The 123,332-nt window shown below is 37.6% G+C and overlaps 1 protein-coding gene across 1 annotated transcript; it reads right to left on the bottom strand.

The window, feature by feature from the left end:
* Positions 1-15,594: 15,594 nt before the first annotated feature.
* On the bottom strand, positions 15,595-90,696 carry LOC140775575 (alpha-N-acetylglucosaminidase). Its single transcript, XM_073118955.1, has 19 exons — positions 90,367-90,696; positions 90,219-90,292; positions 89,175-89,386; positions 85,861-85,982; positions 74,811-74,896; positions 72,635-72,729; positions 61,993-62,074; positions 59,884-59,990; positions 54,931-54,961; positions 43,267-43,384; positions 36,520-36,570; positions 34,752-34,861; positions 34,461-34,563; positions 31,926-32,024; positions 25,317-25,427; positions 16,799-17,040; positions 16,283-16,520; positions 16,126-16,204; positions 15,595-16,020 (listed from the first exon to the last, which is right to left on the bottom strand). The coding sequence occupies exons 1-19, from the start codon at positions 90,577-90,579 to the stop codon at positions 15,785-15,787; spliced, it is 2,409 nt and encodes an 802-aa protein (XP_072975056.1). The 5' UTR covers positions 90,580-90,696; the 3' UTR covers positions 15,595-15,784.
* Between the last annotated feature and the right edge of the window lie 32,636 nt (positions 90,697-123,332).

Raw genomic sequence — 123,332 nt, 5'->3', positions numbered from 1 at the left:
CTGTTGTAACGAGAAATACGTGCTAGGTTATTGCTGCACATGACTTATGGGCACAGTTCTCCTTCTTGACGGTCTAGAAGATGAAGAGGACTTTGTTGCTGTGGAAGGTCCAGAGGAGGAGCCCCAAGAGCTTATGGTGGTCGAGATGGGGGAGAATGATGGAGACATGCCGCTAAAATTTCATTACACGCATACTTGGGCACGGTGGCATCCCAAGACATTACGGATGGAAGGTATGATTAAGCGAACAACGATTGACATTTTAATTGACATAGGAGGGAGCACTCATAACTTCCTAGATGAGAGGATCGTGAAGAAGATTAGATTGAAAGTGGAGCCGATGGTGGGCTTTGACATAATGATAGGCGATGGCATGACATACGAGCTAATGGGGTGTGCTGTCGGGTATTGCTTTGGATGCAAGGCTCTGATTTCTTGCTTGATTTGTACCCATTGGTGCTAAGGGGAGAAGATTTAGTGCTGGGCATTGATACGATCTGGACTTCACCGATGTCGTCTCGAGCATAGATACACCTTTTGAGTGTATTTTCTCATTATTTTAGTGTTTTATTCAAAGAAAAAAAAAAGATTTCTATAGGTTGCGTTCGAACGCAAGTGAGTGCATTTGAACGTGTTTACAAATGCTTAGAAGCATTCACAAATACAAAGAAAGCATTTGGTACGTTTGAACGCGTTCGATCTCGTTCGAACGCGGTTGGTGGAAATCCACTGTTTCTAGGGTTAGTAATTATCAATTTTGAATTATTTGGTTAGCTTCTTAAGATGTGGATGGCAATTAAAAAGAGGATATGGAATGAATTGAATTTTTGCCCTACTCTTCTTCTTCTCTCTCTCGTTACCTCATCCTCCGGTTCCGTCGCTTCTAGCCTCCCTCGACCGACCACTCACCTTAATCCCTTAGGGGCAGCCCACTCCTCATCCTTCTTCAAATCTCTCTATCTTCGCCCTAACCTTTTCCATCATCCATAATCCTTCCACCATCACCTTACTCACCGATGCCACCCCATTACTGTCGGCCTACCACCTCCATAATCCACCTAGGATCCCATGCCTCCATCCATGGATCTAAAGAACAGACTCACCAACGTTCACTCACTTATCTGAATATATCTTCGGATCCCGTTGTCTGATTTTGTTGAAATTAGATTATTTGGAAATCTCTTTTCCAGAGCTACGACCTATCAAAATTTTACGTTGATACGATGACTATATCTTAAGAAATCATCTTCTAAACTTTTATGCAAGATCCTCTCCAGATCTGAAAATGGGATAGATCAAACCTTAATCCAAGGGGAGATCGTATCAGGCATCCAGTGGCTACGAAGCTCAAAGGTTGTCACCTTTAACTTTGCAGACCTAAGCCTCACATTTCAACGAGGAGACAAGGTGGTGTGGCTGGAAGGCAGCCTGGCTATGCCGTGGTCCAACGCTGCGTATGCTGATTAGAGAACCATGTTGAGGCGTATATGGGGTGTTTATGTAGCTAACACTCTCTATTCCAGAGCCTACCCCAAGGGAAGGTATAGCCACTGACTTGGATTGGATATTGTAGGATTTTAAAGACATGTTTGAGGAGCCACGAGGGTTGCCGCTCAATTGTGGGCATGATCAATTGAATCCATATTGTACCGGGAGTCAAACTAGTCAACATTCGACCCTACTAGTACCCTCACATACAAAAGGAAGAGATTAACAAAATGGTCAAGGAGATGCTCGAGCAAGGCATCATTCAATCGAGCCGAAGTGCCTTCTCGCCAATGTTGCTATTGCGAAGAAAGACAAAAGTTGGAGATTTTGCTCACAGGATCGACATATTTTAGCAAACTTGATTTGAGGTCGAGTGATCACCAAATCAGGGATGATCTAGCGGATGTACACAAGATGACATTCCGAACTTATGATGGGCATTAAGAGTTTCGGGTCATGCAATTTGGTCTCACCAACACATCAATGACTTTTCAAGGGCTCATGAACGACATTTTTTTACCCCCTTTTTGTTGGTATGTACTTGTCTTTTTTAATGACATACTTGCGTACAGAAGGATGAGGAGTGAGCATTTGCGGCATGTCGAGGAAGTAACATTTTGAGGTGAAACTAATTGAAGGTGAAGATAAACAAGTGCCTTTGTGGGCAATCGAGTCGAATACTTAGGCCATATCATTTCAGCAAATGGAGTAGAAGTCGACTCGATGAATATCGAATGCATGGTGAGCTGGCCGCAACCTACAACTCCACATGAGTTGAGGGGATTTTTGGGACCTACGTCAGTTCATTGCCAACTACGGCAAGATTGCTGGTCCTCTTATCTCCTTGCCTAGAAAAGGAGGATTTTGTTGGACCGAGAAGGCAACCAAGGCGTTTAAGGAGTTAAAAGCTGCCATGGTGTCGGCGCCAGTTTTGGCACTACCCGATTTTGGCAAACATTTTGTGGTTGAATGTGATGCTTCCAGTGTAGGGATTGGAGTCGTCTTGGTTTAAAATAAGAGACCCGTGGCTTACCTTAGCGAGGCATTATCTGAAAGGACTAGGCAATTGTTGACATATCGGTGAGAGATGCTTGCCATTTTACATGTCCTCGCTAAATGGCAACCTTACTTGGCGGTGATTCACCATTTGAACCGACCAGCAGAGCTTGCCATTTTTCTTGAAGCAGCGAGTACACACTCCGGCCAAAAAAAAAAAAAGGGTTACAAAGCTACTGGGATCTGACTATGGCTTGGTGTATAAAAGAGGAACTAAAAATCAAGTCGTCGATGCCTTATCACATCTACCAAGCACAGGAGAGCTTGCAGCATTTTGTGTTCCAACTTTTCCTTTCTTTTCGGATTTTAGGAAGGCCGGAGAGGATGATCCAGAGGTGGTTCAGTTGCTAGAGGAGTTGACTAAAGACCCATCAAGCCACCATGAATTCGAGACATGTGAGGGAATTATCCTTGAGAATGGACTGATTTGAGTACCTACAAGTCTGGAGCTTCAATGGACCTTGATCTCCCACTTCCCTAACTCTGGTTCCCAAGCACGAAGGCACACTCCACACCTACAAGTGGATGGCTCAAAACTGTACTTGGGCATCCATGAGGGCTGATGTGAAGCGATATGTACGAAAGTGTGAAATCTACCAAAGGTTGAAGACGTAGACAATGAAGTTGGCGAGGCTGATGCAATCGTTGCCAATTCCTTAGCAAATCTGGGAGGGTATCTCCATGGACTTCGTCGAGGGGCTACTAGAGGTCAAAAGGTGCAGTCCGTGGTGTTGGTGGTTGTGGACTGCTTATGCACAATCTATGGTGCGGGCGCACCCATTTTCAGCAAAATAGGTTGTTGAAATTTTTGTGTAGGAAGTGGCCCATTTGCATGGTATGCCTAAGTCCATCATTTTGGATCGGGATAGGATCTTCATAAGAGAGCTTTGGACGGAATTCTTCAAGTTACAGGGGTTGAACCTTGCTCTAAGTTCAGTATACACCCGTAAATCGATGGGCCAATTGAAGTGGTAAATCACGGCTTGGAGCAGTATCTACGCTGTTTTGTGGCAGATTGATCGAAGGATTGGGTCAAGTTCTTGTTTTGGGCTGAGTGGGTGTACAACATGACGTTCCATTCGAGTACCAAGATGAACTTGTTTGAGGTGGTTTATAGGCATACCCCATCGGTATTGCGCACGTACGACCGACCCGTGACTTTGGACCTGGCCAATGTCGACCTCAAATTAATTGATTGAGATGAGGTACTTAGGTGATTGAAGACTCATCTAGTGTCAGTCCATAACCGGATGAAGCAAGTTATGATAAGGGTCGGCGTGAGAAGAAGTTTGAAATCGGTCAAATGGTTTACGTGCGAGTTCAGCCCTATCGCTAAAACACACACCGATCGATTCAAAACCAGAAGCTTAACTTCAGATTTTTTAGGCCATATCGAGTCTTGGAGAGGATCGAGTCAATAGTCCATAGATTGGAGTTGCCTGAGGGAGTTTGAGTTTACCTAATTTTTCATGTTTTAGTCCTTAAGGGCTAGGTTAGACCCAAGCAACCAATCATTTCAACTTTGCCTAAACCTACATCAAGGGAAGGACCAGAGGAACCAAAGTGGGTCCTAGCGTTTCGAAGGAGGTGACATGGTGCTAGGTTGGAGCCAGAGTTGTTAATTGAGTGGCTCGGCAGATCGAAGGACAAGTGGACTTGGGAGCTAGAGTCGGACATTGTGGATTGCTTTCTGGACTTCATACCTTGAGGTCAATGTGACAAAATGTGGTGGTTTAATAGGGTTGGACCAAATTGTCTCGGAAGAAATAAATTTTGTTTGAAGAATAAAGCTTTCTATGGGGGTGTGTTTGAACGTCTGCATGCGTTCGCAAATACTAAAAACAAGTTTTGCTCGTTCTAATGGCCTCGAGCTCGTTTGAATGTGCCACAGCAAGAATGCATTGTTTTTAGGATTTTCTTTTATTTGTTTTGGTTGTTAGGTTAGTTTCTAAATATGTGGAAGATAATCTTATTGAGCTATCATAGATTATTGACATTTTTCTTCCTATCTCTCTTCTCTCTCTCTCTCTCTCTCTCTCTCTCTCTCTCTCTCCTCCTACCTCTATCGACTTCCTCTCACGACATCCATTGTTGGACGTTGTCTTCTTCCTCCTTCAACCTGACTGTGCCCCTTTGCCTATCAATGATCGGTCTACCGTCTTCCCCTTCGTCTAGCTTAATGTTTTATCCCACCATTGCTACCTTTGTCACCTTTCAAAATCCTAGCCATTGTTCCACCAACCACATTCATCCCGCCACCTCTTGATCATCCATTAGTATTTTCCTTATAACTTTTAATGTACCCATTCGATTGTGATTCTAGTTGCGTTCTCCTGACTTCCAAAGAAACATTCTATCGGAGTTTTACATTGTTTGGATGACTAGATCGCTTGTAGTTGATCTTGAAAGTTCTGTCTTTAGACTGGAACCAAGTTGATTCTTAGTTATGATTTCAACTTCCTCAAGGGTTTTTGTATAAATACTAATATAAACTATTCTAATGGTTAGTTCAAAACTAGTATAAAAAGTAATAATTACATTTAATATGACATAAAATTGTATTGAGAATTGATAATATTTTAAATAAAATAATAAAAATATCTCAAGTATATGTTAAACTAGTAGTAGTAAATAATATTTTTCTAATTTAGGAGTAAAATAGTAATTATATGTTATTATTAAATTATTTTTTAAAACTTGTAACAAAATAAGATGAGAAAAAATAAGAAATTATTATACTAGAATAAGATAAGTTATTATTTAGTTACTATACTAAAATAAGGAGGCTTATTCTAGTGAATAGGGCTTAGTTGTGATTGGGTGCATTATCGCCTAATTGTTTGTTGGGATATGATTGCGGCCACTATCACTGCATACAAATCCCCAAAAGTTGCAAGTAAAAATATTTAACTTATGCCAAGTTTCAGCCCTTTCTATTCCAATCTAGTTGGAGGCACCCTTGCTTCAAGAAATCAAACCATTTGGTCCTTGGATTTTTGTCGGGAAGAAAGGTTGGTGTTACGATCTTCCCTTAAAAGGGTTGATTCGACTCACAACTAAATTTGTGCAGAAATTTGCATGGAGCCTTCGAGATATTTTCAGATGGATCTCGCCTATCTAATGAAATTTTTTTGATATGTTGTAGTCCCGAGAAAGAGATTTCCAATGAATCTAGTTTCACTCAAATTAGATAGCTAGATTGAGAGATATCATCGAAATAGTCTATGAATGTCAAAAGTTCTTAACTAAGAAATTCAAATCTGAGTGGGAATTGAGATCCATGGGTATAGGCATAGACTCCTAGGTGGAATATAGTGGTGGTAGACCGACGATGATGAGGTGGCATCGGTAGGGTTGATAGCGGTGAAAGGTTAGGGAAGATGGATGTGATTAAGACAATGGTAGGGAGAGTAGAAGAAGAGGCAGAAAAGGGCTTCCCCTAAGAGTCTAGGGTGATAGGCTAGTTGATGGGATTAGAGGCGGCATAACCATGATAAGAGGGAACAAGAGAGAAGGAGAAGAGAATACTTGTAAAAGAAACTCAATTCATTTGATAATCATAATAAGATTGCTTTCCACATATTTAGAGGTTAATTCAATTTATTTGATAATCACAATAAGATTGCTTTCCACATATTTAGAAGCTAATTCAATTAATTTGATAATCACAATAAGATTGCTTTTTACATATTTAAAGACTAACTTAACAAACAAAATAAACAAAACAAACAAAAGATAATCTTAAAAATAATGCATTCTCATCGAGTGTATTCAAACGAGATCAAACATGTACAAACATATATAGATATTTAAACAGAGCTATGGAATAACTTTTTCACGTTCGAACGAGACTGGAACTCCAATCCTAGTCTTATAAGTCGGTAAGCAATTGAGTCTGTAACTCCAATCCTAGTCTTGTAAGTCTGGTAAGACAATTGCCTCGATGGCGCGAGAAACAGTGAATGATGTATCTTCTCTAGCTTTGACTAGCTAAGGCTATGGCGCCAATAAGGTGCCAACCCTATTGTCAAAGTTATTACCTTGGCTAAGCACCCTATAGGTAGGGGTGTAAACGAGCTGAGCCTGAGCGAGCCGGCTCTGGCTCAGGCTCGGCTCGAAATTACTTTCGAGCCTCATAATGTTGCTCAGGCTCGGCTCAGCTCAACTCGAGCCGAGCTCGAGCTGAGCCTAACCGAGCCCGAGCAAAGCTCGAGCTCGGTTAGAGGATGAGGCGGTGGTGGCGTGGGCGGTGGCGACATGGACAGCGGCTTGCCGAAGGAGTCAGAGACGGATGGAGGAGGAGGCGACGACGAGGAGATGGTGAATGAAGGAGGAGGAGGAAGCCGACGGAGTGGACGAGGAGGAGGCCAACGGCGGAGGAGGAGGAGGCCGACGGAGAGGAAGGCGTGGCATCGTGGTGGTGGCTTGCTGTCGTTGCTGATGGAGGCCGACGGGGAGGGAGGAGGTGGCGGCGCGTGGGGGTGAGGTTAGGAGTGGTGATCGGGTGGATGAGGGTGAGAGTGAGGGTGAAGGTGAGGGTGGGGTGGGTAGGGGAATTTAAGATGGGGAAGGTGATGTGATGGGCAAGGTGAAGTGATTAATGAGGGTGGGGTAGGTGAGGGTGATGAATATTGAATGTGTTACGGATGAGGGTGGGTTAGTGAGGGACACGTGGCAATATTTCTTTATGCCACGTGTCTTTAGTTATAGGGAGTCAGGCTATCGAGCCTATCGAGCCGAGCCTGATATTAATTTTGAGCCTATTATAATGGCTCGGGCTCGGCTCAGCTCTGATCGAGCCGAGCCGGACTCGAGCTTCAGCCGAGCCGAGCCCCCTACCTATAGGTAAGAGGTAAGGTTATCCTGGTAGTCGCAAAGCTGCTATCACCGCTTAGCCTTGTGTGACACACACTCATTCTCTCTTGAATACACACGCTCACTTTAAACCAGTAGGTAAGGGTCTTTGTCCTTTCGTCTGACACCATCAAAGTTGCTATCAAATCCTTTGACGCTTCGTACATCGCACCGCTACTTTGAATGCCTCCCATATTATTTCGCCCACCGTAGACTCCTTATCTCATGTATAGATAAATCTAGCCGTTGATATTTCTAATATGCAAATATTGCAAGCTAACTCTATGGATCCGAGGATGAATGTCCTACCATGCAATGTTTCCTGTTACAACTACAAATTTTAATCTTGTTCCTCTTGGAAATCTTTCCTGTTACAACTACAAATTTTAATCTTGTTCCTCTTGGAAATCTAAATCACCCCTTTGTCCTTTGTGACTAATTGCTCACTCCGACCATATAGTTTCTGATGGGGCTCCTAGCCTCGATCCCTTTGCTATCCATCCGTAGCACACACCTAGTCTCTTTGGCTCTCTCAACCACTTGTTTCATAGCCCCACCCCTAAATCTCTTACTCGTAGTCACGCTCCTCTTCTTCTCTCCTTTATCCTACGGTTTTTTGTTCCCTTTTAACACATTCGCTAGGCTCGGGCCAGGATTTTGCTTCCCCCCTCGCCTTTATCTTCTTTCCCCTTTGATTCCCTGACCTTGATAGGGGTCAGGACAATGAAGAGATGGTGGCTTTAATATCTATTGATATTACTCAGGCCATGGACATGACTACTATGAAAGTTGTTGACATTCCAGATGAGCCTACTTTTAAGTCCTCCGTCAAAGAAAGTTTCGGATGAGCCTACTCCTTGTTAAACCCCCGTTGAGGAAAATTGAAGAGACCGCAATGGACAAACAAGAAGAACAATTCCTGAGAAAAGAAACCTGACCTCTTAGTGAGCCTGTCGCCCCATCTCCAATGGTTGATTAATGTGTGTGCTTGGAATATCAAAGGCGTTTGACAAAAGGGAAGGCCTTACGTTTGTAAACTTCTTACATCTTATTCTCATGATATTTTTGCTCTTTTTCTAATTTGGATAGTTCTCATTCGGATCGTTTTGTCTCATACAATTGGGCCTGAGTGGAATGGATTTTTTGTTCCAACTATGAGTTTGGTAGGTGGCATTATGCTTTGTTGACACCAACTCGGTGAAGGTGTCTACTATCTCTTCCTTTACTCAAATCATTCATTCAGTTTTACTTTATCGGGTACTAAATCTTGCATCTTTTTCATTGTTTACGCTAGTACTTCAGCCATGATTAGGAATTGGTTATGGTATGAACTAAGCTATATGTCTTTGGATCTCCCTTGGATTTTACTTGGTAATTTCAATTATACTTTGAATCCGTTTGATAAATTAGGAGGACGTCCATTTTCTGTTTCCTTTCCAGTCTCCGCTTTCCATTTGCTTGCAATGGTCTAGTTGATGCTGACTTCTTTGGCCTTCTCTATACTTACACTACTTGGTGTAACAAATGGCATGGGGCTGCTAGGGTCTTAGTAAGACTATGTTTGTCTTATTCCGAACTTGCTTAATTATTTTTCTCGATATTTGGTTGAGCACCTTTCGCATATTGATTCTGATCATGCCAGTATTTTGCGTACTCTTAGAAATTTGAAGAGGATTGGCAAACACCTTTTCATTTTTGATATGTTTTAGTTTGAATATCCTGAAGTTTAATAGTTAATTGATGTTTGTTGAATTATCCTTGGGTTTTAGTTCTCTCCCTTTCATTTTTTCATGGATTAACTATACAATGTACAAACAACAATCTCCAGCCGGAACAAAACTTGTTTGACCCATTTGGAGGTTCGCTAGACAATGTGAAGGTTGACATTGCAACCTTAGAAGAGCAAGAGTGTAGACATCCTCTTTATGGTGATGATAGTCTAAGCTTACTTTTCTTAGTTGCAAGTGTTACACCCCTAAACTAAAAAAAAAAAAAAAAAAAAAAAATCCCTGACGCATCCGCAGAGCGCGTGCGTCATAGGTGCCTGCAACCCCGTCCACTCTTCTCCTTCTTCTTCCTCTTCCCTTGCCGTGCACGCCACTCTCCCCACCTCTATTAATCCTCATCTTCCTCTCCCCTATTGCACCGTTTCTCCAACTCGCCAACTCTCTCCCTCTTCTCTCTCTCTCAGGTTGCCGATGTCGGAGTCGCTGAAGCCTCGAAGCCGTCGAAGCCCCGGAGTCGACGAAGTCGAGCGCGCGGATCGCGGAAGCATCAACCTCGTTAAAAATTTAGTAGTTAGTTTCCCTCCATCTCGCCATCATCTTTGGCGGCCGACGACCCCGCATTCGGCCGTCGGTTCGAGAGCTTTGGGAAAGGGGCTCTCTGGACGGGCTTCGGGCCTTTGGGTTGGGAGGAGGGATCTCCATGGCCGTCGGCCATGGAGCTCGCCTCGCTGCCTCGTCGGCTACCTCAGTCGCGGGGCAAGCTTCTCCCACTCCCCTGTAGGCGAGGAGGACAGGCGGTGGCTCCTCCGCGACGTGGGTTACACCCGTCGAGCCGAGCTGAGCCGCAGCCGCCGACCTGGGGGCAAGCTGCTAGCGGCGCGGGCCACCTACAGCGCCGAGCCTCCGCTTCTCGTCCCCTCTGTCTTGAGAATTTTTTGATCTATGATTTTTGTATTTACGCTATTTAGATTTGAATTGCAACTGGGACGAAAATACGATTGAGTGAGGATAAAGGTGGTGGTGATGGGTGGAGTGAATTTTTGGATTATAGATGATAATAGAGATGAGGGTGGATGGTTAGTATAGGGTTTAGAGTTTAGAATAGATCTTGTTAACTGTAAAGGTGGCTGGTTGGTGAAGAGGGAGGAGGGAGATTAGGGTAGAGAGAGTATAGAGGATAGAGGAAGATAAAAATTAATATTCATTAAGCATTATACTTTTGGCTGTCATTCACACTTTTATAGAGACTAGCCAACAAGCCTAAGTAACAAGTATTACTTCTAATTCTAGTAGACTCCTGTCGATCATGTTCAAATGTACCTGAATGTGTTCAGACGCACAAAAGATGTTCTGCATTTGCGTTCTTTGTTTTTGTGAACTAATGCAGGTGTTCGTTAAGGTATTTGAATGCGCTTCTTTCGCGTTCGAATGTGACTAATAGAAAATTTATTTTAATAAAAGTAATTATTGTAATAAGAAAAGAGTCTAATATGGTGTATCAGGATGTTGATACTTTTAGCGGACGATAGTGTATGGTTATGTTCGAGATACTCTTTGCGAATGGCAGAATATACTATGATCTTTTGAGCATGATATTGAAATCGGGTAGCAAATATTGACTGTGCACGGTGGTCTAGTATGATGTGGTAACTTTCAATCAAACTTGCATTTCATATGCATTTACGACTAATTCATTCATGTGGGGGTTGTTAGAAATTTCATGTATTTGACATGAATATTTATAAACTTTGAGCTAAATTATGGGGACCACACATTATCAATGATAGATTAATGGTGGAATTAATTTAGTTCAAAGAGTATTTTATTGTCATATATTCACTTATTCAAATCTATGAAGAGAAGTGAATAAAATTAGCTTTAAAGTGGGTATCATTGCAATAGAAATTAAAAAGAAATTAGTTTAGTATCATATTGAATATTTCAGAAATGTTAGTACGATATATAAGTGCCAAATTTTGTGGGTAAACGATACTACGCAACGTAACTCACATGCATGTAATGCTTGGCCTGGCTCAGCTCAGTTCACTAGCAGGTCAAGTCCAAATTATCACAACAAAACTATTAATCGGTTCAGAACCAAAATGGTGAATCCATTCATGTGATTAGATCCAATGGTTCACATCCCTTTGGCAAATTTTAATCTATTCAAGTTTGGTTAGAGTCTTTTGTTTGCATTTGAGAGAGTACAACACGATTTAAGTTCAATAAGGCATTCAGATAGCTGCTTACTCCATCAGTCGCCACCCTACCTTACGACCGCTACTATGACCCTTGGCCATTCGCCACCCTTCAACGATTGCCGCAATGTCAAATATTTACTATTTTATCTCATTATGACCTTGCTCTACTATGTTAATTATATCTTTTCATCTATACATCTAATTAATGTGCAATTAAAGCCAAAAATTTTATCTCGCGAGGCTACCACAATTTAAATTTTTATAATTTTTGTACGTCCAAATCGGTCCAGATCTAGTTTGTAATATTGGTATCATAGCCGAAGTTTCTCGAACGATGGTTAACATGCGATCCAAGACGAAGGAGTGATCAACCATGGAGGATCAGGAACTGATCTCCATTTATGTCGGGGTTTCTTCGGTGCCACCACCCCTATCAGCAACTACTGGCATTGAGCCACTCATGTGGGCAAAGGCATTGATAGAGTCCATCGACTCATTGTGAGAATTGTTGAAGGAAAACTTGAACGAGATCCAAACCGCCATCAAAGATCCGATCTAGGCCTTAATGGCGGTTCTCATAGCCCAGCATCACTAGCCATGGTGAAAATCAACCCCTACGGCAAGAATAATCCATACTGTGAGGGAGGGGATGGGCTAGCCCAAACCATGGCCTTGACTCAAGCCACTATGGAGGTACCCTGACCACTCGGCCAACGGACTTGCCATGGTCGTCGCTACACCAGCTCTAGCTCGAGATTGAGTTTAGCCTTCCCTTATTGCTTGCCGCCGCTCTGCTACAACGTGGACTTGCTGGATGGCGACTATCGCTGGTCATCTACCTTGCCCAGCCACCATTAAGGATATAGTGGCTTGTGGTGGCGCCCCTAGGCAGAAATCCAATTTTAGGCTTAGGGTTAGGGCTAGGGCAAGCTAATTTGGAACCTATGAACATGACCTTGAGTATGGTGGAATGACTAGGTGAGCTCGTGCCATCGGATTGAGATGAACCAACATACAGCTTGGGCGCGACATGAGCCGGATCATGGGCCCTTGTCCTACGTGACTGGCCTCGACCATGAGGTTACTTGACTCGTGATGATAGGCCACACTTTGTGATCTAAGTTCTGATCGTTAAGCTTGATTTTTTAAAGTTCTTTGAAGGAGACTCACTAGGCTGGATTTTTCTAGCAGAGTAGTTTTTTACGTATTATGGCACGCCTGACCACCAAAAGGTCCAGCTAGCTTTATTCCACTTGGAGGGCCTCATGATTAGGTGGTATCAGTTAGCTGAGCAGACCCGACCATTCGAGTCTTGGTAGGATTTTGCAAATGCAATTTGTGCTTGGTTCGATCTGACCTAGTACGAGGACTTTTAGGCCATGTTGACTAAGCGGACTCAGTCAACAACAGTTTGAGCTTATCAAGAGGAGTTTGAGCAGATGTGCAATTGGGTTACTAACTGGTCTGACTTGGCCATGAAGAGTACTTTCATTAGTGAGTTCAGGCTTGACATTCATGCTGAGGTCAAGGCTTGGAGGCCCACTACTTTTGACGAGGCCTTCTCCTTAGCTGTTCTGATAGAATCCAAGATGGATTAGTTGAACTAGATCCGAAAGGAGAGAAGAAAGACGGCCCAAGTCCACTACCCACTAGAGACTACATCTGCCCTGACTTAGCCTACGCAGTCGGCTCAGCCTAACCGCTAAATGATCTTGTGTCGTTTTGTATCCAATGACCTAGAGGAGCATAGAAGGAAAGGCTTGTGTTTTTATTATGATGATTGATTTAACCTCAGCCATAAATGTAAGCGCCAACTAGCCCACGTTATGCTTTTAGGCAGATTCAAAGATGATATAGCTAAGTCGGCTGATTAGCATGCCAAGCTATACGAGTATAAGAAAGTGAGAGATAGTCACCTTGAAGACAAGGTGTTGGAAGTATGGTGGATTGTTACGATCCGACCACGTGGGTTAGGTCAGTCGAGTCAGTTGAGTTAAGTCAACTTGAGTTAGTTTTATTATATTATTTTGAATTTTAAATAAATCAGATAATTCACATGTGGATTTAATCCTCTAGGATTTTACCCTATAAATAGGAGACGATATGCGTTGATAATTATCATTGAATGAATCTGAGTTTAGCCACATTATTATTTTTATTTTTATATTTTATCTTAGCCGTTAGATTGTCTTTATTTTTTAATGAGTAGATCATAGTCATAGAAACATTTCAATCTTTCAAATCCTAGCCATCTTCCTCTACTAGTAGTCATCCTACCTTACATCCATCCACCACCACCCTTGGTCGTCCGCTACCTTTCGACGACCGCTTAACTTCGGATATTTATTGTTTTACCTTGTTCTGACCTTGCTCCACTTTTAATTATATTTTTTCATCTAGATGTCCAATTGACGTGAAACTAAAGCCATTAGAACCCTATCTCATGAGGCTATCACCATCCAAATTTTCATAATTTTCTTACGTCAGGATTAATTTAGATCTAGTTCATAACATTTATAGTAGCTATGTAGTAGCTATGTAGTGGTAATGTAGTGTGGCAATGTATGACAATGTGTGGCAATATAGTAGCAATATAGTGCGTTGCAGTATGTGGCAATCCAGTGGCTACTGCATCGCTATATAGTGGCAGTATAGTGGTTTATGCGTGGTAATTGTATGGCAATAAAGTGGTTATGTAGTGCGTGATAGTGTGTGACAATGTAGTAACTATGTAGTGGCATATAATGACTATGTAGTGGCGGTGCGTTGCAATGCGTCACTAGAAAGTGATTATGTAATAGTTATGGAGTGGCAATGCGTTGTAGTATATGACATGACAAATATTTATTTGACACGATTATTTTTAAAAATAAAGAAAAGAGGAGAGAGAATGAATCTCAATTGTAGTTACCATGATGTGTAATTAAGTGATATTTAATTTAGGAATAATATATTAATTATATGTTATTATTAAATTATTTTTTAGAAAAATTATATGGAATAATGTGAGAGAATGATAAATTACTATATCAGAATACGCTAAGATATTGTTTAGTTACTACATTAGAATAAGAATACTTATTCTTGAATAAGATTTTTTCATTCACAAGTGAATGGGGGCGTAGAGAAATTAAGTTCAAATAGGTTTCCTCATCGGGTGTTCGAGCTAGGTCGGGATCTAAAGAAATCAAGTTCGAATATTTAGGAACTATGAGCTTGTTTTGGCTTTTGCTTTAGTCATGTCCTTTTTAAACATATTCTAAACTTTATGTTTAGTATTCATCACAGAGAAGATGTTTGGATTTGGAAGCTTCATCCGACAGGGATAGCTACCTCGAAAATTGCTTACTGCTTTATGCGTAATCCCCTCAGGCATGGGGATAACTAGGATTGTTGGAAAACATTTGGTATCTTCGGATCCCTTCCAAAATCAAACTGATTCTGTGGAAATTTGCTTGGGCTAAGTTGCCCACCTAATACTAGAGCTAAATGCAATTGGGCTGGGACTAATGTTAATTGTACTTTTGTTCCCTTGAAGCTGAAACCAAATCACATTTATGTTTCCACGGTCAGGTGGCTACCACCATGTTGGATCTTGCGAGGTACCATTTTTCGGTTAACCTTAATTTTTATAATAATTGGGATTCTGGTCTATGGTTTGACGAGGGAGCCAGGATGTTAGCTAAGTCCAGAGCTTGGTTGAACGAACTTGCTGTTATCCTATGGCAAATTTTAGAATTGGCAACAACGTTATTTTTAATAATTGTTCGTTTGGGCTCACTCTCTCATGCTTACGAACGAAGGCTTTGAGAGCCAGTATGTCTGCCTACTGACACCTAACCCTCTAAATCCCCCTATCTGCTGGGAATCTCCACCTCACAACTGGATGAAAGTTAATTCAGATGGCTCTTTTGTAAGCTGGGAGCTTGGAGGGCGGGTTTTGTGGTCGGACAGATTAATCTCATAACCATATCCACATATGGGTATAGTTGTACATCAAGTGAACATGATTATGTTCTAGAACTATGAACACGACTCCATGGATAATTCATTAAACATAAAACTGAGGTCCAAATACCGCATTTGCAAACAATTCCATGTAGTGAACAAGTTCTCCTTTTCATATCCAGGTAATGTCATCTACTGATCCATAGGTTTTATTTATCTACTGATCCATAGGTTTTATTTATTATTATACGCACAACTCAATACAAGAGAATACTAATGACACACGAACAACCACATTGCAAGAGATCTAAGAGAATGGCTTCAGACATAAAACCCTTGGGGGAATGAATTTATTTAGTCAGTCAACATTATATAGAATTGGTACATACCTCCAATCTGAGGTTAATAGTATATAGATCCTTTGAAGCACCAGCGCAAGAGAGGATTGCAAATTTTAACTGAAAGATATGTTTAGTTCAGTAACTTATGCTTCTCTGCATCTTGAAACAATCAGCATAAGTATTTTATGAACAATGATTTAGATATGGCTAAAGCATCTCCTACAGCTTCAACAGGATAAAGATCTTTGTCAATCTGCCAATTGTTAGAATAGGATATCCAATTTTTCCTCCATTCTTCTAGTTGGAAATCTTTTTTCTCTTGAAGACTGTGTGTCAGATAACTGAAATAGAGCGAAGCCCTTGGAAGGTAATAATCCTTTAGCAGCCCACTCCAGAACTTGTTAGCTGATTGTGAGATGCAACGAGAAAGAAGCAAAATAAAATAAAAATGGTAAGCCATCTCAATGCAATTAATTAGAATTGGCAATTATTAAAAAGGTGTATTATTACCATAATCATGAAGTTTACTCTGATTTGTCCTTGTGTTATCATACCACATAGTCACTTGTGTTCTTGCGTTCCACTCATACTGAAAAAACTGAATCCAGTTATGAACCTTCTACACATGTAGCAATGTCAAATGCGTGTAGAAGAAAAGGAAACTCACTTGTCTTCTCTCATTCTGATTTACTGCAAGTCTTTTTGCACTCTCTAACCATGTTCCCAAGAGAAAGTTGTCATCAGAAGCTAAAAGTGTGTCAATATCCTCAATAAGGTTGATAAATTTTTGGCAATGAATATGCAAACTAGATGCATCATTTCCTTGGTAGGCACTCATTGCATCTAAATAAACTTGGTTTGCTAATTTTGACAGAGCTTGTCTCGTCAAGTCAACTAGATCATATCTGGCAGCAATCACAAATAGAATTCAGTAAATATTATCTCACATCCAGTTACCGGTAAACATTAAGCAACATGACTAATTGCAACACTTGAAATAGTTGATTATAGACATATCATCATTTTTTTTGGATTACTAATCCTATCATGCAACATTCCAGAGTAGCAAAATCTGAAACTTCAGATGCTATGACATGGCTATGCAACTATATAGGTAACTATCAAGATTTAAATATGCATACATGATAATATTCTTGAAATCAGGGAGTTGGTGAAATTTTACCTATATGTTGAAGTTTCTGGAAGATCATTTCCTGCACTAAGAAATAACTGAAGAGCATTGATTACTTCCTCTGTTGAATACCATATATGTGGGTGTGGCAGATCAGATGAAGTCTCTCTTAAAGAGATTCTAAATTTGTTTTCCACAATTGGTAGATCTCGGATCTGTCTTTTAGATGGTTTAAAACTATTTACGAAAGGACTGGTGTCTGGAAATTCGACTATGTAGTCTTTATTATGGTCCTGCATCAAACATATATGAGGTAAGAATTAAACAAATTATTTAAAGCTTTTATTAAAACAAAGTACATCCCGAGTCAAAGAGGACACATTTTCATGGAGGATAACAAATCTTAAATAAATGTTATAAACTAGGTTCTATATGATCATAGATCATATTAACCCTGATGTATAATTAGAATCATTGATATCATATGGTTTTGTAGATGTGTTAGACTAGAAATTGCAGACCTGTTTAGACATTGATCAGAGTTTGATTGATGCAATACTAAGTAAAAGACTTTGTGAAGTATGGCCACTATAAATCTATAATACACACCTATTTTGGCCTTAGGTGACATTATTACTTGATTTATTGTTCTACAAGAGACTGTCTATTTAGAGAGGCTTAAATATCACACTTTTGAACTCAATAATGTGATTGGTTCATATTCCAGCAGTTTGTAGTTCATATATTACTTTTTCTATTGCTTTGAATTTCCTTTAGTAATTATACAACGCTTAAGGTATTAAATTATATTAGTTTAATTTATCAATACTTAGCCAAAATAGAGGAAAACATTGTCTCATGAGGTTCAATGTTTTTTCAGTTTGCTTAATGTATCGGCAAGCAATACCAGTACATATGTATTTTTCATTTTAAATTGCCAAATATACTGTATAAATATGAAAGATGAATTAACGCATCATGTGACTTATAGGTCAGCTTGTGGACAAAAATGCATAGTGACACAGACTGTTACAAGGACACATGTGGAAAGGAAGTTTTGAGCATTCTATGTTAAGATGAGAGGACAGAAATGGCTTTTTGTGGTTCCTTTGATAAAAATCTTCCACACTAATCTGCAAATTAGGTGAATTACTATGTAGCCATTGTATCTTATTTCTTAAGTTATTTTTTTAAACTCGATATTTCTTCTCAAGCGCATTGGCCTTTTCATCGGTCCTTCTCATTTAGCCTAAAAATAGCAGTGATTTTCTTTATAAGAGAGTTTTATAAATTATACCTTATATTTTATCTATTTTGTAATTCACACCCCGTCTTTAAGGTTTTTGTAATCTAACTTTCTTCTTTTTCTTTATAATTTTTATTTAAAATCCTCTAATAATTTAAATGGTATCAGCAAAAGAATATTATGAAATAATTTTATAAATACATAAATTATCCATGCCTTTTTTAAAGGAGGGGTAGAGAGGAGAAGAAATAGTAGTGAGAGTATTTTAGTAATTTGATTGATATTAATTAGTCAAAATAACGTCATAGTGTTAAATGAAAATTATAGAGAAAAATGAGAGGTTGAGTTACAAATAGAATATGAATCACAAAATAGGTAAAATATGATGTGTAATTTGTAAAATACCCTATTTATATAACCATACAACCCTTTTTTCTACATCAAATTTGATACCAAATCATAGGTTTCCCACCATGTCTTACAAAATGGTTATAAGATTAGGATAAAGGATACTTCATAGGTGCTCAAAGGATGTCTACTTGAGAGTTAGCTTGTAATATCTTGGAGGCAATATTTGTTTGAACCCTTGCATGTTTAAGGTATATAACTGTATTTGGTTTCCAACACTCTACAAATGTTGCAAATTATAATATATGAATTGTTCAATATATTTGTATTTCCTGAACAGCACATCTTATGCATAAAATTTGTAATAAAGAAACTAACACTATGTGAGTCGGTAGATAAGTGCAATCATCAGTTTTAAGTTATTAAATGGCTTTGGACCTGAGATCTAGGAGGTGGCATTGCAGGTGGAACATGAGTAATGTAAGAACAGAAAAAAAGAGAGTCGCACTTGTTAGAAAGTTGCAGATTCAACTTCAAGAGTTGTTCGATTTGAGTTTTATTCGTCCGAGTATCACCTTGGGTGCACCAATTTTGTTTGTAAAGAAGAAAGATGGATTGATATGTCTTTGCATTGATTACTGGGAGTTAAATAAAGTCACAGTGAATAATTGGTATCCACTACCCCAAATCGATGATCGTTTTGATCATCTATAAGGCTCTCAGGTTTTCTCTAAGATTGATATGAGATCTGATTATCACTAATTGAAGATCAAAAGTGATGATATTGCAAATGCAACATTTAGGACTCACTATGGCCATTATGAGTCCTTAGTGATGTCTTTCGGTCTCCCTAATGCACCTGCAACTTTTATGGACTTCATAAACCAGGTCTTCAGACCCTTCTTAGATCAATTTGTTGTGGTCTTCATCGATGATATACTGATCTACTCCAAGAGCAAAGAAAAGCATGCGGAACGTTTGAGGATAATACTTCAAACTCTTTGGGAGAAAAAGCTTTATGCAAAGCTTAAGAAGTGTGTATTTTGGCTAGATGAGGTTGTTTTCTTAGGACATTATTGGCAAAAATGGAGTCAAGATGAATCAGCAAAAGATCGAGGTTGTCAGCAAATGGCTGAGACCTATTTTAGCATCTGAGGTACGCAATTTCCTTGGATTAGTAGGCTATTACAAAAAGTTTGTGGAGGGATTTTCACGAATTGCCTTGCCACTTACTCACTTCACCAAGAAAGGTGTGAGATTTAAGTGGATGGGTGATTGTGAAAATAGCTTTCAAGAGCTTAAGTAGAGATTGATCTCAGCTCCTATCCTTTCACTTCTAACAGAGGGTGATAACTTTGTGATTTACAGTGATGCATCCCACTAAGGTCTAGGTTGTGTTTTGATGGAGCAAAGAGGATGATAGCTTATGCATCCAGACAGCTTAAGGTTTATGAGAAGAACTATCTTACTCATGACCTTGAGTTGGCTGCGGTAGTTTTTGCACTGAAGATTTGGTGTCACTACTTTTATAGAGAATCATGAGATTTTCACTAATCACAAGATTCTCAAGTATATTTTTATTCAAAAGGAGCTTAACTAGAGGAAGCATAGGTAGCTAGGATTGATTAAGGATTATGATGTCAGCATCAATTACCATTTAGGGAAGGCAAATGTGGTAACTGATGCCTTGAGTAGAAAATCATCAGAGGAACACTTGGCATCACCCATGCTTGGAGATAAAGGTGACATCGTATCAAGAGGGAGCAGTCATATGTAGCTAGCTGGTGGTTAGACCTACATTTTTGGATCGCATCCAAACTGCTCAATTAAAGGATGCCAACCTCAAGAAAATCTTAGAAGAATTAGAGAAAAGAGAAGCTTCCGGCTATTCAAGATCAGATGGAGGATTAGTCAAGTACCAGAACATTTTTGTGTCCTAGCTAGTGAGTTAAAGAAAGAAATTATATCAGAGGCTTACAGTTCAGGGTTTAGTATTCACCTAGGCAACACAAACACATATAGGGATTTGCGAGAGAATTTTTGGTGGAATGGTATAAAGAAGGATATAGTTAACTTTGAGGTTAGATGTTTTACCTGTCATTAAATCTTGAACATCAAAAACCTACAGGAATGTTATAGCCTTTTCTCTTGTCAGAATGAAAGTGGGAAGATGTGACTGTGGACTTTGTCTTGGGATTTTCTCGCACCAGATCAAATCATAATACAATTTGGGTAATTGTGAACAGATTGACTAAGTTGTATGACTTACTCCCTAGATCACCTTGCACAACTTTATATTAGGGAGATTGTCCGGCTCCAAGGAGTACCATTGCCTATTGTGTCTGATCCGGCTCCAAGGAGTACCATTTCCTATTGTGTCTGATCGAGATCCTCCATTTGTTTCTAAATTCTAGTGGAGTCTACATTTAATTATAGGACACGATTGAAATTCGGCTCAGCTTATCACCCGCTGACCAACTAATGGACAATCTGAGAGGATTATAAAAATCGTTGAGGATATGTTGCGAGCTTGTTCGTTGGAGTGGAAAGGAAATTGGAATGATCATCTTCCACTCATAGAATTCTCTTAAGAATAATAGCTACCATTTAAGTTTGGGACTAGCACCTTACGAGGCATTATATGACAGAAAATACAGATCTCCATTTTGTTGATTCAAGATTGATGAAAGACAGTAATTGGGGCTAGATATAGTACAAGATGCCACTTAAAAAGTTGTCAAAATTAAGGAAAAACTTCTAACAACTCAGAGTTGCTAGAAGAGTTATGCTGATAATCGAAGAAGAAATCTGGAGTTTTGAGTGGGTGACATCGTTTTTCTAAAGGTGTCACCTAGGAAAGGATTGATTAGATTTGGTAAGAAAGGTATATTGAGTCCTCACTTTATTAGATCTTTTTTGAGGTGCTAGAGTGCATTAGAGAGGGTGGCATATCATGTAGCATTGCCACCTAGGTTAGCTAAAGTCCATAATAACTTTCATGTGTCTATGTTGAGGAAGTATGTCCCTTGTACTGATCATTATGATTGATTACGAGCCTATGGAGATTAGAAAATCTATCTTATGAGGAGCAAACTATAGAAATCCTAGAAATTCAGCAAAGAACTCTTCGCAACAGAGTAAACTCATTTGTGAAGATCTTATGAAAAACCCAGAAGCCAGAAGAAGTAACTTGGTTGCATGAAGATGAAACGTGAGAGAAGCATCCAGAGAGTAATTATTATGATAGTACACTATTCTCTTAATACGTTAATTTTAATTTTGAGGATAAAATTTCTTTTTATTGAGAATAGTTGTAAAAACAAATAAAAAAAAGGGTCACACGTGCATTGCATATGCACCCCCCTCCCTTTCCTTCTCCTTCGCAGTTATGTGACGGGAGGAGTGGTCGCGATATTTCAGCCACTCCGAATCCGAGTCCGATCCTAAATAAAAATTCGAAAACCCATCCTATAAATCAAAACCCTAACTTTATTATTTTCCCATACATCATTCTCTCTCTCTCTCTCTCTCTCTCTCTCCCCTTCCCGTCGGTGAACCCATCATTGAATCGGAGGGCCGGAGCACTGCTGGAGTGATTGAAGGCCACACAACAACTTGCCAGTCAATTCTCTCCCATCCCTCATAATTAATTTGAAGTTTAAAAAGTTAGAATAGAAATACCTATTTTTTTGGGTGAAGTGGTGTTGTCGGTGAATCGAATTGGTCGGCGGCTTTGGATCGCTGCCGCTCGTATTGAAGCTTCCTGTTGTTGGCCTTGTGCAGTAGGCACACTTCCCTAGAGTTGTCGTGGCTCGATTTGTGGTAGAAGACGATTCCATGGCCGCTGGACATGGAATTGAATTGCTAGTGGTCAACGACGGCTTCTCTATCTCGTGTGGTCGTGAGAGTGTCAGGGAGCTTGGGGTGTGGTCGGTGGACCATCCTTGCGTCGATCACCATGAGGGAGAGGTTAACCCTTTTATTCATTTTGCGAGGTTCGGGTTTGGATTTTGGATCCAAAGACCCAACTCAAACTAGTTTAATGGAGGGTGGGCTGCTGGTTAGCCCATGGCTAAGTCCATTTTGATTTGGTTGGACTTTGGCACAGCCCGATTAATAGATTGGTGAGGGCTGTGGGCCAGTCGCAGCCCAGCCTAGTTCAATAGGTTTAAATTAATCCATTTTAGCTATTTATTTAGCTTTAAATTTTCAAAACAATGATATTATTTAGTTTAAAAATTTATTGTTATTTATTATTAAATGTGGTGATTTTTAGTATGTGGACTAAAGATTAGAGATTTTAGTTATTTTACCTAAACTCAGGTGAGTTGATTCACTTACATATTTATTCATATTATATTTTGTGCCTATAATCAGACCCCGTATTTCTCTGTGCAAATTTATTTATTATATTTTCTGTGTGCAATTTGAATATTATAATTCTGTGTAAAATATATAATTTAGTGCATCCTTATACTTCGTGCAAATTGCAAATTTTAGTGAGGAAAAAAAATAAATGGTATTTGGTATGACTTAGAGAACAATCCGGTATAGATCGCTTGTGACTTTCTATAGTGATTCAAGTCTAATTGAAAGTCTAAAAGAAAGTTCTATTTTAGATCACTGGTGACTATGACTCTGGCGAGATTAGGGAGTAGTCCTAGGTTAGATCGAAAATTTTTCTGAGGTGACTCTAATATCTCTCAAAATTTAGTAAAAGAGATAGTGCGTTTATCACATAGTGACATCTCCTAATGACTCTAACTGGATTAACTATGAGAAAAAAATCCGAGCGCTATCTCAAGGTGACTTCTAGTTGATGTGAACCCAAAGAGTAAGACCCAATTGAGACAAATTTTTAGTATGTTGGAACTGAGCATGTTATGAGATATGATTTTTTATCTTTCTATTCTTTTGGTTTTTATATTTTAGACTATTTGTTAATTCAATTTGTTTAGAGACATTGGTGATGACATTGGTTATTTTCATTATTATTGGGTTGAATTATATAAATCAAATTCTTGTTTTCGTTCATTCTTGTCATTGTGTATTTAGAAAGTATTAGTAAGGCTTTATGTTTCAAGCGTATTAAGGTACATGGCTGGTGATGATTTGGATTTTGGGTCATGACAAGGAATAGAAAAATGGTCCCTCATTCTTCATCAATCATGTTAGAATTAATGCTTACAACTTATTCTAGATATTAAACAACAGAACCTAAGAAATTTTCGGTAATTCAAAAGATTGACAATGAAAGGACAAAAATCACTCATCCATAATAAGAAGAGAAGAGGGTGTAGGAAGTTGAATAAGAATGTTTTCTACTGCAAAAATGGCTAATAAACAAAAGGATGGATCATATTTCATTTGGGAAATTTGCTCTTGGCAAAGCAACTTTGAATCACTGTTGCATAATACTAGAAAATTTCTACACTCTAGTGTGATATTAACTTTGGCTTCTAAACATATAGCAAAAACGAAATTGATTAGTTAAGTAATTTTGAAATCTTCCAAGTACACATTAAGAGCAATGATGGCCATGCTGATGGTGGTATGGCACCTAACACGGGACAGAGTGTGCCAATGGCATAGCCACGTGTCGACCGGTACAAGTGCGAACTGACTCATGCCAATTGGCACGGCTCACATGAGGTTCGAAATGAATATTATTAATCGAAGCAAATCCATTAGAGTAATAAATCTAAAATATTCTATAAGGTCTTTTTTTTGTCATGTGACAAACATAATATGGCATACGGGGTCAATTTTTTCTAAACTTTTTTCTATTTCAATCATATTATAGAGCATTAAATTATATTATGGAGTGGTCAATCATTAATAATAGTTTTATTGAATATATTCAATCATTTTATATGTTGAATAATGTTTCTATTTAACCATTGCTATATCTTTAATAAAATAGATCTAGAAATAAAAGCCTCTAATGTAGGCTATGATACATATATTTAAATAAAAAACTAAAGATTGACATGCAGGAGACCAAAAAACATCTTAAAATACCCTCAATTTTTATTAAAAATATGCCAAAGATGTGCTAGTGGCATGAAGAGGCGTGCTGACTAGGGATTGGCACGACATGTGCCTTCTGCATTGCCATCGTTGATCAAGTTAAATTCATTGTGAATCCTACCCTTTTCAAAGTACCAACATGGTATTTAAATACATTTTAGATGGCAAATGGGGAGAAGTTACAAAAACATAATCCAAGCAAAATGGTGATGAACAAAAATATCAGAATTCGTGGTCAGAGGTAAACTAGTTCAAAGGTCATTTATTGCAGATTTGCAGTACATGTTTGTATTCTACTCTTAATAGTTAAAGCTAGTAATATTTATCTCTATCTTCAATCAAAGATATTTTGACATGTTAACTAGAAATACAGAGTATAGAAATAATAAATTTGAAGTAGCAGTTATCTAAAATTGTGAAGGTAGGAAGTTCCGAATTCAGATCTGACATACCAATCTGCCCCATTTAACACTTCAAGATATTATTTGAAATCTTGAAAATTCCCACTAGTCGTATTGAAAGTCTTGAGCTTATGCAGAAGGGTAAATGTAAGAAATAGTAATCTACCATCGATTAATAGCTCATGGTGTTGATGTAATGGATAGTAAATGATTATTATTCATGACAATCCATATGGATGATCAGCACGATAGACCATGGCTTTCCTTTTCCGTAAGGCATAAATAAGGACAGGCATGAAACTTAACGCGCTAACAATGCCATGCAAGCACATTGCAATGTAAATCACAATCATTATTGATGATGAATATGTGCAGATTGACTGGAATGAAGTTAACGAAATGGTAAAATACCAGATGATATGAAGATGAAAGAAAAATAGCAGTGACATGAAATTAGTCATCTATGTAACCATTTTATTCGTATTAGGGAAAAGGAAAATTTGCATACTGCTGTAAAGGAAATTGTCATGAGTAATACTCGTACCGCAATGCCATCTGTGCAATTGTATATTGTATGGTACAGAATTTTCCAAACTTTCTGGATGTCAAGATTGGCTTGACCATATCGCCTATTTGAGTAGCTTTTCAGCCATTCCTACAAGATCAGGAATAAACTTTTGTCTGTTACCTGTACTGTCAGAGCATGCTGTCCCTCGCAAATTTAGTGAACAAAGATTAGGGTAAGATCACAATGTTGAGGGTTGAAGGACAAATTTATTGTCTTTATATATTGATGTATATCTACTCAAAAGTTTATCATTAATTTGTGATTTAAATGCACTTATAAGTATTATAGAATTGCACAATAAACAAGTCTCACCTTGTCCATGAGAAACTTCTTTTATTGATCCATTATTGATATAAGACTGGACTATGGCAATTTCAGTGAATACTAAAAATATATAAAAAGAACCAAGCAACATCCTGTTTCAGTGAATTTCTTGGAATACTAGATTAGATCTATTATATTATTCAGCTCTATAATGACCTTTTACAGAAAATACTAAGCTGCTCTATAACTGAACTAACCTAAGTTGCTCTGTACAAAACTAGTTAAACTGAAGCATTGCGTGCGAGTGGCACATCCCGTGCTGATACTTTGTTGACACATCACATGCCAGTTCAGCATATTGACATGTCTTCATTTGCTAGCATAAAAATAATACGAAAATGCTACATCAAATATTGTCAATAATCTTCAAAGTTCAAAATTATAAAATTTGGATTCAAAACCAACTCATAGAGTTAATTTAACGTAACACTACAACAATTTTGACCTTTCTTTTTTCGGTAAGATATCTATCTGACAATTTGCTAGGGGCTTTTACAAGGTTCCGAGTTTTGGCTGATCCTAAATAGGATTGGCCAAAACGGCTTGGGATTGGCCAAGCTGATCTTGATCATGGCCAGGGTATACCTGATCTATCTCGGTGGCCGATCTCGGCCGAAAAGGGTGAGAACGGGTCGGATCCAACCTTGAGCACATCAATAATTGATGTCCCCCTGCCTCTCTTTCTCCCTTTTCTCTCTTTTCTTTCTTTTTCTCTTTGTCTCTTTCTCACCGACGACCCCAACTTTGGCGACGTTCTCCAACGAAGATCTGATGACCTCGGGTGAGTTTTTTCTTTTAGTTTCTAATTACTCTCATTCCCTCTCTCTTTCTCCTCATGCGGTGAAGCAGCAGCAGGTGTCGTTGCAGTAAAGCAGTAGCAAGTGCTGTTGCTGCTGGGGTGAAGCAGCAGTAGTTGGTGCTGATATGGTGAAGTAGCAGCACTTGCTGCTATTGAGAACCTAAGAGAGAGTGGAAACTACAAGTAAAGAAAAAAATTAGAAAAAAAATTGAGAGGGTTTTATTTTCAAAAATTTTAAATTATTTTATATTATATTTTGATTTTTATTTATATAGAGTGAGGAGGATGATGAGGAGAGACAGTTAAGGACAATAAAAGATAGCAAAAATATATAGAGAAGAGAGGAAGAGATGAAAAGAAGTAGCGGTAGTAACTTTCATAGATCTAGATCAATTTATATACAAGGAGAGAATATGGGCAACAGTTCTACCCGTAAGACTCCTGGTTTTACAACAGAGTCTGAAAATATTGGACCAATAGATACATTTCTTCACAAAAAATGGGTCATACACAGACTTTTATCAAGACAGCTTTCAAAGGAATTAAAAATACAAAGAAATATATTAGTATGGCTATTTCTAAATTTTTCTTCTACAACCATATTTCTTTTAATGTAGCAGATAGTACTTATTATCATACGATGGTAGATGTTATATAATCAATAGGGCATGTGTTCCGTTTCCTAGTTTAAATGATATTATTACTAAATATCTTGACTTAAAGGTAGATAAGTTTCGTTCTTACATTGAGATATTCAAACAAATATTGAAATGAATTTGGTTGTACACTGATATGTAATGAGTGGAGTACACAAAATAGAAAAAATATAATTAATTTCTTAGTGTCCTCAGGCATGGGGATAATATTTCTCAAGTTTGTGAATGCTACTACTCATTTAAAAAATAGGAATTATATTTGTCAGTTAATAGATGAGATGGTACAAGAAATTAGTGAAAAAAGAATAGTCCCAATAGTTACTAATAATGGGGCCAATTATAAAGCTACTGAAAATTTAATTATGATAAAAATACCTCATTTATATTGGACATAATGTGCTGCACATTATATTGATATAATGTTAGAGGATATTGCAAAAGAATCTAAAATTGACATGGACATACATAAAAGTCAGAGGCTGATAAATTTTATATATAATCATGGTTGGGTTCTTTACTTAGGCAGATGACTGGTGACAGGGAGATTATTAGACCCAACATCACTAGATTTGTTACTCATTTTTTAGCTTTTGAGAGCATCATGCGCAACAAGAATAATATTATGTGAATGCTTACATCACAGGAGTCGTCTATAAAAATTAAGAATATGATCTAAAAATAAATCTTTAGGTAAAACTTTGAAGAATATGGCTCTTAGAAATATATTTTGAAAATAAATTACAATTGCCACTGTAATATTTGAGCTTCTTGTCAAAGTATTACAATTTGTAGATTGTGATAACAAGTTTAAGATAGATTTCTTACATGAGGCAACGGACATAGCAAAAAAATCAATTAAAAAAATATAGGCCAAAGTTATAGGGAGTGGTGGAAGATGACTAATTTTAGATGGACATACAACTACATGAAGATATACACACTGCTGGTAGTCATGCTTTTAATTTTAATTTACTAATTTACTTTTATTTATGAATATTTAAAAATTTGAATGCTTACAAATTTTAAATTTCTACAAATCTAAGATTTTAATTCTCTACTAATGTCAATAATGATAGTGAAGTTTTGTTGGAAGTTAAGAAGATAATCAGCAGGCTTGAGCCTGATATTTATAAACAAATCATTTGCAATAAAGAAGTGAGTTATGATTCAATTAAATTTTTAATTATTATTTGTTTCAAGTTTTAACTTTCAATATAATTAGTATGTAGTAATATATTTCTGATTTCAAATGGATAGATAGATTGAGAACTGAGCAATTCGGTATTGCTAAAGTTGCTACAATTATATCTTATAAAACTCCAGATGAATGGTGGTCTATAGATGGGAGAAGGCATAAAATTTGATACTAATAATAAAGAAGATTTTAAGTCAAGTTGTCTTCATCACAGTGTGAAAGAAATTTGACTATTTTCTCCTTAATCCACACTAAAGCATGCAACCGATTGATAATGGAAAGATTGGAAAAGTTAGTTTTTTATCATTATAATATAAGATTAAGATAAAAATTTAAAAAGAAAGGTAGAAAATGAACAACTAATTGATTTAAATCATATTTTTGATAAAGAAGATTCCTTAACTTTATGGATCAAAGAAATAGTGTCAGAATTGAAAAAAAAAATTTGGTTTTAGGTTGGGCCTTGACCTAGCCCAATTAGTAAGAGAAGAGAAGGTGGGTTACATGCCAGCTATAGCCCAACCTAATCCAATGGGTTTTATTCAACCCATTTGAGCCATTTAATTTAGTTTTAAAATTCAAAATTTTTATTAGGGATAAATTAAAATTTATGTTATTTCTTTATTATTAAAGATGGTGATTTTAGCACGTGGACTAGAGATTAGAGATTTTATTTATCTTATCTAGACTCAGGTGAGTGGGTTCACTCACATATTTATTCATATTATATTTCGTACCTTTTATCAGACCATATAATTCTTTGTGTGCAAATTTATTTATTATATTTTTTGTGTGCAATTTAATTATTATAATTCAGTGTTTTACTATACTTTATGCAAATTACAAATTTTTATGGACAAAAATATAACTAATATTACTATGACTAAAAGAACAGTCCTAGTATAGATCGCTTGTGACTTTCCCTGGTGACTTAAGTTTAATTGGAAGTCTAGGGAAAAGTCCTATTTCAAATCACTACGGTGATTTTCTTAGGTGATTCTAGCGGGTTAGAGAACAGTCCAAGGATAGATCGAAAGAATTCCTGAGGGGACTCTAATCTCTGTTAACAGTTAGTGAAAAAGATAGAGTGTGTTTATCACAAAACGATATCTCCCGATGATCCTAACTGGATCAGTTATAAGGAAGAAATCTAAGCATCATCTCGAGGTGACTTCTAGCTGATATAGATTCAAAAGGTATAGACCCATTTAAGACTATTATTTTTGAGAAAAAAATTAATATGTTGAAACTGAGCAATGTCATGCATAGAGACCTCACCTCCATTTAGGACCTACCCATTTACCTCCGTTCCTTTGGTCTTATGATTTAGACTATTTGTTAATTCAATTCGTTTAGAGATACATTAATCATGATGTTGGTTATTTTCATTACAATTAATTTAAATCAAATAAAGCAAATTCTCTTCTTTTATTTATTCTTGCCATCGTATACCTAGGAAGTATTAGTAAGGCTTTGTATCACAAGCGTATTGAGGTACATGGTCGGTCATGATTCCGATTTTGAATCTTGACATAGAGGATAAGTTATTAGATAATAGAAATAACCCATAGTTAAATGAGATATTAGAGAAGACCATAACAAGGGCAAAGACTGGTATAAGTCGTTCAACAACTAGAGATAGTATACCTACCAATATTAGTCATAATCCTAATGAAATACCTGATGGTGAGATCATCTCATTTACATTTGCTGAGGAAAGTTAAGGAAACTTAAGTATTGAAGATAGAGAAATTGAGGATGTATATACATATCAGCGGCGTCGTCATGAAAATATTGCTTCTTATGATTATAATACATAGTATTTATTGTTTAGAGCTATCACAAGATCCATATGCTAGTTATTATAAAATATTAAAAGCTATTATTCTATAATAGCTTATGCTTTTGGAGCAATTGGTGAGTTAAACACTATTTTGGCTAGGAGAGGTCTTGCTCTTAGTCTTGATTATTAGGTCCTTCTCTCCCTCCTTGTATCTTTCTCCTCTTCTTTACCTTCTTAGACATCAATTGCACCTCATTGTCGATGCTTGGTGTGGTTAGGCGTAGGGTATGTGGAGCTCACTCTTTTTCATAGGGAGCTCAAGCTCTACTCATTCCTCTTTGTTGGTTTTAGCCACGACAAGGCAGGCTCTAGGTGGAGGGTGAGGTTTTTGATGGTTTGAGGGATTTAGGGAAGTTATGATTCCATTGCCAGCTTGCCTTTAAGCAAATTGCTGTTTAGTTCGCTTAGTTATCTTTTGCAAGTTGACTGTCGGTGGTAGTAATCAATGTTGGTGTTGGTGGTCTCGCTACACCTTCCTCTTAATGCCCTTTGCGCCTATCAAACCATCTGAGCTGTATCTTGTATTATTTTCTTTGTGTCTTTTGAGTTTGATACAAATATCAATGTATCTCTTTATTGTGTTGTTGATGATTACCAAGTTATAGGGTTTGTTCATGAGTCGTTGCACGATCTTCCCCTTTTCTATTATGTGTCGAGCTTGTATTAGTTTCATTAGTATTAATGAAGTTCTTCAATGTACTTTTCCCTAAAAAAATGCCAATTTTGATCCAAATTGAATGAATTTCACATATTAATGAAGTTCTTCGCCTACTAGCTTTTCCCTATATTTTAACTAGTACATTTCATAAATTTAGCACCAAAAAGCTAGGTCTATGTAGAATGATTCCTACAAATGAAAGCTAGATCTATTATTTATACAACCCAAATTAATTTGTAAATGTAAAACTAAAGAAATTATTAGAATGAAAGGAAAGTCCAATCTCATGGAAAACCTTTTTTGCTCCACTTCAGTTGATTTAGGTGATTCCTAAAACATATATTCTTTATGTTTTAGTCATGCGCCAATCCCAATCAATTTCGATCGATGTGGATTATTATCAACAAAAACTCCGAACCATGATTTTCAACCATAAATAGGAATTTATTGTTGAAATTGTGCAGTTGTATGTAAAAAAGATATGGTTTTCTCAAACATTTTTGCCCTAAAATAAAACTAAATCTGAGAAAGGAAATTCTTACATTATTTGAGCAGATCTCTACCTTTTAGCTATTGATCTATTCCAAATTTAAAAATTGAGTAATCAAGTTTGACTTAAACATGTACTTAATACTTTTGACCGCTGTTGTGCCTTCAACTCATTTTCATACGTCCAACAAAATTAGATGTGTGATAGTAACATTGATATCATATGACTAAAGACCTCTATTTATGCACAATAACAGCTCTAAAGAGCCTTAAGTATCTAATTATGTGTGTCAAGGCACCAGCAGCACGCCATAGTGTACCTACATTTAGTATGAACATATAGCATGACTGAGCAAGCATCAAGTCATCAAAAGCCCAAAATATACTAAGCATGTTCCTTGGAGATGTAGAAACATCATATATTGTTCATGAAAAGCATGTACTGGTTACTGAAATTGCAGAACTAAAAAGAGAGATTTGTAAATTAACTATGTGAACTATAACTGCTGATTAGTTGGATATCTAGGAGCAAATTGTAGATAACGACACTGGAAATGGAAATAATTATGATTAAAAAAGAGAATGATCATACCCTAATGCCAGTGGATGCTTAAAATTTACCTCAACTTGAACCTTTTGTCTACGAAATGCCATCTCAGACATAAGCTCATATACAACTGGATTCTGCTCTATCCCTTCCATGCACATGCCAACACCAACCTTCAGAATGTACAACAAAAAATAAAATAAAATAAAATAAACCATATAGTATGTAGGAAGAAGACCAATAAGGACATGTAATAGAAAAATTATAGAATTTTATAAGAACTTTAAAGTCCAAATTCTGTAACTTATGGAATTTGCATTGGATTTGAAGTAATGGATACTATCTATAAACTATAAATGTCAATGGTACAGGATAATATTTTCAACCAATTAAATTTTTTTTTTAAGAAAAGTGGGAACTTTATAATGTCTCAATTAAACTGATGCCGTTGAGATTCAAACTCGGGAGCACTCATATGCAATTGTTCACTGCACATGTGCACCCTTCACCTTTCTCTTTCACTGTCATGCAATGAGGAGGCCGTGAGTTTTTCAGCTGAATCCAAATCGAAATCAAAATTCAATCTCTCTATAAATAAAACCCTAATTTCACATTCTCCCCTAATTGTAGCCGCTCTCTCCTCCTCCCTCCTCTTATCTTCTTCTTCTTTTATTTACCGTTGGAACCACTTTGTGGGATTGGATCGAGCACCATCGGATTACTGCCGGAGCAAGTGAAGACCACTCTTCTCTCTAATAAGTCCTCTCCCACCCCTCAAAGTTAACTAAACTTTAATAGGTTAGATTATAAATACCTAAAATTTTTGGGTGTTGCGGCTTAGTTGGCAAATCGGGTTGGCCAGCGGAATGATGGTGTCTCCCTCTTTTTCTCTCTCCTCTTTCTCTTTGATATTCTCGAGGGAAAAAAATAAGGTTAGGAGGAAGAAGATATGGTTGGGCTTGGGCTAAAATCGAGCCAGCCTAATTATTTCGAGTTTGGGTTTGGATTTCTGATCCAACAGACTTGACCCAAATCAATAAGTCATGGACTGCAGACTAAATTGCAACATAGTCCATGTATATTAGTGGGTTTAAGCCTTAAGCCCAAACTATTTATTAGTTGTGTGGGTTGTGGGCAAACCACAGCTCAGCCCAACCATTCGAGCTTAATCTAGCCTATTTGAATAATCTAATAAGTTTTAAATTTCAAAAAACATGACATTGATTAAATTAAAATATGTTATTTATGTATTATTAAAGGTAGTAGATCTGCAACTTAAGTTTTTATTCAAAATTGACCCAATGAATTGACCCACTCGAGTCGTCTTCCTCCTCAGGCTAGCAAGGGCTAGGGCATCCGTGTCGTGATTGGTGAACTTGAGCACGATGAGCGATGACGAGATCGGTGACGGCGACAATGACGACGATAATGACAAAGCGGTACTAGTCTCCCTCCTCTTTTTCTCTCCCTCTCTTGCGGCACGTGCCGTCCATGATACAACATAACATAAAAAGATGATAATGCATGGAGTACAATACTACATGAATAATAATACAAAGGAATCATTGTATGAAATACGAGATGATATTATATGAGTAAATTCACTCACCTAGTGTCCATATGGAATAGCTCAACTCAATAAGTAAAAACTCTTTATATACAATTTGTTTGGTGTTATTTGCTTACTTTGGCTACTCTCAGATGATCAACTCTGACAATGGTAGCTCCAACGAGAAAGCATCCAATTTAACAAAAATAAATTTAGATGAGGAAGTAGGAGTTGATGAACTTCTCATCTAGGTATTGAAGTGATACAATATAGTTGCTACAGTGCCTTCGCTACAGCCTAGTTTATTTCGTCAGTACTGTCGCTGTCGCACTGTTATAGTACTACCGCCCAAAAACTTTCTTTTAAGGTTTTCCTTTTTTTTTCTCTCAACCTCCCTTTTTATAGATAAGAGATATAAGAGTACTACTAGGATAACAATTCTAATCTATTTTCTTACTTAAAGATAACCTAATAAATTTTTTTAATTCGATTTAATCTAAATCCTAAAATATAAAGGATAATACTAAGTTCGTCATTGTCTAAATGATTATCTCTAATTTCTTATTTATTTATTTTCCAAATTCTGGGTTGTTACAGTTTCTGTCCCACAGTTATTTTTGCGTTTTAGAAATTCATATCAAGATTTAGGGGTTTCAACATGAAGTTATTGATTCATTAAGATCTGAAGCCTCCTAATGGAAAAGAAGCTATTGCTTCATTACGATCCGAGGCCTCCTTGTTGCAGTTACCTTTGCACCTTATAGCTATAAAGGCATTTGAGGATAAAAGCAACATGTTGTCAAGACTACTCTCTGAATTATTATAAACAGGAAGCAGGAAAATATGTTTTCTCAAGTATTGAGTTGTTATATATCATTTGGAAACTACTGTTTTATATCTTACTTGTAAACTCATAGCTGGGTTATGACAACTGAAGTTTCTAGTGAGAAGATAAATGGAAACACAATTTCGTAAATTCTTTTCAGCCTTTATAATACATTATTAACTGAAGTAACAAATACACTAACATTTCCTTTGGTGAAGTAACACAACTGCATACCATTGTTGAATTCCTGCTCATATGAGCATCAATAGGGCCAGACGAAATTGCGTCAAGTATGCCATACATTTCAATATTACCACCAAAGTTGTGTAACATACACCTGATAAGTGAAGTAATTCAATTAGGAAAATTTTGAAAACACATTCAGTGTAAAGATGAAAGATATTAGATTTCTGGTATATGCCAAAAAGGAAAGGAAAAAATATTAAAATAAGATCTAGACGTTCTACTATAAGCACCTAATTGTTCAGTTAATAAGGATACATAACATTAAGAAGCAGGATGTACCAAACATATGGAACACCGTAGAACTGAGAAGATCTTTTCCATATGGGTTTGACATCAGCAAACAAGTCCAGGACTATCATCTTACCGATAGGAACTGAATGCAGAAGTGCCTGCAAAATTGAAAAAAAGGAAAATATTATCATTTAAAAGGAAGTCTCATTCATATTCAAGTGTAACTAGAACAGAGGGATCCTAAAATCCATCAGAATGAAGAGAGCTGCTGCAATCCATCCATTCCAAGGTGACGAGCACAATGAGAAGTGAGGACAGGTATTTACTAAATCCTTCTGAAATTTCAATATTGTTCTTATTTCTTAGTATTTTCATTCTTCATATTATTATTTGAGATTTTAGAAATTTTCTACACTTTATATCACTTTTAAGAATTTAAGCAATTAAAAGATAGTCCAAAACCAAAATGGCCGGTACAGTGGTGAACTGATATGGCCAAAATGAATCATATTTTTACACTGACTGATACCAATACTGATACCAATATTCAGAACTTTGGAAAAATCCATCAGGGATGCATATGTGAGTAGAATTAACTTTTAGAAAATTGATCACATTTGATGTAAGCATTCCAATAACATTACAGATAATTACCACCTCGGTATGAAACTTAAATGTAACTGCAGTTGCAGGCATATAAGAATGAAAAGCAAGTCATAAAATCAATGCTCACTAAAAGTTACATTATGTGAAAATGCATCTATCTTTGTTTCATATTTTCTGGCAAGTAGGGCAATCAAATTATCAAAAATGCTATTAAATAATTTTACAAAGTGATGGCTAGTCATGCTAATCAACATATTAGCCACATAACAGGCCACATGTGTGTAGGCATGATGATCCATAAAATGTAATAATCTGAACTGGGGTAGGAGTGAGTAGGATGATATGGCACTGATACTATAAACTGATGTAGGACGGATTTAGGAGAAAAGATTTAAGGAAGATCACAGGTGAAAGAAAAGAAAATATAGATTTCAGTAGGGAAACAGCTATTAGACTAGAAAAAAGAGAAATGAACAAACAGAAAAAGGTTTCAGATCTAAAATCTGATAAGAAAAGGTTGAAAGTTGCTACAGTTTTTGATGGTACTAACTGCTATAGCATCAAAAGATTCAAAACTTAACTAAGCCCTTTTTCTGGTTTTTACAATGATCTTAGAACAAAAACAAGCAAGAGACGAAATTAACAGAAAAGGGAGACAGATGAGAGAATTGATGAGAAAAAGTCAAAAATCCAGGTAGGGCTTCATACCCACAGAATTTGCCACCACACCAATCTACAGTTCAAACGAAGGATGAAGAAAGAAAACATCTCTTCTCTTTATATCTTTAAAACAAAACTGTGGCTTTGTTACCAAAGACCTCCCTCCTGTTTTTTAGTAAAGGATGGATAAGAAACTGCGAACATACTCAAATTCCTAATTGCATTAGGTCGAAAGAGACCTTATATATATAGGTATCAATAAAACCTAACAAAATATTGAATATTTGACTCAAAAGGCCTCAAATTGGGACTGCTATCGGCGCACCCCCTGCCATGTCCTGACCTAGCATCGGCAAAGTAACTATCAGACAGCAAGCCTTATGTTGATCAGCACGACAATCCATGATTATGATTACTAGTATGGTTGGAAAAGTCATATCTATTAGCAAAGATTACAGCATTTGATAACAAGGACAGCATTTTACTAACTTTATCACTGGTGTGAAACCTAAAAGGAATAGTTTCAATTTGGATTACATGGGTCACATACTCTCATTTGAGGTGGCTCCCAAAAAGCTGCATTGGAGGAAAATAGCCAACCCTGCAAGTAAGAAAGTGAGTTGGGAAATAATAATATATCAAAACTTTCTCTATGTTCCACAAAATGAAAAATGAACATATTTAATATTGTTTATTTTGCATGTCCTGATGAAAAAACAATGCATCTTGAATTTGACATTTTGAATCTTTTAATAACCTGGAGACCAATATAATCATGGAAAAGTGATTGATTGTTTACAGTATTTTCACCACTTAATTTAGTGGATAAGTTCTACACACTCCAATAAGAACTTATTGCTTCAAGCATTTATTGAGTACATACTCATTTTGCATTTTCAAACCTTTGAATCATCGTGGCAAAGAAGACTATTTTTAAAATATGATATTTTTAACATTGCTATTATGTTTCCTTTGCATTTTTGTAGTGTGTCATTTAAATTTTTCACGAAATTACAAAATTTAATTTTAGGCAAAATTTCAGATGCAAATTGAGTAAATTCATTAGAAATAAACCATTAAATAATATTCACATTCAACAATTCCCTCGAACTAGTTCATTTATACTATTTTGCATATTTCCTGAATTTTCCAAATGTAAGCTCAAACTTGCCAAATAACAAATTATTCAAGAAGCAAACAGGACCCTTCCTGGATCAGATTGAATTGTAAATTGAATGTGTGGTCTCATGTATACTACTAGTCTGCATGAGCAAATACCGTTTATCTTTTTCTTTTAGAGAAAGTAGACCAACCCAATTTGGTTTCATCAAGAATCACAGAAGGTAGTATTATACTATAAGAAAGAGCAGAGGGAAGGGTAGGGCTAGGAGAAAGCAAAAGCAGCTGAAGCTGCCACAAATTAACAGAGAAAGTGAAAACCTCAAAAGGCACGTGAGAGGAAGAAGGGAAGAATGTTTGCTCACTATACCCAAATGCTAGAAAGGGGTTCAGCTGGCACAAATTAACAGAGAAAATTAAAACCTCAAAACGCATGTGAGAGGAAGAACGGAAGAATATTTGATCACTATATGCAAATTCTGGAAAGGGAAAGGATGAAACCCGAGGGAGTATGCGCTGATCTCTTATCTGCAGTTTCTCGCTTTCCAAATCATCTACCAGCAGATGGCAAGTGTGTTGTCCCACATTTTTCTGTGACCTCCTGGAAGGAGTTCCTTAATTGAGCCAGTAGTCCTGAAAGGAATGATGTTTGACTATTGAGGATGGATCAGTAGGACCTCCAAGGATGTGTTTGCATGGTAGGAAGAAAATATGCCTGATGTATTCAGAGTCCCTTGTTGGACAAAGGGCAGATTAGACAACCATCTGTCCCCTTAAAACTCAGGATGTCTCTTGTGTGGATTTAGCCAAGGGTACCCAACCATAGGAACACCCTTATGTACAGAGAACACTAGTTACCCACAGCCAGCTTGCCTATTGACACAAGGTAGCCCCAACCCTTGAGATCATGGCGAGAGAGTTACAGGAAAAATCCTCATTCAAGGTTAACCTCCACTTAATGGAGTAGGAACTATCCGGAGAGAGACCGACTAAATCAATCAGTTGATTTCCTTGAATTCTTGCACTTGACCTGATAAGTGAATCTCCTCGGCCAGCACATGTAGCGCATCTCTGTCACCATGATGTCCTTTTGGCTTGAAAAAGGATCTGCGACCATAAACAGGAAATGCATCTGTCTAACCAAAAGCTAGTACAGGCCCCTCTCCTGCAGAGGTGCTCAATGCCAATTGAGAGAAGTTTTGCTGTTTAGAGAGCACTACTTACAAGATTGAGGAGCAACCAGAAGGAATTTCCTGCAATAGGTAGAAACTAGAAAAACCTCTTTCCATGGATTCTCGAATTTTGCTTATGTTGCCACCACCAGTACCACTTAAAGTCCTACTTGCTTACCTTTCTTTGTTTTGTGCAAAGCTAGAGTGAGCCTCAAATATTCACAGAAAATTGAGCATAGAGATGGATTATCACAGGCTCCTAGAAGAATGCTATTAAAACCCATTGACCATTGTGTATAGCCACATTATTAGTTCTAAGAACTCCATTCCACAATGCCAATTTCCTGGGTTACCTTATCTCTCAATTTTTATGCATTTCGATGCTATGGAAATTGTAATTAACTTGTAACCTTTTTAGATTTAAATTTTAGTTAAAGAGAATCCATCATTGGACAAAACTTGTCCGCACTCAGCATTAGGCACCTGAACCAAAAATATATTAGCATTATCTCTAATGATATTCACTTAGTTTTTATATTAAATGTACTAATTGTTAACTCAAATAGATCTCTATTTTGTTCCTAATGGTAATTACTCTATTTCGAGGATGAAACTTATTTTAACGGTGATAGCATGTGGAGACTGTTAATCTTTGATAAATCATAGCTTTATGTCTTGTGGTATACACTATGAGTTACTCATCTAATTTAGATTTTAAACTAGAGAATGTATAATTCTACTTGTTCGAATTTCATTATTAAGCTCTAAGGGAACTAGTTAAACTTCATTATTAAGCTCTTTGTATTGCTTCTTTCACTAAGAGAAAAGAATAAATTCTTTTAAGTATGAAATCACATTATTATATCTAAAGGAAGTAGTTAAGCATGACAAAAATCAAAAGAATTGTTTTATTTTCTAAAGGAGATCATACTATGGCAAATTAGATTTCTTGAATTAATGACTAGATTAGCACTAATGATTTCATTAGTGAGTTAATTGAGTTAAACTTCTATGGTTAATTGAGTTATCAAAGTGAGTGTTTCATTAATTTAGGACTCTATTCTTGTTAGGTTTTAGTGTAATTCAACAAAACTAAGTTGCTTAATTGCACACCATTTTAGGTGACACATGATATGTGAAATAATGAACACCTTATGCTATTTTGCTTGGGAGAGGATAAGAACATTTAGGCAGCTGATATGAACCAACTTGGGGTCGATCTGAATCGCAATTAGTTCTACATAGTTGAGAGAGAATATTTGCCGAATATTTTTTGGAAGTCAAAAAATTACGAAACTAATTGGAATAGTTTCGTAACTTCCAAATCTAGGTTTTTGATATTCAGACCCTTCTCAGATTAGGATGATATTGGGGCCTAATCTGGATGACAAACCGACAGTGGTATAAGTGGCGAGTGTGGATTGGCTTGTAGATGATAATGGAGAGGCATACTTTTCTCTCTTCTTCTCCTCTGAACTATCACTAGGAGGATCGGTGGACGAGGGAGATTAGAAGCTGGCCGATACTGTTCCGATAGGAAAGGTGGCGTTGGTTGGTAAAGAGGGAGAAGGGAGATTGAGGTTGGCAGCCAAATTGAGAGGAGAGATACTAAGATGCAAGACAAAAGCCAATTAACTTTTCATTCATGCATATCTCAAATACAAATCATAAGGTCTTATTTCTAGAGATTAAATATAAACAGTCCTAAACAACTTAATTAAACTAATATTTCTTATCTATCTTGGAGTCCTTCATTTCGCTGTCGATAGATTCCGAACATGGAGAAGTAGTGAATACCAAAAATGTAGATCTAGAGGTTGGCAATCTTATCCAACTGGTTTGATATTATTTGGATGTATGTGGAATATCCTACGAATATTATTCCAAAACTGCACAGAGCTGGATTTAGCTAATTAAATAGAATCATAATATACTAAGACTCTAACTAATCAAATAAGCAAATACGATAACTAGACTCAATCTATTGAACCCAATACCCCCTTGATGTGATCCGAACTAACTCGATTCGTATCAATCTACCACGCTTCCGACCACCTTGTCCTCAAGGTGTCCATGGTGGTTTTTAAACCTTTTGTGGTTGTCGAATCCTTTCTTCCAATATTTGAGCTAAGTCCGAGTTCATCTTCTCTAAACCAGGCTTGAGCACATTCGGTCCTTGCAAGTGGTCACTCTTTAGGTCTAAAACACAATGAAAGTTTGGAGACAAATTTATAATTAAGTTGATTGGTTCAACTCGGCTTGAGTCCGTTTCATGCTGGAGATTAAGGCGACGTTGGTTTGTAAAGAAGGAGGAGGGAGATTGAGGCCAACGGCCAAGTTGAGAGGGGGAGATGCTCGGATGTAAGACAAAAGCTAACATTTCATTCATGCATACCTCAGATACAAACCATAAGGCCTTATTTATAGATATTAAATCTAAACAGTCCTAAATAACTTAACTAAACCATAAGGCCAATGGATCGTCGTCGGCGGTGGTCGCTAGACTCTCTCTCTCCATTTTGTACATTTTTTTAGACTACATATTTTAGTGTGCAGATTATTTATTATATTTTCTATGTGCAATTTAAATTTTTATAATTCTGTACACAAAATATATAACTCAGTGTATTGCTATACTTCGTACAAATTACAAATTTTAGTCCGCAAAATATAACTGATATTTGATATGACTTAGAGAAAAGTCTCGATATAGATCGCTTGTGACTTTCCGTGGTGACTCAAGTCTAATTAGCAGTCCAGGGAAAAGTCCTATTTCAAATCACTGCGGTGACTTTTTTAGATGACTTTGGCGAGATTAGGAAACAGTCTCAGGATAGATCAAAAGACTTCTGAGATGACTCCAATCTATTTAAACGGCTAGTAGAAGAGACAGTGCATTTATAACATGATGACACTTCCTGATGACCCTAATCGGATCAGCTATGAGGAAAAGACCCGAACGTTATCTCAAGGTGACTTCTAGTTGATGTGGATTCATAGGGTATAGACTTAATTAAGACAAATGACATTATTATTATTGAGAAAATTTTAGTATATTGAAACTGAGCATGTTATGAGTTATCTTTTTTTTATTATTATTGTTGTTATTATTGTTATTTCAAGAACATGCTTAGTAAAACTGTTATTTTATATCGCTGAGTTTAAATTTTATTTATAAATTTTAAATTTATTTGGTTTTCAAGTAGATTCCACTTACTGAGCTATAATTGTTAGCTCATGGATTTTCTCTTTTAATATTTCAAGTAATAGTCAGCGTGGCGATTGAGCAAGATGTACTAGGACCCTACCTCCACTTAAGACCTACCCATTTACCTTTCCATTCCTTTGATCTTATGTTTTAGACTATTTGTTAATTCAATTCGTTTAGAAACATATTAGTGATGATATTGGTTATTTTCATTACGATTGGTATTTATTATATAAATCAAATTCTTTTCTTTTATTTATTTTTGTTAGTGTGTATTTAGAAAGTATTAATAAGGCTTCGTGTATCTCAAGTGTATTGAGGTATATAGCCAGTCATGATTTCGATTTTGGGTCGTGACAAATTTGCCATTTCTGTTTTTCACAAGTTGGTTTTATAGATGACCTAATTTGATATATGTATTTGCATGAATGCACTATAGAGATTTGTTGTTTTGAGAGAGTTATATTTGTTGATTTTATGCTCAAAATAAGCTTGATATTTATGTAAAACAATCTGTTGGATTATGGGCATGAAAGTCATTAGTTGAGTCATTGGAGAGGAACCATATATTATACCGATAGGTTAGTAGATGAATACTAACATGTGATCACACGGATAGAAATCCAAAAACACTGGCATCCCAAAGTATAAATAGGATGGATCCTAGTACCTCAAGGGTTAATAGGGGCGGGCCCTATTAGTGGGGCTAATACAATGATACTATGGTATCCCGGAGTTAAAATGGGACAAGCCTGTTAGTAGGCAATACTGACCATGGTTTCCTAAGTTTATGTTACCTGAGTTGAAATATATATATGTAAGATGCTAAGTATATCAGAGTTATATGATATATTATGTGCTTTTGATTATGCTACATGCATTTGAATTTGTGCATTGAAGCTTCATTTGCTATTGTGGTGATTTGCATACTCTGATATAGTTTTTGTTGTATATTCGGTTTTTGAAATGGTTTTACTCGTTGAGCTAGGCTATGAGCTCATTTTGTTATTCCCTCCATTCCAGATATCTCTTATGATGTGTGAGGATATAGCGAGACTCTCAGCTGTATTATTTTGGATAGAATATTTGTAGTTATATCATTTTGAGAGTTGTATTATTTTGTAACCAATCCTACCAAGAGTAGTTACCCATATGGCTTGTATTTATATGTGAACATCTGTACCTATGGCAATTTTATAAAAGTGTGCATTAGTTGTTAGAGTTTTATTTAATATCGAGATATTCAAATGTTTAGCTGTCTTAGTCTAGTATTTGAGTTATTGAGTTGATCTCTTTGGTTTAAAGGAAAAGAAAATTATTATCTTATTTTCTAGTGAAAGATTATTGTAGTAGGTGTTTATAAACCTTGCACTCTACTGGGCATAGTCTCTGCGGGTTGTGGCAAATCCTATCCCTTTCTATTATACTGTAGTAGTAGCGGGGGATGTGACAATTATTCTTTAAGTCATGACACTAAAGATACAAACTTTTCAAGTGCTAAACAACGATGTTCAAAAATTATTTGAAAGCATAAAAAGATTTGCCTTTTATCATTCTAATATAAAAGTTATCAAGCATTTCAAGTGCTAAACAATGATATCCTAAAATTAGTTGAAAGCATAAAAAATGTCACCTTTTAGTAATTGTAATGTTACAATTATGCAAGCATTACCAGTAAAGAAATTGTTCTGCTAAAATTATTTGATTAGTAAATGTGATGGACAAGCATTTAATCCAAGTATTTTGGAAACAACTTTAACTAATGTAAAGATGGACAACAATATTAAAGGCACTACACCTGCATTAACCATATAGCATCCTTGTCACCCTTTGACATAGCCTCATAGACAGCAGCACCAAGAGATGAGATATATGTTGGATCATTAGTAGGTGGGGAGTTCTCATTAAATGTGTCACTGTAAATGAAGTTGTTAATTAAAGTTATACATAAAAAAAATGTTTACAACCAAGCATTACAAACTTCACTCAGAAGTAGAAAATCATAGAACCAACAACTAAATCATGATATAACAAAGTTTTCTTGGATTTGAGTCTTTTCTCTTTTTACATTCTTTGTATTTGTATCTTCCTGTTTTTTCCTTTAGAACCACCCTCCTGTGGTTTGCTTCTTGATGCAGTCATTGGTGTGAATAATCTAGAGAAGTCTGAGATACACCTTTCTTTAATCCAGGTTCTGTGATGCTTAAGTTTAAGAAGTTCTTAGCCGTGGCGTTCAAAGTAACTACAGCTTGAGCCCACCACATATCCCTCATAGAGTCAAAACCCTCCTTGGAAATCTAGACCTTTCAAACCTGAGAAGCTTTCTTGTGGCAGGAATACAAAAGGGAATTCAAACATATAATGGTATCAATTGACATGAGATAGGAAGAACAGGCACAACAGAATTGAGGCACTTATCTCCTGAATCTAAAACAAAAGATCTATCATGTAATAACTGGAAAAAAGAAAAAGAACAAAAGAAATCACGTGCATTGCACGTGATCCACCTCTCTCTCCTCTTGCCCGTTATGCAACGAGGAGAGCATGGTCACATAATCTAATAGGTACGGAACGTCCTCTTTAATATCTGGATCAGTTGCAGAAAAATAGTCCACACAACCAAAGGAAAATATTCACTAGATATTCTCCCGTAGTCAGAAAATTACAAAACCAAGGGTGATCGATTCATAACTTCCTGATCTATGTTTTGATATTTATGCCATTCACAAATTTGTACTAAAACTGGACGAAAATACGCAAGAGTGGGGTAATGGTGGTGGTGACGGGTGGAGGCGATGATAATGGAGATAAGGGTGGATGGTTGATGTAGCTTAAGGGATAAAGATGAAGCGGAAGAAATGACCAAAATTCCAAAGAGAAGGGAGGACTTGACAGACGAGGGAGATTAAAAGATAGATGAGACCTTGCCAACGGTAGAAGTGGCTGGTTGGTGAAGAGGGAGGAGGGAGATTAGGATAGAGAGATAAGAAAGGATAGAGGAGGATGGAAATTAAGATTAATTCATCATAATAATTTTGATTGTCATCCAGACCTTTTAAAAGGCTAACCAACAAGCCAAAATAACAATTATTAACCCTAAAATTAGAGAACTCTCGTCGATCGTGTTCGAACAGGGTTGACCGCGTTTGAACGCACTAATTGCGTTCTTTGTCGATGTGAACTGATGCAGGCGTTCGCACATGGGGTTTCGAATGTGGCCGACCACGTTTGAACGCACATTTTGCATTCTCTATAGATGCGAACTGATGTAGGTGTTCGCAAGGGTGTTCGAACGCACCCCCTCCCGCGTTCGAACGCGACCTATAGAAACTTTATTTTTTTGAAAATAAACAACTAATACAATAAGAGAAGACTCCAACAAGATATATCAGCCCACCATGCTTTTCTTACCTCGTTCTCAAGGTGCAAAGTCGGGAAAACGCTCCAAGATGTCCGTCTCCAGCTCCCATGTCGCCTCGTCGGATGGTTTGCCAAGCCACTCGATTAGAACCTCTATCTCCAATCTGGTACCATGACGTCGTCGATGCTTCGCAAGTACACGAACTGGCTCTACATCTTCCCTCGGTGCTTTGCAAGTACACGAACTGGTACTATAACGTCATCGATATCTCAGCTTGGATATTTTTCTCTGTGCCCTCTTCCACGTCCTCCCTATGGACCTCCCCTATATACTCTCTATCACCAACCACCTCATCGTCCCCCTCGAGACTGTTAATGAGCATCACACTCCCGATCAGTTTGAAACACTGATGACCAGGGGTGAAACATTCATCACATCGAAAGCAAAGCCCTTTTGCTCTTCGCTCCACCTCGGCAGGTATGAGATTTCGAAAGGGGGTCTTGTGCCTCCTTTAACATCGGAAGAGGGTCTCAAGGGTGGTCGTGCCCCATTACTAGCAGCCGTTGTTTTTGAACTCGTAAAATTTCTAGTTGGCGTTCTCGACGCAAACCGCCCATCTCGGTTGCCCCAACTTGCCTTCGCTGCCATTTTAAGAGCCTTATGCTTTTGCTCAATCCTCATGGGTTTCTCAAAAGCTTCCTCCAGAGTGGTAGGACAAAGAGCACGAACATCCACCTGAATTTCTCGCAGCTCTAAAAATAAATATGCTCATCAATGTCGATTCGGGCCAAGGTGGCTCGCAATGATTACTAACTCTTTCAAATTCTGCTTGGTACTCTAACACGGTTGTCCTCTGAACTATCTTGCTTAAAATGGCAACAAAATCTTCATACACCCTTGTCCCAAATCTACATATAATCCTTCTACAAAATTCTGCGCAATCGGTAAATTCTCCACCTTGAATGGCCAATCGATACTAATGCGACGCCGTTTCTTGGAAGTAAAAACTTGCCATCGTCACTTTTGCATCCTCCGCTATCCCTTGACAATCAAAGTACTGCTCCACTTGAAACACCAAATCCGTCGGATCCCCACTTTAGAATTCTGGGAAGTCCAAACGTGTGGTTTTCCCCCGGATAATGTTGTCGGGCTCGCGAAAGATCGTTGGTTCAATTCTAAACCGCTGTGCTTGTTGCTCTCCTTTTTTGAATCCTCAAACATGCCTACCACCATCACCGAAGGGATCAATATCATCGTCAAAATGCCAATCTTCTTCACCGACGAAGCGCACTGGTGCCGCGCGCCTCTCAGGTTCCACCACCGCTGACCTCGGGTTGTATATTGGAGGTGGGAGATGTTGTGTAGAAATAGGTAAAAAAGGCTCATTGACATTAACATGTCGTACCTGGACCTGTGGGGCGTCGGCTCGGTGTGGTTCCACCGCTGGTTCTTCTTGTGGCACCGATCTTCGTTAAGGAGATGACAAAGCCGATTGGTTCATGACATATTCCTTCAAGGCATTATGATCATTCTACATTGTATCCACTCGATGTAGCAATGTTTGGAACATGCTCCTAAGTTCATCCGCCAAGTCCATCTTCATACCCATGGACATTAGTTGACTCGGTCCTAATGTGGCCACACCAAGGGAATTGGCCTCTCAGTTAGGGTTTTCATGGGTTGAGTCTTTCATTGTCGGTGTGCCCTCCATTGATCTCCTTGATGATGCCATCTTTCTTGTCTCCACCATTAATGGAGATCTGAGGTTTGCCGGGCTCTGATACCAATGATAGGTACAGAACGTCATCTTCAATATCTGGATCGGTTGTAGGAAAGCAATTCGCACAACTGAGGGAAAATATTCACTAGATATTCTCTGTTAGTTAGAAAATTATGAAACCAAGCGTGATCGATTTATAACTTTCTGATCTACGTTTTTGGTATTTATGACCTTTGCAGATTTGGACTGCAACTAGGACGATAATACGCAAGAGTGGGGTAATGGTGGTGGCGACGGGTGGAGGTGATGATAGGGTTATGGATGATAATAAAGATGAGGGTGGATGGTTGATGTAGTTTAAGGAATAAGGATGAAGGGGAAGAAGTGGCTGAGATTCCAAGGAGGAGGGAGGATTCGGCAGACGAGGAAGATTAGAAAATAGTGAGACCTTGCCAACAGTAGAGGTGGCTAGATCGTGAAGAAGGAGGAAGGAGATTAGGGTAGAGAGATAGAAGAGAGGATAGAGGATAGAAATCAAGATTCATTCATCATAATGATTTTGGTTGCCATCCACACCTTTTAAGAGACTAACCAACAAGCCAAAATAACAATTATTAACCCTAAAATTAGAGAACTCTCGCCGATTAAGTTCACACCCTCATCCTCCTTTTTCTCTTCTTCTTTTCTTTCCCTTCGAAGCTTGCATCATGGGATCAGACCGTCATAACACCGTCAGAGCAAAAGGAGACCACCACTCAACTCAACGATTGTAGATGCTATCGTAGATGCATTCCATTAGAGCTCTCGTTGCTTAGATTGCCGTCAAAGGGGAAATTCTCAATCGTTGGAGTTGGAAGGCTTCAATCATCGCCATCGACCTTCTCTTTCTTCGAGCAGGTGACTATGATGGCGAGAGACCTTTAAGTGCAATCATTGGAGCACCAATGGCGTATCTTCCCATCCTTATCTCGTTGATTGTGAGAACTGGAAAAAAAAACAATATTTGAGAGAGAAGAGGGTGCACGTGCAACCCCCTCGCCTCTCTCTCTCCGGCACACTACGAGGCGGTCGCAGAAATCTCGTTGAATCCAAATCCAATTTAGATTTGAATTTTTACTCTATAAATTAAACCCTAATTCTCTCTCCCTCCTTAACCCCCCAACCTCCTTTCCCTTTTCTTTTTATTCTCCTCCTTCGTTTTCTTCTTTCTTAGGGAAATGTTCCAATGAAAGGCTTATTTTGGAACATTTCCCTGAAAAAGAAAGATTTTACAAGAATATCTAGACTTTATCTGTATTCAAGAAACTAAGCATGAGATGTGTAAAAAAAGGATGCTGATGAACATAGGAGGTGGCAGGATTAACTGCTGGTCTTATTTACCTTCAGATGGGGATAAACTACAAGTGAATGATTAGAAGATGAGGATTTATGCTATATCTATTACTGTTACAAATTGAGATAATCTGGTTAAATGGACTTTAACCACTGTGTATGGCCCTCAAGATTGGGAGGATAAGTTCTTTGGTTAGAACTTAAAAACCTTAAAGGTTGGAATGGAGACTTTTGGCTGGTAGGTGGTGATTTTAATGCCACCAGATTTGGCAGTGACAGAAAAGAGAAAAAATCTTGTAACAAAGAGAGAAGGATGTTCAATGAAGTGATAAATGAATTGGAATTGATTGAACTCAAGTTGTCTGGAAGGAAATACTTTTGGTCTAATATGAGGGAGATACCAATTATGGCTTTATTGGATAAAATCTTTGCTTCTATAGATTGGGAGGGGCTTTATCCAATGTCTATGGTTAAAGCTCTATCTAGAATCTACTCTGACCATCTTCCTTTACTAGTTGATACTGGTGCTGTTGAGATCAGACATCAATTTTTTCGCCTAGAACATCACTGGTTCTGTAAGTCAAACTTTGAGGCTCTTGTAAGGAAATGGTGGTCTCGTGAGGCTGAGAAAATCTATTATTGAAGTGTGGACTGAAAAAATAAAAAAGATGAGGCAAAACATGAGAGGCTGGAGTAAAAACCTTAGGAGGAGGGCTGATCAGGCTCAAAAAAAAAAGTTTAATTCAAACAATTCATCAGCTTGACTTAATGGAGGAGAACAGAAATTTGGATAAGGAAGAGCTTGAAAGAAGAGAGACTGCTGTTCTTCATCTTCATCAGTTGGATAAGGAGGAAGAGTTAAAATGGCAGTAGAGATCTATATAAATGTGGCTGATTGAAGGGGATTTGAAGATGAAGCAAGGTGGCTAATAGGAGAAAAAGGAGAAATAACATTCATTGTATTTAGATTGATGGTCAATATACTGTGGATCAGATCATAATAAATTTTCACATTTCTCAGTATTATAAGAATCTCTTTGGTACAGTGAATTATTGGAGATTGACTATGACTGAGGAGATTTGGGAATCCAATAAAGTAGGAGATGTCAAAGCTGAGGCTTTGATTGCTCCTTTTAATGAGATTTATAAGGTTGTCCTTGATATGGCAGAAAATAAGGCTTTTATCATCACTTTTGGGATACTATTAAGCAGGAGGTTGCGAACCTGTTCAATGCATTCTATAATGAGGAATGTTTTCTTCATAGATTGAATTATGAAATGATATGCTTAATCCCAACAAAAACTGGAGCAAACAGAATTGAAGATTTTAGACCAATTAGTTTGCTAAACTGCAGCTACAAGATGATCACCAAAGCCCTCACAAGTAGACTATGTCAGGTGATTGATGAGTTGATCACTAACTATCAAAGTGCTTTTATTAAAGGTAGATATATTTTGGATAGTATGGTCAATACACATGAAGCAATTTTTGGAATAAAAAAGCAGAGTTTGAAGGACCCGTGATAAAGTTAGATTTTGAAAAAGCTTATGATAAAGTGAGATGGGATTTTCTGGTTGATATTCTTAAATGGAAAGGATTCCCTAAAAAGTGGATATACTGGATTATGCAATCTGCCACTACTGGCTCTTCTGCTGTTACCTAAAATGGTAATTTAGGCAAATATTTTAAGTGTAAGAAAGGATTAAGATAAGGTAATCCATTGTCACCTTATCTGTTTGTTTTGATTGTTGATGGGCTGAATAGGATGTCGAATAAAGCAAAAAACCAAGGCTTACTCACTAGTTTGGGAGAAGATGTGTGAAAGTGTGATTATCAATTTACAATATGCTGATGACACCTTGCTTTTTCTTAAAGCTGAGCACAAAGATGTGATGATCCTTAAGTTCTTACTATATAGCTTTCAAGCAGTCTCTGGTTTAAAAATTAATTTTGAAAAGAGCTCTCTGATTTATTTGGGTAAGAATAGGACCAAAGGTCAGAAGTTGGCTACTCTGTTGAACTGTAAAACTGAAGAGTTACCAATTAAATATTTGGGTCTCCCTTTACACAACAGTAAATTGAGGAAGAATGACTAAATGCCTATGATTGAGAAGGTGGAAAAAGATTGGCTGGCTGGAAAGGAAAGCTTTTATCTTTGGGGGGCCGTATCACTCTTATAAATTATGTTTTTAGTTTGATTCCTCTATATTACTTTCTTTTTTCAATATGCCTATTTGGGTTAGGAAGCAGATTGACAAGCTCAGGAGGAACTTTTTGTGGCATGGATCTGTTAACACAAAGAAAGGTTATGATTTAATTAACTGGGATAAGGTGTGTAAGAAGAAAGAGTATGGAGGTATACGAATAATTAATTTACAGAATTTGAATAGCTCTTTGTTGGCTAAGTGGTGGTGGAAGCTATTAAATTCAGCTAACCACCTTTAGGGTTCAATTGTGATGCAGAGATACTATCGAAAAATTAAGGTAAATTCCTTTAAACTAACCAATTCTGGAAGAGTATCACCTTTTTGGAGAGGAGTAATTCAGAATGGAACTATTTTCAAGACTGGTATTATGTGGAAGGTTCAAGATGGAAAAATGGTCAAGTTCTAAAAGGATATCTAAGTAGGAGAGTGCTCTCTTGCAACTAGATTCCCTCAGTTATTTAGTATTGTTTGGGATGAAGAAGTGACTATTTATGAGGTGTCACCTGAGAAGAAAACATGGAACTTGAAGTATCGAAGGATGTTCTTTGATTATCTGATTGGTGAAGAGCAACAGCTGATTAATTATGTAAAGGATAACTATAATACAGAGGCTAGAGGTAAGGATAAAGTTCAGTGGAGGTTTGAGAGCAATGGTATCTTCACAGTAAGATCTCTTTATAATTTTTGAAAAAAGGGGGCCAGATTACAAAGGATGTAGCTAAACTCTGGCAATTGAAAATCCCTCTTAAAGTTAGAGCCTTCCTTTGGTTAGCATGTAATAATAGAGTGCTGACCAAGGACAATTTATTGAAATGGATGAATTGGAGACTCTAATTGTGTCTTTTGTTCTCAGGAGGAGAGTTAATAATCTTTTTCTACGCTATAAGTTTGGGAAACAGCTTTGGAATTAAGATGGAGTGAAATTGGGGTATTAAGATTCATGTTAAACAGATGAAAGATTGGTATTGGCCAGATGTTCATTTTGGAAAAGATATGAAAAAATAGTGGTACATTTGGATTAGTGCCTTTGTTTGGAGCCTTTGGCTAGAGAGAAACAACAGAATTTTCAATGATAGTACTAGAACTTATGAGGCCTTTTCTCAGAATAATGACCTTGTTCCTCTGCTGGGCAGGGAAACAAGGAGAGGAGGCAAAGAAGAAGGCAAAGCAGAAACTTGAAGATGCCCAGATCGTGCACTTGGAGGATGACTGAGGTGTTTGCAGCTGGAGTGCCTTTTTGCTTTATAGTGTGTATTTTCTTGTTTTCTGTGATGTTGGTTAAAACTAGTTAGTTGTGAATGGTTTGTTGGCTTTTGTCATGGTTTGATTGGTAGTAGTTGTTGACCAGATGTGGTTGTAGTAGTTATTGAACAGATATGGTTGTTAGGTTTTTCTTGTTTTGTAAAACCTTGTATGATTCATAGACTAGAACTTGGTTATCTTTTGTAATTGTGATGTAGTTAATTTGGAGAAGATTAATACTAGTTTTTAAGTTTCAATGAAACAAGGGCTCCAGCCTAGTTATCAAGAAAAAAAAAAAAGATTACCAAGAAGTGTTACTATGTGATAAACACAACCAGTCTTTTTCACTAACCATTGAGAGATATTAGAGTCACCTCAGAAAGACTCCTAGTATAGCTTGGGACTATTATATAACTATACCAGAGTCATCTAAACAGATCATATACTGATCAAAAATAGGTTTGTCCCTTAAACTGTTCTCTAACCGTACCTGAGTTTATCTAAACGAATTATGGCTTGATCAGAAATAGGTCTATCCGTTGTACTTTAAAATAGATTGGAGATGCACAAAGAATATCTAGTATATGTCTATTCTCAAAGTCCTATCACGTATCAGTTATGTTTTTTTTCACTAATATTCACGATCATTTAAATGGCTATATGCACTAAGTATAGCAATGTATTGAGTTTTATATTTTGTACACAGAACATAATAATGCACACAGAAATATGATAATGTATTTGCACACTGAATTATACGTGATCCGATTAAAAAAAACACAAAGTAAAAGATGAATAAATAGAATAAATTCATGAATGAACCCATGAGTCTAGGTAAAATAACTTAAATCTCTAATCCGCGTGCTAAAAACTACCAGTGGCTCGCTTGGTGAGGGGATTTTATTTCGACAATGCTCCGACGACCCAACACCAACAACGGTGACTCTGGTGGTGAAAGAAAAAGTCAAAGGGGAAGAAGGAAGAGAAGGAGAAGAAGATCCTGAGGCCTCTCGAGGAGGGGTTTGCTAGGATTTATAGCTAGGGCATCACAAAATTTCAGCGATCCCTAATCCTAGTTGGAGAAGTAAAGAAGAGAAGGAAAGAGGAGGAGATCGGTGAGACATGTGCCTCACACGCAAATTTTTATTTTATTTTTTGGAATATTACATTAAAGACTTCCAAAAATCCTATATTGTAAATGTCAGAAAGGATTTTAACCATTAGTGACAAAAATGATACCTAAAACTAAGATCAAAGAGGCGAACTACCTCTACCTCCAAATTCACTTAATAAGTACGGTAGATAGACGGTGGAAAGCTTCATTAGCTCATAACCTGAATTACATAATAAACACACCATACTAAACTCACCACACAAACACCAGATCTAAAGCCTCCTTGATTGAAGAGACTTGCATCCAAAAATCTAATTTTCCAGATTTCTCAAAAGGGTTGTGAACATTAGTAATGAGCAAAGAGCCTAAACAATATTAATTGCAAAAAGACACAAAAAAGTCAATTCACAGAATATTAACCATAATATTAACCGTAGTGGGCATTGTCTTCCTAAACAGCTATCCTGTAAGCATGGAGATTTAAATAGGAAGAGAAATCGTGGGTCTAGTATGCTTAATGTGTGGGATCAGTAATGCAATAAGACACTAGCATTGGAAATAGATTTTTGTATAAGACATGAATTTTAGTTCTGCAGGAGGATCTTAGGCATGGATGAGCATGTACAAATTATCCTCTTATTACAGTAGCTAATGGAACAATTAATTCAGATCACCCATAAAATAAGTCTACTATAGGAAAATTGAGACCCTAGTTTCTCTACCACATCTGGATTTTCTAATAGAAGTTGAGAAAGGTTTTTTTATTTGTAAAATCACGTTGAGAAATGTCTTTTTTATTTGTAAAATCATGTGTTTGTGATGGTTTTTCTGAGCATGTTCTTGTTGCTTATTATAGCCTATCATTGTAGAGATTGCTTTAGCATTCTAGACCTTGATTACTTGCACATTTAATGTTTGCTAATATTCCTAGAGATCTAGTGAATAGCAAGTAGTGTAGCATATTGGGCTTGTAGATTCTCTCATCATAGAGAATTTAAAGCTGCCAACACATGAGATATGTCGAGTGGCACGAATCATTACGACAACGAAGAAGGTAGATGAAGAGAAAGGTAGAGTGAAGTGGAGGAAGACAGAGGGATCATGGAGGAGTGACAGGAGGCAGTGTGACAGAGAGCAAGGGAGGATAAAGGTCAGAGATGATGAAGTGGTGGAGACAAGGGTTAGGCATCGCATCAAGGAGAGATCAGGATGAGTAGGCATCAACATCATCTATCATTCATGATGCCTAGTTAGACTTGGGTGCTGATCATGTAGGCCAAACACGAGACACCCATACCAAAACCTATTTAACTTAAATGGGTTTTAATGCAGGTTGGTCATATTTAAGCTCTACGGATCCGGTCAGTTCTACTTTCCATCTCTTTCCTTTTCTCCTTTATACGATATCTAAACCTATCCACAACCCTCTAAGTCTCAGACCACTCTCCTCTATCTTTATCTTCTTCTCTTCCCCTCCTATCACCTGCCCATTACTCTATCGCCTCCCTCCGCCTTTCTCTATCACTTCTGTCTTTTGTGCCAGCAGCTTGCCAGCATGAGATGTCACCTAACACAGTGAGTGTAGGCAGTACTTACATCCATGATTTACCTTACGAGGTTGTAATTTAGACACATGCAATTGGAATAAATGAAAAGTTTCCATAGACATGAAAAACCGAAGAGAGTTTATTCTCTGATAAAATCAGTTGGTCATAATAAACATGATTTAGTCACTCTGTTCTGTACAATCTTCTTTTTTCTCATCATTGTACTCTGTAAGCACTGACCCAAGTGAAGCAAGATCAAAAGGAGCAGACTTCTATAGTGAATAGATTGAGTTCCGCATAGATTTTACCTTAGGGTTAATAGGGAAATTACCAGACCATATCAATTAGAGATTTATAACTGCCTCAATTAAAAGAACAAAAGGCTCGAGTATGCAAATATAACTGCATTTCAGCATTTGTAAATTGTAACTGTGCAGATTTTCCTTCATAAACTGTCATAACTAGGCCAAACCTAACAATTATTAACAGAGGGTAGAAAATGAGAATATCTGTGGACAACCATGGATCAGCTGCCTAGTGTTGACAGAGATGCAAATTTTCAATCAAGCTATTTTCTACCCGCTAGACTATCTGCTTTCAGCTGAAACTAGCTTTCTACCAATTAAAGAAGTACATGAGCTGGACCCAAAATGTCATGCTGACAGTGTTAGAACATTCAGAGGAGCTTTCCTTAGTACAAGAGGACCAGGAAGAATGCACTCTGGTGTACCAGTTATCCTGTCCATGTTAAACTCTGGGTAGACAAGTGTGCAGCAGATAGCTGCTGAAAGCATCTAAGTGAACCCGCCCCAGATTTTTGATAGTGACATCTATTGACTAAGGTCAATGTGGATTAGGAGAACATTGAGTTTCAAAAACTTAGAGTGACTGTAATTTCCAAAATGTATATAAAAAGAAAAAGTAAAAAGCAAAATTACCAGTTGTAGATGTTCGTTACATCACCATATTCTGCAGATTTTTGCAAAGTAAAAGAAAAGGTCAAAAGGATAGAACGACTCATTAAATATGGTAGGACAATGAATTCACGACATAGTGCCATAAGAAGTATATGAAAGATCCAAATTATGCCAACAATATCAACTATCTTATTAGGATTAGGGGTATCCCAATCTGATAGGGAATGTGACATATTTAGTTAGGATATTTTTTTATTGCATTAGTTGTTTATTTTTATTAAGATAAAATTCCTGTAGGTCACGTTCGAATGCAGGAGAGGTTGCGTTTGAACGCCCTTGCGAATGCCTGCATCAGGTTCGCAAATACAGAGGACGCGAAAAGTGCGTTCAAACGTGGTCGGGCAAGTTTGAACGCCTGCATCGTGTTCGCAAATATAGAGAACGTCTTTTGTGCGTTTAAACGCGATCGAGCACGTTCGAACGTGATCTCAGCAGGATTGCACTAAGATTAGGGTTACTTATTATTATTAGGACTTTTAGCTGGTCCCTATAAACGTGTGGATAGCAGCCAAATTCATTATGTTATTAGATTATTGATTTCTTGCCTCCTATCTTCTCTCTATTATCTCCTTCCTTCTTCACCAACCTTCCACCTCTACCGCTGGCAAAGTTTCTCCTAACATCTAATCTCCCTCGTCTGTCGAGTTCTCCCTCTTCTTTGGGATCTCGACCACTTCTTCATCTTTTTCTATATCCCTTAACCACATCCACCATCCACCTTCATCTCCATACCCATCCATAACCTTAACATCCACTCCACCCGTCACCACCATCATCACCCGCGTTCTTTCATATTTTCGTCTTAGTTGCAGTTTGAATCTACAAGGGCATAAATAAGAAAATTATAGATCAGGAAATTATGAATCTAATCTACTTGGTTTCGTAATTTTCTGGCTACAAGAGAATATTTGGTAAATATTTTTCCTCGGTTGCGCAGACTGCTTCCTACAATAAATTCAGATCTTAAAGGAATTGTTCCTTAACCTATCTTTTGGTACCGTAACCCATCAGAATGACCTATCATAATCCAATTAGGATAACATCATTAAACAAATTCAAATAACACTTTACTGGCAATATATAATTTAGGTACATGTTATACTGCAGAATGAATTATATGATACAACTTCAGCCAACGGGCTAACTTGATAAGGGTCGGAACCCATTAGTCTATTTAGATTATTTGATTTTGCATTTTAGTCCTTATGCTTGGAGTATTTACTTTCTAGTCATTTGCTTATGTGTATTAGTTATTGCTTAGGTGGACAAGTTGTTGCCTATATGGATTAATCGGTCTCAAGCCTATTTGATCCCGCTAATCAAGTCAAGTTCAGGTTTAATTGCTTATTAGAGTTGTAATCGATAGACCTAGATAATCTTCGATTGATGTATTAGAGCCGGTTCAAGTTGGGTGGACTTAAGTCGAAGTAGGCTAGGTTGACTAAGTCGAGTCAAGCTAGATAGCCATCAATCATGTTTGTGGTGTGCTCCTAATGGTGATGGGTTAGGAATTCGATTCAAATCGATTGATCCAAGCTAGCATAGCTTAGCCAACCTAGTCGATTAGGGAGCCACTATATTATCTATGGTGTGCCCCTAATGAATGACTATGGAATGAATTGAACCACTTTGCCCTAATCATCTTTCTTTCCTTCTCCCTTGTTCTCTCCTCCCACAGCACCAGCGACCACCTCAATTCTGCCAACTCTAACCCTAGTCGACTGACCAACCACCCTAGTCCCTTAGGGGTGTAGCCCACTCATCCCTTTCTATTCTCTTTATCGTCGTTCCTAAATTCCAGCATCACCAATCCTACTGGGTGCCAGCCTATAACTACCGGCCTACTACTACTATCTCTCACCTAGGAGTTTATGCCTCCACCTATGGATCCCAAACTAATTTGGACCTTAATCCCGTAGGTCTGTCTCTCTGATCTTCATCCACTGATTCGATGATATCTTCAAATCTAGCCATCCAAATCGCAAAATATTCGAGTCGTTAGAAAGCTCTCTTCGAGAGCTACAACATACCTATTGTTCCTTAGACAGATGGTTCCGATGATGACAACTAAATCAATGTCATCGCGACATGACAAGGAGATTCTATCGGCGAAAGAGGAAATAGTTGACGAAAACCTCCACCCGCGGAGCCACCCAAGCAAAACCGAACATAAAAGAGCCTAGCATTTAAGCTATATTGGCATCGCTTTCGGAACAACTAGCGATGAGCAACCAGATGATCATGGACTTGCTGCGAGAGATGTGGTAGACAAGAGAGGCTAATGAAAGATTAGTTAGAATTACTGAGGAGGCCTTGCGAAACCAAACCTCGCTAACAACCTCCTGACGCGATTCTGCACCGATGGTCACCCATTACTAGTCCAGCCCCTTCACCAGCAAAATCCCAGGCTGCCACACCTCTTTGGGTAGAGGCCAGCGGCATTGGATTTGCTTGGACACACCATAGGTGAGCCCGTTGGGCATGCCTAGCTGGAACCTCGATGGGTCAACTTAAACCGAAGGAAGGACCAACCACTAGTTAAGGTGCATCCACCACCTATGGAGTTTGATGATGATCTAGATGACTAAGTGGAGATGCAGCTGCAGAGCATGATCCTACCCATATCAGCCCCAAGAAGAGCTGGCATGACACTCGCGCCTACTCGACTTATGGGGCTGGCAGCACAGCTCCTTGAAGAGGGTGAGCCATGGGTAGATCTTGATGAATTAGCAACTTGGCAACCAGAACAGCATATTAGGGGGCCACCAAGGCATACATCACCGCCAAGGGAGCTTTTGTTGACCCAGCTAGGAGTGGCTAGAGCAGCAAACACAACCTTCCAAGAACCGACCGACGACAAGCGTAGGAATTAGTTCGGTTTAGAAAACTCCAATGAAGATGATGACAGGCCAGACAAACAAGACATGGAACCACATCGAGCTGAGGTAGAAAGGAGAGATCATCAAAGAGTGAAGCCACATCCACCCAAGTCAGACCTGGACAGGAGTTTGATCAGGATGGCCACCATGTGAACCAAGGTCGAAAGCTTCACCACTGAACCGAAGATGGCGGAAAGCTTCACCGCTGAACCGAAGATGGCTGCTGCCGGTTTGGGACTGAGGCACCCCTTCGGACCTTAGGTGGTAAAAAATAAGGGACTAGATGGTCAAACTCGAGCCCAAGATGGACTAGGAGTGGAAGCTAACCAACGAAAGGTGCAATGCGTGGTCGAATGAGCTACCATCAAAGACGACAGAAGAGCTCGTGATATTTTCAGCACCAACTTTTCCTTTCTTTCAGTGGCTGAGCAAGGCAAACAAAGAGGACGTCGACACAGTGAAATTGACGGCTAATCTAACCACAGATCCAAACAGCAAGCTAAGGCTTACACTCAAGGATGGACTCACTTTAGACCACAGCAAGGAGATTGTTTCAACCAATATCAGCTTGTGGGTGGAGTCAATGAAGTTAGAGGGTGCAAAGGCAAAGACAGATAACACCTTGCACTCCATGGCGCAGCTGTCTAAGTCACTAAGGGCAGATATGAAGGTGGCAAACGAGATGGAGGTCTCACCCAAGGTCAATTCTAGACGCAAACATATGGAAGCACGAGATGGACTCACACCAAGTTGATTCGGTCGACTTGGATATATATCGGTATCCAAATTCTTTTTATATGTTAGACCAGAATAGAGGCCGCATGAGAGGACCAGATATGATTGAGTTTGAGTTTGGGAAGGTGGGAACGAACCTCATTAGACCAATGCTAAATATATAGTTCCACAAACCCGAACCCGAACCCAAGCTTGAAGGGATCAAATCCACAAAACCACACCAAAGTTGATGCTATTGAATTTCAAGACGCGATATGGTGGATTTGGGCCGAGTTGAATGCTCTTATGTGATTCACATTATCCAGTATACAATTTATTTTCTATTTGGTATTACTGATTCGAGATAAAGTCTATTCACTGAGTATTTTACTCATGACTCTCTTTATTTCTTTTCTAACATCTCAGATATTATGGTACGTAATAACGACTTAAGATATTCTGAGGAAATATTTTAGAGCAAAGATGAGATAAGCTATAGACGTGAGATGGTATAGAAGATAGTTTATCTAGATAGTAAGTTATACCATTATTTGATAGTTGTATTTGTATAATATAGGTCAAATTATAGTGTATTCTTATATTAGTAATTTTAGTTGTATCTTGATGGTTTGTACTTATGTGAGCCCTGCCAAATTTTGTAATGGTCTAGTGTATATTGTTGTGGACTTGAATATGTATATATTAATATGTTTATTTGGTGATGGATTATATGAGTATTGATATGTTAGCAAGTTTTATTTGATAATGTCATAATTATATGAGCATAGGAGTGTATCTGTGCGTGACGGGCTCTGCCTGACCTGTCGCGTGTACCACGTGTGCTCATGCCGAGCAGGGGCGTTCACCAATCCCTCACCTAGGAGTCCGTGCCTTCACCCATAGATCCTCAAACCAGTTCGGACTTTAATTCTATAGGTCTATCTCTACGACCTTCGTCCATTGATTTGACGATATCTCTAAATCTCGCCATCCAAATCATAAGATATTTAATACATTAGAAAGCTCTCTTCTAGAGCTACAATATATCTAATTTACATGTCGATCCAACAGCTAGATCGTCCAAAATATCTCTCAAAAATCCTACCCTCGTTTATGTCCAAAACTGGTTGCGAGTTAGATCAAACCTCTTTGAGGGGAGATCGTATCATTATAGCTACACATTTTATTCTACAAGACAAGAAGAAACTTGACCAATCATGTATTTCGATCTCTAATTCATTTGTGGTTAAATGCTTTCAATGCTTATTCATGTGGATAATAATTAATAGATTAAAGTAGGATTGTAAGTACAAGTTAACACCTTTAATTTGCTGCCTGACAAAAGCCGCCCCCATCTCAACAAATAAAGAATCTGATGGATCAAGAAGATAGGTGCAGCACCACCTTGGATCACCATCCACAGTGTTCCTGGAACAAAGGCATATAAAAACTTGCAGCAGTATACACAAACTGCTTTGATATAAGAAAAACAGTATACACAAACTGCTTTGATATAAGAAAAACAACTTTTGATTCTGCGATCTTTTGCATCTTAGAAAATATAACACATCAGAGAGATGAGAATCTATAGCAGTCATAAGACCTACAATGGTACAAACTATGTTGTTCATACAATTAATTACTTTAATTAGTTTTGAGAGAGATTCTCACAAATTGAAGATCCTAGAATTTGATAATGCAACAAAAATATAGAAGTATAGAACATATATTTACGCAATAAGATTTTTGTTGTTACTCATCTTACTCAGCAAGAGATTCACAAGAAGATCCAAGAACATATTTCATAATGTCAATTGAAGGCAATCATAATGCAAGTTGCAACACAAAATAATTGCCATGAATTGATACCACTCCATAAAGAACCTTGTTATTACAATTACTAAAATTGTCACAGCATAATATCACATAGCATATCACATTTTTAAAGTACCGTTTACCCTATAAGATTTTGAGGGTATCAGTCTTCTCTAAAGCCTCAAGGTTGTTCTATATCACTAAATTGACCACAATTTTGTCTCATGTACAAGTCTTCAATAACGAACCATTTCCTCCACATTTCAGAAATTCTTTTCATCAATGTCTTAATCCTGATTACTACCATTTTAACATCTGAAAAAGAAGTTTCAACAGATTGCCACTTTTATAGATAGTTCACCAAAAGGTTTAACCTTAATTATCTAAGAACAAAACAGCAGAAGGGTCTGCTGATTGTTGAACGACTTAGTTGTCTTTCTCAGTTCATAGCACATAGCACTAGGAGTAAACCCAACGATTGCACTAAGAATAAGGCTTTACCATCGCCTGCCCTTTGGTTGTCAAATTCAAGTCACCAAAACCCTGTAAGTAAGAGTGTTTAAGGTACGACATCTAGCTCGCACCAAATGCACAGGCAGGAGCATCATACACTAGGACATCCTTTTCTTTCTTGAATCAAAAATATCTGAGAGGACTGATGGTGGTGGTCATTACATCTGAATCCTCCCATCATCTCCACCCCGTAGGAACTGCGAGATCACCCCAAGAACGCCTTCGGCATCCAGGGGTCACGGACTGACCATAGACCCTGTTCAATAAGTGGAACACATTAGCTGTCCGCTCTCCAGTTGGGCAGTAAGGGTCGGAGAAGAGCAATCACTCATTCTTAAAACCAACACTAGTGATCTCCTGTATCGTCTGAATCACATTTTTCTGTAAGTTGAGGACACGACATGGCCAATCATCTTACTTCGAATCATCAAGGTTTTTCCTAGAATTTATCAGCATGACCATTGCAAGTGCAACGGACTTTTCATAATTCTGAATCAATTTTAGATATCCATTCTTTATTATACAAAATGAACCATGTATTACAGCCATGTATTACAGAAAGCTTAGAAGTATCTTATTTAGTGTCTTTTAGCTCCTAAAACTTCATACTGTTTTACCTCTTCATGTCAAACATGCCATTATTGTCATCACCTTCCCAACAATAAGACCTCTACAAATGACTCAACATTGAGGTCCTTCAGAACATGTTCGAATTCTTAGTAAAAGAAAAACAAAAAAAAGTCAATATGAGATTAGTTAAGACTTAAGACTAGTATATTATGTGAATTGGTAGAGTGTCTAGACTCTAGAGAGGTCAAGATATAATGTGATACGATGATTTTAAAATTTTAGTAGTACTCATGGGCAAACAAGAAAGTATAAGAAAAGTGAACTTAGATGCTCCATGACAGATGTTTTAGCTGAGTAAATATTTTGGGAGCCATGATAGGGGAAAAATTATCAAACAAAAGGCTTAACAGAAGCACACATTTGCAGCACTAGTTGCTAAACAGGAAATTGTGAAAGTAACTTTCTTGGGAAGCCAATGATTATCCATCAAATTAATATCAATAAAAAGAAAAAGAAAAGGATGACAAAATACCAATCACCAAGCCTGGTTATCTTTGCAGAGGGAAATATCTTTGTGAAAACAGCTGGTACGTTGCCAGAGAATGCAGGCAGAACTGAAAAAGATGCAAGAAAAATGTAGGTAAAATTTTGATGCAGCAGTAGCAGATGATGCTTATTAGAGCACACAGGAAGAACTAGATACTTTGTTTTAGAATCAAATTAGTGCATGTATCTCAATTAGATGAAAAATAATTAGATATGTACTATATGTTATCTTGGCAAACTAAAGTACCTAAGGATTATGATGGAGACTATTGCCCAGACTGTTTTCTGACAACAATGTAAGTTTCTTCACATATAGGCCAACATGATAATGATGAAGACTATTTGCCAGACTGTTTTTTGACAACGTTATAAATATTTTTTCATAAGTTCAATACAGTATGTGCACTGTGCAATATAAGGGGAACCACAGCACATATAATTTTCACATAGAGTCCAATACGATAACAATGAGGACTATTTGCCAGATTGTTTTTAACAGTGCTGTAAATTTCTTCACATAGAGTTCAATATGGGGATGTGTACTGTGCAATATAAGGGAGAAACCAAATGTAAGTTTCCTCACATAGAGTTCGATATGATGATGATGAAGACTATTTGCCAGACTATTCTCTGACAACATTGTAAATTTCTTCACATAGAGTTCAATACGAAATGTGTACTGTGCAATATAAGAGAGTACCACATCCTTGCAGTTTTACAGCAGAAAGAAAGGGTTGCTTTCTATGAGACCAAACAAAAATTAAGTACTAATGCTAGGGAATGTTGAGCAAAACCAATCAAATCTAGGTTGGACACACAAAACTGATCCTACCGCCAAAGGAAAAAAATACAAAGAAACTGGCAGCCAACAGAATGAATCAAACATTTAAAGTCATGGAATATTTGCTGATAATTACTAAGCAAAAAGTGAAAGTATAGGGAAACACAATTAGGAGTCACTAAATCAATCTAAACCAAAACAAAGAGAAGGGAAAGATAGACTCTTCAAATAGTAACTATTCTGGTGTGGACACTACTTTAGGCACGTGTACTCACAGAAAAGCAAGAGAATAGCCTATCTCATTGAGGATCAGCCGAAACTGGAAACCTTGCTTTTTGCATTATGGACATTATAGTCTTTTGTCCTTTTTTAGGGTTTACTTATATAAAGGCTTATTATGCTATCATTTGAGATTAATGAACATTTGGAGATTTTTGAGATTGCCTTTTTTTTTGTTTGTTGGTGGATTCCAACAACCTATCAGTGGATTTATTCTTTCTTCTTCTCTATTGATACTATCATTCTACATCATATTCAGTGTCAAAATTACCCCAAGTCTACTTGCTAAGGAAGATCTCTAAGGAAAATAATATCAACCACTTCAATTGCATGTTATCAAGAGACCTAGCATACAAAGCCTGATCTAGTAAAGATAGGCAACAAATAGAAACTAAGATATGCTCACAACAACTATCACAAACATGTGATTTTTACATGGAAAAACCCTTCATGCAAGAAAAGAAAAAAATAATGGATTTGATGAACCAGATCAACCTATTGCATAATCAAACGACTATTTAGGCACTAATTACCAAGGTTCCTAGCATCGGGATCAGGATTGGTACCAGTCGTCCAAAAAAACGATACGTATCGACCGTTCGTATCGGATCGAACTATTTTTTAATTATATAAAATTTTAAATATTATTTAAAATGCAGAAAAATTTAGAAAAAATGATTAAAAAATAAGAAAACAAAAATTACTTACATATGAAGTCTAAAAACTTAAAAAAAGTATTAACTTACTCAAAATTTAAAACTTTGATAAATACCGAGCTAGTTCTCGTAAATTTCTATAATCTTCATCATCAAAATCACCGTAAGTTTATAAATATTGATGTCTGGGACCTGATGCTCCAAAAAGTGATTGTATCATACTAGTCATATTGTATAGATTTTATTGTGTGGCTTGCGTTTGAGGAGGATAATAACTAGCATTTGGATCTTGTGCCTGAGAATATTGAGGATACTGAGGATAATAACTAGCATATAGATCTTATGATGGCTCCAAACAATAAATACTCAATGTACTATAATCATAGGAACCAAAATAAATCTCATGACGACGTCGCTAATATGTATATATATCCTCAGTTTCTGTCTTCAATCCTTATGCCTCCTTGACTTTCCTCAACAAATGTAGATGGAACGATCTCACCACCATATGTATTATCAGGACTATGACTAGTACCAGTAGGTATACTATCTCTCGCTGCTGAATGACTCGTACCAGTCTCTACCCTCGTCACGATTTCTTTCAATATCTCATCTAACCATAGGTTATTTCTGTTATCTAATAACCTATCATCTATTTCTCTGATCCATGAAGTCAAGGGATCTTCTTCATCAAAAACATGATTTAAATCAATCAGTTGTTCATTTTCTGTCTTTCTTTTTAAATTTCTCTCCCTCAATCTCATATTATAATGACAAGAAACTAACTTCTCCAATCTTTCTATTGTCAATCGGTTACGTATTTTTGTGTAGGTTAAAGAGAAAATAGTCCAATTTCTTTTACACTGTAATGAAGACACAATTTGACTTAAAATCTTATTTGCTATTAGCGTCAAATTTGGTACCTCCTCCCATCCATAAATAGATCACCATTCAGCTAAAGTGTTATGAGATATAGCTGGAACAACTTTAGTAGTACTGAATTGCCCAGCTCTTAATCTATATTTCTCCATCTGAAATCAGAAATATATTAACTTATTGCATACTGATTATATTGAAAGTTAAAACTTGAAACAAATAATAATAAAATTAATAAATTGAATCATAACTCACTTCTTTATCGCAAAGGATTTGTTTATGAATATCGGGCTCAAGCTTGCTGATTACCTTCCTAACCTCTAACAAGACTTCACTATCATTATTGACATTTTTAGAGAATTGGAATCTTGAATTAAAAAAATACCCTATAAAAATTTAAAATTTGTAAGCATTCAAATTTTTAAATATTCATAAATAAAAATAAATTAGTAAATTAAAACTTAAAACTAAAAAAACAAGTGTGTATATCTCTATGTAGTTATTTGTTCCATTTAGAATTAATCATCTTCCACCACTTCCTATAACTTTGGCCCACATTTTTTTTATTGATTCTTTTGCTATATTTATTGCCTCATATAAGAAACTCATCTGAGACTTGTCATCACTGTCTACAAGTCTTAATACTTTGACAAGAGGCTCAAATACTGCGATGGCAATTATAATATTATCCCAAAATGTATTTCCAAGAGCCATATTTTTCAAAATTTCACCTAAAGATTTATCTTTAGGTTTCATATTCTTAATTTTTATAAACCAATCCTGTGATGTAAACATCCACATAATATTATCTGTGTAGCGCATGATGCTCTCCAAGGCTAAAAAGTGAGTGGCAAATCTAGTGACCACCAGTCATTTGCCTGAGTAAATTAAGAACCCAATCGTGGTTATATATAAAATTTGTTAACCTCTAACCTTCACGTATGATCATGTCAATTTTAGACTCTTTTACAATATCCTCTAACATCAGATCAATGCAATGTGCAGCATATAACGTTCAATATAAATGAAGTCTTTTAATCATCAATAAATTTCCAACAACTTTATAATTTACCTCATATTAGTAACCACTTGGACTACTTTTTTTCACCGATTTTTTGTATCACCTCATCCATCAACTGACAAATATAATTTGTATTTTTGAAATAAGCAGTTAGCATCCACAGACTTCAAAAATATTGTCCCCATGCTAGAGTACACTAAGAAATTAATTATATTTCTTCTGTTTTGTGTACTCCACCCATTACACATCAGTGTACAACCAAATTCATTCCAATATCGTTTAAATGTCTTAATGTAAGTATGAATTTCATCTACCTTTGAGTCAAGATATTTAGTAGCAATATTATTTGAACTAGGAAGCAAAACACCAGGCCCTACTGATTGTATAGTATCCACCATAGTGTGATAATAAGGACTATCAGCTACATTGAAAGAAATATGGTTATAGAAGAAAAATTTAGAGATAGCCCTATCAATGTGTTTCTTTGCATTTTTAATTCCTTTGAGAGCTGTCTTGATGGAAGTCTGTATACGACATTTTTTTATCTAAAGATATGTATCTATTGGTCTAATATTTTCAGACTCTGCTGTAACACCAGGAGTTCTATGGATTAAACTGCTGCCCCTATATTCTCTCTCTTCTCATATATTAACTGATCTAGATCTTTAAAAGTTACCACCAATGCTTCTCATCTCTTCTTCTTCTCTATGCATATTTCTGCTCTCTTTCATTGCTCTCCTCATCTGTCTCTCTTCCTCATCCTCCTCACTTTGCTCACTACTATCATCATCAATGTGTACAGGATTATGGATTAATTCTTCACGAACCATTGACTCTCTTTGTTGTGCAGATTATTTATCCTTCCTTTTGCTAATTAAATGAGCCAACATCTGCTTTCTAACTTCCAAGGACACTTGAGTACAAGCTGCTATATTTCCTTGTCTTCTAGCTAAATGTTCTTTCAAATGGCTGACACCACCACTCATTTCCTTTTCACACCTTTAACACGTTTTTTATCTTGCCCAATAGTGCTGCAATGTTGCAACCTAATATCGGTATCATATGACTTCTCTTTTGGAGCCATTGATATTTTGACTCTGCAACTAAAAAACATAAACAAGAATCAAAATAAAATATAAAATAATTTAAAATTTATAAGACATAACTGCATAAGCAGCATCAACTGCAGCAGCACCAGGTGCTGCTACCACTACTGGTGCTACTGCTGTTGCAGCAACACCAGCAGTGCTGCAACAACACCAGCAGTGGTGCTGGTGTTGGTGCTGCACTACAGGAGCACAATAAAAAAAATTCAAAACCGAAAAAAAAACTTACCCAAGATCGCTGGAGATCGAAGTTGTCGAATCTTCGTCGGAGAACGTCGCCGGAGGTTGAGGTCACCGGAGATCTACTTAGTCGCCGGTGAGAAAGAGACCCGTGAGAAAGAGAGAAAGAAAGAAAAGAGGGAAAGAAAGAAAAGAGAGAATGAGAGAAAAAAAAAGAGGGAGAAAAGGGAGAGAGGCAGGTGGGGGGTGAGGACATTAATTATTGATGTCCCTTGAATCAGTCGGATCCGACCTGTTCCCACCCGTTTCGGTCGGGATCGGCCGAAACTGGAAACCATGCTAATTACAACCTCAACAATACACACATAGTGGTAAGTAGCCAGCTAGTCACCCACGGTGAACTCCTCCCTTTATACCAATAGATTGCCTCCGGCTTGGTATGTCCTCCTAGCTTAGATGGACACCTTGCAAGGCTCCCTCACAAGAAAGCTAGGATGGAGAATGATTTCAGCTCTCCAAGGTCATCTTCGTTGAAGCTCCGGTGTGGATGTGACCTTGGATATGGTGATGTATCTTCTCTCTTTCTCTTTGGTGGCTCCTAAGGTACCTTTGATATAAGAGAGATCAATGATCAAGTCGTCAAAGATTTCCTTGTAGTTTGAAGAGATCAAGTGAGATGGATGTGTCAAAATCTTCAAATAGCTATGCTAACCCTTCTCAGCATAGTGTCGGTGTTCGAACGATTTTACTATCATTCGAACGCTGTTGGGGTTTGTATTTTCTAGCATATGAACACCCTTTGAATGCCATTAAACGATCATCAAACACTGTCTGAACAATGGTTGTGGCCTTCCTGTGACTACTTCCAACATTTGTATGTTGTTCGGACGCTGATAAACGCCATTAGAATGTCGATATATGCCATTCGGACATTGTCTACAAAACTGAATTCTAAATTGAAACTTGGATTTCATGTCTTCAAACTTAGGAGCTCAATTCAAATCGAGAATTGGCACTATCCATTGCGAAAAGAGGCACCATCCATTTGGAAACATCAAAACCAAAACACCATACAAACATCTAAGCAATGAGTGCTTTGATCATGTACAGTAATCCTAAGATAGTATAAATGTATTGAATGCAATTTGTGTCTGCCATCTAAACAAAAACACCAACAAATTCAGTGGTATCAAATTATGTAGAAGCCCATTAGAGGTGAATAACTTTAGGCAATGAAATTCATAAACCAAGGCTAAATTGAATCACTTAAAGGGGAGGTTCGCCAGATCAGCCTGGTGGTGAGAACGTCCCTTCTACAGTTACTGAAGGAAGTCAAAAAGGTATAGGAATTAAAAATGGAGAAAATAAGGATGTACATACATATCAGTGACATTGTTATCAAAACGTTGCTTCCTATGACTATGGTTTAAAAAGTATTTATTATTTGGAGCCATCACAAAATTCAGATGTCGGCATTATCCTCCTCGGTATCTTCAATATCCTTAAGACATAAGATTCATATATTAATCATAGTTTCTAGTTTCGGCCGATCTCGAGTGGGATCGGCCGAAACGGATCGGGATCGGCTATAAATCCATGGTTTCGGCCTTACAAGCAGCCACTTACAGCAGACAGCTGCCTGCCTGCTAGAGAGAGAGAGGAAGAGAGAGTGAGGGAGAGAGGAAGAGAGAGAGAGAGAGAGAGAGAGAGAGAGAGGGGGAAAAAGGAAGAGAGTGAGGGAAGAGGGAAAGATAAAAAAAAAGAGGGTGAGAGAGAGAGGGAAAAAGGAAGAGTGAGGGAGAGGGAAAGATAAAAAAAAGAGGGTGAGAGAGAGAAAGAAAGATAAAAAAAAAGAGTGGGAGAAAATGGATACTTCAAACTAATAGTTAGAGGGATAAGAAAAATGAGAGGAAGAGAGATTTTTACTTTTTAGGCTTTATATGTGAGTAATTATTATTTCTTATTTTCTTATAATTTTTTCTAAATTTTTAAAAATTTCTCAACATTTTTAATAATATTTAGAATTTTATTTAATTAAAATAGTCTGATCCGATACGTATCGTTTTTCCAAACGGCCGATCCCGATCCCGATACCGATTTTTGGAACCTTGATATTAATTATTATCCTTCTCAAAGACAACAAGATCTATTTGATATGAATGATATGATGCAATCACTCATTAAAGCACTAGGCCCTAAATATTATTATTTATAAACTTATGGTGATTATGATGACGACCATAGAGATTTATGAGAGCCATCTCAATTTTCATCGAAGTTGTGTTAGTACTTTTTTTAACTTTTAGGATTCATAAGTGAATAATTACTATTTTCTTATTCTTTTGTCATGTTTTCTAAATTTTTAGAAATTTTCTTGCATTTTTAGATAATACTTAGAATTTTACGTAATTAAAAAAGTCCGATCAGATTCGATCCCGGCAACCGATACAACCGATTTGGCCGATACGTATCGTTTTTTCAGAAGGTCGATCCTGATCGGGATCCCAATTCTTCAAACCTTGCTTAAAATTTGTTTGTTTGTTCGTGTCAAGTAGAATCTGGTTGCATGTTTGACTGTGATGCCCAATCCACTGTTTAGATGCTTCCCTTGTCCTTTTTTCAATATAACACTATTTTAGTAAATACTTAGGAAATAGTATCAGTTTCAAAATAATTATGGAAGTAACGACTGGTGCATAGTATCTACCCACGGGTGTGCTGATTGCTTTCAGCTCCATTGTAGGAAGCAACGACGCTTGTGGTTGTTGTCCAGGGAGTGGAGAGGGTCTATCATCATGCCTGGACAGCGGTGGGTGTGGCTGAATGGAATTGCAAATAGACATGGTTGCGGCAACCCTAATTAGCAATCCGATGGTAGGTCCGGATTTGCCGTTGTCTCTAATTTCTTGATGCACCTTCATGTTCTCCATAATCATCGCCTTCCGCTCGATAGGGATAGAACACCTTTTAGATATCAAGGACCTGATGTCTGGATCATTTAAATTCCATCTAGCAAACATGGCTCTAGAGGTAGGCTTGTTGAGGAACGTTAGCTCTGATAATAATTGATGCGGACCGGCTTAGGGTTACTCAAGCTTGGATACTAAGCTGTTATGACCCAGCCAAGGGTGACAATCAGTCAGCCCTAGACAGCAAATAAGGACCCTTGCAGGCTTGGAGCTTTCTAGAGGTGTGGACCGAAGTTGGTGGGTGCGCACCAATCTCAGGCTAGCGCTCAAGTTTTTTATGATAGTCCAAAAGTGATGCGCACCAATTATCGCCGATGCAAGCTAGTGAGCATAAAAAGGCTGATCTAATGATCTATACCAGCTGAGACTTTATGAGGGACTTCTAGGAATTGTAGGAGGCTATGGGTGGTGTTCAAAGTAAAGCAAAGGTCATGGTAAGGCATAGCTTGGCGATAGGTTATAGGATTTAAATGTGGTAGATGGTAGATGAATTAGAGTTAGGGTTGATGTAGATGAATTAGAGTTAGGGTTGATGCAGATGATGGTGCGATGAAGGTAATGGCTCTAGTAGAGTTGCGCACGGTGAGAAAAAAATATTGTCATGGTGAAGGAAAAAGCCGCTAAGAGGAAATGGATGACTTACGTGACGATAGAGAGAAAGCAAGAGAGAGAGAGGGAGAGAGAGGAAGATATATTATAGAGAATAAAAAAAAAATCATAAGCATGCCTAAGATATAAACTATAAAGCCCTACTTATAGAGAATAAAACAAACCGAATAAGAACAAGCAATTAACTCTATCTAAACTAGCTACCAAATCTCCTCAAATTGTAACTCCATTCCACCCGAGATAGAATCGAGATCTAAAAAAAATCTGAGTACAGAAAGTGTAGATGATGACATCACCGATCTAATCCATCAGGTTTCATATTATTTGAACATCATATTAATATTTCTTGATTGTTTTCCTAGAACAGCACAGCCTATAATTTCTTACAATTCAAGGATTTAGATTAACTTTTTCTCAAACTCAAATCTAACTTAGACCGTGTCGACATGAGTGTTCAAGAAAATCTTGACTCATTATGGCTTCACAAAGTGAAGAATTTATTGAAAAAAAAAATAGACAAATAAAAGGAAAAGAAAAATCATATTGAAAAAATGTAAAAAAGAATTTACTAGGAATACTATTTCTCTTGAAATTTTAATTAATATCAGAGCATATTTAGGGATTCACTTTTTTTCAATTAATATCATAGCATATGCCAATTCTTATAGCACAAGTTGATGTGAAGAATCCAATACAACTTGGAACAAATTTAACCTTCCCTATAATACAAGAAATGGAACTCTGCTACTATAGTTAGGATTAATTACACATAGACCCCTTATACAATTGCTCATTCTCATATACTCCCTCTCTTCCTTTTGCACTTTGATACCATCGACTATCCAAAATCCCATGAATGCACTTTTGTTTGTTGCTCATTTGGTATTTGCATCATGAAAATGTCACATGGTTGTCAAACAACCAATTTTAGATGTGAGCATGGATTGACATGCCGACATATGTCAAAACATACCTTCTTAGTCCTGTGGAGGAGCCGGAGAAGTTCCATTGTTGGGTGGAGAAGAGGCTCAGCCACCATCGTGGATATAATCCCTTATTGTAAGTTACTATTTATTGATACATCACTTAAGTTAGGATCCATCATCATTTAAATTAGGATCCATTAATATATCACTCAAGTGAGGACTAATATATTACTTAAGTTAGGATCCATTAAGAGAGTTTAGCCCATCATCTTCTTCACCTTTTCCTCTATGGCTAAGGAAACCTAGCGGCGATGGCAGCCTGTGCTAACTCTTCTTTCAAGAAATTACATATGATATTCTAGTAGGATCTATTAAAATATACTTTTTAGCAAGGATTGATTTGCCATACCAAGCCGTAAGCCAACCATGGCATGTAGGAACAAGGATAAGGGGGAGAAAGATAAAGGGTGCAGGAATAAGACAAGAGAGTACCATAATTTGCAAGGGTTCATCATGTCTTTAATTAGTTTAGGGAGAAGAAAAGACCACAGAGCCCTATCCAGACAAAGAGACAAGAGTTAGGGCTTTGTGGCTTGAACAAAGACAAGGAGAAGTTATAATATTAATAAGTTAAAGGATTAAATCTGCAACATACATTTCTTAAATTCCATGTTTAAACAGTCACACGCATACCCATTTCTTAAATTCCACTTCTGTAATAGTATTTGAGACTAAAAAACAACAAGATTTGACTCCAAAGATCGTGAGCATGTGACGGAATCTGTTTTCATTTCAGACAATTAGATCAGGCCCTCTCTAATTATTTAAAAGTTGGGAGGCTTAAAGACCCACCTCAGCTGGTTAGGTTTACAAGGGACATGAGGTAGTGAACTTGTTAATCGGGTGGACTATGATGAGAATGATGAAGCTGAGGATGAACATGAATGAAAAGGATTGCCTCCCTCCTACTCCATCACTTTTGGATAGCAATTGAAAAGCTGGGAGAGACAATTCCATGCTCAACATTGTTACAATCTGGCATTGGTAGTGATGGCACAGCGAAACGTGCACTCTGTAGACATGATATGTGTCATCTCAGCACCAGTCCCCTAGATATGTCTTCTATCTTAATCATCAATTAGGAAATCATACAAGTAGCAAAAGCACAAATAAATGAAAAAATAAGGCTGTATGATCAGCCAATCTGTAAAGATGGAAGTCATACCAGGAGCCATTCCAAGCTCAATCATACGAGATAGGATACGTTTTTGTAATTTTAATTGTTCATCCAACCAATTTTGAGAAAGTGGTCCTCCCCACCTATGAGATGAACAAGCAAATAAAAGATGTTAAACATAGTTGGAAACTACTACACAGAATACTCGTAAAAATATTTACACTTGGATTTTCACAAGTTCCTTTGATTCTGATGATGACCTTTTCTGATTTTGATAACAATTTTTCCAATTTTGCTCACAATATTCTAGTGTATTGTTCTCATGGAAATTGGTGATGGCTCTCTTATATTTACTGAATGTATTAATGTACCTCTTTCTTCTCTTCAGCCAAGCAATGACTAGGTAGCTGATTCCTGCAGCTTAATTTGGTTGGGCTTAACAAAATATACAAATCCAATCAACCCTACGTTACCATGCAATTCATTTCTTTCAATCTTAAGATGAGACTAACAAACTACAATGGTTTTCCTTTTTTTCTTTCTGGAATATTTATAAGGTTCTTGAAATCCAGGACAAACTATAATGATTTTCCTTTTTACCCTTTTTGGAAAATTTATACTGTACTTGAAATCCAGAATGAATGTCAAAGTATACTGAAAAGTGCAATATGGTTCTTTATATTCTAACATTCCAGCTCACATGTGGACTCGAGACATCAAATTATGATGAACCTTCAACCGACTACAAATTTAACAATCAATGCATCACAAATTTGAGGTGTCAATTTGTAGGGACACATCATCAGTTGTTGACATGTGAACAAAATGACCTTGTTTGCATCTTCTTCAAATTGCAGAAACTCCAGACAAGGTACCACATAGTGGAAGCATTTGATGTAGGAGCATAGAGGCCAATATAATATTCTAGATTAGTCATTAGAGAGTTGATAGTTGGTCTTTTGATGTCTTTATTGAATCAGGTCTAGTTAAGTTTAGGTTAATTTTCTATTTTCGTTATTTATTTGGCATTTCATATGTATTTTTCGGAACTTTTGTATTTGAGTCTGGCATGCACTCAATTCAAAGCCTCTTGGGTTAATAAGTTAGTATTTGGTTAAATTTTATTACAACCTATATGAGTAAAGTATATTTTGATCTAATCCAATTAGGAACCAAGTCTGGTTAGGATTTTTGACCCACCCCTTATTAGAAAATAGGATGGAAGATTTCTGTAATGATAATTCCATTTTGTTTCAAATAAATAAAGAAAAAAGATGTTCTCTTTTTTCTTCCTATGCGTGAAGTGTAGATTGGTGTGACACTAAACCCTTCAGTGTGACCCTTTCCATCTAATCTACTGTTTTTCATTCTTTCTTCTCTTTATTCTTTCTTCCATAATTATTATCTTTCTTCTGTCAATATTGTTTTTCTTTTCTATGTTTTCTTTGACTCTTTACTGCTGAATCAAAAGAATTTTTTGTTTTGGTCACCAGCTTTCCACCAGGTACTATAGCGGTCGATACAATAAATAATAATCATTCCTCATCTTTAATCTTCGTCTTGAATCCTTTTTTCTCCTGTATTTGTCCTACATCGATTTGATACTAGAGCTATATGTTCGATTGCCGTACATCATACAAACTATTACATGAGTAAAATGTTAGCATTATATTAGTGCCTCATATGCCAAAGCATTTCTATTATATTCTGTTTCTGTACAAGATAAATGTGGATGTAATTACTATCCAAATTTTTTTTATGTCATTGTATAAAACATATGGTAGCAAATAAATTAGTTTAACATGCAAGCAAATAATTGTATTCTGGAAAGAAAGAGGATATATCCTGTTGTTTAGAACAATTTCACCAACAACACCTATCATCCATACTTTTCTAGTGACCTCAACAAGGTGGTGCACATGATATGTGAAAAGCAATAACCTAGCCCATGTCACATGAGAATCTTGAATGTTCAACAAAAATTTCTATGCCAAAATGAAGCAATTAATGATAATTTGACAACCCAAACTTTACAAGATGTAAAAGCAACTGTGAAAGTTTTAAAATCACCATTGACTAAAATACAGAGCTTAAAATTATCAGCTTAGTCTTGCTAAATCTGAATCTGTAAAACTAAGATACATAAATACTAGACTTCATTGCTTCACATAGATATAGGATAACATGTGAGAAACCCACTATGTGGATATAAGTATTAACTAACCCATGTAAATTCCCCATTCGAGCCCAAGCAAGGAAGGCTGGACCACCAAAAAAGTCACCCAAATTTTCACTGCTAACATTAAAACCCTGAGATAGCATACCTTAATCAGCAAATTTACATGTAGGAAAATATCAAAAAAATTTACTTCAGCATGGAGACATGAGAAAAGGATGGGAAAAGAAAAACTTGCATGATTCACATCATCTGAAATGGAAATTACTGGCAAGTGAGCAAAAGCACACACAAAAATTTACAGACTAGCAGAATCTTGAACCTCTTGTGCCTGAACAAAGCTTGAAAGATGTTTAACTATTTACACAGAAATTTCTCCATGTGCATATAATCCTTGATGACATATACTATGTAATTTAAAGTTGTCAACTTAAAAGATAAAATAAAAAGTGTACTATTCGAAATAATGTTGATGAGAGTCCCACTACGTCTTCATACTTTATAAGAGATATCTAAAATGGGGGGAATAACATAATGAGTTCACAACCCAACTCAATGACATTTTAAAAATTGAATATACAATAGAAACCATTTCACAAACCAAATGAAGCTACAATGCACAAATCCTATACATATATGATACGATTCGGACTTCACCGATGTCTTCTCGAACATGGATACACTTTAGGAGTATCTTTGTTTCCTGTTTTAATGTTTAATTTTCAAGAAAATAAATTTTCTCTAAGTCGCGTTCGAACGCGGGTGGAGTGCGTTCAAACCCAATTATGAACGCGATTGTGAACATGGTTGTGACAGTGTGCATTGTGCGTTCAAACGCCGCGTTCAAATGCACTGTAAACGCCTGCATCGCATTCACAAATCCAGAGAAGTGGGAAACAGACGCGTTCGAACGCCTGCATCACGTTCGTAAATTCAGAGAAGAGCAAACTCGGTGTGTTCGAACGTGGTCAAGCGCGTTCGAACGCGGTCGGCGAAATTGTATTGTTTAGAGTTAATTTTGAGTTGTTTGGTTAGCCTCTAAAAGAGATGTGAATGGCAATCAGAGGTGATTATTGAAGAATTGAGTTTTGCCTTGCCTCCTTCGTCTTCTTCGCTCTCGTTCTCTTAATCCCCGGTGACGCCGCTTCTAACCTCCCTCGACCGGCCAATCACCCTAGACCCTTAGGGGCGGCCCTCTCCTCCTCCTTCTTCCAATCTATCCAACACTTGCCCTAACCTTTCCATCAACCATAACCCTTCCACCACCACTTTTCATTGGGGCCACCCCATAAACGTCGGTCCGCCTCCAACCACTATCACCTAGGATCTCGTGCCTCCATCCACGGATCCTAAACAGACCACCCCATAAACGTTCGTCCACCCTGACGTGAACCCATCCGATGAGCGAACCACTATGGAGATCTCCTTGAAGATCAAGATTCGTGGGCGGGTCAATACGATCCGGAACCACGGCAAGTTAATCAAAACCGAAGGAGGAATCATCAACCCTTCATAGTGCATCCTCCCTTGGTTAGACAAGGACTTGAACATGATCCGGAACGAGACAACGGCATCCGTGGACAAGTTGTGCGTCTCAAATTCCCTAAATTCAAAGGTGGCGACCCGATCGATTAGTTGTATAGGGCGGAGCAATTCTTCGCATACTAAGATACGGCAGAAGAATACAAGGTGACGCTTGCGAGCTTCCACCTTGAGGATGCAGCGCTTCATTGGTTTTGAGCAGCCAATGCCATTGAGGCTATCGAAACTTGGGCTGACTTTTGCGCTGATATCACACGACGATTTGGAGCGTCGGAGTATGAAAACTTTAATGCTCTCCTCTCAAAGACGGTGCAAAAGACCACGGTTGGGACATACCAAGAAGAATTTGAGAGGATAAGTAGCCGATGTCATCCACCATGGATGGATCAGCAACTTCGTAGCACCTACATCTCCGGGCTGCGAGGAGACATACAAGCCGATGTGAGGGCTTTAAGGCCTAGAACCTTAAAGGAGGCCTTCAAAGATGCGGTGCTTATGAAAGATATATAGAGCCATGAAGTTACACCTAAAACAGAATTGGACGAGCCAAGGAAGCCGCAATCAAGCTCAACCAACCATAGCGGCGGGAAATATTACTGGAGTACCGAGAACCGTTGCTGCGATGGTGTCTCCTCGAGCACCCTTGAAGCTATCCCAAGATGTGAAGTACGCACCTAGAAGTCCAAAACAAGCACTTACACCTGCTCAAGTGGAGGAACGAAAAGCCAAAGGCCTATGCTTCCGTTATGATGAGAAGTTTGTATCCGGGCATCGCTGCGCTAAACCGATAGGATCAGTGATGCTAATCGACGGATTAGAGGAGGCTGAGGATGAGTTTACAGCTGAAAATGAAGATGTGGCTGGATATCAAGAAGAAGTAGCTGAGGAGCAACCCGTGGAGGACATGATAGCCGAAATCTCCCTCCACGCCTATTTGGGGACAGCTGCGCCAAGGACTTTGCAAGTGAACGGTGTAATCAAGACATCTATAGTGAGAATCTTGATCGACACCGGGTCCACCCACAACTTCATTCAGAAGAGGCTCCTTAAGAAGATTGGGCTTGAATTGAAACCCACGGAAGGATTCGATGTGACGATTGGAGATGACACCACATTGTAAGCAGATTTTATTTATGGAGGTGTGGAATTGAAGGTGCAAGGCTAAACTTTCACATTGGATCTTTATCCGTTGGCCTTGCGAGGTGCCGACATTGTTTTGGGAACTCAATGGCTTCGAAGCTTGGGGCCCGTGACATTTAATTTTACAAGCCTCATATTGACATTTTGGAGGAATAACCAGAGAGTGCTGCTGGATGGAGTCAACCGTTACTTGAACTTCCAAACGAAGGGGAAACAAGGGAGCTCGCTTCTTTCTCGGCACCCACCTTTCCTTTCTTCTCAGATCTACGGAGAGCCAGCGCAGAGGATAGTGATCTGGTCTGACTCATGGAGGAGCTGAAAGAGAACCCATCAAGCCATCCCGAGCACAAGGAGCGCGGTGGGTTAGTACTAGAGCGCGGGCGGATCAAGGTACCCCGGAACGAAAAGCTACGGAGACTATTGATAGAGCACTTCCATGATATTCCTATAGCAGGTCATGAAGGGGTATTACGTACCTACAAGCAGCTGGCCCAAAGCTGTACATGGATAGCGATGAAGTTGGACGTGAAAAAATATGTGCATGAATGCTAAATCTGCCAACGAGTCAAATCGGAAACGCTCAAACCTAGCGGGCTGTTACAACCGCTACCTATACAAGAGCATATTTGGGAGGACATCTCCATGAACTTCATCGAAGGGCTGCCGGAGATCCGAGGACAATCGGTGGTATTTGTTGTGGTGGATAGGCTGAGCAAATATGCTCATTTCATAGCATTGTTTCACTCGTTTTTAGCAAAAAGGGTTGCTGAAATTTTTGTTCGGGAAGTGGCGCGCTTGCATGGGATGCCTAGGACGATCGTGTCAGACCGGGATCGCATCTTCATTAGCGAGTTTTGGTCGAGTTCTTCAGATTGAAAGGGACCCGAATCAACCTTAGTTCAGCTTATCACCCTGAGTCAAATGGACAAACGGAGGTGGTGAATCGCGGACTGGAACAATATTTGCGTTGCTTTGTGGCGAACCGACCAAAGGATTGGGTCAAATTCCTTTCATGGGCCGAGTGGTCATATAATACCACTCATCACTCTAGCATCGACATGACCCCCTTTGAGACGGTTTATGGGCGCACTCCCCCCAGTCTTGCGTACCTATGATAGACTCGCGGCGGGAGATAGAACCGAGCTCGACTTGGAACTTGCTGATCGAGATGAAACATTGAGACGGCTTAAGACTCACCTAGCAACAGCCCAAAATCGCATGAAACAAACTCATGACAAAGACCGATGTGAGAGAGAATTTGAGGTGGATCAATGGGTGTTCGTTCGAGTTCAACCATATCGGCAATCCACATTGAGGCCAATTTTGAATCAAAAGTTGGGTTACAAGTACTATGGTCCGTACCGAGTGCTACAACGAATCGGTCCAGTAGCTTACCGATTGGACCTACCTGAAGGAACTAGGATATATCCGGTCTTCCATGTATCGGCATTGAAGGCCCAGATCATGCCTAACCATATGGTGGGTTCAGCCTTACCCGAACCAATGGAGGAAGATGGCCCCACTGAACCGGTTCGAGTCTTAGGCCGCAGGAGAAGATGCCATAGGTCCAGATTAGAGACTGAAGTGCTGATTGAGTGGCTAGGCAAACCTACTGACGAGTCTACATGGGAGCTAGAGTCAAATATCATGGATCGCTTCCCAAATTTCAAACCTTGAGGATAAGGTTGCGGAAGCGTGGTGGATTGATACGATTTGGACTTCATCGATGTCGTCTCGAATATGGATACACTTTAGGAGTGTCTTTGTTTCTTGTTTTAATGTTTAATTTCCAAGAAAATAAGTTCGCGGGTGGAGTACGTTCGAACGCGGTTGTGAACGCGGTTATGAACGTGGTTGTGAGAGTGTGCATTATGCGTTCGAATATCAGGATTTCAAATATTGGCCCCACTAATAGGGCCCACCTCTATTAAACCCTGGGGTACTAGGGTTCACCCCATTTATACTACACCAGAATTTTGGGATTCCTATCCCTATGACCACATGTTAGTGTTCATCTACTAACCAACAGATATAACGCATATCAGATGACTCAAATAATGGCTTTCAAGCCTATAATCTAACATATCTCTTTACAAATGCTTCAAATATCAATTTTATTTGGAGCATAAAATTAGAAAATATAGTTTTTTCATAAGTATATAATCTTTATAGCGCATTCATGCAAAGCAAAGACAGTCATATGTAAAACCGAATTTTTGCAAAACATAAATGGCACATTTGCATTGAGCAAGAAATGTAACAAGTACCATATAAAGAACTCATACCAAATCTAAATCCTATTGCTCAAAGATGTTCACGAGACATATCATTTGATTATGAATAGCAATTCCACTCATTCATAAGATATAAAATATATTTCGTTTCAGCTACATAAATTAGAAAACCAATTCTATTACCTTTAGATAATCAAATATTCTACTCCCAAAACGTTAATTAGAAGAGCCTTTGAATCTTAACATGAAATGTGCAAACAACATAACTTAGGCTACTATTCATGCACTTCAAAATCTGTAGTTAATGTCTTCTGACATTGTAATAGTTTTGCTAACTTATTCTATAAGCCCCATCGTTTCTATTCATTTTGGATACCATGTTTTCAAGTAGAAGCTAGTCTCTCTAACTCACTAAAAATAAAACTCTTTGTAAAACAATACTCTTTAACAATTTAACTCTTACTAGACAAAATCAGGATCCTTTGGACAACTCAAATCTTAAAATACACCATTTAATCATTAATCAAGAACTAAAAAACTCCAAATTAATCATCTATTTCAAACAATACTAGATACGGAAATATATCTATTCAAAGATAAGGGTCTTAAAATGATGGTTCTAAGTTTCGACCAATCCTGATCCAAGGTTTCAGCCAGGTATCAGCCGATACCTAATCCGTTTCAGGTAAGGATTGATCGTTTCGGCCAAAACCGACCAAAACTAGGAGAGAGAAAGGGAGAAAGAGAGGGAGGAAAGTAAGAAGAGGGGGAGAGAGAGAGAGAGAGAGAGAGAGAGAGATAAAGAGAGCTTGTTGGAGGGAGTATGAGAAAAAGAGAAAATACCTCATTAGAGCTCGTCGGAGAAGTATCGTCAGAGAAGAATCAAAGAGGGAGAGATCGAGAGAGAAGGAAGTTAGTAAGGGAGAAGGAGAGTTAGTAGGAGAGGGAGAGGAGAGAGAACCAAAGAGGGAGAGATCGAGAGAAGGGATTCGATGAAGGAGAGAGTTAATGAGAAAGAGCGAGAGTTAATGAGAAAGAGAAAGAGGTAGTTGGAGAGAAAATTAATAAAAGAGAGGCATTGGGAAAGAGTTTGATAAGAGAGTTAGTGAGGGAGAGAGTAAGAAATTTTTTATTTGTATTAGAGGGAGAGAGAGTGTAAGTGGTAGAAAGAGATAAAAATTAAGAAAATATTTATTTTTTATTTTTGGATTTATATATGAACAATTTATATTTACATCTTATCGTTATTGTTTTTTAAAAATTTTAGAATTTTTCTATGTTTAAAAAATTATTTCAAAATACATATCGATATAGATGGCTGATACCACCAATAATTATTGTTTTTTTTACGGTCGATCCTAATCCCGATTTCAATACTTGAAACCTTGCCCAATATATTGTTGTTTTTCATAGCTTTCAGCTTAAAAGAGAATACCAGTTAATCAGCTAGAAAATAATAGATATATATCAGCTTGCAAACACCCAAAGGTGAAATCAAGAATTGTGTGAGCTGTGCTACTTTAATCATCACATCACTAGCCTCTAATAGTAAATTCCTCGTGCACTTTTCAAGACTGAAAAATGAGCATATTTGCTTGGTTAGTCTACTACAACGAATATCACCGAGTATCCTCGAACTAGTGGTAAGCCCTCTATAAAGTCCATGAATATGTCCTTCCACACACGGTCCAACACAGGCAAGGGTTGTAGAAGCCTAGCTAGCTTTATCATCTCCGTCTCCGTCTTCACCCGTTGGCACGTCTCACAAGCCCTCACGTGTGCTCTAACGCTTTTCTTCAGCCTAGGTCAAGTACAACTTTGGGAAATCCTCTTATAAGTTCTCAAAACACCATCGTATCCCTCCTTTGGAGTGTGATGGAAGTGCTCCAACAATCCGGTCTGCAACGATGCATCTTCAAGCACACAAATGCACCTATGGTCGAGTAAAAGCCCATCTCGGTCTTCCAATTCGAGGTGGCTCTCCAGATTAGCTCTACTTTCCTATAGCAAACCTCTCACATATGGATCAGTAATACCTACTCTTTGTAGGTCCTCAAGAAAGGGAAAAGGAGTGGAATAGGCTATGAGTTCAGCTTCAATTAGTTGACGCGATAAAGCATTCGCCACTTGATTCTCCATTCCTTTTTTATATTGCAGCTCATAATTGATCTTAGCAATTTTGTGACTCATTGTTACTGTGTCAACGTATGGATACGTTGTCCTATAAAGTAGGGAAGACTCCTCTAGTCGATACGGATGATAAAGTGATGCTCAATTAGATACAGCCTCCATTTTGTCACCTTGTGCAGAATTGCCAGCATCTCTCACTCGTATGTCGAGAGTTGCTGTGATTTTCTAGATAATGCTTTGCTCAGAAATACTATCTGCCCTCTTACATGAGAACAGCACATATTCCCACTCCGGATGCATCGCATTCAATGATGAAGCTTTTGGTGAAATTGGGTAGCACCAAAACTAGCACCGTCATCATTACTGATTTTAATGCCTCAAAAGTTGTTGCAGCTTTGTCGCTCCACTCAAACACATCCTTCTTTAGGAGCTGTGATTTTAATGCCTCAAAAGTTGTTGTAGCTTTGTTGCTCCACTCAAACACATCCTTCTTTAGGAGCTGTGAGGGGTGATGTGATCTTTCCATAACCAGCCACGAACCTCCTATAATAGCCCATCAAACCGAAGAATCCCAAAAGTTCACGCACGATTTTCAATTGTGGCCACTCGATCATACATGCAACTTTGTTTGGATCGATAGCAACATCTTCAACTAATATTATATGACTAAGGTACTCTACATTTTTTGCTTCGCCCACAAGCATTTGAGCATCTTCACCTTCAGCGAATTGGCCTATAAAATCTTCAACGCTTTACATAGATGTCGTAAGCGCTCTCAAAATTCATGTTGTACATTAAAATGTTGTCAAAGAAAACCCAAGATTTATCGTCATAGGAGAGGTTTGAAAACTTCATTCATTAACCCTTGAAAGGTCGCTAGAGCATTTTGTGCACATCAGCTCAATCAATTCGGATTAGGTGATAACTAGCTCGAATATCTAATTTGCTGAAGTAAGAGGCTCTCTTTAACTCATTCAGCAGCTCCTTTATATATCGGTCCTTGATGGTAATGGCATTTAAGGCATGGTAGTCGACAGAATAACGCAAGCGCCATCTTTCTTCCGAACTAAAACTGGCGATGAGTAGATGCTCCAACTTGGTCGGATGATGCCTTGCTCCACCGTCTACGTAACCCATGTTGTAATCTCTTCTTTTTAGACATGTAGGTACCTATAAGATCTCATGTTGGCCGGCTTAAGCATGATGTGATTTGGACTTCACCGAGTCGTCTCGAGCATGGATACACCCTATAGGAGTCTTTTCTTATTACGTTTAGTTATTTATTTTAGAAAAATAAGGATTCTGTTTGTCGCATGGATATCCTATGGATACACCCAGTCTCAAGCATGGATACATCGGTAGTTGGGTGTTCGTGAGAGTACAACCGTATCGACAGATGATTTTGGTCAGTTTTGGGTGTTAGAACGTATCGATCCACTTGCATATCATTTGGAGCTACCGGAGAGGTTGAGAGTACATCATGTCTTCCATGTTTCATTGTTGAGGGAGCGGATTGAAGATCATCAGATTGTTAGATCAGTTCTACCAAAACCATTGGAGGAGACAAAGATCGTAGAACTAGTTCGTGTACCTGCCAGGCGCCACCGACATCATGGTACCAGATTAGATATGGAGATTCTAGTTTAGTGGCTTGGCAAGCCATCCGATAAGGCAATATGGAAGTTGGAGACGGACATCTTGGAGCGTTTTCCCGACTTTACACCTTGAGAACAAAGTGAAGGAAGCGTAGTAGGCTGATACACCTTGTCAGAATCTTTTTTTATTGCATTAGTTATTTATTTTCATTAAAATAAATTTCTTGTAGGCACGTTCGAACACCTTTACGAATACCTGCATTAGGTTCGCAAAAACAGAGAATGCGAAATGTGCATTCGAGCGCTGCTTTCAAACGTCTGCATCAGGTTCGCATCAACAGAGAATATCTTTTGTGCATTCGAACGCTATCGGCGGGAGTCCACTAGAATTAGGGTTAATAATTATTATTTTGGCTTGTTGGCTAGCCTCTATAAAAGTGTGGATAACAGCCAAAATCATTATGCTATTGGAATATTAGTTTTTTGCCTTTTTATCATCTCTTTACCCTATTCTCCCTCCTCCTTCTTCACCAACCTTCCATCTCTACTGTTGGTAAAATCTCTCCTAACTTTTAATCTCTCTCGTCTGTCGAGTCATCCCTCTTCCTTGGGATCTCGACCACTTCTTCCCCTTCGTCTTTATCCCTTAAATAACATCACTCATCCACCCTCATCTCCATTATCACCTATAACCCTAACATCCACTCCACTTGTCACCATCACCATCATCCGTAATATATTGTGTTTTCGTTCCAATTCTAGTTCAAATCTGCGAAGGACGTAAATACGAAAAACGTAGATCAAAGAGTTACGGATCGATTCCACTTGGTTTCGTAATTTTCTAACTACGGAAGAATATTTGGTGAATATTTAGCTAAATATTTTTTATCGTCTTTATCTATTACCTTAGCCGTCAGATTGCATTTATTTTTCTAGAAGTAGATCATAGCCGTAGAAGCATTCTGATCTTCCAAACTCTAGCCACCTTCCTTCACCAGCAGCCACCCTATCTTACGGCCGTTCACCACCACCTTTGATCGTCCGCTACCCCCCAACAACTGACGCAATATTAGTTATTTACCGTTCTGCCCTATCTGACCTTGTTCCACTATTTTAACCATAACTTTCCATCCAGATCTCTGATTGACTTCATTCCAAAGCAATTAGATCCAGGACTTCCTATATTACTATCCCTCAAAATCTTGGGATCATCCTATAGATGGATCGCTCTAGATCTGGTTCATAACAAAAGAGGATATGTGGGCCAAGCATAATTTGTCAAAGATAAGAATCTTGATAACCTTCAATGAGAAAATGTTGACTATATACTGGCTTTTATAGAATCTATTTAAGTGGTATTGATCATTGTAGACAACGACACACATTGTTTGAATATATGAGAGGTGGGATACAATAAAGACAATCATATATAGGAATAAAAACAAAAAGGAAGGCGATGAGTACCCCTCTTATTTAGTAGTGCATAAGATTCTAAATAATAGGTAGGACAAAAGCAATACACTACTCCATTATTTAACATGTTCTTTAAATCCAAGGTGATTTTAAGACTTTGAATTATATGCTCACTTTAATATCGTCTTTGTTTCACTATTTTGACAATCATATTATACCTCATCATGGATTGAAGAGGATCTAAATCGTGTACCTCTGCATAATGGCATGGAAATTCTCGGATGAGGAACAAATGCTTAAAGAGATTTTCTTATAATAGGGAGAGAAGAAAGAAAAATTATATATGAGAAGTATGCCAATTTCTCTAATTTTACTAGAGGTTTTGCCGATTATGATTTCATTGATAGAAATTATTTTGATCCAAAGATGTGGATTGTTCATCATGCCTCTGCACCTACACTTTGGTTACTTAGACAACCTTGCTCGTCTTCGTGCTGTGAGAAAAATTGAAGGCTTTGAAGCGCATACATATTTATTCAAACGGTGAAGAAAATAAGATAACTCACAATGAGCTAAAGATTTAGTATAAGATAACTCACAATGAGCTAAAAATTTAGTATAAGATAACTCACAATGAGCTAAAGATTTAGTATATTTACATACTAATCTTTGCCTTCTATCAAAATAGTCTCCAGAAGAAAGGGAAAACCAAGATGTGATACATAGGTAAAGATGCCTTTGACATTTTTGATGATATGAGTATTAGAACATGCCGATAGATTAATTGTCAAGTGCATTTGTTTATGAAAAGTACAAGAAAGCATTATTCAAAGAACACATAATTTAGACATTACCTTTCATCCAACTAGAATTTTGAAGAAAATAAATATTCCATGTAAATTTTATACATGCAGTCTTTTTACTGATGATAACCAACTACTTGTGATTAAAATCTTCACAGACGTTAGTGCATCTAGAAGGTCAGTACATTTAACAAAAAAACTAAGAAAGGCATTTTGAGAAGAATAAAACTCTTTATTTTACCTTAAATACTTTTTGCCAAATGGCCTCTTGTCCTGTGAATGCCAAAGGCAAGTTAACTCCTTGGAGAACCATCCAATCGATTTCTTTCTCCCATCTTTTCCAATCCCACCAGACAAAAGAGTCTACAATGAAGTGCACAAGGAGAACAAAAATTGACATCTTAAGATGAATATAAAGGAGAACAAAAATTGACACTGTAGTAGACTTCTACATTCACTAGTGACAAATTTCATTGACTGCTGTTTTCATAAAAGCTCAATCCAAGATGCAGAGAGAGAGGGGGGGAAACATTTTTCTCACCTCTAGATGAGTTTTTACAAATCCCTAGGTGCACTAAATTGTTACAAAGTTCTTAAACTTTAAATTCTAACAGATTATAGTCCAGATACAAAATGAAGGGCAGGCCAGACGCTTGACCTATAAACTTCTTAGGTCTTAACACCCCAAAGAGAATGCATGGCTACATGCTGTAAAAAGATAATTCTTAACCCTCTTTCCTAACCTTAGTTATAACAAAATTCCTTTATGGATTATTTTGTAATTACTGAAGACCTACAAGCAAGGATTTTATTTTATAGACCTATTGAATACAATCTTCCTTTATAGATTATTTAATAGACCTATTTTGTAACTACTGAAGACCTATAACAAAATTCTTGACCCTCTTTCCTTATTGAACACAGATATCTCTATAAGATTTTATTTTTTATCATTATCTCCTGAATAGAATAGTGAATAAGATTTTAATCTTGGATCCTTTGAGTAGATCATATTTACCTTTTCTTTCCTCCTACATCACTAAGCCACCATAACCTGCATAGTTGCAAGCCGTGGGGGTCAAGTGTCGACCAGCTTGTATCATGCAGACAGAATATGTGTTGCCATTCTCTTAAAACTTTGACTCCTATCATGGAAAGCCCTAATTTAATTTCAATTTTTTCGCTTCATATATACCTGTTCATTGCTGGACTGCTATATTTACCATCTTGAGAAAAAATTGTGACCTTCTTTATGTATGAAGTGTACATTCGCTCAACCAGATTACATCTTTGTTTTGTCCAAGAAGACGCTGTGAAGCGTGGACATAGATACAAGATATGCATACATCAATGATTGGGAAACCCAAGTACAAAAAAATCAAAAACAAAGAAAATATGCTAATGATATGCAAGATATGTATGCATATATACATATCAATGATGGCCGTGCCGACGATAGTGCCGGTCAGCATGAGGCGTGCCAAGCGGCACGCCCCGCCATGTGAGTGGCATACCTCTATGTGCCACTGCCACGCATTTAAATTATTTTTAATAAACTTTTTAAGATATTTAAAGATGTTTTTTTGGTCTTTGATATGTCAATTTTTAGTTTTTGGTTTAAATATATGTATTAAAAGTTTAAAATCTATATTATAATGTTTTATCTTTAGATTATTTTTATAAATGATATATTCTATTAAAGATAAAGCAACAATTACATATAAATATATTCAACACATACTATGATTGAAAACACTCATTAAAACTAATATTAATGATTGAACACTCCATAATATAACTGAATACATAATATTAATCAATAATAGTTTAATAATTAAAATTAATATCTAGTTGACGTAAAATGACGAAGAGAATCAAATACTTCATTTGTTGGCATAAAAATAACATGAGAATGTTGTATTAAAAACTATTGATATTTTTCAAAACTCATTCACTGATAGTATTGCTCATCATAATGTCTCGCATAGTCTTCATACAAATAGAAATTTTATAATTTTCTTATAATATGATATAAATATTGAACATGCACAAAAAATAGATGACACCGGCACAAGCATAGAGACATTATAAACATATACAGATTGTAGATATAAAGTATAATAATAGTGTTCTAGCTCTAGTTGGTGTAATTGATATGATGGTAATTATGATGAACTCATATCATCCTGTAAGTGTATCTCTCCTAATGTTCTACTACCTACAGATTCAAATCTTCTATAAAAAGAATCTTCAATGACAGGGACGTATGTCTCAATTTCCATTATAACCGCCACAAGACTGAGTCTCATTATTATCACCAACACCATCACCATCACCATCACCATCACCATCATCATTATCATTATCATCTTTAGTCTCATTATCATCAATTTTATCTAAGCCTTCTAAATAATTAATTGGTCGGTTAATTTAACAATGACTGGTGAAAATAAAAAAAAATGATATCACATAGCACAATGACTAGAATGGAGCCAAGCCGAACGGAACGCAGCCATGCCAACCTGACAAAGTTTGGCACAGCATGCGTGCCCGTCGGCACGGCTCGACACGGGTCGAAACGAGCCAAGTGCCGTGCCATTATTGGCACGGCAAGGGCCAGTCGGCACGACCATCTATAATACATATATTCCTATACATATAAAATGTTCTGCATATGAATACTTTGAGGAGTTCATGTAGTCATGGTAGTTCATAAAAGCACATCCTGAATTATCCATCAAACCATCCATTCAAGCCAACAGATCTAATAAACTCCATATTAAATTAGTTACTAGATGTAAGACGAAAAAGCAAATTTGTTCTGTAAATCATAATCTAAGCTGCCTTTTACCCATAAAACATGCCTATTGCAGTACAAATAAGGTCAACATTTTTCATAATTGAAGCCTTGTAGGAAACATGGATCTACCTAGAAATGAAATGTAGTAATCTCGTTCAGTTTGACATATCTTCATAGAACTATATAAAGTATCCAAGATACAAAAATGAATGATCCAACCTTATGCACAATATTAATTTTGTTGTAAAACATAACAAATTACCCAATACATATTTAGAGAATATTTCCAACAGGGTATCTGACACACCTAAAGCATGGAAGTATCAGTTCTTCCCAGAGTAGACAAAATAAATTATCTTAGCTGCAATTTATGGAACTAAAGACTCATAAACTCTAGATCAGACAGGACTTTTAATTCAAAATTTCTCTAACCAGAAGGATAAAGGTTTCAAACTGTACCACCATGAAATTGGCTTAAGTATTCACCATTTCACATACTCAATATGGGGACTTAGAGAACTAGAGAACAAGGAATTCTTCACAGACCAGAAACTGGAAAATTATTAAAGTTCCTAAACTTTTTTAACTGAATTCTGTTTAAAGTTGTCTTCCTATCTCAGGACCAAAAGTATGACCAACATTTTGTCTTGATCATGAGAGATATAGAAGTCAAAACTGACCTAATATTTACACAATACAGTAATTATGCAATGATTAACATGATAAAATACAAGAGAGGTATGTCAAAAACTTACAGCTAGAGGTGACAACATTTTGATAGTAACTCCAAGGAACTGGACGATCAACTTTCACACCCTGGTCTTCTACATGTGGAAGGGAACCAGGTGATGGGACAGAGGCCAACTGAACTCCACCAGTCTTATCCCATGAAATATGAGCACCACACCAGTACTTTAAGTACCAATGAAGACCAGATGAAAGTTCAACTGCTGTTGAAGCCTGAATCCTAGATGTCAACAACAAAAGGGATACAAATAAACAAGTGTTCCAGCATAAGAAGGAAACACACAACTGCTCAATATTTTTTAAAAGTTAAAATTGTTTAGACATTTGGACCAACCCTCCCAAGAAAAGAGTCATAATAGACTCAAACTATATGCATATAATACTCTAGAAAAATTCACTAAATATCAACTCTAACGTCCACCACGAGGGAATATCGATCCCATGACATTTGGTAGGACTAAACCATTAAACTACAGTGGTGACCTACGACTATTCAATACTAGTGTTGTATTAAAATGAAAGAGAGTGAATTCATCATCAGAAAAATACTTAATAAATGCATATGTATGAGAAAAATGCTATTCCATTGGACTGCAAATAAGCAGAGGTCAGCCTGATAAGTGTGGAACAATCTTACTTGGAGCTCACCCTAGCTATGGAATAAGTTATGTTTTGGCTTGGACTAGTAGAACTTAATTAAAGCTCGATCAAGCACTAAATAATATAACCTTTATTTTAAAGCATAAACTAGAGTTGAACTTTGCTTCAAGAACTTCAGCAATCAAATTAAACTCAGCCGATGTGTTGGCTTGCAATAATCTCCAAAGCTCCTATAAATGAGCTTCAAGAGAATGATTCGGAGTTCTTGCAAAGGGGAACCATGTGCTATGGCTCGAATCCGTAGTCAATCCTATTTCCGATAGGAGCAGTTGACAATTGAATCCAATTTTTCCCATTATTTTAATATCCATAATAGTGCGAAAAGAAGGTGATTCAGAAACTACAATTCAAGAGGGAACAACAATTAATGCAAGCCAACATAAAATGCATACAATATCTCTGCTGCATCACCGCTTGACTTGTCGATATTACTAATCCGAAAGCAACTCGATTCCCCGCAAATTCCCTACGAAGGCACTTAGATACTATGAACTCAGTTTCAATACCATGATCACCAAGAGTGTAAGAGACATCACCCACCTTGGAATCGATCTCGAAGCGGAAGCTTGATATGTGGGTCGGAAGCAGCCTCTCGAGGACCCTTGCCGCAGCAGCCTCTTGGACCGAAGGAGGAGCTCTCTGGCTTTCCATTTTTCTGAGTAGATCCTCCATGCTTGACTTCCATGGCGATGATGCAGGTAGAAGGAGAAGGAGCAAAAGGAGATCAAGAAGCAGACGATGGAAGGCTCTCATCACTGAAGAGTTTGGTCAGTTCTCTTCTCCCAGTATCATGGACAGATGATCGAAGAGGGATCCGGAAGGCGGACAGGCTGCTAGAGAAGAATAGACATGGGTGGGCCCAGTACAGGGATGTGCAGCATGCGATTTAGTTCTGAGCCCCGGCATCCGCATAGAAAAGAAACATCCGCATAGAAAAGAAGGAACCAGCAAGAAAAGTTGGTCCCCAGGAGACTCAGTGGGGTAGTCTTCTGAGAGAACTAGTGAGAAGAAGATCAAGATGGAGAGGTAAAGAGGTCGAGGAAGAGGTAAATGCATATAATCCTTCATACCCTAGATTAGGTCTCCGCATATATAAAGACTAACCCTAAATTAAACAATGTCTTAAAATGATCTAAGACAGAATGGTAATATGTGTTTGGGCGTTTGAATATCGTGCGTTCTAACACATCAATGAAGATTACTCTCGGGTTTAGACATTTAAATATTATTTGAAGGCACCTAAAATAGGTGCTCTTGGCTTGTGGCATCATAAGGTGACAATCTCGTTTGATTAGCGATCCAAGGGTGTATTCCAACTCCCAAAATGGGTGCAAGTCTGAATTTGCCCATAGATCTTGGTTCTGACTCCTGAGGTGAGAGCTAGATCTACTGTAGAATAGTAAAGTTAAGACAGCCTTAGAATCCCACAATTAGATTTGATTGGGTTTTGGAGGGTTGTAGATCATGGATGGAGGCACAAAGCTACCTACACGGATGGTGAAATAGAGGCCAAGCAAGTGTTGGTGGTTAGCCTAGGCGATGGGTGGTATGGAGGTGGTGGTGATGGGTGGATAATATAGTCAGTGATAAAGAGAAGAAGAGAGGAGGGAGAAGGTGGACTGTCAGCTAAGGACAGGTGGCACTAATCAGTCAAAAGGATAGCGACGTGGGGTGACTGACCGAACTTGGATGTGGTACGACTCGGTTAGATTGAATCTATTCATGGCACATTGGGTTCATTGGGATGAGTCTATTTATCTAGTCTGATTTCTTGCATTTCTTTTTGGCAGCTTCCCTATTAGTTGAGCCATAAACACCAATACTTGCTAAATATAGACTCAACTTATTAATTGGTTAATTGAGTCTAGACTAGTTAATAAATTATTTTAGTCGAGTCATGAGATGTATGGTGAACCCAAGCTCAACTCGGGCTAGTCGAGTTGAGTTGGTTGGTCAAGTCCTTATCAAAGTCGGTCTAGGGTGAGCGTTTATAAATATATGGAGGAAACCCTAATTTGATCTTATTTAATAATTGCATTAGCATTATTGTCATATCTCCCTCCTTCTTGCTCTAGTCGACGATGCCCTCTCTGTAATGCCCCTGCCCGGCACGTGTACGCCCACGCTATAATAACCCAGATCTAAAAATAAAAATAATAATAATAATATATAAATTAACTTAAACTGGAAAAAAAACAAAAAGAAAGAAAAAAAAATTTATTGTTGCATGGTACGAGCTCGTGCCAAGCAGATTGTGGGCGCTCTGTGGGCGCCACGTGCGCCCACAACCGCCGGCCCAACCAACCGAGCCGGGCCAGCTGGCTATGGCAAACCTCGACACCGTTGTAGTCGTTGCTGCCTTGTCCCACCTTGATCGCCTCTCTCTCCCTCTACATCTTTCTTTTCTCCCCTCTTTTAGTCTCTCTCTCTCTCTCTCAAACTCTCTCTCTCTCTCATTGCTATTGCTGCCAACCCGTCGCCACTATCGCCATTGCCACTGGCTCCCGATGCCAGTGAGCCTCCTCCTTTTTCTCTCTCTCCCTCTCTCTCTCTATCTGTCTATCTGTCTCTCTCTTTCTCTCACTTGGGCTTAGGCTCATTGGAGCTGAGTCGTCGGTGAGAGGCTGACCGCTGGCTAGCCAGCAGCGGTCCAGCCCCTCCCCGTTGGCCTGGCGCCCCCTCCTTCCCTTCTTTTTCTCTTCTCTTCTTCTTCTTCTTCTTTCTTCTTCTTTCTTCTTCTTCTTTCTTCTTCTTCCTAAGCTTCTTCCTAAGCTTCTTCTCCCCTTCTTTCTACAGCAGTGTTGGGCCGAGCCTAGCACTAGCAATAGCTCTTTTATGTTATTTCATTTCATATATTTATTTAGGTATTGCTTTCTTAATTAATGCAGATAAATTATTTAGATATTAATTATTTTAATAATAGTGTATTTTCTTCAATATGATTATTATTAATTATAATTAGTATAATTAATGATTAATTAGGTTATAAACTATTACACATAAATATAGGTAATACTTATATTTATTTATTTATATTTTTATTAGATTAATAGATAGATTGTAAATTATAATTATTAGATTTATATACTAATATTCTTATGATATACATTTTAAGTAATTCTAATAATGTATTATATATTATTATTGTTTTGTAACAAATAAAATACTAGATTAATTAATTAATTTATTTATTTATTAGTCCCTAATTAATCAAGATAGAATGATAACCACAACTTAATTATAGTTAGTTTTTCAAATCTATATTTATATTTTATTTATAATTAAAAATCTAACTACTTATAAAGATAAGTAGAAATTCTAAAGCCTAATAAATTCATATTTTACATGAACGGATTTTAATTAGATAAACGGCTAATTTTATGTTACCTAAACATTTTTAGATCCCAAACCCCTTATATGAGACCCTTTGGATTCGGTTAGCGATGTGTTGACCCCTCGGTTGGCGAACAAGAGGGATATGTGTTTTGTATCTTCTGATCAGAGGTGAGTAGTCTTATCCCTTAGATTCATTTCTCAAATTAGGTTATATTGTATATTATATACATGCATGTTTTGGCTTTCAGCATGATTATATGACTTTATCTAAAGATGATTAGTATATTTTATCATGCATGTAATTAGGCTGATCTTGGATATGAGTCTGATGATGATAAATAGAGATGATTAGATATGACTATACTGTCATAATTTTATATCTAGTTGATTTGTAGCATGAGGATGCATGTGATAGATTAGCATAGGTATGCATGTGATAGATTAGCATGGGTATGTATGTGTTAACTACATAGTTGAAGACTATATTGCATCATTTTTCTCTTGATTCTTATTCCATTTAAACTCCTATTATGCATTGACTTGTTATCATACTAGATATATGTATATGATCTATTATTTAGAAGAAAAGCATGAAATGTGATTGATCAGATAGTTGATAGAAAGTATAACAATACCCGAGTGGGCGCAAGGGTTAAGACGCGCTTGGTGGACGATTGATCGCTCGACATAGTCACAATCCTGTGGCCTTACGTCTATGTGCGCAGTAGACATTCGGACACATATCGTTTGCCAGGGAGTATGTGGCGAGTTATCCTCACGAGATTTCTATCAGCTAGAAGGGTGCCCGGTCTAGATGGATATTGATAGCCTTAGCAGATGGCAAGGTGTGGTTATATTTGAGATACTCCTTGAGGATGGTAGAGTATACTCTAAGCCTTCGGGCATGATGTTGAGACCGAGTACCGAGTGTTGACTATGTATAGTGGTCTAGTATGATGATGACCTACAGAGATGGCATTAATGACTGAGATGTTGAGAAATGCATATGATTTCATTATCATCTGATTACTTAATTATCGAGTGGCCAATATATATCATATATGGTTGCATTTAATATCATAGCATGGTCATGGTCGAGATACATCATATATCATATTTGAGAGAGTTATGATAATAGTATGACATAAATATTTGTTTATTCATTGTCGAGGATTATATACTTTTATTAGTTATGATATATTATATACTTTTCATTTATGTATTATTGAGAACACATTCATATACTCATTCATGACATGATGCTATTTCTGATTCATATTATCCAGTACATGATTTACTCTCTGTTTGGTATCACTAATTTGGAGAAAGATTTATTCACTCAGCCTTTTACTCATGACTCTTTTTATTTCTTTTCTAATCCCATAGATATTATGATACGTGATAGTGACTTGAGATATCCTAAGAAGATATTTTAGAGCAAAAATGAGGTGAGCTATAGACATGAGATAGTATAGAAGATAGTTTATCTAGATATTGAGTTGTACCATTATTTGATATTTGTATTCCATCGTATAAACGATGATTTGTATAATACAGGTCAGATTATTGTGTACTTATGTATTAGTGATTTTAGTTGTATCTTGATGGTTTGTCGTGGCCTGTGTGGGCCCTGCCAAATTATGTAGCTATCTAGTATGGTTGTTGTGGACTAAGACATTCATATGTTAATAGATTTATTTGGTTGATAGTATAAATTATTTGGTGATGAATTATGTGAGCATAGATATGTTAGTATGTTTTTTTTATGATGTCATAATTATATAGGCACAAAAGTGTATTTGTGTCTAACAAGCCCGATAGGATGAGCAGGGCCGCCACGCATAGATACACTCATGTTCTCACATAATCCATCATATTATAAATCATACTAACAATTAAATAAACTTGTAACATATCCATATCTAAAACCACAACAGCCATACTAGACAGCTATATAATCTAGTAGGGCCTATACATGTCATGACAAACCATTAAGATACAACTAAAATAACTAATACATGAGTACACTATAATTCGACCTGTATTATACAAATCATCATCTATACATTGGAGTACAAATATCAAATAATGGTACAACTTAATATCTAGATAAACTATCTTCTATAACATCTCACGTCTATAGCTTACCTCATCTTTGCTCTAAAATATCTTCTCAAAATATCTCAAGTTGCGATTATGTATCATAATATTTAGGGGGCATTAGAAAAGAAATAAAGAGAGTCATGAGTAAAAGGCTTAGTGAATAGATCTTACCCTGAATTACTAATGCCAAATAGAGAGTAAATCATATACTGAATAATATGAATCAGAACGAAGCATGATGTCATATATAAGCATATATATATGTGAAAAAACCCTAGACACACGTATGTATCTAACCTCTAGGCAATGATATTTCTCGTTCGCTTAAGTAAAAGTCGGAAGAAATATTAAAAATGAAAGTAGAGATGAACGCCAAGATTTTAACGTGGAAAACCCAAACGGGAAAAAAAACCACGGATCCAAACCAATCACTATGATAGTAGCAGTTACAAGACTGACTCACAAAACAACCCGTCGATCCAAATGATTTTGTTCCTCTCAGTCTTGATCGCTAGAACCCACGATTCACTGCTTCTTGTGATTGAAGTCCAATCTTAGTAGCCCTCGAGATTGATCTTTCGTCTAGATAGCCCTTAAGACGAAAGATTAAGATTTGTAGATGCGAAGGGCCTTGTTTGTTGAAGAACCGATGTAGCCTCCAATAAGTCTCCTTGAATAATCTTCTTCAACTACCCTAGTTTAGGGCAACACTATCCTTATATATGATCTCCAAGATAGAGCCAAATCCAAGTCATAATCGTACTCACGAAAATCCAATAAATTACAAACTTCATAGGTGCGTTCGAACGCAGCCCAAGTGCATTCGAACGGGCCCAAGTGCGTTCGAACGAGACAGCTTGAATTCTTCAGGTTGCGTTCAAACGCGTTTGTGAACGCTGCTCTCGGTCTGTGTGAACGCAGTACCTGCGTTCGAACGCGTTTGTGAATCCGGCTCCCTGTCTATGTGAACACAGTGCCCGTGTTCGAACGCGCTTGTGAACGTGGCTCTCTGTCTGTGTGAACGCAGTGCCCGCGTTCGAACGCGCTTGTGAACGCGGCTCTCTGTCTGTGTGAACGCGGATTTCGCGTTCGAACGCGTTTGTGAACGCGGTGAGAACGCAATGACTTTTCTCCAATGATCTTGCAATTCTTCACACCAGTGATATTCTAGACTTGTGTAAAGCTCAAATACATGAAAAAATACACTTAGAATATTTTGTACAAAATTGCCAACAAATAAAAAACCTAATAATCTCCCCCTTTGGCAATTTGTGACAAAACACCTAGGTTACAAGATATTACAATGACTTCAAACTGAGCAATCAACAAGTCTAGAATATTTTGCACATCAATCCCTGCAAGGAAACATATACCAATCCAAGATCAAGTGAAAATAACTTGAAATAAAAAAAATCAAAACACAAGTTATCACAAGAGCAAAAATTTAAACAGACAAAGATTAAACACACGTTATCACAATTACTTCAAGTTAAGTTAAGTTTCAAATGCCAAGTTCAACCATCAAGTAAACTCCACTAAACTCTCCCTATGCCCATACTCCCCCTACACACCTAGACACCTAAACACTAAGACACTCTCCCCTTTTTTGGCACAAATGCCAAAGACTAGGAACTCGGAGGAAACTGACGATGAAGAATCGTCAACACGGAATCAAGTACAGTTCCCTGATGGACTTGCTCAGTACGTAGATCATTCACCGCAGAATGGAGATCCTGCACTTGAGTACTAAGTTGATCGAACCGGTCCGAGTACTGTGGTAACTCCCCCTCAGTGGGAGATGAGTCATCGGCAGAGCTATCATCAGAACTGTCAAGATGCGATGACCGACCAGCGGCGGAAGAGAATGGTTTGAGAGGAGACGTCTGGTCGTGAGCTTGACTCCGCTTCAGAGTAATCCGATCCAATGGTTTCTGCGAAGTAAGAGAAGGTTCCGAAGCATCTACTCGCACCCCACTCTGAGTGCACAAATTGGTAAGAAAAATGCCAAAAGGTGCTTTTTTCTGTGCAGCTGAGAGAATCGAATCATAGATCACTGCAGCTAAGTCAATAGAGACTCCCGATAACATGGCATGAAGAAGGAACGCACGATCCAGACTAATGCTGGAATGTCGAGTCTTGGGGGTGACATTGTACAGACAAAAGAGGTGAAGCATGCGAGCCACAGATGTCAGCCTTGCATGCGGCATCATGTTACCTTTCCAACGTTCCCCTTTGATCAGGACTGTACCGGCATAGTCATTTATATCAAGGAGTGGAGCAGACGTCGGATACTGAAACTCACCATCAGGCAGACTCAGTTCAGCACGAATAACATCGGAATCCAGGTATATAAATACACCACGAACAGTAGAACGTATACAGTGATCGAAAATCGTGGCATTACTAAAGAATTCTCGAACAACTTCCACATAAGCAGTCCCGCTCATCCGACACACTGATAACCATCCTCGTTCAGAAAAGATCTGTTCAATCCCCAACTCAGAAAAATCAGATATAACCACGGGTCTTTCACAGATAACAGGACGGGTGCCAAAATTATGCTTGTAACGACCCGCAGCCGTAGTTGAAGAAAACTTGGGAGCCGAGGATGGCGAGGAAGGCGGCCTTGGTTTCTTGGTCACCGTCGTTTTCTTAGGCATTCTTGAAAAGAAAACACGTTTCAATATTCAATACATGCCGAAAGCAACCAAAAAATAGCAAGAAATCCAAAAAAAATGGTAGAAACCATGAAGCCCCAAAAGGAAAAACATCTTACACTTGAAAAACGCTAAGATATCACGTTCAATCTCATAAGAATCATCAAGAGTTTAACATTAACGTGATCAAAAGTTGAGAACGCACAAATCACTCAAGATCAAGCATGTTTATTGAAAAAAAAACTAAGAAAATAATGGATGATCATACCTTGCAAATGTGGGGAGAAACTCAAAATTTTGGTTGAAAGACACTAGATCCGGAGGAGATCTACCCCCAAAAAGGATTTGAAGTGAAAAATTCAATGAAAAACACCAAGATCTTGAAGATTTGAGAAGGGGAAAATGAAGAGTTTTAAGGGTTTGGAGAATGGAAGATGAAACCCTTGGGTTCGGACGCAATATTTAAAGAACCCACGCGTGCGTTCGAACGCACCAGTCCGCCCGTTCGAACGCGCCGTGTTCGAACTCAAGAATCCTCGTTCGAACGTCCCTTTTTTTTTAACTAAAAACAAGTTAAAAATCTTTTTGGAGATGCACTTCTAGAATTTTAAAATATATTCAAGACATAGAATATGACAATCAAATGAAATAAGTCATACAAGATCAATCAAATCATCAAAAGCATATTATAATCAATTCGAATGCATCACTCAAAATTACATTAATCTTGATTGATCATAACGATATGCATATGCAAGATGAGCATAAATAACATGAACCAATCTTCTTAAACAAACTTTACTATATAAACAATGATGCAACACAGTAGTCAAACCGACTTAGTATAGAAATTTTACACTTTTTGACTTATTCTCCATAACACAGCAGGAATTTTTCCTGTATTTTTTTTATTGAAACATATATGTGTAATGATGGCTTTCACACATGAGTAGGTAGCCCTTTTCTTGTAGTACAAATCAAACGATGTGCAAGAAGAAATTCACATATATCATTTTTTTTTAAATTTGCAAATAATGTACTGAGTCAAACTGGACTCGAAACAAGACGGCTTTCACACTAACTCATTGTAGCCCTTTTCATTGATCTTTTATAAAAATATATTTGATAACTAAGCATGAGGTCAAACTGTGCAAATCAAAGTTAATAGAGAGCTATTTAAAAAAATATTCATGATATCATGCTCACTCAAGAATACACATACGTTATGAGGCATTAAAAATTTATTATTATAGAAGTCGAGGGAGTGACAAAATCAAAATTGAAACAATATACTACAAGATGACAAAATTGACTATAATAACTCATAATCAAGAGAAAAATCATATTTTTATGTCAAGAGTATATTATTGAATCTAGGAGTGCATCAATTTTTTTTTATGACAAAAACTCTCGATAAATCTGAAACTAAAACCAAAGAAAATTTCAGAGTAAATGAAAACCTTAAAAAAAAAAACAAACGAAACTCGCAAACTAAAAAGAACACAAATCCCAATAAAATCAGTCCAAAGCACAAATCCCTAAAGAAGTACCAAGATACTCAAATCTCTGTAAATCCAAAGGTTTTGTAAACAAGTCACCCAACTGTTTCTCCGTCTTAACATGTTCTAGTGCTATTGTTTTGTCTTCAACTAACTTGCGTATAAAATGATGTCGGATATCAATATGTTTTGTACGCGAGTGTTGAACAGGATTTTTCGATATATTAATAGCACTCATATTGTCACAATAAAGCACCATAGTATCTTGTTCAATGCCATAATCTTTGACCATCTGTTTCATCTATAGTAACTGAGAACAACAACTTCCTACTGCAATGTACTCGGCCTCCGCAGTAGATAAAGATATCGAGTTTTGTTTCTTACTGTTCCAAGCAACCAGATTGTTTCCAACATAAAAACATCCACCTGAAGTACTTTTTCTATCACCACATGAACCTGCCCAATCAGAATCCGTGTATGCCGATATGATAGCACCCGAGTCATAAGTAAACCAGATACCTAAATCAACTGTGCCATTGACATATTTTATGATACGTTTCACAGCAAACAAATGTGACTCCTTAGGTTCAGACTGAAACCTAGCACACACACCGACACTAAATGCAATGTCAGGTCTACTAGCCGTTAAGGACAAAAGGCTACCGATCATGCTCCTATACACTGTCTGATCAACACTTTTTCCTGACATGTCCTTACCTAGTTTGGTAGTTGTACTCATAAGAGTTCTAGCATGTTTTGTATTTTCTAAACCAAATTTAGTCACAAGATCCTTAACATACTTGGTTTGAGCGATAAAAATCCCTCTCTCCAATTAAGTAATTTGAAGCCCTAAAAAGAACTTCAACTCACCCATCATACTCATCTCAAAATGACTGTGCATGAGATAAGCAAACTCCTTAGCTAATAATTGACTCATCGCCCCGAAGACAATGTCATCCACATATATTTGTGCCACAACTAAACTCTTGTTTTCATGTCTAATGAATAATGTCTTGTCCACTCCCCCTCGAGTGAACCCCGCATCCACTAAAAAGGCGGTCAACTTCTCATACCAAGCTCTTGGAGCTTGTTTTAGCTCGTAAAGAGCCTTTTTCAATTTAAAAACATGAGAAGGAAATTTTTGATCTTCGAAACCCTTAGGTTGTTCCACATAAACATCTTCATTCAGGATACCATTCAAGAAAGCACTTTTAACATCCATTTGAAACAATTTAAATTTTAAATGACAAGCAATGACAAGCAGTATACGAATAGACTCTAATCTAGCAACAGGAGCAAATGTCTCATCAAAATCTATACCCTCAACCTGAGTGTATCCCTGTGCTACTAGTCTGGCTTTATTTTGAACTATATTGCCATGTTCATCACTTTTATTTTTGTAAATCCATTTTGTTCCAATAACGTTCACAGTATTCTTCTTTTTCACAAAAATTTTGTTTTTTTTCAAACTTTTTAGTATTAAACTTGTTTGGCTTTCGAAAGAATTTATTGAACTTTTTGACAAACATAGCCAACATCTCAACATCTAAATCACCTTCATCTTCAGACTCCTCTAAATTTTGTTCAACAGTGGATAGAGCTATCCCTTTGGACTTCCTTGGTTTTGAAAGACTGGACTCAAATGTTTGTAGATTTCCTACCAATTGTTCAACTTTCATAGAGTCAATGTCCTTACTTTCCTCAATAGCTGTAATTTTCGCCTGAAACCTTTCTAGAAGAGACCTAAGGATCTTACGGACAATTCTATTTTTAGGAATTTTCTCTCTTAGGTTGAAACTGGAGTTGACTATATCACTTAACTTTGCATAGAACTCATCAAATGTTTCATTCTCCTCCATACGTAGGGTTTCAAAATTAGTAGTCAACCTCTGAAGTTTCGAAAGTTTTACAACCATAGTACCTTCATGAGTTGTTTCTAAGATTATCCAGGCTTGTTTTGCTATTTCACAAGTAGATATTCTTCTAAATTCTTCCGAGGAAACACAAGTAAAAATTGCATTTATAGCTTTGCTATTCCAGCCAACTTTTTCATAATCTGTTTTATCCCATGACTCAATTGGTTTCTCAACTAACTCATCATTCACCATGTACATTGGTGGACTCCAACCGTTCATAATGGCCATCCAAACTCTCTCATCTATAGACTTCAAATAAACTCTCATCCTAGCTTTCCAATATCCATAATTTGATCCATCTAGAATAGGAGGTCTAATAGATGAGGGTCCGTCTCTATGAAAATCCATGCCTATTTGATCTCTCTCAAAGGGTGAGAGAACCCGCTCTGATACCAATTGAAAAACCCCTAGACACACGTATGTATCTAACCTCTAGGCAATGATATTTCTCGTTCGCTTAAGTAAAAGTCAGAAGAAATATTAAAAATGAAAGTAGAGATGAATGCCAAGATTTTAACGTGGAAAACCCAAACGGGAAAAAAAACCACGGATCCAAACTAATCACTATGATAGTAGCAGTTACAAGACTAACTCACAAAACAACCCGTCGATCCAAACGACTTTGTTCCTCTCAGTCTTGCTCGCTAGAACCCACGATTCACTACTTCTTATGATTGAAGTCCAATCTTAGTAGCCCTCGAGATTGATCTTTCGTCTAGATAGCCCTTAAGACGAAAGATTAAATTCTTGTAGATGCGAAGGACCTTGTTTGTTGAAGAACCGATGTAGCCTCCAAAAAGTCTCCTTGAATAATCTTTTTCAACACACCTTGGTTAGGGCAACACTATCCTTATATATAATCTCCAAGATAGAGCCAAATCCAAGTCATATTCATGCTCACGAAAATCTAATAAATTGCAAACTTCATAGGTGTGTTCGAACGCGGCCCGAGTGCGTTCGAACGCAGCCCGAGTGTGTTCAAACGGCCTGACTTAATCTCAGGTGCGTTCGAACGGGCCTAAGTGCGTTCGAACACGACAGCTTGAATTCTTCAGGTTGCGTTCGAACGCGTTTGTGAACGCTGCTCTCGGTCTGTGTGAACGTAGTACCCGTGTTCGAACGCATTTGTGAACGCGGCTCTTTGTCTGTGTGAACACAGTGCCCGCGTTCGAATGCGTTTGTGAACGCGGCTCTCTGTCTGTGTGAACGCAATGCCCGCATTCGAACGCATTTGTGAACGCGGCTCTCTATCTGTGTGAACGCAATGCTCGCGTTCGAACGCGTTTGTGAACTCGGCTCTCTGTCTGTGTGAACGCAGATTTCTCGTTCGAACGCGTTTGTGAACGTGGTGTGAACGCAACGGCTTTTCTCCAATGATCTTGCAATTCTTCACACCAGTGATATTCTAGACTTGTGTAAAGCTCATATACATGAAAAAATACACTTAGAATATTTTGTACAAAATTGCCAACAAATAAAAAACCTAACACCATCAATAGTCTTTATAGCTCTTCGTCCGTGGGTATCTTGATTTGCCAGTGCTCGAGTACCAACCCGTCACACTTCTCGTGCTTGGGGTGGCTCGATAGGTTCTCTCTCAGCTCCTCCATGAGTCGAACCTGATCACTATCCTCTACGCTGGCTCTCCGTAGATCTGAGAAAAAGGGAAAACTAGGTGCCAAAAAATAAGCGAGCTCACTTGCGTCCCCTATGCTTGGAAGTTCAAACTCCAGTTGCAACGCTGGTTCTTGTCGTGATTGATTTCCATCTAGCAGCACTCTTCGGTAATTCATCCAAAATGTTAGTATGAGGTTTGTAAAGTCAAACATCACGGGTCCTAAGTTTCTAAGCAATTGAGTCCCTAAGACAATGTCAACACCTCGCAAGGCCAATGGATAAAGATCCAATGTGAAAATTTGGCCTTGCACCTTTAATTCCACACCTCCACAAATAAAATATGCCTGCAATGTGGTGCCATCTCCAATCATCACATCGAACCTGTTTATGGGTTCTAAGAAGCCTCTTGCCAATGAAGTTGTGGGTGGACCCAATGTCGATGAAGATTCTCATTGTGGTTTTCTTAACTACACCGTTCTCCCGCAAAGTCTTTACTGCGGTTGTCTCAGAATAGGCGTGGAGGGAAATCTCGGCCATCATGTCCTTCACAGGTTGCTCCTCAGCTACTCCTCCTTGCTGTCCAGCCACACCATCATCTTTAGCTACAATCTCATCCTCAGCCTCCTCCAACCTGTCTATTAGCATCATCGATCCCATTGGTTTAGTGTAACGTTGTTCAGGTACAAACTTCTCATCATAGCAAAAGCACAATCCTTTTGCTCTTCGTTCCTCCACTTGAGCTGGTGTGAGTGCTCGACTCGGACCTCTAGGTGCATACTTTACATCTTGGGAGGGCTTCATAGGTGCTCGTGGAGGCCCCATTGCAGTAGCGGTTCTTGGTATGCCGGTAATATTTTCTGTCGCTATGGTAGGATGAATCGAACTGCATCTTTCTTGGCTCATCTAGTTCTATTTGAGGTGTAACTTCATGGCTTGATGTTTGTCTTCCATGAGTATTGCATCTTCGAAGGCCTCCTTTAAGGTTCTAGGCCTTAAAGCCCTCACGTCGGCTTGTATGTCTCCCCGCAGTCTGGATATGAAGGTGCTGCGAAGTTGTTGATTCATCTATGGAGGTTGGCATCGTCTACTTATCCTCTCAAATTCATCTTGGTATGCCCCTACCGTGGTCCTTTGCACCATCTTGGAGAGGAGATCATCGAAGTCTTCATACCTCGACACTCCAAATCGCTATGTGATGTCGGTGCAGAAATCGGCCCAAGTTTCAATCGTCTCATGGGCATTGGCTGCTCGAAACCAATGAAGTGCCACATCTTTAAGATGGAAACTCACAAGCGTCACCTTATAATCTTTCACTGTACCCTGGTATGCGAAAAATTATTCTGCCCTATACAACCAATCGATCGGGCCACCACCTTCGAACTTGGGAAATTCGAGATGCACGATTTGCCCATGGATACCATTGTCTCGATCTAGATCATCTCCATTTTGGTTCGCTCGTCGGATGGGCTCATTCGCAAATAGGCCTAGTGGAACCATCCTTGCTTGTCTCTGCCCATAAGGTGGTGGCAGTAGAGGATCTTATTGGTGCAAATTCTGAATCGGTGGCGGCGAGTTCATGGGGGTGGACTCGCGTCGTGGGGTGCATTTCTGTTCGCCATGGCTTCTCTTGTCGCCTGTATTTTCTGCATCATCTCCATCATTATCTAGTTATTGATGGACATTTGCTCAGAAAGAGACCCAATCATGGCTTGAACGCTAGGCTCTTCGGTATTTAGATTTGGTCGAGTAGTTCCACGAGTGGAAGTTCTCGCAGCCATCTCCCCCTCCTCTAATAGGGAGATCTCTTCCTCCTCATTTCGCCATGCAGCCATAGCTTTGGTGGTTGTCATCGAAAGCGTGTGTCTGAGAAATGGTGGCTCTGATACCACTCTTGATACGATCTCCCCTCGGGATAAGGTTCGATCTATCTCGTTTTCAAATCTAGACAGAATCTCGCACGGAAATTTGGAAATAGATCTAAGAAGATGCAGTAGTCGAATCAACGTGAAATTTTGATATGTTGTAGCCCTGGAAAAGAGCTTTCTAACAAATATCTATTTTCATAAAAAATCGGATAATAGGATCTCGAGATATCATCCGATAAGTAGACAAACATTAGGGAGTCTGTCTATAGATCCATGGGTGGAGGCATTAAATCCTAGGTCATGATGGGTGGTGGTAGACTGGTGATATAATAGGCTTTGATACCAAATTGATAGTCTTTGATATCAATTTGATAAGCTCTAGTACCACTTGATAGGCTTTGATACCAAATTGTTAGGTTCTGGAACCAAAAGATCGCCTACGGAACAATTCCTTAAGATCTGAATTTATTACAGGAATCAGTCCATACAATAGTCAAAACATATTTGTCATATATTTTCCAGTAGTAGTAAAATTACAAAACCAATTGGGTTGGATCCGTAACTCTATGATCTACAACTTTTGTATTTATGCCCTTCATAGATTCGAACTATAGCAGGGACGAAAACACGAAATAATGTGGGTGAACACTGATAAGCATCACACTCCCGATCAGTTTAGAACACCAATGACCGGGGTTGAAACGCTAATCATATCGAAAGCAAATGCACTTCGCTCTTCGCTCCTCCACCTAGACAGGTGTAAGAGTTCGAACGGGAGGTCTAGTGCCTCCTCTAACGTCGAAAGAAGGTCTTAAAGGTGGTCATGGTGTAGTAGTTGTAGCTACTGTTTTTGAAACCGTAGAATTTCCAACCGACGTTCTAGGTGCAAATTGCCCATCTCGGTTGCCCCAATTGGTTTTCGCTACCATCTTTAGAGCCCTATGCTTTTGTTCCATCCTCACAGCCTTCTCAAGGGCCTCCTTTCGCAGCCCTGAAATAAATGTACTCATCAATGTACGTTTATGCCATGGTGGCTCACAACGACTACTAACTCTTTCAAACTCAGCTTCGTACTCCAATACGGTAGTCCTTTGAACCATCTTGCTTAATGTGGCAGCAAAATATTCATATGTCGCTGTCCCAAATCTGTGTGTAATCCTCCTACAAAAATCAGCCCATCCGATAAATCTACCACCACGAATAATTGATCTATATCAATGCAATGCCGTTCCTTGGAGGTGAAAGTCTGCCATCTAGACTTTTGCATCTTTCGCTGTACTTTGACAATCAAAATATTGTTTAATTTAAAATACCCAATCTATTGGATTGCCGCCTTGGAATTTTGGAAAGTCCAAATGTGCGGTTCTCCTCCGAATAGCGTTGTCAGGTTCACAAAAGATCCTAGGTTCAAGTCTAAACCTTTGTGCATGTTGATCACCTTCTCTAAATCTTCGAGCACGTCCATCACCAACTCCATAGGGATCAATCTCATCCTCATTGTGCCAATCCTCCTCATCGACGAAGCGCATCGGTGCTACACGCCTATCGGGTTCTACCACCGCCGGTATTGGGTTTTGTAATGGAGGTGGGGGATGATGTGAAGGCATTGATAGTAGGGGATCATTGACACTCATATGACATACCTGGACCTATGGGGTATCAGTTCTATAGGGTACCACCGCTGGTCATTCTTGAAACTACGTTCGTCGTCGAGGAGATGACGAACCCAATCGATTCATGATATATTCCTTGAATTCATTGTGATCCTTTTGTATGTTGTCAACTCTATACAACAATGTTTGGAACATGCCCCTTAGCTCATCCATATTCGAACCCATGGACGTTGGTTGACTTGGTCCTACTGTGATCGCTCCAAAGGAATCGGCCTCACGGTTAGGATCATCGTGCATTAAGTCCTCCCTTGTCGGTGTGCTCTCTACAGGTCTTCTTATTGATGTCATCTTCTTGTTTCAACTATTAATGAAGGTCTGAGGTTAACCTAGCTCTGATACCAAATGATAGGCTCTAATACCAATTTGATAGGCTCTGATACCAAATTGATTGGCTCTGATACCAATTTGATAAGCTTTGATACCATTTGATAGGCTCTGATACCAAATTGTTAGGTTCTGGAACCAAAAGATCGGCTATGGTTCCTTAATATCTTAATTTATTGTAAGAATCAATCCGCACAACTGTGGGAAAATATTTGTTAGATATTCTCCAGTAGTCAGAAAATTATGAAACTGATTGAGTTGGATCCATCTCTCTCTGATTGACAATTTCATATTTATACCCTTCACATATTATAACTGTAGCAGGGACAAAAATATGAAATAATGTGGGTGATGGTGGTGGTGACGAGTGAAGTGGATGTTAGGGTTATGGATGGGTATGGAGATGAGGGTGTATTGTGAAAGTAATTAAAGGAAGTAGACAAAGAGAACGAAGTGGTCGAGATCCCAAAGAAGAGGGGTGACTCGATAGTCGAGGGAGATTAGAAGCGAGGAGAAACCTTGCCAACAGTAAAGGTGGAAGGATGGCGAAGAGGGAAGAGGGAGGAATCTAAAAAGAAGATAGGAGGCAAGAAATCAAGAATCTAATAGCATTGTGAAGTTGGTTGCCATCCACATATTTATATAGGCTAGCCAACAAGTCCTAAAACAATATGAAATCCTAATTCTAGAGGATTCCCATCGATCGCGTTCGAATGCACTCAAAAAGCCCATTCTCTGGATTTGCGAATGCGACACAGGTGTTCACAAGTCGTTCGAACACGGGCGTTAACAAACAAGTTCACAAGGCGTTCAGAAATGCGGGCATTTACAAGGCCTTCACATGCCGTTCACAAGGCGTTCACAAGCATTCACAAGGTGTTCACAAGGGTTCACAAGCATTTGAATGTGACTCCACCTGCGCTCGAACGCGACCTACAGGAATTTTATTTTAATAAAAATAAAAACCAAATGCAATAAGAAAAGATCCTAACTAAGTGTATCACGATAATAGGGTGGCACTGGTGAGTAAGTGGTGATGGAAGAATTATGGATAATGGAAGGGGTTAGGGCAAGGTGACGGATAGATTGGAAGAAACGGGAGAATTCCCTAAGGGACTAGGGTGAGTGGCTGGTCGAGGGAGGTTAGAAGCGGTAGCACCGGAAAATGATAGAACGAGAGAGAAGAAGAAGAAGACTAGGGCAAAACTCAATTCATTCAATAATTACTCATTGGTTGTCATCCACACATTTAGAAGCTAACCAAATAATTCATAAATAGCTATTATTAACCCTAGAAACAGTGAATTTTTGCAGATCGTGTTCAAATGCGCTCGAATGCACATTTCCATTCTCTGTATTTGTGAACTTGATGTAGGCGTTCGCAAGCATATTCAAACGCACCCCACTCGTGTTCGAACGCGACATATAGAAACTTATTTTTCTCTGAAATAAAACATTAAAACAATAAGATAAGACACCCATAAGGTGTATCCATGCTTGAGACGACATCGGCGAAGTCCGAATCATATCATGTTCATCCGCCAAGCCCATGTTCACACCCATTGACGTTGGTTGACTCGGTCCTACTGTGGTCGCACCAAGGGAGTCTTCCCTTGTCGGTGTGCCCTCTATTGATCTCCTTGATGATGCCGTCTTCCTTGGCTCCACCATTAATGGAGGTTCGAGGTTTGCCAGCCTTTGATACCAATGATAGGTTACGAAATGATCCCTTCAAGATTTGGATTAATTGTATGAAGTAGTCCGCGCAATCGAGGGAAAAAATTTACCAAATATTCTCCTATAGTTAGAAAATTATGAAACCAAGATTAATCGATCTATAAATTTTTGATCTACAATTTTCGTATTTAGCTCTTTGTAGATTCGAACTACAACTAGGACGATAGTACGCTATAATGGGGGTGATGGTGGTGGTGACGGGTGGAGTGTATGAAAGGGTTATGGATGATAATGGAGATGAGGATGGTTGGTTGATGTAATTTAAGGGATAAATACGAAGGGGGAGAAGTGGCTGAGATTCCAAGGAGGAGGGAGGACTCGACAGACGAGAGAGATTAGAAGATAAATGAGACCTTACCAACGATAGAAGTGGCTGGTTAGTGAATAGGGAGGAGGGAGATTAGAGTAGAGAGACTAGAGAGAGGATAATTTGGCTGCCATTCCCACCTTTTGCATTCATTCATCATTAATGGAGGGTAGAAACCAATATTCATTCATCATAATAATTTGGCTGCCATCCCCAATTTTTAAGAGGCTAGCTAACTAACCAAAATAATAATTATTAACCCTGATACTAGTGGATTCTTGCCAATCTTATTCGAATGGGGTCGACCGCGTCTGAACGCACAAAATACGTTCTCTGTGGATGCAAATTGATGCAGGCGTTCACACACGGGCGTTCGAATGCCTCCGACCGCATTCGAGTGCACATTTTGCGTTAATGGTTAAACAAATGCTAATATAATCATTTTCCTATACATCATTATCCGTTTATCATCTAGCAATATAATAAACATCCATTGATGCACTGAATATGAAATATCATAGTCCTCTATATTCCTTTTATTATTGTCCTATGAAGCAATTAGTTCAACTTTCAAACCATCTCTCAGTCATAACAAATGATCAAGTCTATAGGCTCTATGAATAACTCTATCAAATTATCTCTCCAATTAGTATCATCGAAACAACTAACATGTCAAAACACATAATATCTCAATTTAACATCTATACCAACATATCTCATTCCTAATTAAATCACTTAAACCTCATATTTCTTCAAGAGTCTAAATTTAATATTTACAAAGTCCACTATATATACCGCACAATTTAATCGTATAGTATCATCAACATCCTTATACAATATCATTAATATCATCTAATAACCATAATAAAATAAGTCTGTATACTTGTAATTTAAAATTCATCACCCAACATACACGATCTTTAGGCTATAATATTCTTATCCTCTAAATCAATGTTCAAAACTAACTAATAACCAAAATATATTTTCACTGTCATACAAGATATATCCTGAGAGTATCAACTTTAGCAACTATCACCACCCTATATAATTCATTTCATTATCATTCTTTATATCTAATCAAATTCACACAATCTGCAACTTCTAAACTAAACCTACTATCATGTCATCCAAAACTATATACCTTACGTCCCAACTATTGACATTACTCACAATCCAATAACTATATCTATGTCATATTTCCTATACTCATTACCCTATTTGGAAATCAACAACTTAAAGATGTAAACAAGATGTTAATCCTCTGATAATACTATTGGACAACCATATCTCTATTAAATCACCCATCTTATCGATACAATCAAAATTTTATACCTACTAATACAAGTATCTTGCAAACATAATTTATCATACTCGTCATTCGAAAATTCTTTTCTATATACAATCTACAATCATCTATATCACACAACATAATATCTTTTTTACTATACAAAATCATCATATCTCTTACTCATCCATCCACAATCCATAATTATAACCCTCATAAAGATCAAAATAGTCTCTCTGTGCATATATCTCTTTACATCAATCTTCTAATATCAAATATATCCATAAAAGATCAAAAATCCAAAAATGTGCTATGTCTACTCCGAACAACCTCAAATCTACCGATAATAATCATTCTGTACAAAACACATATCTCCACATATTTACAAATTTCTACACTTTATCACAACGTATGAACAAGTCTATATATCCAATATTAGGCTCCACAGACTATAACACCTCAATATCAATAACATCAATGTATGATTTAGTAATATCTTTTCTTATCCATTAGTCGCTCAAATAAATTCTCAATATACTAATATCACAAATTATTTCTATCAATATCATCAAAGTTCAAAACTTAATAATCTTAACATCACCACTTAGATTTCTATCTTAACCAATTAATATCAAACTCATCGAGATCGACTACTAGCGTAACCCTAAACCAAATCGACAACTACTATCCTTGATGGTTTGCCAGATCATCCTAAAACCTATGCTCTGATACCACTTGAACTGTAATGCCTCCGTCCGGCACGGGCATGTGCACGCCCACGCGCCCACACGGCATGCGCAGCGCACGTGACAGGTCGGGCGGGGCCCGTCATGCACAAATACATTCCTATGCACATATAATCATCACATCATCAAATACTACCTACTAACATATCCATGCTCACATAATCCAACACTAAATAGATCATTTTATCAACCAAATAAATCTGTTAACATGTGAATAACCAAGTCCACAATAATATACACTAGACCACTACCTAATCTGACAGGACCCACATAGGCCATAACAAACCATCAAGATACAACTAAAACAACTAATACAAGAGTACGCTATGATTCGACCTGTATTGTATAAATTATTGTCTAATATAAAAGAGTATAAATATCAAATACTAGTACAACTCAATTTCTATATAAACTATCATCTATACTGTCTCGCATCTATAGCTCACCTCATCATCACTCTAAAATATCTTCTCAAGATATCTCAAGTTGCTATCACGTGCCACATATCTGAGGGGGTTAGAAAAGAAATAAAGAGAGTCATGAGCAAAAGACTCAGTGAATAGACCTTATCCTGAACCAGTAATGCTAAATAGAGAGTAAATCATGTACTGGATAATATGAATCAGAAAGAGCATCATGTCATGAATGAGTATATGAATGTATCCTCAATAATACATAATCAAGATTCATTCATCATAATTATTTTTTGTTGCCATCCACACCTTTAAGAGGCAAACCAACAAGCTAAACAATTATTAACCCTAAAAATAGTGGACTCTCGCTAACCACGTTCAAACGCACCAATTGCGTTCTCTGTCGATGTGAACTGATGTAGGCATTCGAACGCGGTTGACCAGGCTCAAATGCACATTTTACGTTCTCTATCGATGCGAACTGATGCAGGCGTTCGAACATGCCCCTTTCTGCGTTCGGACGCAACCTATAGTGTAATAGCCCAAGTAGGGTTATAAAAAAAAACTAAAACTAAAACTTGCTGGGCACAACGCGACCGGCCACATTGTGGCCGACCTCGTGTCCAGCATGCCTTGCATGCCGTGGCAGCGGTGGGAGTGCCACGCACTTCCATTGAGCCACGCTCGTACACGTCGCGCCAATGCGTGGAGGTGGGATTCGGCCGACTGGCCACTCCGCCGCAGCCACGTGACCTTCTCTCTCTCTTTAATATTCTTTTTCTCTCTCTCTCTTCCCCGCATTCTCACGACCTCTTTCTCTCTCTAGCTCTCTCTCTCTCCCTCTAGTGCACTAGCAGTCAACGACCACTAGGAAGAGGTGTCGCCGGCCCTTCTGTCCACCAGTTAGCCTCCCTTTCTTTCCTTCTCTCTCTCTCCCTCTCTCTCTCTCTCTTGCTCTTTCTCTATGTCAGTTTCCTTTGGGGACTATCGGAGGTTTGAGCCGCCGGCGAGAGGCCAGCCGCTGAGTGGCTACCAGCGACCGTACCCCTCCCCTGCGGCCCAACCCTCTTCCCCTTTTTCTCCTTCCTTTTCTTCTTCTTCTTCTTCTTTTTCTTATTTTTCTTCTTCTCCTCCTCCTCATCCTTCCCTTCTTTCCTTCTCTCGAATAACACTATTCAAATTATATTTGATTATGTTATTAATTATTTAATTAGTTTAGTTATTCTAATGTATTTAATTTATATGAATTAAATCTAATTACATCATAATTAGTAAATAAATCTAATTATATCATGTTTAGCAAAATACCTGCAACATAAATTACTATTTTAATCCTAGGTAGGTAATAGTAATTATTAGGGTTATGTACGTATATTCTTGCGTAATTATTTGCAGTAACTTAATTCTTATTTTTCTTAATTATCAAAGAGAATAATAGGCAGATAATTAAGTTTTAAATACACTATTAAATTATATAATTATGGTTGATAAATAACATAACAAATATAGAAATGAAGAGTACATGATTACAATAAGAAATTATCTTTCAGCCGGGTTAATTTTAATTAATAGAAAGACTGACATTATTTGTTATAAATAATTTCAGATCTCGACCCCCTTGTTCAAGACCCCGTAGACTTAGCTATTGAGAGTTAATTGTTGTCGTAGCAGTGTGAACGAGTGGTTGTTTAGTAACTACTATAGTGGTGAGTAGTCTTATCCCATAGACGTCTTTCTTAAATTAGGATATATTATATATTATGTACATGCATGTTTTGGCCTCCAACATGATTTTATGACTTTATCTAGGGATGATTTCAGTCAAGCATATTTTATCATATATTTAATTATACTAATATGGGATATGAGTACATTGGTGATATATAGAGATAATTGGAGATGATTATACTGTTATGATTTTATACCGAGATAATCTCTAGCATGAGTGTGCATATGATAGACTAGTAGGAGTATGCATGTGTTAGATATATGTGTGGAGTCTGCATTACATCATTTTTCTCTTGGCTTTTTTACCACCTAAATTTCTGAGTTGCATGATCTGTTGCAATATTGGATATATGCATATAATCTAACATGTATAGAAAATCATGAAAATACTTGTGTATGTGATGTGATGGCTAGAACGGTATCTGGTCTAGATTGGTACTAGACATACTCTTAGCATATGGTAGAGTTGGTGATGGTTGATGGTTGTACTCTTAGCGTATGATAGGGTATAACTATCATTGATATATCCTTAGTGTTTGGTAGGATATGATTACTTTCTTCTGAGATATTCTTAGTGTTAGGTTTTTATTTGTTGGCAATTGTGTACAAAATATTCTAAATGTATTTTTTCATGTATATGAGCTTTACACAAGTCTAGAATATCTCTGGTTTGAAGAATTGCAAGTTTATTAGAGAAAAGTCGTTGAGTTCACACCGCGTTCACAAACGCGTTCGAACTCGGGTACTACGTTCACACAGATAGAGAGCCATGTTTACAAACACGTTCGAACGCGGGTACTGCGTTCACACAGACCGCGAGCTACGTTTACATACGCGTTCGAACGCGGGTACTGCGTTCACACAAACCGGGAGCTATGTTCACAAACGCGTTCGAACACGGGTACTGCGTTCACACAGACCGAGAGCTACGTTCACACAGACCGAGAGCTGCATTCACAAACGCGTTCGAATGCAATTTGAAGAATTCAAGCTGTCGCGTTCGAAAGCACTTGGGCCCGTTCGAACGCACATGAGATTAAGTCAGGCCGTTCGAACGCACCCGGGCCACGTTCGAATGCACCTATGAAGTTTGCAATTTATTGGATTTTCGTGAGTACGGATAAGACTCGGATTTGGCTCTATCTTGAAGATCATATATAAGGATTGTGAAACCCTATCTCTAGGGTAGTTGAAGAAGATTATTGAAGGAGACTTCTTGACGCTACATCGATTCTTCAACGAACAAGGTTCTACTCATCTACAAGAATTTAATCTTTCGTCTTAAGGGCTATCTAGACGAAAGATCAATCTCGAGGGCTACTGAGATTGGACTTCAATCACAAGAAGCAGTGAATCGTGGGTTCTAGCGATCAAGACTGAGAGGAACAAAGTCGTTTGGATCGACGGGTTGTTTTGTGAGTCAGTCTTGTAACTGCTAATATTCTAGTGATTGGTTTTGATCTGAGTTTGGATCCATGGTTTTTTTTTTCCGTTTGGGTTTTCCACGTTAAAATCTTAGCGTTCATCTCTACTTTCGTTTTTAATATTTCTTCTGACTTTTACTAAAGCGAACGAACGATATCATTACCTAAAGGTTAGATACATACGTGTGTCTAGGAGTTTTTTCAATTGGTATCAGAGCAGGTTCTCTCACTCTTTGAGAGAGATCAGATAGGCATGGATTTTCATACAGATGGACCCTCATCTATTAGACTTCCTATTCTAGATGGATCAAATTATGGATATTGGAGAGCTAGGATGAGAGCTTATTTAAAGTCTATAGATGAGCGAGTATGGATGGCCATTGTGAACGGTTGGAGTCCACCAATGTACATGGTGAATGATGAGTTCATTGAGAAACCGATTGGGTCATGGGATTAGACAGATTATGAAAAAGTTGGCTGGAATAGCAAAGCAATAAATACAATTTTTAGTTGTGTTTCCTCGAAAGAATTTAGAAGAATTTCTACTTGTGAAATAGCCAAAGAAGCCTAGATGATCTTAGAAACAACTTATGAAGAAACTATGGCTGTAAAACTTTCGAAACTTCAGAGGTTGACTACTAGTTTTGAAACCCTACGTATGGAGGAGAATGAGACATTTGATGAGTTCTATGCAAAGCTGAGTGATATAGTCAACTCTAGTTTCAACCTAGGAGAGAAAATTCCTAAAAACAGGATTGTCCGTAAGATCCTTAGGTCTCTTCCAAAAAGGTTTTAGGCGAAAGTTATAGCTATTGAGGAAAGTAAGGACATCGACTTTATGAAGGTTGAACAATTGGTAGGAAATCTACAAACATTTGAGTCTAGTCTTTCAAAACCGAGGAAGTCCAAAGTCCATCTCTATCCACTATTGAACAAAATTTAGAGGAGTCTGATGATGAAGGTGATTTAGATGTTGATATGTTGGCTATGTTTGTCAAAAATTTTAATAAATTCTTTCGGAAGCCAAACAAGTTGAATGCTGAAAAATTTAAACAAAGCAAAGCTTTTGTGAAAAAGAAGAATACTGTGAGTTTGAATACAGGTGGTAGCAACAACAATGTCAAACAGAAAAATAAGAATTCTGAGAATAAAGTTCAATGTTTTGAATGTTCTGGTTTTGGACACATCGCACAAGAATGCCCTAATCGTCTTAAGAGGAAGGGCAAAGCTATGAAAGTTACTTGGGATGACTCAGATGAATCTAATAATGATTCTGAAAAGGATGAAGAAAACTTTGTAGCTTTTACCTCTTCTCTTCGTAATAGTGACTCTATTGTTGATACTGATAGTACAGATGATCAGGATATGTTACCTGCTGAGGAAGATGAATCTGAAATCCAAAAGGTATATAATGACTTATACCTAGAGTTGTTTAAACTCAAGAAAAGCAATCTTAGACTACTTCAACGACTCAAGGTAATTGAACCAGAAAGAATTCAATTTGAGGAGAAGTACAAATTGGAGCTTGAACGTGTCAAAGACCTTTCTGAACAACTTGACAATGCGAAAAATAAAATGAAGGCTGATGAAATTGAACTAGAGCGATTGCATAAAGATGTTACATTTCTAAAAGGGAAGAACAAACTAGATGAGATTCTAAAAGCTCAGATCTCTGGAAAAGACGGGTATGGTGTTGGATACATTGGTAATTCAAATAATAATAAAACTGTTTTTGTTTCTGCAGGTATACAAAAGGAAGAATACCTAAAGCCATCAATCGCATTTTCAAAGCAATCCTGGATGAATCCTTCTAAACAGAAGTTGAATCTACAAACTGGTGAATCTTCGACGATACCAAAGGTAAACTCTAGTCACACTCATCGACAAAAGGTGAGTAGAAAAGGGTTTGTTCTGACATGCTATCATTGTGGCATTCTAGGGCATATTCGACCTCATTGCAAATTTTTGCAAAAACCTAGAAGTGCTTTCATTTATGGGATGAAAATAAAGGCCATATGGGTCAAGAAAAGTAATTTGAAATGTTATGTTATGCATACAGCCTTGAAAGCCTTAAATTCTGATTTGTAGTATTTAGACAGTGGCTGTTCAAAACATATGTCGGGTGACAAGTCGTTATTTTCTAATCTTGAAAAACATGAAAGGGGAGTTGTGACATTCGGAGATGGTAATTCATTAAAAGTAATAGGTAAAGGAAAGGTAAGTACTCCAGGGATTCCTAGTCTCGAAAATGTTCTTTATGTTAAGGTCTTGAAAGCAAATCTACTAAGCATCAGTCAATTTTGTGATAAAGATTATGAGGTAAAATTCTCCAAAAATAATTGTACTATTCTAGATCATGATGGTAATGTTATATGCTATGGATCTAGAACATCTGATAATTGCTATGTTGTTGGAACTTCACATAAACTGAAATGTAACAGTGTCTCTTTCGACACTACAGATCTTTGGCATCAACGTCTTGGACATGTGAATCATAAGGAATTATTTACTCTGTCCAAACAAGAAGTGGTAAGAGGAATACCTAAGATGAAAGAAATGTCAAAAAGAGTGTGCGGTTCATGTCAAATTGGAAAACAAATTTGGATCTCACACAAGAAGGTAAATTCAGCTACCACCGACCGTGTGCTTCAATTAGTTCACATGGACTTGATGGGTCCAAAAAAAACGGAAAGTCTTGGAGGTAAACGCTATATATTCTTAATGGTCGATGATTACTCTAGATATACCTGGGTTGCCTTTCTACGTGAGAAGTCTGAAACCTTTGAAGTTTTTAAATCACTATGCTTAAATTTGCAGAATGAAAAATCTACAACCCTAGTTAGGATTCGTTCTGATCATGGTAGAGAATTTGAAAATGGAAATATTTTTATATTTTATAATTCTCTTGGTATTCAACATGAGTTTTCAGCTCCTATAACTCCACAACAGAACGGGATTGTTGAAAGAAAAAACCGAGTTGTGTAGGAAATGGCTAGGGTTATGCTTCACGCTAAAAAGGTTACTCAAAGGTTTTGGGCAGAGGCGGTCAATACAGCGGTACATGTGATAAATCGTGTTTATCTAAGACTAGGTACAAAAATGACTGCTTATGAAATTTGGAAAGGTAAGAAACCTAGTGTTAAATATTTTCGAGTTTTTGGTAGTAAATGTTATATCTTGCGTGATCGAGAATATTTGACTAAATTTGACACTAGAAGTAGTGAAGGCATCTTCCTGGGGTACTCGAATAATAGTAGAGCCTATAGAGTATTTAACCTTGAAACTTCTACTGTTATGGAATCTGCTAATGTTATGATAGATGAATCCTTGACTGACTTAACTAAAGCTACTTCTATTTTTGTTTCTACAGATACATATTACGAAGAAATAGGAAAGGAGCTTGATCTGGAAATTGAGAATCAGGACGAGGACAAAGTTGAAATGAACAAAAATGACTGCAACGTACCGGAACCATCTGCTAGAGTGAAATCAAATCATCCACTGTCACAAGTGATCGGAGACGTGAATGAACCAATTAAGACAAGACGACAAAACTTCGAAGGCTGAGTACATTGCAGTAAGAAATAAAACTCGATATCTTTATCTACTGCGGAGGCTGAGTACATTGCAGTAGGGAGTTGTTGTTCTTGGTTACCATGGATGAAACGGATGGTCAAGGATTATGGCATTGAACAAGATACTATGGTGCTTTATTGTGACAACATGAGTGCTATTAATATATCGAAAAATCATGTTCAACACTCACGTACGAAACATATTGATCTCCGATATCATTTTATACGCGAGTTAGTTGAAGACAACATAATAACACTAAAACATGTTGAGACAGAGAAACAGTTGGGTGATTTGTTTACAAAACTTTTGGATTTACAGAGATTTGAGTATCTTCGTACTTCTTTAGGGATTTGTGCTTTGGACTGATTTTATTGGAATTTGTGTTCTTTTAGTTTGCGAGTTTCTTTTTATTTTGTTTCGTTTTTTTTAAGTTTTCTTTTATTTTGAAATTTTCTTTGGTTTTAGGTTTCAGATTTGTCGAGAGTTTTATTTTGTTTATAAAAAAAAATTTGATGCACTTCTAGATTCAATAATATACTCTTGACATAAAAATATGATTTTTCTCTTGATTATGAGTTATTATAGTCAATTTTATCATCTTGTAGTATATTGTATCAATTTTGATTTTGTCACTCCCTCGACTTCTATTATAATGAAACTAATTTTAATGCACTCATAACGTATGTGTATTCTTGAGTGAGCATGATATCATGAATTATTTTTTTAAATAACTTACTATTAACCTTGATTTGCACAGTTTGACCTCATGCTTAGTCATTAAAAATTTGTTCATAAAAGATCAATGAAAAGGGCTACAATGAGTTAGTGTGAAAGCCGTCTTGTTCAGAGTCCAGTTTGACTCAGTACATTATTTGCAAAATTCAATACTAAGTTGGTTTGACTACTGTGTTGCATCATTGTTTATATAGGAAAGTTTGTTTAAGAAGATTGGTTCATGTTATCTATGCTCATCTTGCATATGTATATCGTTATGATCAATCAAGATTAATTTAATTTTGAGTGATGCATTCGAATTGATTATAATATGCTTTTGATGATTTGATTGATCTATGTATGACTTATTTCGTTTGATTATTATATTCTATGTCTTGAATATATTTTGTGAAAAAACCCCTAGACACACGTACGTATCTAACCTTTAGGTAATGATATCGTTCGTTCGTTTAAGTAAAAGTCTGAAGAAATATTAAGAACGAAAGCAGAGATGAACGCCAAGATTTTAACGTGGAAAAACCCAAAACGGGAAAAAAACCACGGATCCAAACTCGAATCAAAACCAATCACTATGATAGTAGTAGTTACAAGACTGACTCACAAAATAACCCGTCGATCCAAATGACTTTGTTCCTCTCAGTCTTGATTGCTAGAACCCACCATTCACTGCTTTTCGTGATTGAAGTCCAATCTCAGTAGCCCTCGAGATTGCTCTTTCGTCTAGATAGCCCTTAAGACGAAAGATTAAATTCTTGTAGATGAGTAGAACCTTGTTCGTTGAAGAACCGATGTAGCCTCAAGAAGTTTCCTTCAATAATGCTTCTTTAACCACCCTAGAGATAGGGTTTCACAATCCTTATATATGATATTCAAGATAGAGCCAAATTCGAGTCTTATCCGTACTCATGATCTTCAAGATAGAGCCAAATCCGAGTCTTATCCGTACTCACGAAAGTACAAGATTTTCAAACTTCGTTGGTATGACTTGATCTCATGAACTTTGCTTTAATAATTTTGCAATTCTTCGAACTAGAGATTTTCTAGACTTATGTAAAGCTCATGTACATGTAAAAAGTACACTTAGAATATTTTGTACACAATTGCGAACAATTAAAAAACCTAACAATCTCCCACTTTGGCAATTTGTGACAAAACAACTAGATTACAAGATATTACAAAGAATTCAAAATGAGCATTCAACAAGTCTAGAAGATTTCGCACTTCAATCCCTGCAAATAATAAAAATATACCAATCTAAGATCAAGTGAAAATAACTTGAAATGAATAACAATCCAAACACAAGTTATCAAGCAAGCATAAGTTCAAAAGTAGTTAAGCAAAGTTATTATGCAGTAAACATAAACCAATAAACTCTAATAAACTCCCCCTATGCCAACACTCCCCTACACCAGTAAACTCCTAAACTTTAAACTCATGTCTAAACTCATCACATACCACACAGTACACACTCTCCCCCTTTTTGACACAAATGCCAAAGACTAGGAACTCGGAGGGAACTAACGATGAGGAATCGTCAACATGGAGTCGAGGTAGGTGACGGAGGCAGCCTTGGTTTCTTAGTAACTGTAGCTTTTTTTAGGTATTCTAGAGAAGGAAAAAAGTCGCAAGATTCAACATATGCCCAAAGAATACAAAAAAATAACAAGAAATCCAAAAATTCTAGTAACCATGAAGACCCTAAATAAAATCCATCTTCTACTTAAAAATGCTAAGTTATCACGTTCGAACTCAAAAATCTGCGTTCGAACACCCCCAATTCAGAAAAATCAGAAATAACCACGGGCCGTTCACAGATAACAGGTCGAGTGCCAAAATAATGTTTGTATTGCCCTGCAGCCGTTGATGTAGAAAACGTTGAAGCCCCCCCCCCCCCCATTTTTTTTAAAATAGATTCAAGACATAGAGTATGATAATCAAATGAAATAAGTCATACACAGATCAATCAAATCATCAAAAGCATATTATAATCAAGTCTAATGTATCACTCAAAATTATATTAATCTTAATTGATCATAATAATATGAAAAAATAAATCCCTAGACACATGTATGTATCTAACCTCTAGGCAATGATATTTCTCGTTCGCTTAAGTAAAAGTCGGAAGAATTATTAAAAACGAAAGTAGAGATGAACGCCAAGATTTTAACGTGGAAAAATCCAAAACGGGAAAAAACCACGGATCCAAACTCGGATCAAAACCAATCACTATAATATTAGCAGTTACAAGACTGACTCATAAAACACCCCGTCGATCCAAATGACTTTGTTTCTCTCAGTCTTGATGGCTAGAACCCACGATTCACTGCTTCTTGTGATTGAAGTCCAATCTCAGTAGCCCTCGAGATTGATCTTTCGTCTAGATCACCCTTAAGACGAAAGATTAAATTCTTGTAGATGAGTGGAACATTGTTAGTTGAAGAATCGATGTAGCCTCAAGAAGTCTCCTTCAATCATATTTCTTCAACTCACCTTGAGATAGGGTTTCACAATCCTTATATATGATCTTCAAGATAGAGACAAATCCGAGTCTTATCCGTACTCATGAACTTCAAGATAGAGCCAACTCCGAGTCTTATCCGTACTCATGATCTTCAAGATAGAGCCAAATCTGAATCTTATCCGTACTCATGAAAGTCCAATATTTTTAAACTTTGTTGGTGCGTTCGAACGGGCTCGAGTGCGTTCGAACGCGACAGCTTGAATTCTTCAGGTTGCGTTCGAACGCGTTTGTGAACGCGGCTCTCTGTCTGTGTGAATGCAGTGCCCGCGTTCGAACGTGTTTGTGAACGCGGCTCTCTGTCTGTGTGAACGCAGATTTCGCGTTCGAACTCGTTTGTGAACGCACCGCGTTCGAACGCGTTTGTGAACGCGGTGTGAACTCAACAACTTTTCTCCAATAACCTTGCAATTCTTCAGACCAGAGATATTCTAGACTTGTGTAAAGCTCATATACATGTAAAAAATACACTTAGAATATTTTGTACACAATTGCCAACAAATAAAAACCTAACATAATAAGTATATGCAAGTTGTGCATGGATAACATGAAACTATCTTCTTAAACAAACTTTCCTATTTAACCAATGATGCAACACAGTAGTCAAACCGACTTAGTATAGAAAATTTTGCACTTTTTGACTTATTCTCCATAACATAACAGAAATTTTTCCTGTTATATTTTTTTTACTGAAACATATAGGTGCAATGATTGCTTTCACACATGAGTAGGTAGCCCTTTTCTTATAGTATAAATCAAACAATGTGCAAAAAGAAATTCACATATATCATTTTTTTTGAATTTGCAAAGAATGTAGTAAGTCAAACTGGACTCTAAACAAGACGGCTTTCACACTAACTCATTGTAGCCTTTTTCATTGACATTTTATGAATAAATTTTTGATGACTAAGCATGAGGTCAAACTGTGCAAATCAAAGCTAATAGTGAGCTATTTAAAAAAATAATTCATGATATCATGCTCACTCAAGAATACACATACGTTATGAGTGCATTAAATTTGGTTTCATTATTATAGAAGTCGAGGGAGTGACAAAATCAAAATTGATACAATATACTACAAGATGACAAAATTAACTATAATAACTCATAATCAAGAGAAAAATCATATTTTTATGTCAAGAGTGTATTATTGAATCTAGGAGTGCATCAAATTTTTTATGACAAAAACTCTCGACAAATCTGAAACTAAAACCAAAAAAAATTTCACAGTAAAAGAAAACCTAGAAAAAACGAAAAGAAATAAAAAGAAACTCGCAAACTAAAAAGAACACAAATCCAAATAAAATCAGTGCAAAGCACAAATCCCTAAAGAAGTACCAAGATACTCAAATCTCTATAAATCCAAAGGTTTTGTGAATAAATCTCCCAGCTGTTTCTCTGTCTCAACATGTTCTAGTGCTATTGTTTTGTCTTCAACTAACTTGCGTATAAAATGATGTCGGATGTCTATATATTTTGTACGCTAGTGTTGAATAGGATTTTTCGATATATTAATAACACTCATGTTGTCACAATAAAGCAGCATAGTATCTTGTTCAATGCCGTAATATTTGACAATCTGTTTCATCCATAATAACTGAGAACAACAACTTCCTGCTGCAATATACTCGGCGTCCACAGTAGATAAAGATATCGAGTTTTGTTTCTTACTGTGCCAAGCAACCAGATTGTTTCCAATATAAAAGCATCCACCTGAAGTACTTTTTCTATCATCACATGAACCTGCCCAATCAGAATCCATGTATCTCGATATAATAGCATCCGAGTCATAAGTAAACCAGATACCTAAATCAACTGTGCCACTGACATATTTTATGATACGTTTCACACAGACCGACACTAAATGCAATGTCTGATCTACTAGCAGTTAAGTACAGAAGACTATCAATCATGCTCCTCTATAGTGTCTGATTAACACTTTTTCCTAAAGTGTCTTTTCCTAGTTTGGTAGTTGTACTCATAGGAGTTCTAGAATGTTTTGCATTGTTACATTTCAGATTATGTGAAGTTCTAATAACATAGCAAT

This window comes from Typha angustifolia, chromosome 14, assembly GCF_048772165.1.
Source record: "Typha angustifolia cultivar Huaian chromosome 14, ASM4877216v1, whole genome shotgun sequence".
Taxonomy (NCBI): domain Eukaryota; kingdom Viridiplantae; phylum Streptophyta; class Magnoliopsida; order Poales; family Typhaceae; genus Typha; species Typha angustifolia.
This window is presented reverse-complemented; position numbering and strand designations above follow the sequence as displayed.

Coding starts and splice junctions, on each gene's coding strand:
- LOC140775575 (XM_073118955.1), bottom strand. CDS start 90,579: ATGAGAGCCTTCCATCGTCTGCTTCTTGATCTCCTTTTGCTCCTTCTC. Junction 72,730..74,810: donor CGAATGGGGAATTTACATGG/GTTAGTTAATAC, acceptor TTCATCTCATAG/GTGGGGAGGACCACTTTCTC. Junction 16,521..16,798: donor CCAGAAACTTCAACATATAG/GTAAAATTTCAC, acceptor GATTGCTGCCAG/ATATGATCTAGTTGACTTGA.